The sequence below is a fragment of the Bos mutus genome, chromosome 15, assembly GCF_027580195.1.
Source record: "Bos mutus isolate GX-2022 chromosome 15, NWIPB_WYAK_1.1, whole genome shotgun sequence".
In the NCBI taxonomy this organism is placed as follows: Eukaryota; Metazoa; Chordata; class Mammalia; order Artiodactyla; family Bovidae; genus Bos; species Bos mutus.
The window spans coordinates 2,541,023-2,662,918 of NC_091631.1; the positions used below are offsets into that span (position 1 = coordinate 2,541,023).

The following is a 121,896-nucleotide window of genomic DNA, read 5'->3' on the forward strand; positions in this document are numbered from 1 at the left end:
TCCTAAGTAGTTCTTTCCTTCTGCCTCTGTCTCCATCTCACATGCTGCATTATATCCAAAAGGTTCGTCTCACCACTGAAGCCCAGGAAGAGGTTTTCTTCACCCAAGACGGGAAGATGCCAGCCACGTCTGACATTAAGAACATCTACCTCCTCCCAGACCAGGGTGAAGAGACCACGATGGTTGGACATTTTAAGCTCAGATCTCCTCCTGGACAAGAGCTGCTGGTAAATGACCGTAATGTCATCCGGGCAGAGGGACCCTCAGTGGTGAAGGCAGAGATCTCCGTAAGGGCCAGGCCTACAGCTCCTCTCACCCCCCAGCACCCAGCACAGACTGTTACGTTGAACTGACAGGACACTTGTAGGGCAGACCATTGACCTACACAACTCCGAGGCTGTTCGCAAATAAAACCTTCCAAAATCATTCTCTGGCTCCCAAAACAAAAGAGCTAGCTAAAGGCAAAAGTAATTAATAAATTATATACATGTGTAATATATATACAGATAAATTATGTATAAGCTCATTAAATGCCACTTTATATCTTCAGAAGCATGATTGCATAATATTAAACAATACAGATTGAGAAAACATTTAAATATTTTTGCTATTGGACATTACACTGTTTTCCAATTTTTTTCCATTTAAATACCTCCATTGTGTTATAACTTGTGCATACATACTTAAGATTACCTCTGATTACTTGAAAGTATAATAAATACTTAGAAGTGGAATTTGGGATCAAAGAGTCTTATACATTATTACAGAATTACATGGCTTCTTATCAGAGGAAAAAATTGAGAGTTGAACTTAAAATCAGAAAAACAGGCTTGAATCTCAAGTTGCCACTTATCAGCTATATAATCACAGGCAAATTCTTTTGTTTCTTGACTTAATGTGTAAAATAAGAACAATCACTATGTTGTCAGGTTATTATGAGAATGAAAAAATTAATACTTAAAAACACTTAGCAAAGATACTAAGATACTTCAAAATAGTCAGCAAAGAAAAGTAAACATAATTGTCAATTCGAGTTTATCCTGAGATAGCGATGTATGTATCTGGAGCTGCTACTGTTTTATTTTTATTTTTTCATTTGGATTGGAGTATAGTTGATTTACAGTGTTGCCCTCATTTCAAGTGTATTGCAAAGGGAATCTGTTATGATGCACATGTATCCACTCTTTATAGATTCTTTTCCCATATAAGCCATTACAGAGCATTGAGTAGAATTTCCTGTGCTATACAGTAGGTCCTTATTAGTTATCTATTTTACATATAGTATTGTGTTTATGGGAGAAGGCGATGGCACCCCACTCCAGTACTCTTGCCTGGAAAATCCCATGGACAGAGGAGCCTGTAGGCTGCAGTCCATGCGGTCACTGAGGGTCGGACACGACTGAGCAACTTCACTTTCACTTTTCACATTCATGCATTGGACAAGGAAATCGGCAACCCACTCCAGTGTTCTTGCCTGGAAAATCCCATGGACAAAGGAGCCTGGTAGGCTGTAGTCCATGGGGTCACGAAGAGTTGGACACAACTGGGTGACTTCCCTTTCACTTTTCATTTTCATGCATTGGAGAAGGAAACGGCAACCCACTCCAGTGTTCTTGCCTGGAGAATCCCAGGGACGGGGGAGCCTGGTGGGCTGCCGTCTCTGGGGTCACAGGGTTGGACACGACTGACGTGACTTAGCAGCAGCAGCATACAGTGTGTGTATGTCAACCGCAGTCTTCCCGTTTATCCCTGTCACCTTACCCCCTGGTAACTATAATTTTGTTCTCTGTATCTGGAACTCTATTTGTTTTTTAGATAAGTTCATTTGTATCCTTTTTTAGATTTTACATATAAGCAATACCATATGATATTCGTCTTTCTCCGTCTAAATTACTTCACTCAGTATGACAATCTCTGGGCCCATGCATGTTCCTGAAAATGGCGTTATTTTGTTCTTTCTTATGGTTGAGTGATACTCCATGGTGTGTGTGTGTGCACGCATATATATATACACACACCACATCTCGTTTATCCACGCCTGGTTGGTGCCCGTTTACACTGCATCCATGCCCTGGCTTTTGTAAATAGTACTGCAGTGAATATCTGGGTACATCTATCTTTTTGAGTTATGGTTTTCTCTGGGTATATATACACCTAGGAATGGGATGGCTGGATTGTTAGCCTTGTACCTTATGTTGGGAAATAGATAATGGATACCAAGCTTGTTTGCACAATGGGAAAATGACACATAGAGCCCCATTTGCCCTTTCCCTGACCCCTAGTATCTAAGGTTACCAGGTAGGGGACTGCTAATTTAAGTGCAGTTGCAGCTCAGATATCATGCCATACTTCTTGCAGTTCCGTCCAATTCATCCCGGAAGGGTTTAGCATCCCCTTATCTGAGTATCCATAACATTTTCCACATGGTTCTGTAATAAGAAAGAGTAAGAAAATTACTGTAACGAGTATAAATGTTTTGTCCCCCGTCTCAGTGATTGCAGCCTGGTCCCTTCGGGCCTCACCTTAGTCTTGTGGGTCTGTTTCCACTCGTGTGACAGGTCAATGGCTGAATTCTTCCCCCATCCTGGGGGAAGAAGCAAGGGGGCTGATGAGCACGGGGGCAGAGTGCTCGCGTTGGTGGACGCAAGCTATGGCATTCGGAATGGGTGGACAGCAAGGGCCCACTGCAGAGCGCAGGGAACCATATCCAGCCTCCTAGGGTAAGCCACGATGTAAAGAATAAGAAAAAGAATGCGTGTGTGTGTGTGTGTGTGTGCACACGCGCATGTGCGCGTGCTCAGTCACTCAGTCGTGTCCAACTCTTTGTGACCCCATGAACTGTAGCCCTCCAGGCTCCTCTGTCCATGGGATTTTCCAGGTGGGAATCCTGGAGTGGGCTGCCATTCCCTCCAGTATATACACACATATGAGGGAGAGAGACTGCCACAAGGTTGTCAATCAACTATACTTAAAAAAAAAAAAAAAAGAGTAAAAATAAGCAAAAACAACTGTTAAGGGAGCAGACTCCCAGGGAAGAATTGAGTACCATTACTTCACATACACAAAGGGTGGGCCCCTTTGGGGTCATCACTCAGGTGTCTTCCCCCTCGTTTCTTCTTCCCCAGACCAAACAATCCTCTTACCAGAGCTTCCCAAGAAAGTTCATTCTGCAAGCATGACCTGAATCTCAGCTGCTCTCAATTTAGAAAGACTCTGCTTCCCAGGGCACACTGGCAGTATCTGGAGCCGTCTGGGGTTGTCACTTGCGGGGGCTGCTGCTGGCATTCAGGGGATAGAGGCTGGGGATGCTGCTAAACCCATTTTGATTTGCATTTCTGTGATAATGAGGGATGTTGTACCCTGTGATGCACAGCACAGCCCTTCGCAGCGAAGAAAGATCAGTACCTAATGTTGGTGATGCTGAGGGCTGAGAAGCCGCACGCTCGTGCCTTGGCTCCTGTCTGTAGTCTTTGTTTCTGATGCACGGTTGATTGGTGTCTCAGTTCTGTTTGGGTTGGGGGAAAATAAGACCCTTGAAATAAAAGTTAAGGAATTTAATGAGCCCACCGTTGAGGATGAACTTCCCAGAACATTCAGAATATTATCCTAGTTACTAGAATTTGTTATGCAATCACAATGGTCAGGGAATTGTAGTAGGGCTTCCCTGCATCCACTCATTATTTCCTCATACAAGCTTCAAGATAGATATAATTGCTACCCCCAGTTAATGGAGGAGAAGCAAAGGCTTAGAGAGCTTAAACCCAAGGTCACTCAGCTTATAAACAGCAGAACGAGAATTTCAGCCCAACATCTGGGAGCCAGCCCTCTGTCTATGGAGCAATGATTCTAGTTCTTTCTTCTCCTTGAGATTTCTTGGTTCCCGTTCAGTTCAGTTCAGTTCAGTCGCTCAGTCGTGTCCTACTCTTTGCGACCCCATGGACTGCAGCACGCCAGGCCTCCCTGTCCATCACCAGCTCCCGGAGCTTGCTCAAACTCGTGTCCATCAAGTCAGTGATGCCATCCACCCATCTCATCCTCTGTCGTCCCTTTCTCCGCCTGCCTTCAGTCTTTCCCAGCATCAGGGTCTTTTCAAATGAGTCAGTTCTTTGCATCCAGTGACCAAAGTATCGGAGCTTCAGCTTCAGCTGGTTCCCCATAGACTGTGACATCTTACGAACTTATTTTTACCTGTTGATCCCTCCCTAATACCCTACACAGTACCTGATACATGGAATACGTTGATAACTGAGCAAGAAAGGCAGGGAAGGGGAAGAGGAAAGGAATAAAGAAAGGGAGAAGGAGGTAAAGAGCGTTTTTAATTTTTTTAAGGTGAGGGAGGAGAGAGAGAAAGAAAGGAGAGGGAGGGGCCAGTCAGTGAGAATGGCGCAGGTGCCGGTCAGCCTCCCCCGCTTCCCTCGTGCACCGTCTCCTCCCTTGCGCAGGTGCCCGCCGCCCTCTGCAGTGAAAATGTCCTGCAGGAGCCAGGAAGCCAGCCCTACCTGAGAAGGCAAATTGCTGCTCTCGCTGCCTTCCCTGCCCCAGAGGAGAGATGTCCACGGCACCAGGGAAAGAGGGAAGCTGGCCCTCAGTCGGCGGGCGGCCAGCGAGCAGTCAGAGGAGGTTTCAGATGAGAGCTGATATTTACATCAAGGAAAATATGAAGGTGTTACTGCTCAGTCATGTCTGACTCTCTGCAACTCCACGGTCTGTCCATGGAATTCTTCAGGCAAGAATACTGCAGGGGGTTGCCATTCCCATCTCCAGGAGATCTTCCCAACTCAGGGATTGAACCTGGGTCTCCTGCATTGCAGGCAGATTCTTTACTTTCTGAGTTACCGAGGAAGCCCACATCCAGGAAAGATTTTTTTAATGGGAAAAAAATCCAGGGAAGAGAAGATCAAAAGACGGTGTCAATATGCCCTTTGCACATGCTACCTTATGACCTTTTATGGTTACACATTCATTCTTTCTTTCATCAACCATGAGTTTGTCCAAATTTTGTACCTATTTTAATGTCTGGCATGTAGTAGGCACTCCATAAATATTGGGAGAAAGCCCCCCAGTGATTTTTTTCATTTTTTTTTATCAGAGTATAATTGCTTTACAATGCTGTGTTCGTTTCTGAGGTACAACAAAGCGAATCAGCTACGTGTATACATATATCCCCTCCTTGAATCTCTCTCTCACCCCCGACCCCACCCCTCTAGGTTATCACAGAGCACCGAGCTGAGCCCCGCTGGTGATTTAATCTATATTTTACTAAGATGGCATGCATTCAACAGATAACAACTGGCATCTATTGTATAGGTGCCAAGGTGGTGAGGCCCAGTCTTGGCCCCACAGAACTCGTGATCTGCTAAAGGAGAAGGATCATTGTATAATAGAAACTTGGCTCAAAGTTAATATTCATCGCTTCAATCAGAGCTCAAGCACTGAGTCATGAAAGCAGAGAGAAACAACCAATTCTAATGGAGGATAGGTAGGGAGACTTTTCACCAGAGGGGGTGACGTGTGATATGGGCCTTGAGCAACAGGTATTGTTTCAAAGGCAGTGAAACTTGATAAGGACAGTCCTGGGCAAGGAATAAATTAGGGAAATCTTAGGCATGAATGCAGTGAGCCTAGGGTGACTTGAGTCTAGACTGAGATTCGAGATGTAGGAAGCAGGTGGTCACATCACAGAAGGCCTTACTTGCCAGACTCGGAAGCGTGAACTTTGTTCTGTAGGACATAGGGAGCCACTGAATCACTCAATTAGAGAAGCAGTGGGTGTTTCGATATGTGTTTGGGGTGGTGGGTGCACTGAAAAGGAAAGAGATAGGGTTGGGAAGACCAGGGTCAGAATCCAAATGGAGGAAAGAGGTGAATGGGAATATATTGCTGCTCCGGTGCTCTAGCCACAAAGCCGATCAGTTCACTACAGAAAGCAAAGCTCTGAAGAGTTCTATCAAAGCCGTGATTTAGAAAAGCATGGAGACTTCCCTGGTGGCCCAGTGGTTAAGACTTTGCCTTCCAATGCAGGGGGTGCAGGTTCCATCTCCAGCAGGGAGTAAAGATCCCATGTGCCTTGCAGCCAAAAACCAAACCATAAAACAGAAGCAATACTGTAACAAATTCAATAAAGATTTTTTAAATGGTCCACGTCAGAAAAAAAAAAATCTTTAAAAAAAAGGATAACTCCATAAAAAAGGAGAGTCAATATATGTAGGTGGTAAGCATTCCCATAAATATTCCTTACGTAAAATAGGCTGATGAATAAGTGCAGAGCTAAATTAGCTGTGGCTACCAACTGCAACACTGCCACCGCGGCTGGTCAGTTCAGAGGGACAGCGCGTCCGGAGGTTGCCGAGTCACTGCTGTTTCACTGTAGCATGAGGCATGCAGAGCCGCAGCTGTCAGGATTTCCGCCACCTGTGTTTCTGGCCCTGAAGCTGGGGACATCAGGCCATCTGGGAGGCCCATCGTAAGAAGACTGAGGCAGAGTGATTCTGCGGGGAAAAGCCGTCACAATTCGTATAACCACCTGACCACGGGAAAGTTCCAGAAGCTTCCGCACTCTGTTCTCTGACCTTGTTTCTCTCTCCTCCTTTAGACAGTGCTTCATGTGAGATGTGCCCCGAGGACCAGTGGTCCAACGGGGAGAGCGGCCAGTGCAGCCCCAAACCCATGACTTCCTGTCCTACCTCCAGCTCTCCACACATGTCAGCTGTCTGCCCAGCCCTGCATTCCCTCCTCACTCTGGCCGTTTGGGGCATCTTCATCGGGCTCCACCACACCCCCATCATCTGAGCCAGTAAACCCCAGATCAGCTACCTTCTGCTGTCCACCCTGGCCCTCTGTTTCCCCTTCCCCTTCATGTTCATTGGCCCTCCAGGGCCCCTCACCTGTGCTGTACACCAGGTGGCTTTTGCAGGGGGTCACCTCCACAACTTGTATGTCCACTGTGCTAGCCAAAACCATCGTGGTGGTGGCAGCCTTCCATGGCACCCGGCTGCATGCCCAGATGCAGAAGTTCTGGGGCCAGTTCTCCCCAAAACCATCCCCATGGTCTGTTCCCTGATCCAGGCAACCTCATGTTCACCCTGGGTGACCAGATGACCCCCACGACCTGTGACCTCTACAGAGCCTGGGCCCACAGTGACCTAAAGTGTGATGAGGGCTCCTTGGAACTGTTCTAGGCCATGCTGGGTTACTTGGGGATTACTTGCTGTCTGGTTAGCTTGCTGGTGGTCTTCCTGACCCCACCAGCTACCTGACACCTTCAGTGAAACCAAGCATATCACGCTCAGCACGTTGGTCTGCTCCTGTATCTGGGTGACCTTCATCCTCCACACACAGGAGTGCCCGAGGCAGGGACACAGTCCCTCTGGAGGTCTCTGCCATCCTGGCATCAGAAGCAGGTCTTCTGTTCTGCCTCTTCCTTCCCAAATGCTACATCATCCTTCTCCAGCCAGAACAAAACACAAAAGAACAAATGCTTGGCAGGCAGCATCTCAAGTGAGAAAATCAGTAGTGAGCAATAAGGCATCCCACCTGCTCAAGGATGCCTTCCCTAAGCTCCTCAGTAGGAAAATGCTGCTTCCTCTGAGCCCTGCACTGATCCGGACCCTCCCTGTCACTCACCTGCTTCTCTTCTTGTCTTTCATCCCATTAGAGGGAGATGAGACATGTTTGCAAATAATACCGCCCTTGATGGAAACATCTGGTCTCATTCGGTCTGTGACCCCTCAGCAGTCAGCCAGTGCCTGATGCAAACAGGAGACGGGATAGTTGTTTGATGAATGAATGAATCAACTTCTGCAAAGGTAGTATTGGAAGAGATCCTTGAGAGGAGGTGGCAAGGTAGAATGGTTGGAAGAAGTCAGAAAGACTTGATTCAAATCCTCCTGGCTCCTCCATGGTGTAGCTTTAGGGACTTGAGCATGTTACTTAACCTCTCTAAGCCTCAGTTCTCTGCAGTGCAAGATGAGACTAAGTCTTTCTCTTAGGTTGTTGTGATAATAAAATGGAAAAAAAAAATGTGAAGGTTCTCAGCACTTACGAAACACTCAAAAAGTAAATAGATAAAGTCACCAAGTCCACCCTGACCTTTTACAGATCAGGAACAGGAACTGATGCCAAAAGAGGGGACGGTGAACCCAGGACACCATTGTCCAGATGTTAGGAGTCAGATGAGTAAGTTTCAAGCCATGGCACTTCCATTGCCCCAGCTGTGTGACTCTGGACAAGTGACTTAACTTCTCGGTACCTCAGTTTCCTTGTATTGTAAAGGAAGATAAGAATAGCACCTATTTTGTGGGGTTATCAATGAGGAGTAAATGAACTATTATTTATAAGATATTTATAACATTACTCTGCATATTGTAAAAGTATTCATTAAATAATTCAGTAAAATTATAAATAATGGCAAACCTGAATCTCTTGATTGACTGCCAAATAGCTGAAACTTTTATGAGACCCTTGCTCAGGCTAGATCATGGGGAGGAAACTTCAAAATGGTTAAAGAATAGTCTGTACAAACAAAGAGCTTGTAAGCTAATATTTCCAACCTAACCTGATCAGAGGGGACAAAACATATCTATTGTGAAACTGTTTATAAGAAGTGAATAGTGAAAAGTGAAAGCTGCTCAGTTGTGTCCGACTCTTTGCGACCCCACAGACTATCCAGTCCATGGAATTCTCCAGGCCAGAATACTGGAGTGGGTAGCCTTTCCCTTCTCCAGGGGATCTTCCCAACCCAGGGATCGAACCCAGGTCTCCTGCATTGCAGGCGGATTCTTTACCAGCTGAGCCACAAGGGAAGCAAGAAGGGAATAGGCAGTGGCCAAAAGGCAGGGTAGGAAGATTCTGATCTCACCTGTTCCCACAGGTACACTAAAATTACAGCTATTGATGAGAAAGAGCAACTATTGATGAGAAAGTCTTGCAGACTAGCAGAAAAGAGCTTTTGCAATTAAAGTTACAGAAAAAGAACCACGACAAAGCAATTAGGAAGGGCAGAAACATGGTACAGCCAAGACCCATACTCCCAGGTAGGCAGCCCACAAACAGGAGGCTAATTACAACTGCAGAAATTCTCCCCAGGGAGAGAGGGGTCCAAGCCCTACATCAGGCTCCCCAGCCCCAGGAGTCCTGCGCAAAGAAGATAAGCCCCCAGAACACTTGGCTTTGAAGTCCAGCAGGACTTACTTTCAAGACAGCCAGAAGGCAACGGGAAACAGAGACACCACTCTTAAAGGACACACAGAAAATCGCACATGCTCCACACGTAAAGCAGAAGCAGTCATTTGAAAGGAGCCTGGCTAGCTGTCTTGGACAGTCTCTGAGAAAGCAGGAGGCAACTGGGTCTCACCGTGGCGACAGAGACACTTGCAGCAACCATTTGGGGGCGCTCATGCAACCTGGTGATGACAAACCGTGGTGGTGGCAAGCGCCTCTTGGGAATCCTGCTCTAGCTTATTACTGCCAGGATGCTGCGCCACCCACCAGTCACCGGAGGCTGAATCATGTGCTACCAAAAAACCTATGGGTCATTGAAGAAATGAGAGAGGAAATTTGAAAAAAAAAAAAAAAAAACTGGGGACTCCCTGGTGGTTCAGTGGTAAAGAATTTGCCTGCCAATGCAGAAGACATGGATTCAACCCCTGATCTGGGAAGATATCCCATGCGTCATGGAGCAACTAAGCCCGTGCACCACAACTGTTGAGCTTCTGCTGTAGAGCCCAGAAGCCTCAACTACTGAGCCCACGGACCTCAACCACTAAAGTCCACACACCCTAGAGCCTGTGCTCCAAAACGAACGGACAAAAAAAGCCACTGCAGTGAGAAGCCCGTGCACCACAACTGGTGAGCAGCCCCATGCAGCAAAGCAGACCCAGCACAGCCAAAAATAAAATAAACAAGCAAATAAAGTTATTTTTTTAAAAAAACCCTGGTATAAAAGACAATGAAAACTCCACTTCCGTGAGAGCACGAGGGCCCAGAGGCATCCCACAGGAACTGGGCACCTTCTGGTTAAATGATGGTGCTCTTGGACGGTCCTCGGGGAGGGGTGTTGCTGGACAGTGCTACACAGAATGTCAAGGCCTCCATGTTTCTGGGCAAAGAGACTCATCTTAAGTTCCTGCCAAAGAAGGTTCAAAATGCTTTCATCTTGGGGCTTCCCTGGTGGCTCAATGGTAAAGAATCTGCCTGCCAATGCAGGAAACATGAGTTTGTCCCGATCTGGGAAGATCCCACCGCCATGGACCAACTAAGCCTGTGAGCCACAACCATTGATCTGGTGCTCGAGAGCCCAGGAACTGCAACTACTGAGCCCCCTCGCAACTGCTGAAGCTCAAGCACTCGAGAGCCCATGCTCAGCAAGGGAAGCCACTACAATGAGACAACCAAAAATAAATACATAAAATTGATTTTTAAAAATGCCTTTATCTTGCCTATGGCCAGCCAATAATTTTATTTGGGCCAATGAAGATGAAGTCACAAAGGAAACAAGCATATAGATTAAATAAGAAGACTCTGTCTAGAGAGAGAGAGTTGTAGCATCCCACAGTCCAAGTCAGCATTTTGACAAACGTGACTTAGGAATCAGCTGCCATGGGCTTGGAACATGAAAACTGAAAAGTAAGAGACTAACCAAAGTCTGAAAAGCCTGAAAAAAAGAAGTGGGAATCCCGGCACAACTGCAAGGGATAAAAAGAATATGGAACCATAGAAGAAGATCCACTTGGTTGGTAGAGCAAGAGGCTTGGTCTGTATTTCTTTTTTTTTTTTTTTCCTTTTTTTGGTCTCACCTCATAACATGTGGGTTCTTAGTTCCCCAACCAGGGATCAAACCTGGACCCCAGCAATGAAAGTGCTCCATCCTACCCACTGGACCACCAGGGAGTTCCTTGGTCTATATTTCAAATAAGAAAACGTAGATACAAAGAAGATAAGTACATAGGTCATGTGATTCTGGGGACTTCAGAAACTGCTGGTTGTCTACCAAAATGTGTTCACCCCTTTTCCCACAGTAACCAAATTGCAGCAGGCATTTGTCTGCCCACCTGTGGACTCTTGCTGGGAGGCAGAGATATTGCCTCATAAGCTCTGAGCTGAGAAGGAACTTTGAGACCAAAAATCGAAGCAGGCAACCACACAGAGTGCAATTCTGGAATTTATTGTTGGTGACTCACAGACAGGCAGGGTCGGGTGGACGAAGATCCCAAGGCATTTGCAGCTGCACCGCACTTCACCAAAAGGGGTACAGGGGAATTTAAAGGGGCCAAAGCTAAAAATAGAATCGACCGCTAGGGAGAAACATGTCTGCCTCACCAGGATCAGGAGTTTTTCCCTGCATTTCCACAGTCATTAACCATCTGCGTCAGCAAAAGTCATGCTTTTGATTTTCATCTCAGATGAACGCAAGAGTAGAAGTTGATAGGGAACTTACCTTACTTGGGTGCATTCCTTGTGAGTAGGCTAAAGCTGAGTCACATGGAAGTGCGGGTGGGGTTGGACTGCAGGCCTAAGGTGGAGCTGACAAAACGAATTCAGTAAGGCTCGCACAGCTCTTCTGTGTGTGCTCAGTCGTGCCTGACTCTTTGTGGCCCCATAGACTGTACCCGCCAGGCTCCTCTGCCCATGGGATTTTCCAGGCAAGAATATCGGAATGGGTTGCCATTCCCTCCTCCAGGGGATCTTCCTGACCCAGGGATTGAACCCTCGTCTCTTGCGTCTCCTGCACTGCAGGTGGATCATTTGCCATTGTGCCACCTTGCAATTACACGTGACCTGTGGCTAACTTCTCACCAAGAAAGGTCTGTAAAAATGATGATTGCCACATCTAGTGGAAAAACTAAGAGGTGAGCTGTGTCCCCTCTGTGCTGTATCCTCACCCTTCTCGGTCCTTGGAAGAAAAGCCGTGGCAAACCTAGACAGCATATTAAAAAGCAGAGACATCGCTTTGCCCACAAAGGTCTGTATAGCCAAAGCTACGGTTTTTCCAGTAATCATGTATGGATGTGAGAGTTAGACCATAAGGAAGGCTGAGCACCAAAGAGTTGACACTTTCAAACTGTGGTGCTGGAGGAGACTCTTGAGAGTCCCTTGGACTGCAAGAAGATCAAATCAGTCAATCCTAAAGGAGATCAACCCTGAATATTCATTGGAAGGACTGATTCTGAAGCTGAAGCTCCGATCTTCGGCCACCTGATGCAAAGAGCTGACTCATTAGAAAAGTTGAGATGGGATGCTGGGAAAGGTTGAGGGCAGGAGGATAAGGGGAAGACAGAGGATTAGATGGTTGGATGGCATCACTGACATGAGTTTGAGCAAACTTTGGGAGACAGTGAAGTACAGGGAAGCCTGGCATGCTGCAGTCCTTGGGGTCACAAAGAGTCAGACACGACTTAGTGACTGAACAGCAACACCACCCTTCTTCTCCAGCGGGACCAAATGTTGGTCATGGAAGGAGTAAGAAAGCCCCTGGGGATTGGCAAATGGTCTCTGTCATGACTCACACCTGTCCCTGGAGCACAAGAGCAGCCTAGACAATACATAAGTATATTGAGTTCTAGTGAAACTTGATTTACAGACACTGAAATTTTAATCTTATAAAATGTTTACATGTCATGAAATAGTATTCTACTTTTGATTTGTGATCAGCCATTTAAAGTTTAAAAACTATTCTTAGCTCACAGGTTGCTGTAAATCAGAGCTGGAATGGATTGGCCTTAGTTTGCCAACATCCAAGGGGAGGTTGACCCTAAAGATGCAAAGAATCAAAAACAGAGTTAACATAGGTAGATAATAAACTCACGGTTACCAGGGGATGGGGAGGATAAACTAGGAGGTTAAGACTGACGTGCAGTGTGGGAGACCTGAGTTCGATCCCTGGGTCGGGAAGGTCCCCTGGAGAAGGAGACGGCCATCCACTCCAGTATTCTTGCCAGGAGAATTCCATGGACAGAGGAGCCTAGTGGGCTACAGTCCATGGGGTCACAAAGAGTCAGACATGACTGAGCAACTTCACTTTCACTTTCAAGACTGACACGTACATACTACTGCAGAAAAAGTAGATAATTAGCAAGGACGTGCTGCACAGCACAGGGAGCTCTGCTCAGTACTCTGTAACGGCCGATACGGGAAAAGAGTCTGAAAAAGAGGGGGTATATGTTCATGTGTGACTGATTCACTGTGCTCTGCTCCTGAATGTAACACAACTTTGTGACTCAACTGTACCCCAAAAGATTTTAATAAAAATAACAGAAGCATGGTTACCGAGGAACCTTGCATACAGAGGGCCAGCTGTAAGTTATACTTTGACTTTTGACCATGTGGAGAGTCAGTGCCCCTAAGCATTGTTCAAGGTGAGCCGTATAGCGTTGAGGCTTGCTTTCTTAGGTTTTAAACTCTCAGAAGAGAAAAGGTAAGATAACTATGGAAGTCTAAATAGTGGTTACCATTTGGGGGAAGAGGAGACTATGATTGGGAAGAGGTCTGCTGAGGGCAGGTTTTGGGGGCACCAGTTCGGTTCAGCCACTCAGTCGCGTCCGACTCTTTGCTACCCCATGGACTGCAGCACGCCAGGCCTCCCTGTCCATCACCAACTCCCGGAGTTCACTCAAACTCACGTCCATCGAGTCAGTGATGTGGTCCAACCATCTCATCTCTGTCGTCCCCTTCTCCTCCTGCCTTCGATCTTTCCCAGCACTGGGGGTACCCGTGATGGTTAATTTCTGGATTTAGTATTCAGTGTATTAACCTGCTGGTCACTATATAATCCATTAAGCTATATGGTTATGTTGTATTCACTTTCCTAAATGTCTTTTCTAAAGATTTTTTCTGTGGATCCTTTTAAAAATCTGTATTGAATTTGTTACAATACTGCTTCTGTTTTATGTTTTGGTTTTTCACCCACAAGGCATATGGGAGCTTAGCTTCTCGGCCAGAGATCAAATACTCACCCCCTGCCTTGGAAGGCGAAGTCTTAAGCACTGGCCCATCAGAGACGTCCCTCCTCTCTGTGTTTTATATTTCACAATAAAAGGGTTTAAAAAGAAAAAATTAAATAAAAATAATTGGATCAATTTATTAAAAAAGGAAAAGAAGAAGTGATGAGAAAGAGAAGCATGTGGTTCTGACTGGAGGCAGAGAGCTTCCTCCACAAAAAACAGAAAGATACAAGGAACCCGGATCCTCAAATGCCTCTTGAGCAGAACCAGCCACCAATCTGGAGCACGCACCTCAGATTCTGGCAGTAAAGAGGAAGTCTCCTTCCTTCTTAAGCTAATATCATTAGGAGTTTCTTGTCATAGCAGAAGTAGCATTTTACTTTAATACACAATCCATAACTTATAAGCAGAGTACATCATGAAAAACGTTGGGCTGGATGAAGCACAAGCTGGAATCAAGACTGCCGGGAGAAATATCAGTAACCTCAGATACACAGATAACACCACCCTTTGGCAGAAAGCGAAGAACTAAAGAGCCTCTTAATGAAAGCGAAAGAGGAGGGTGAAAAAGCTGGCTTAAAACTCAGCATTCAGAAAACTAAGGTCATGGCATCTGGTCCCATCAGTTCATGGCAAATAGATGGGAAACAATGGAGACAGTGAGGGACTTCATTTTCTGGGCTCCAAATTCACTGCAGATGTGACTGCAGCCGTGAAACAAAAAGACGCTTACTCCTTGGAAGGAAAGTTACGACCAACCTAGACAGCACATTAAAAAGCAGAGACATCACTTTATCAACAAAGGTCCGTCTAGTCAAAGTTTCGGTTTTTCCAGTGGTCGTGTATAGAAGTGAGAGTTGGACTATAAAGAAAGCTGAGCACCAAAGAATTGATGCTTTTAAACTGTGGTGTTGGAGAAGACTCTCGAGAGTCCATTGGACAGCAAGGAGATCCAACCAGTCCATCCTAAAGGAAATCAGTCCTGAATATTCATTGGAAGGACTGATGCTGAAGCTGAAACTCAAATCCTTTGGCCACCTGATGCAAAGAACTTGACTCACTGGAAAAGACCTTGATGCTGCGAAAGATTGAAGGCAGAAGGAGAAGGGGGCGACAGAGGATGAGATGGTTGGATGGCATCACCAGCTCAATGGACATGAGTCTGAGTGAACTCCGGGAGTTGGTGATGGACAGGGAGGCCTGGCGTGCTACAGTCCATGGGGTAGCAAAGAGTCGGACACGACTGAGCAACTGATCTGAACTGAATCCATAACTCGTGCCTCCTAGGCCTCTGTTCCCTTCCAGAGTACTTACCACTCTCCTTATAAAAAGCTAGGCAAGGATCCTGCACCCCACCCAACACCTGCCTCCTCACTGACCTTTCCAAGACCTGCAGGAGACGGCTCTTCCCAGAGCTGCATTCACCTCTCGGTTTCGAAGGCTGTAGATGAGGGGGTTGAGCATGGGCGTGACGATGGAGTAGAAGACGGACACCACCTTGTTGAAGCTGATGCAAGAGGCCACTCTGGTGCGGGCGTACATGAAGAAGAGAGTGCCGTAGAATAGGCTCACCACGGTCAGGTGGGCCGCGCAGGTGGAGAAGGCCTTTCTGCGCTCTGCAGCAGCGCGGATCCGAAGCAGCGTCCAGACAATGCGGCCGTAGGACGCGGCGATGACCACGGAGGAGGCCAGGAGCACAGCCAGGGAGACCAGGAGGTCTGCAGTCTCCTTCAGGGAGACGTCCGAGCAGGCCAGGGCCAGCAGCGGCGAGGCGTCACAGAAGAAGTGGTCGATGACGTTGGGGCCACAAAACCTCAGTCGGGACATGAGGTAGACGGGCAACACGGGGGTGAGGAAGCCCCCCAGCCAACAGGCGGCTGCCAGGCGCACGCAAGCCCCCCAGGACACCAGGGCCGCGTACCGGAGAGGCAGGCAGACGGCCACGTAGCGGTCGTAGGCCATGGCGGCCAGCAGGAAGCACTCGGTGGCGCCGAGGAAGGTGAAGACGAAAAGCTGAGTGAGGCAGCCTGCGTAGGAGATCCTCTGGCTTCCAGCCACCCCAAGGAAGCCTGCCAGCATCTTGGGCACCGTGACCGAAGTGTACCCGATTTCAAGGCAGGACAAGTGCGTCAGGAAGAAATACATGGGCCTATGGAGGCGGTGGTCGAAGCGCACCAGCACGATGATGGCCAAGTTCTCCACCAAGGTGAGCAGGTACGTGGTGAGGAAGAGCGAGAAGAGGAAGAGGCGCGTCTCACGCAGCTCAGCGAAGCCCACCAAGACAAACTCCGCCGTGTGGGTCTGGTTGGCGGTGTCGGGCTGCATAACTGGGGGCTCTCATAGCCTCGTAGGTAAGGACAACTCGGGAGAAACTGAGATACTGGACTGATGGATCTTTCACTTCCGGAGAGGAAAATAAATCAAGACGCTGCCCCGAACTCAAAAAAAAAAAAAAAAAAGAAAGAAAGAAAGAAAGACAATGTATAGCCTGTGAGGGGTTCCAGAAATTTCAGGACAAAGTGAAAAGTGGTAGATGGAAATAAGACGGAATATTAATGGGGAGTGCAACCCGTCTTCAAGAATCAGGGAAGTCTTCCTGGAGGAAGGGCTGGCTAAATTGGAACCTGAAAAATAAGTTGGTGAGATAAAAGAGAAGACACAGAAAAAGGATAAAATCTCGGACCTCAGCGAGAACAACCTGCGTCTGGGAAACTTCCACTGGACGTGGTTTACTGTGGGAGTTAACAGCTCAGCTTCCCGGTTAAGCATTCCTGACTTCAAATACAAAAGAATCCAGCTAACAGGGTTGCGGTGAAAATTCAAATTGGATAATCCTTCTAAAGTATTTATCATGATTGGGTTAATAAATACTAGGGGTTCATACCCTTCAAGTCCATTCATATTGGTGCAAATGGCAGATTTTCGTTCTTTTTTATGGCTGAAGACTGTTCCACTGTGTGTGTGGAACACACATCATTCATCTGTTGGTGGACACTTAGAGTATCATGCTTAGTGCAATAAGTCAGAGAAAGAAAAATGCTGCATGTCATCACTTATATGTGGAATCAAAATGAAGCAAATGAATGAATACAACAAAACAAAAGAGACTCACAGATGTAGAGATCAAACTAGTGGTTACCCACGCGGAGAGAGAAGCAGAGAGGGGCAGGGTAGGGGTAGGGGATTTACAAGCTACCAGGTATAAAAAAGCTACGAAGTTAGACAGCTTATTTATCTCTAGAGGATATAGCACAAGAAACATGCCCAGTGTTTTATAAAAACTATAAATGAAATACAGCCTTTACATTGTGAGTCCCTATGTTGCACACTTGAACATATAATACTGGACATCACCTATGCCTCAATAAAAGTACATACATACATACCATGGGGAATTTTTTAATGTTGACTTTATTCTGGAATGTTTTTTAATGTTGGACTTCCCTGGTGGCTCAGACAGTAAGGCGTATGCCTCCAGCACCGGAGACCTGGGTTCCATCCCTGGATCAGGAAGATCTCCTGGAGAAGGAAATGGCAACCCACCCCAGTATTCTTGCCTGGAGAATCCCACGGACGGAGGAGCCTGGTGGGATACAGTCCATGGGGTCGCAAAGAGTCGGACACAACTGAGTGACTTCACTTTCTTTCTTTCTTTATCCTGAAATAGATCATAGAGGAAAAACGACTTCACTGATCTTGAGAAGCAGGCTAGGACAACATCATGAAGTAACCAAGTTAAGAGGAAGGCAAAGGGTAACAGCACCTTGAGGAGTTCTCAGCACAGGAGTGATGCAGAGAAGGGGGAAGTTAGTGCGCTGTGCTGAAGCAGGTCTGGAGCGGGGGAGACCAGTGGAGAAGAGCGGCCATTCCAAAGCTCTTGGACACTCTTCCCACTAGAAAGTGGGACCAATAGAAAGGAACGAAAGCGCGTCATTTATAGAGATGTGGATGAACCCAGATTCTGTCATGCAGAGTGAAGTAAGTCCAAAAGAGAAAAATGTCATGTATTAACGCATATATGTGGAATCTAGAAAAATGGTACCGAGGAACCTATTTGCAGGGAGCAACGGAGATGCAGACGCAGAAAACAGACTTGTGGACACACGGAGGGAAGAAGAGGCTGGGCCAGACTGAGAGAGTAGGGCTGACATATATACATATATACATATATATACATATATACATATATACATATATATACATATATACCCGACCGCGCGTGAAATAGACGGCCAGTGGGAACCTGCTGTGGAGCCCAGGAGCTGGGCTCGGTGCTCAGCGATGACCCGGATGGTGGGACGGGGCTGGGAGGGGGCTCATGGGGAAGGACATGTATGTGTACAGATCACTGCTCCACATTGCTGTACTGTAGAAACCAGCACCACACTGTAAAGCAATTATCCTCCAATTAAATGTTTAATTTAAAATTTAAAAAATTTTTTAATGTTTTTCATTTAAAAAACATTTTTTAACGCTTTTTGAAAAGAGAGGAAAAGGTGGGGTCAATGGCTGCTCCCCTTCAATTTGAGTTTTGTAGCTGCTTCACAACAGCAAGTGTGCAAGCCTCATCACTCAGTCACGTCCAGCTCTTGGCAGCCCCACGGACTGTAGCCCGCCAGACCCCTCTGTCCATGGGATTCTCCAGGCAAGAATACTGGAGCGGGTAACAATTCCCTTCTCCAGGGGATCTTCCTGACTCAGGGATCAAACCTGGGTCTCCTACACTGCGGTGGACTTTTTACCGTCTGAGCCACCAGGGAAGCGCGTCACAGCAGAGAAGGATGGGAGCGATGCTGTGGCGGTTTCCAGGCCTTAACACCGGCTTCCTCTGCCTGCTTCCTGGAGCCCAGCCCCCATGGCATGAGGAAGCCCAGTCTGTGGCAAGGCTCCGGTGGGGAGGGACTCAGTCCTCAGCGCCGGCCCTGACCTCCCACTCACCACCGACACCGCACACCAGCCAGGCGAGAGAGTCATCTGAGGCATGGACCCTCCAGCCCCGGACAGGCTGGCCCAGCTGACACCAGCATTACCTGCTGGGCCTTCCCCAAGTTGCAGATTTGTGAACTCAATAACTGAACACCGTTTCTGTCGGCCACTAAGCTTTGCAGCGGTTTGTTGAACAGCAGTAGATAACAAAAAGCATTACATACCAGTGGTGTGACCGCGGACACATGAGTCAATACCACTGAACCTTTGGAGGAAAACAAATCATGTTTGGCCTGTGGTTACAAATGCCTGAACTGGAATTTGAATCCAGGTTTGCCAAGGTCTAAAACCCTTGCTCTTTTCCTCTAAAAAATAATTGATGCCAGGTTCCCTCTGGCATCAACATTTCATGATTTCCTGGCAATGAAAGCTTGTAGAGATACAAAATCAGAAAGAAAGAAGGTCAAAGTCTTCAGATTGCTGTGTGTATCTTCACCACGCCTAAATCCAGGCTCCGACCTCCCCACAGTGAGGGTGGGGGGGAGCATCTGTAAACGCTGGTTTCCTGAACAAATAACTGCACTGCAGCCCAAGATGCTTTGTGCCTCTGCTGACTCCAGGAAATTTCAGAACACCCTTCCTGCACACTTCGCCCCTTTGCAACTTGGCTTACAATGTAGCATCCTGGGCGCAGTGCTCACCCTTCCCAAATGTCTTCCCTTACTGCACACAGATGCTGCAGAAACCTGCCTTCATAGTAAAGCTTTTCAGAAATGTTCATTCTTTTCTGTAGTCATTAAAAGCGCAAGATTTAGAGTCCAACAGATCCGGGATCACGCCCTGTCCCTGCAACTCACCAGCTTGGTTGCCTCATCCATGAATTGTTAGTATTATTTCTAAATCTTGCCAGCCTTCCTGGTGTGACTCAGGTTTGATAGTCTCATTATTTAGTAGGAAGACTTTTCTCATTCCTCCAGATGTGTATGCAGATCAGACCACCAAAATGCACAGGATACCAGCTCTGTGCCAGCTGTACCAGAGGGGCATTCAGGCAGAGAACAGGTGCCCCAGCATCCACCATGGACCTGGCACAGAGCAGGTGTTGCCTTATAATAGTCTCAGTTCTCTGATCCATTGCTTAGAGATAGGATGCCAGAACCTGTGGGGGCCTGCATAAAATCCAGATGTTACCTTGAAAGCACAACTTTTATTACTCAGCTGCTGGTGGAGGAAGTCAAACAGCAGGATATTTTAAGCACATGCTCACAGCAAAGGCCCACACTTTCCCTTCCTCACCGTGAGCTGCTGATAGCTGGCAGCCAGGCCAGGGGCTACATCCCCACCTTCTTTGCCTCCAGACAATGATGTATTTCATTTGGGGGCTGGGACGTGTGTGTGGCATCACCGACTCAATGCACATGAGTTTGAGTAAACTCCGGGAGTTGGTGATGGACAGGGAGGCCTGGCATGCTGCAGTCCATTGGGTCGAAAAGAGTCAGACACGACGGAGTGACTGCACTGAACTGACTGAACTGATGTGTGTGTGTGATTTTACTTTTTTTTAATTGGAGTACAATCGCTTTACAATGTTATATTACATTCTGCTGTACGACAACATGAATCAGCTGTATCTTTACATGTATCCCCTCCCTCTTGAGCCGGGCTGGGATTTTTAAGAAGCAGGTGTGCCTTGCCCCCTCTCTGCAGGCTAACTCCCTCCCTATTCACCGGCTTAGTTCCGTACACTTAGCTCAGACCTCGGGGACAACAGAACCGCACAAGGAGCCTGGCTCCCTGAGGAAAACCAGTCACACCTCCAGGAACAGGAGTCGTCAAACTCCTATGAAGAGCCAGACGGTGAGCAGGAAAGATGGGACTCAAGTCCCAGTGCATCTGATAGACACGTGTGTGCTTTCGCCATACACACACACATGCACGCACACACACACACACACGCACATGCACACACATACGTGCACACATGCACGCACATACACATGCATGCTTATACGCGCGCACACATGTATGCGCCTGCACATTCGCGTGCACACACAAACGCGTGCCCGCACACATGCACATGCGTGTGCACACACATGCACACGCACACACATGCACACTCACGCACACACAAATGTGTGCCCGCACACACGCACGTGCACACACATGCACACGTGCACGCGCACATAAACGCACGCACATACACACGCACACACATGCACACTCGCACACACAAACGCGTGCCCGCACACATGCACATGCACGTGCACGCGCACGCACATACACACGCACGCACATGCACACGCACGCGCGCCGTGCCATCTCCCTCTGCCATCTCACGTCACCAAATGACACACCTGCGCCCCTCACCGCCGGCCCTGGCAGTAAGGTTCGCTTCTCTGCGCCTCGGGGACTGGTTGGAAGAACCCCTTGGGTTCCAGCCACCTGCGGGAACCCAGTGAGACCGCCAGGCTTATGAACCGGCCCGGCTTCCTCTCCGAGGCTGAGAGAACGTTGTCAACCGGGTGCCGGGCCGGGGACAAACGGCCCCCACTGGGAGGAGAGGGTCACAGGGAACCACCTCTGAACCAAGAGTGAAGGCCACCCCGGAACCTGAGCTGACTTAGTGTTCTCCAAAGGTGCTGCCCCCTTGGCTGAGGCTGTCCCTGACACATATGGAAAAACAGTTTGGAGCCCACGCAGGGAAGCTAAGATGGGTCCCTGCAGCTGTCGGCTGGCGCAGCTGCGTGATGAGCCGGGTGGGAGAGGCTGGATTTCCCCCTGTTCCGGTTCTCTCTACCCAGCCTCTGGGAGACGGGGCCCCAGGGGAGAAAGGACTTGGAAAAGGAGCATACTAAGACTAGACAACGATTTCAGAAAACAGCGACCGAGCCACGGGGAGCAGGCAGTGGGGGGTGCTGGGGGCGAGAGGCAGACGGAAGGGGCTACCAGACGGGCAGGAGCTGCGAGCTCTGCTCCCCGCCCCCTCTCTGCTCTGGGTCCCTGCAGGGGGCAGCAACACTCACCCCACTTTCAGGCACACAGCCCCCTGAGTTCACAGCACCGTCTTCAGAGTCAGAGAAGATGAACTTGATCCTGGCCCCACCCTGGCTGCATTTTGGAGAAAGTTCCTCGTCTTGCTGGGCTTCCCTTTTTTCTGTCCTCCAATGGAGGGCATAATATGTATTGATTTGCAGGGCTGGTCTAAAGATGGAAGGAAGTAGCATTAAGTGAAAGTTCAGGGCCTTTGCTCTTACTTCAGCCCCTCTGCCCTTCTGCATGGTTTCCTCCTGCGCTTCCTTCAATTCTCCTAAACAAAGAGACCCTTTCTGACCACCCATCTGAAAATGCAGCTCCCGTCACTCTCTGACCGGCTGAGTGCCTTGTTACTTTTGGTCACGGCTTCATTGTCATAGGTTAGATATTTGTTTGCCTGACTATAATACCGCGCATGCAAGGAAGCCCCTTGAAGACCATGCCTGTGTCTGTTTGTTCATCACTGTGTTGCCAGAGCCACAAAGAGTCCCTGGATGCAGTCTGAGTGCAATAAATACACCGATATTTATTTGTAATAAATTGTACATTAAATAATTGTACATGTAAATAAATTGTAGTAAAAACAATTGGATACCCACGCAGAGCATTCTGCTGAGCCAGAGAGCTGTTTCCTTTCCAAGTCCAGCCACCTGTTGAAGGGAATGGGGGAGAGGGAGGCAGCCCACCAGCATTTATGGAAGAGCATCTTCCCGCCAGTCAAAGCCCGTGTGCTGGAGCAGCCTACCCTCAACTGGCCTGGGGTGAGAATCAAGTGGAGTTGACTTTTGCGTATAATTTCTTTTCTTAGCTACTAGATTTAATTTTAGGGCTTCCCTAGTGGTTCAGACAGTAAAGAATCCACCTTCAACGCAGGAGACAAGGGTTTGATCCCTGGATCAGAAAGATCCCCTGGAGAAGGAAATAGCTACCCACTCCAGTATTTTTGCCTGAAGAATTCCATGGACAGAAGAGCCTGGCAGGTTACAGTCCATGGGGTCGCAGAGATTTGAGCTCCTGAATTTAAGTTTCCAAAAAAACAGTATTATATCAGCTGTTCTCAAACTTCACTCCACCAAGCCCTAAATTTCCCCAGTTGCCAGGTGGCTGCAGAGAGGCACCCACCGCGTGGAGTTCCCACGAGCCCTGCTTCAACAATTAGGAAGCGGCAGAGTCCAGATGAGAACACAGCTCCATCTGACCACAGCCCACCATCTTCCACCGAATCAACTTCCGCGGCAGCTGGCTTTCCTGAAACCAAACCTGGTCAGTTACCTGGGAGTTCTCTCGTTATTCCAGCTGCTTCAAAACTGAGTAGGCATGGCCCGTCCCTCAAAGCTGCTCACGGACAGCCTCCTCACGAAGGGGACAGATGGGAAGCGGAGGCATAGCAAAGAAATGGGAAGGGTCTCCAGTCATAGATACAGCAGAGACCCCAGTCCCAAGGCAAGCCAGAGAGCCCACTGCAGCAGCAGGGATCCAAGGTGGACAGAGCTTTCTGAGCTCCCAAATAGGAATAATACCTGCTCTTCCTGACTCCCAGGACATTATGTGAATCAATGCATAGTCAATGTGCAGGCTCTTTGAAAGCTTTAAAGACAGACTCCAGGAAGCCCTTCTTACTATGTTGATTCCATTCCTGATGGTCTAATGATGACTGCAGAATTTCAAAAAAGGGGAAGCCTTGGGGATGGCAACCTCAGTAGGGCCCTGGGTACGGCCTTGAAGTTGCACTTGAATAATAAGAAAATCGATTTTTGTTTATGCTGTAGTTTATTTGAGGTATCTTGAGAGGGCAGGCAGAGATGAAGGGGGCCTAGAGCCCCAAGGGCCCCTTGACAGCCCTACTATATGTGAGCTGAAGCAAATCAGTTGAATTCTGTGTGCCTCGGTTTCCTCACTTGAGAAGTAGATTGATATTTAAAAGCACAGTGAACAGACTAAGGACACAGCTGGGGAAGGAGAAGGTGGGAGGAATGGAGAGATATTTTACCATATGTGAAATAGAGCCTGTGGGAATTTGCTGTATGAATCAGGGAGCTGAAACGGGGGCTCTGTGACAACCTCGAGGGCTGGGATGGGGTGGGAGGCTCTCGAGGGAGGAGACATACGTATTCCTGTGGCCGATTCATGTTGATGAATGGCAGGAAACAGCACAATATTGTGAGGCATTATGCTCAGTAAAAGCAATTTTTTTAATTTTTTAAATAAACCAAACCATAATGACTCTGTAAAGGAGTTTTTGAAGGAAAAAAAGATGAGATGACAGGTTGGGGCAACTGAAGGCAGATTGGGTTACCCTGGTGTGAAGGCTCTTGACTCTAGGTGTGGTGTCTCTTTGGTTGGCGATGAGTTTTCCGTTTGCCGCCTTCTGCTTGCTTTGTGCTTCTTAGTTCCCAGCCTTGATGTCAACCAGAAGCTAGCCAGCCCATCACCATGCCCGTGAATCTCCAGAAGTGTCACTCCCTACCCCTGCTAGCTCTCTGCTTGTACTCCAGGAAGAACACACAGGTCCCAACGTGCTCAGAACCTCGGGGGTGGTGGCAGAGGCAGGCTCTTCGATCTCACTGAATCCCCAGTTCAAGGATCACATCTTTTCTGAACCAAAGAGAGGGGGCAGAGGTCCCCCGCCAGCTGAACCAGGAAAGGGAAGAAACAGGAGTTGTCACCAGCTATAAAAGAACTCATCTCCCGTGTACGTACCTCTCTCTCACTCCCGAGGGTGACCCAGTACCTCTCACTCCCCAGGGGTGACCTGTGAGATCAGCTCTCCATGGAGGCTCAGTGCACTCAGACAACAAAGGACAGAAGATAAGGAATCATGGAAAACCCTGCCCCACGGGGCACGCAAAAGCCATATGGGAGCCCAATTTGTAGACTAGCTGGACAAACACCCACAGGGGCCAACCTAGGAAGGTTGCCTGGCAGCTGACTCTGGCTCGGTCTGTGGCTCTGACAACTCTGTGTGCATGCTCAGTTGTTCGTTATGCCCAACTCTTTGTGGCCCCATAGACGATAGCCTGCCAGGCTCCTCTGTCCATGGAATTGCCCAGAAAGAATACTGCAGGGGGTTGCCGTTTCTTACTCCAGAGGATCTTCCCAATGCAGGGGTTGAACCCCTGTGATCTGTGTCTCCGGCATTCACAGGCGGGTTCTTTACCACTAGCACTGCCTGGGAAGCCCTGACTACTCTGGGGTAGGGTAAAATGAAATCTCAAGAGTTCCAGACTTACCAAGGTTACAATGAGGTCTTCCTCTACTAGGTTAGGTGGGTTTTACCCACCTACCTACATGCCCTTTATCCCCGGGTGGGGAAAATCAAGACTAATAACAATGAGTATGACTGAATAGCCTGTTTGGTTCAGGCTCTGTGCAATTCAGATGTGAAACACCCAGCCTCAACCCGCATGAAGTCCAGAGTCCCATAGAGGCTGTGACCGAGCGTCACTTTTACCCTGAACGTGCGTGCTTGAGAGCTACGTCACTTCAGTCATGCCTGACTCTGTGTGACCCTATGGGCCACAGCTTTCCAGGGTCCTCTGCCCCTGGGGTTTCCCAGGCAGGGGTACTCGAGTGGGTTGCCATGTTCTTCTCCACTGTTGGGTTATGGGAGACTGCGGAATCAAAGTTAACAGGACTCTGGAGCTGAGTAGTTCTTTAGCATGCATATGGGCTCATTCTCCTTGATTGCCTATGACTTGGGTCCAGCCTTAATGTTTCAGGTGTTTTAATGTTAATAATATTTATTATTAACTAAATAATAAAGCTATCTTCCCAACTAACCAAGTCTTACCCTTTTACCCAACCTCACAAACCTAGCTCAGTGTAAAACATCATAGACTTGGATTTGTATCCCACATAAGCCTCTGCGTGGATCTGCTACTTGGGGGAAGTCAATCTCTCTGAGCCAGTTTCCTCATCTCTAAAGTTAGGAAGAAAATACTACCTGACAAAGACATGCTTAGAGATAAATGAAGCAAGGGTCTGCTCACCCAACAGTGGACGTGAGACGGTTGCACATAAAACTCTGGGCTTCTCTAGGCAGGGAGGATGTTTAACAGTAGCACACCTGTATCTGTGCTCATTGGGAAAACCCCTTTCCAGTTCTGACCCAAGTAGACCCAATCTGACAGAGACTCTTACTTCCCAAGACTACAAAAACCATCTTCTGCACAAACATACTAGGTTGATTAAAAGCAATTAATTAGGGGGACATCCCTGGGGTCCAGTGGTTACGACTCTGAGCTCCCAATGCAGGGGGCCCAAGTGTGATCCCTGGTCAGGGAACTAGATCCTGCATGCCACAGAAAAGATGGGAACAAAGATCTCACGGCTGCAAGGAAGACCTGGCACAGCCAAAGAAATAAATGATTTTTTTTTTTAAGCAATTAAGAAGACCATCATGCCAGCAGCCCAGGGACATTCAGGAGGGAGGAACAGCCTGGAGAACCAAGAAACAGAGGCAGGTGTCAAATTTTGCTCTCAAATTCAGGTCCTGCAGGTTCCTGTCTGCCCCTCCTCCCCTCTTGCCTTCCAGAGCATCTCTGCCCTGACAATGCAAACCAACCCCGTCCCGCCCGCCCCTTAAGTTCTATCGGTTGTCCCAGTTTTACACCACCGAAGTCCGAAACTGAGCGGTTAAAGGCAGAATTCTCCTCTGTCAGGGCAATAAAAGAGGCTTTGAATGATCATATTCCTTTTAGTCTCCTCTGGGCTGAGGAATCAAATAGCCCAGCTCCAAAACCAGGACACAGAGGGGATGATCAACGGAACCAACTCTTTGACAAAAGAAGAGGAACACAGACGTGAGTGTGAGGCTGAGGTCTTCACTGTTCCTCTGAAAAGAGATCTGAGACCACTCCTGGGCTTCCGAGGTGGCTCAGCTGGTGATGGATCCGCCTGCAGTGCGGGAGACCTGGGTCCAACCCCTGGGTGGGGAAGACCCCCTGGAAAAGAGAAAGGCTACCCACTCCAGTATTCACGGACTGGATAGTCCATGGGGTCTCAGAGCGTCAGACACAATGAGCACCTTTCACATACACACACGTACACTGGTAGTTCTAATCTTTCCATCATCACAATGAAGTATGTGGCACTGTACGGTCTTCCCAGCTGGTGCTGGTGCCAAAGACCTTGCCTGCCAGCCCAGGAGACGTGGGTTCCAGCCCTGGGTCGGGAAGAGTCCCTGGAGGAGGGCACGGGAACCCGGTCCAGTATGCTTGCCTGGAGAATCCCCATGGACAGAGGAGCCTGGCGGGCTACAGTCCACGGGATCGCAAAGAGTCAGGCACAACTGAGCGACTCAGCAGGCACGCATGCACATGGCATCGTATCCAGCTCTCATTTCAAAATAGAGACTTAGACTTCTCAAAATTATGTTTTTCATCTTTAACAACATCCAGAAACAAAGCCTGGGCTGGTGTTTTTGCAGGTATTCTTTTTAATGCATTTTTATCGTGAAATATTTCCATCTATTCAAATGTTTACTCAAGAAGGAACATGATACAGTGATGAATGTATGCCCCCTCCCTAGCTTTATCAAATATTGACCTTTGGCAGTTATTACAGACTGAATGTTTGTGTCTCTCCAAAATCCATATGTTCAATGCTAATGTCCGATGTGATGGTACTAGGAGTTGGGATCTTTGGGGGGTAATTTGGTCAGGAAGATGGAATCCTAATGAATGCGATTAGTTTTCTTTCACAAGGGGGCTCCAAAAAGCTCTCTTGCCCTCTTCCTTCCATTTGAGGATACAACAAATATTTGGCAGTCTGCAACTGGAAAGAGTTTTCTCACCAGACACAATCATACTAACTCCCTGATCTCAGACTTCCAGCCTCCAGAACTGTTAGGAATCAATTTCTGTTGTTTGTGTACCACCTAGTCAGTGGTATTGTTACAGCAGCCTGAACTAAGACAGCGATATTTACTTAGGATGTCTTTTTGTAAAAAAAAAAAATATATATAGCTGATATATGCTAGCTAGATAGCTAGCTAGATGAAAGAAAGAGAAATCTTTAAAGTACACGCACAATTTATAACCTGCTTTTCCGTTTCTCCAGGCCATCACCCTCACTCTTTCCTCAGAACTAACCATTCTCATGTATTTGGCATCATCCTGCTCAGGCGTGATTTATACCATTTGTTATCCATAAACATTATATTATTTTCAAATTGCATTTCCTTAAAATGTACATAGATGGTATCAAACTCCATATATCATTTTGTAATTTGCTTTTCTCATAGAACATTGTTTTTCATTTTTTATGTTATATTTGCATCTCTAGTTTCATTCACTTTAATTTCTATGTATATTCTGTGGTATTAAAAAAGCATAATTTCCTCTTGGTTCTCTTGCAGGAGGGCGTTTGTTTCTGATTTTTTGCTCTCCCTAAGGAGAAGGCAATGGCACCCCACTCCAGTGCTCTTGCCTGGAAGATCCGATGGATGGAGGAGCCTGGTGGGCTGCAGTCCATGGGGTCGCGAAGAGTCGGACACGACTGAGCGACTTCACTTCCACTTTTCATTTTCATGCATTGGAGAAGGAAATGGCAACCCAGTCCAGTATTCATGCCTGGAGAACCCAAGGGACGGGGGAGCCTGGTGGGCTGCCGTCTATGAGGTCGCACAGAGTCGGAGACGACTGAAGCTACTTAGCAGCAGCAGTAAGGATAAACATTCCTTTTTTTAAGTCTCAGTGGATTTGTTACAATGCTACTTCTGCTTTATGATCTTTGGTTTTCTGGCCACCAGGAATGTGGGAGTGTAGCTCCCTGAGCAGGGGTCGAACCTGAACCCCCTGCAGGGGATGGCGAAGTTTTAACGCTGGACGCCCAGGAAAGCCCACGACAAGCGTTCTCATGCACATCCCCAGAAGGCCGTCTCAGGCAGAGTCCTCCAAGTGTGGTCCCTCCACCAGCAGCAGAAGCACCTGAGAACTCGTACACACATCCTCAGCTCCTTCCCCAGACCCTCTGGGTTGGAAAGTCTGAAAGTGGGGCCCAGTCCTGCATGCTTTAACAAGCCCACCAGGTGATTATGAGACAAGCAAAGTTTGAGAACTGCTACTCTAGGGTGTATGCCTGCATTCAGCTCCTAGACTACCAAATGATGCCAACTGCCCTCTAAAAGGGTTTCCCCAACTCCCTTCCCACCAGCAGTGTTTGAGAGTTACTTACGCTATTTCTTGTTCAAAGCCAGCCCCAGGGTGATGCAGCCTCTTACGGTTTTGACCAATGGAGCGTTAGGCATCATGTCAAATGCTTGTTGACCACGTGGATTTCCTCTCCTGTGCGTTGCATTCCTTCATTTTCCTGTTGAGTAACAGCATTTTCAGAGAAGGCAACAGCAACCCACTCCAGTGTTCCTGCCTGGAGAATCCCAGAGACGGGGGAGCCTAGTGGGCTGCCATCTATGGGGTCGCACAGAGTCGGACACGACTGAAGCGACTTAGCAGCAGCAGCAGCAACACCATTTTCAATTATTTGTAGAAATTTTGTGTATTCTCTAAACGCACATACTTTGTTATACAGTCAATGTTTTCCAATCTTTGGGCTTTGTGCAGCACCATGAAGTTTCATGTCGTGAAATGCACCTGTCTTCCCCTGTATGGTTTGTGCTCTTGTTCTCAACCTTGTCCTAAAAATGTCTAGGTTTTTTTTTTTTTCTGTACTGAGGTCTTTGATATGGATTAAATACCTGGTTTAATCTTTGCTTATGCCATGAAGCAGAGATCAAATTTTAGTTTTTCCTCATGTTGATAATATCCTTTCTCATTAACTGATAATATCTCTTCTGTTTTATATCCAGGGGGATACTCAAAATATTTAACAACTTGGATGATGACCAGCCTTTTTTTGTTATTATTACTTATTTCTATACATGTCTTCTATTTCTTGATGAGTTTTACTACCTCTTTAACTATTTCATTATTTTCCTTTTTTCAAAGAATAAGTTTTTGGTTTTGTGTCCTCTCTAAATGTCTAATTAATTAACTTATTCTCTTATATTTGTTATTTCCCTTCTTCTACTAATAAGCTACTTCATTGTTCTTTTTGTTTTTTAGTGGACTCCACATTTATTTTCATTTTTCTCATTTATAACAAATACAATTAAGCTGTATATTTTCCTCTAGACACCACTGTAGTTACATCAAGCAATTTTTTTTTAATTTTAGCACATTTATTATTGTTCAGCTATAAATATTTTATTATTGTGGCATCTATTTCATCTTTACTTGGAGTGATTCAAGGTTGCATTCTTAAGTTTCCCAAAAGGTGGAAAAAGAGATGGTAGGGATGTGTTAACTACATTTTATCATTTAAATTATTTATAACTTAATTATGTGGTGGGGATTACTAGGTACCAGGCACAGTGAGAAAAAGCAGTCTGGGTTAGAGCAGGCTTGAAAACTCGGGACCGAGCACAGTGCCCACCTCAGAGCCAAAGGAGCCTTCACTTTTCCCGATAATGCCCACAGGGACGAGTCCTTATGCCTGAGACGGAATGAGGGCTTGATGGGGATGACTGCACCAAAGTCTGCTGTGCCCTGCTGTATTTAAAACGGATAACCAACACGGACCTACCGTAAAGCACAGGGAACTCTGCTCGGTGTCGTGAGGCAGCCTGGGTGGAGGGGAGTTTGGGGGAGAGTGGACACACATATGTCTGTGGCTGAGTCCCTTTGCTGTCCACCTGAAAGTATCACAACATTGTTAATCGGCTACACTCCAATATAAATCAGAAAGCTAAAAAAGATCTGGTGTGTCTTTTTATCAACAATATGGCAAGAGCCTCCTGGTCTCCAGGGACTTCAGGGCAGAGGACAATCGGCTTGGCCTGAATGAGAGGAAACCTTCCTGTAGGTACATATTGCTGCCTATGCACGCAGTGACTCTAGAAGCGTGTGTGATGACCCGGCGTTTTCCACTCTGCTCCTGTCGGATTCTGTCCTCTGCGCGTGTATTATCTGTCCACGCGCGGGATCCCCGTCACCATCACTTCCGGGGCTGCCTTCACTCTGCTCTGCGCTGGCTCCCCGCGTCTCGGTTAGCTCCCTTTCTTGACTTACACCCTTCATGGTGTGGAGCACACCCTTCCACAAAGGCCCTCTAAGAAAAGGCATGGGAAAGTATACTTTCAATGTTTCTTTAAAATTGAAGTATGGTTTATCTACAATGTTGCGCCAATATGCTTTACAGCAGTGAGAACGTATACTTTCTGATATTTGGAGTTTCTTTCTTTGGGGGGTTTCTAAGAATCCACACTCTATTGATAGGTTGACTGGATATAGAATTCTAGATTCTTTCCTTTAACATTTATGAGATATCACTCCATTCTTATCTACGTTCTTCTTGAGACACTAAAGACCTTATCATTCACGGTCCTTTGAATGTGTGTGTGTTTTTCTCTGAAACACGTTAGGATCGTCTCTGTTTCCCTAGGTTTTGAAATCTCACAAGGATGTGCCTTGGTTGGCTGTATTATGACCCATTCTACTCGGCATTTGGTGAGCTCTTTTAGCATCCACATTCGTGTACTTTAACCTGGGAAGTTTTCCAGAATTATTTTATTCCTTTTCCCCCATCCATTTCCTTCGTTCTCTCCCTCTAGAGCTAACATTATTCATACGTTAAATGTTTTATCTTTTCTCTCTTATTTCCCCCTCTATGCTCCATGCTTTTGTTCTGATTTCTAGGCAAATTCGTTAACTTCGGCTTCCAGCACTTTCACAGAGTTTTTTCATTTCTGCCATCATGTTTCTAATTTCTAATTGTCCTTTTAAAAAAAATTCTGAATTTTTAACATTCTGTTACATAAACACAATCTCTTTTTCTCTAACAACACTGACTTTACAATTTTTGGTTCTCTGCTTCCTCCTCCCCCTATATAGTCTCCATTCCCTCCAAGTTGCTTTCTTCTGTTCATTGTGCTGTCTGTGTTCCACACTAGAGGCTTCCCTCAACTGTCTAGTAATCTTAGATCATCTCCTCGGGACAAAGTATAAAGTGTTCGTCGCTCAGTCATGCCCAACCCTTAGCAACCCTATGGACTGTAGCCCGCCAGGCTCCTCTGTCCATCAGATTCTCCAGGCAAGCATACTGGAGTGGGTAGCCACTCCTTTTTCCAGGGGATCTTCCCGACCAAGGGACTGAACCCGGGTCTCCCACATTCAAGGCAGGTTCTTTACCATCTGAGCCACTTTAGGATCAAGCAGGAGTTCTGGGCAGGTGAGTGTGACTTAGGAGCTTTCCCCTACGGTGGTCTGAGTAGGTCACTTCTTGGGGGAGCCTCTCCATGTCTTTATCTTTAGGACTTTCTTCTTTGGCTCTATTTCTCATAGAAGAATCTTCCAAACACTTACTGGACGGTCCAGTTCAGGCCCCCAGCATTCTAGAGCCAAGAGGGAAAGTCCTGGGCGTCTCAGCATTTCATAGTCTTTCCACACACGGTCACTCAAGACCCCTGGCTTTCAACATGGTAGTCCTACCCCCAGCCACGCCTGATGCACACGGACACACAGGCTCTGTTTCATCATCTTACAGTGTTCCTTGGATGAGAGAGCACTGTGGGGGAGAGAAAAGCGAGGCGCACTTGCTTTTCAAACCACTTGCACTCAACCCTTCTGGTTTAGCCTCTACTTTTGCCCAGGTGCAGAGTCTTCTGGAGTTGCTAGTTCTGGAGATTTAGAGGGTTCTCAGGGTGAATTGCAGAGAAGGCGATGGCACCCCACTCCAGTACTCTTGCCTGGAAAATCTCATGGGTGGAGGAGCCTGGTAGGCTGCAGTCCATGGGGTTGCTAAGAGTCAGACACGACTGAGCAACTTCACTTTCACTTTCCACTTTCATGCATTGGAGAAGGAAATGGCAACCCACTCCAGTGTTCTTGCCTGGAGAAACCCAGGGATGGCGGAGCCTGGTGGGCTGCCGTCTATGGGGTCGCATAGAGTCGGACACGACTGAAGCGACTTAGCAGCAGCAGCAGCAGCAGCAGGATGAATTGGGGTTTTTTGAGCTTCCTGAGACCACAATGACTCAAGGTCTGGCTGGTTTACTAATCAGTGACCACTCCTTCCTCTCGTCTCGGGATTCCGAAACACTGTTGCCGTGGTCTCTTCACCTGTTCTCCCCCTTCTTGTTGGTTTCTTTTCTCCTGTCTTTAATCTCTTTACTGTGATTTCACTGTGCTTTAGAAGGATTGTGAACCTGCATGTTAATATGTATAACCAAATAGCCACCTACCTCAAAGCCCCATGTGATCATTTCTTCATGTTCAGATATTCTAACTTGCTCTTTCTCATATCTCCCCACTCTTTTACAGCCAATCTTTTTGTTATTGAAGTAGAAGTTTTTATTTTATTTACTTCTTTGAAACAATCGGTATATTTACTTGAAAGCTTTGTCTACATTTTTTTTTTCAATTTTGGGGCATGCAGCATCCACAGTCCTAATTCCCCAAATTGGGATCAAACCTGTGTCCCCTGCAGTGGAAGTGTGGAGTCTAAACCATCGGACTACCAGGAAGTCCTAAGCCTTGTCTAATCATTCTGTAAAATCAGTTTCATCAGAAGTGAACTCCTGTTCTAACTGTTGGTTTGTTGGCTACTTTTCTTAGTACTAGCTTTTATTCATCAATTTTTTTATGCTGAATAGTAGTGGTGAGAGTGGGCACCCTTGTCTTGTTCCTGACTTTATGGGAAATGCTTTCAATTTTTCACCAATGAGGATAATGTTTGCTGTGGGTTTATCATATATGGCTTTTATTATGTTGAGGTATGTTCCTTCTATGCCTGCTTTCTTTCTGGAGGGTTTTTATCGTAAATGGATGTTGAATTTTGTCAAAGGCTTTCTCTGCATGTACTGAGATAATCATATGGCTTTTCTCTTTCAGTTTGTTAATGTGGTGTATCACAATGATTGATTTGTGAACATTGAAGAATCCTTGCATCCCTGGGATAAAGCCCACTTGGTCATGATGTATGATCTTTTTAACATGTTGTTGGATTCTGTTTGCTAGAATTTTGTTGAGGAGTTCTGCACCATGTTCATTGGTGATACTGGCCTGTAATTTTTTGCTTTGGTTTATAGTCTTATTTGGAATATGAGGTGGTGTGTTTGTTTCAGCCCCCTCTCCTCTCTCTCTCTCTCCCTCCCCTCTTCTCCTTTACTTATATATCCCATTGTCCTGCTTAGCAGCTTTGGGGGTCCCCCAGCCAAACCTACCGCAGGCAGCCAGAGGGACTGTTCTGCAGAGCCAGTGGGCTATGGCCGATGCAGGCTGGGTCGGGGGGAGGCTGACTCAGCCGTCGCTCCCAGCCTGGAGCTGGAGGGGAGCCACTGCTCCTTCAGCGTTTGGCAGCAGGTCTATTTCTAACCTCTCCCCATGCGGGTGGAGGATGAGAAATGAATTCCGCCCTCGCGCTGGGCTTTAGTCTGTGAGCCTGCCTCTGTTTCCTCATCTCGCAGGAAACGCTCTCGACTCGGTTCCCTCCACGAAGTGCCTCAGCATCCAGACCACGGGTCCACCTCCCCCTTCACTCCTGGTCTGTGCCAGCTGGACCTTCGAAAGTGCCTGTCTGCTATCTAAGCCTGACTGCCTTCTTCGGTTTACTGTTTGTGTTTGTCTTATCCAGTACTTGCTACGTTTGTAGAACAGAGGAGATTCTCACAGCATGAACTCCATCTCACACTGGCTGTCAATAGATAAAGTTAGATGTTTAGATTGCATAAATCTTCACTGTGGTCAAAATTCTGATGCCCAGCGCGGCCAGGCCAGGCCAGTTTTGTGGTCCCCACAGCCACCTTGTTGCCGTTCCTGCTCAGTCGCTCAGTCGTGTCCGACTCTTTGTAACCCCGTGGACTGCAGCATGCCACGCTTCCCTGTCCTTCACCATCTTCCTCAGTTTGCCCAAACTCATGTCCGTTGAGTCACTGATGCCATCCAACCAGGTTAGTTTTGTGGTATCGAATGCCACCTTAGCCAGGCTTAATTTTGTCTCCATCTGTGGCATGTTACTGAAGCACCAGGCATGTAAGAGGCTGTCAAGACTAAGTATGAACTGAATTTATCCTGAGCATTCAGGATTCAAATAGTAATAAAGTTGAAAGAAATTGAAATAAAGATTTGAAGTTAACTCATTTTAGAAAAGTCTTTTCCTGTGATACCCAACCTTATGGACCCTCAGGCTGTAGGGAGGATGGAATTGGTGCTCCGGGTAGGGCATGGATCACGCTGTCTACATTGCTTGAGTCCGCTAGGATACACCTGGTGCACGCATGCACTCGAGGGGCCAGAGGATCCAGGGGGTATAGACGTCTTTAGAGGATCAACAGGAAGAGAGAAACAAAAGGGACCAGGAAACGACTCTCCAGCCAACAGGAGAAAGGATTAAAAACAGAAAAAGATGATTATCACCAATGAAATGAAGTTTTCCTTCCTTCCAGTAAACCTCACCCTGTACACAACAAATAAAAAGCTATTAACATAGATGCACAGGTTTTGTAAACCCAAAGAAGCTGCAGGAAGACAAAACAGCTCCTAGGCCCTCTGGAATGTATAAGTACCTTCTACAAGAGCTGGGATTTATCTGTGCTGTTCATAGCTTTCTGCCTAAGACATAGAGTTGAGTCACTGTGGAGTGAATGAATAAATAGATTAAAGGTGCTCAGAAAAGATTTGCTGTAGCGGATACCAAGGCAAGCACTTGTGAAAATAATTTATACTGTGGATACAGAGAGGGAGCAAATTAGCTCAGACTCCAAGATTCAAGGCAACTTGAGTGCAAAAGAAAAAGAAAATCAAACCAGACAAATGCGTGTCCAACACTGGCCTCGGGGAGGATCATTGTAGCAGCCTTCAGGGACACCCGTCCATAGCAGGGAAACGGGGTGAAGTCTGAAGCACGGGGTAGCCCATCCCCCAGGAGCTCACACGTGAGTGAAGCATCAACAATTAAATGTTTGGGGGGGTGTGTCTGTGTGTGTGTGTATGATACAATGGTCTCTGTCAAACAAATGTATTAGTTCAATTGTATGGTAAGACTGCTTGATCTGAATTTCAGCTATCCCTAGAAGTCCCAGGAAAGGTGAATTGACCAGGAACAGCCCTTAAAAACAATTATGAAGAGATTCAGAAGTAAATTGCATGGATGGCAGGGCTATCTGTATAATCCCTGTGTACTCAGGATGTTGCTAGGGTCCCGATGCCAGGGGAAGCTTGGCATGCTGCAGTCCATGGGGTCACAAAGATGTGGATATGACTTAGCGACTGAACAACTACAGGAACAAGGAGGCACTGGAGACCACGGTTATTTTTTATTTCATTTATTTGTTTTGGTTGTGCTGGGTCTTTGCTGCTGCGCAGGGGCTTGCCTAGTTGCGGTGAGTGGGGCTGCTCCTCGCCGTGAGTGGGGCTTCTCACTGTGCTGGCCTCTCCTGTTGCCGAGCACAGGCCTGGGCACAGGGGCTTCAGTCCTTCCAGCACAGGGGCTCAGGCGCTGTGGCCCACGGGCCCTGGAGCTTCAGTCCTTCCAGCACAGGGGCTCGGGCGCTGTGACTCACGGGCCCTGGAGCTTCAGTCCTTCCAGCACAGGGGCTCAGGCGCTGTGACTCACGGGCCCTGGAGCTTCAGTCCTTCCAGCACAGGGGCTCAGGCGCTGTGACTCACGGGCCCTGGAGCTTCAGTCCTTCCAGCACAGGGGCTCAGGCGCTGTGACTCACGGGCCCTGGAGCTTCAGTCCTTCCAGCACAGGGGCTCGGGCCCTGTGGCTCACAGGCCCTGGAGTGTGGGCTCAGCCGTTGTGGCACAGGGGCTTCGTTGCTCCGAGGCATGTGGAATCTTCCTGGGCCAGGGATTGAACCCGTGTCCCCTGCAGTGGCAGGGGAATTCTTATCCACTGTACCGCCAGGGAAGTCCCCAGGTTTCTTTAAAGGTGGGTGGCTGAGGCGATGAATGCCCCTTACCACACTGGTGCCGTTGGGGACCTCACTACCCCTTCTCTGGTCCTCAGGTTCCTTATCTATAAAATGAGACCTTGTCTATCAGGAATATGTTGGTTGCAAATAACAGAAAAACTGACTCCCGCTCTCTTAATCAGGAATTCAAATTTATCTGTCAGAGAAAGACAAATACTTTATGATAACACTTACTTGTGGAATCTGACAAACTAGCAAATGTCGAGAAACAGAAGCAGAATCACAGACAGAGACAGTAACTTAGCCGCTGCCAGTGGCGAGAGGGAAGAGGGCAGGGGCCGCACGGGAAAAGGGGATCGAGAGGCGTAGACTATTGTGTACAAGAAAAACTACAAGGACACCTTGTAGGGTAAAGGTAACACAGTCACTACTTTATAGTAACTATAAATGGAGTGGAACATTTGAAACTTGCCAATCAGGGTGGGATGGATTGGGAGATTGATATAATATTGATACAATGTATAAAATGGGAGAAGGAAATGGGAACCCACTCCAGCATTCTTGCCTGGAGAGGAACATGGACAGAGGAGCCTGGCGGGCCGCAGTCCACAGGGTCGCAAAGTCAGACGCGACTGAGCGACAAACACTGACTAATAAAACAGATAACCGACGAGAACCTGCTGTATCGCTCAGGGAATTCTACTCAGTGCTCTGTGGTGACCTAAATGGGAAGGAAATTCAAAAAAAGAGGCAAAATATGTATCAGTTAAAAAAAAAAGGAATATGAAAAACAATGCACAGCCTTTCCTGTTACAAAGGAAAACGAACCGTGAGATGCCGCTTCTGCTCGTCAAAATTAGGAAGAGACAGGAGAGATACAACAGTCCGTGGTCATTACTGTGTAGCCAGAGGTGTACAAGCTTGTTTGGAGAGTGTGTTAACACATTTAAAGTTTTATTTCTTCATTTATCTAGCCACTCAACAAATATTGTGTAAGGATTTTTTTTGTAAGGAATTGTTTTGTGTAGTTGGGAAATTGGTATCAAACGTGTTTCAATATTTACTTTTTTCTTCTTGGGATTACGTCCGAAAATCTATCCTGAAGAAATAAACATTGAGGAGCAAAAATTAAAAAAAAAAGATTACATGCCATTCGAATTTTTTAAAATAAATAAAAATTATGAATCACTATATGGTACAGCTGTAATTTATATAACATCGTACGGCAGGTATACTTCAATTTGGGGGAAAAAAGAAAGAATGACAACCTATGGGTTTGTAGAACCCAAGAGTCCCCAGAGCCAACTTTCTCCATCTCCCTGTTCTATCCACTTCTGTGTTGGCTTCACTCTCAACAAGCCCCCTCCACTCAGTGGCCAAGGGGATGCCAGGAGCTCCAGATTTATGACCTTGCACACAAATCCAGTGGAAAAGAAAGCTCACCTCTCCTGCAGTCTGAGTGGACGTCATGAAGTAGCATCACACTGTCTCCCAAGGGGTCAGATCACCACCCCGACCAGAAACACGCGCTGTGCTTACTGCTGCCGTCTGACAGGCACGCTCGCCCCAGCTCTCCCCACCGAGACACTCCCAAACTGGCCCACCCATCACACCACGTGGCAGTGCGTGTCAGAGCAAAGCCTTGAGGATCACAAGCCCCTTACAGCAATCTGTGGTAGTCCAGAGGGGAGGCAGAGAGGACTCCCAGGCTGTGTCTCTGAAAGGGTGTCGTAACGGATTAGCAATGCCTGCTAAACAGCTCAAGCCCAGGCAGTAATTCACAAGTAGCCGACATTTGCCATCCCGAGAAGATGCCATCCAGAGCTTCATGTCTGGGGCCAGGAGACAGAGAGGCCGTCAAGAGTGCTTTTGTAACCCCGAGGACTTGCAGGACGTTAATTGTGCTTCCATATCTGATCTGGGAGGGAGACAGGAAGACTCAAAGAAAACTTCACAAAGAAAATAGCCTTACAATCATCCTCGAAGGAAGAGACGCAGTATGTTTTAGTTTTATTAAACAATCAGAACAAATCTGAGTTCTAACTCCAGCTACATCTCTGAATCATTGTTTAAATGCAGAGAACTTAAAATTATATCCCAACATCTAAGCCATGGTCTGGCCATTGACAGTGTATAGAATAGTTAGTAAGTGAATAGTCTTGAGCACGTTGCTGCATCCTCTCTGCTTCAGTTTTCCCATGTGTCAGAGACTTAAGAGCACTTCCTTACAGAGTCGTTATGAGGAACCCATGGGATTATGTGTGTACAGTCATCAGTAGTGGGAACATTAAGGTACTCTGACAACCCCATCAGTGTTGCTGCTCTAAGACATTAATCAAGAGGCATATTTCCCGGTGCCTACTATGTACTCAGTGCCTGGGAATTAGGCGAGATGGGGGGTGTGAAATATCCAGAAGAGGGGAGACAGCTTGCAGCCTTAGGGACTGTCAGATCACGCGCGCTCCGGAGCTACAGCAACTTCTCACCCAGGACTGTGAACGTCAGGAGAGGGCAGCAGAGAGCTCTGGGGCTGGAAGGCGCCCACACGTCATGGGAAGATGACGCTTCATCTCTGATAGGGTCTACCCCCTCCAAGACCGCAGGATGAGGTCAGAAACAAAGCCAGAAACCCAGACCCTCACGCTGGCATCCAAGTCAGCCACTTGCTAGCTGTGTGACCTCAGACAAAGCATGTAACCTCTCCAGTCTTCACTTCCCAGTGTCTAAGAGGAGGCTAAAAGTCTGCAGGCTGTTGTAAAGAGTGAAAGAATTGAAGGAGTTGCTGAGTCCTGCAGTAACGTTGTTTCAGGGCAAAGGTGGAGACTACGGATGCCGTAAATCCGAAGCAGGAGATAAGAAGAGAGCTCACTTTGGGAATTGTATTAAAAAACTTTTTTATGATAAAGCATATGTCATAACCACATACAACTACAATTCCACAATGGTCCATGTACTCCCTTGGCCCCTCACACATGTACACCCTGAAGAGTAACTGAGTCAAGGTCATGCTTTTTGTTCACCAAATCCCATTTATTTTCCTCTTCCTGGGCACAGAGAAGGTTGGTTGTGGCCAATGATATGTGAGAAGAGGAGATGTCTGTCTCCCAGGCTGAAGCAGCGGAAATCTCCAGGGTGATCCTTCAGCTCTCTTCCTCTTCTGCCATGGAAGAGAAGAATCAATGACCCTGAGCCCTCCTTCTGAGTACAAAGTGTTGCAGAGAATCCAATGCCATCAGCTGAATCAAATGCTGTCAGTAGGAAGATAAAAACAAAATTCACCATTGGACTTAGTAACACAGAGGCTGTTAAAGATCTTGAAAGAAGCAGCGTTTTTAGCAAGCACAGACTGGACAGGGTTCAAGGCAGCCGGGGAGAAGACCTCACGACACTAAGTAAGGACCACGACCTGGAACAATGAGGCTACAAAGTGACACAAAAATAGGAAAGAGCTGGGGGGAAGTGAAGTCAGAAGGGGGTTGCAGTTTTTCCCGTTGGAAGAAATAGCCAGATGTTTGTATGGTATACGCATGCTTGTTTATCCTTCCATCTGTAGTGAAAGGCTCCATGCCCATCTCCCAGCCCTTGGTTCCCAGACCTTCTGTTCCCAGCGAGACTAGAACATGATAAGCTCGTGATGGCTTCAAAGAAGACGTCACACTCCACATGACTAAGCTCCAAGGCCGCCGCTGCCCTCAAGCCCTCGCTGTGAACACCACGCCAAGAGGCGGACAGATGACAGAGGAGGTGTTCCGCGCATCAGCCCGTTAGCAAACCGCCTTTAATCACTTTTAGCATCAAAGGACTTCCTTGTGCAGTTTAAAGAGTGAACTGGTACCACGAGGCTTGCGACAGAAAAACCTTCCCTGCCCTCAGCCCTGCCTGGGCCCAGCCTCCACACCCCAAGGCGACCCCTCTCAACTCCGTTTGTTCCTTGGCCTGTTCACCATCGTGTTCCTAAATCACGTGCCTATGGGTGTTTCTTGTTTCTTTTTTTTTGTTTCAAAATTTTAACTTTGGACTTCACAGGATAGGAAACAAGGGTTTCATTCTTTTAACCCACACATCCCTATATACCCTCGACATTCTCTCGATGAAGTTTTATCAAGATTTTTTGTTAAAATTGCTACTTAAGGCTTACATGACATGGCTGACTACAAAAATGTAATTCTTGGCTGAGTCGTCTGGCATGTTACAATCACATACCCTTTCTTACAGGGCAGTTTGCTTTTCCTGAGTTCATATTGCCTTCGTTTTTCATTTGCTTGGCTTTTTATATATATGCGATTGACTCAAACTATCCCCAGACTAGTTCCAAACACAACTCAACATCCACGCCCAGACAAATGCATCAGGTAAGCCATGAGTTGCGTGAGTTTCTCAAAGACGCATCTCCTGGGACCCTGCACACTGCTGCTCCTCTCTGGACTGGCCGCCCTCTTAATCTGATGCGGAGGGCTCGTCCTGAGAATACCGTCGGGATGGGAATACGTTTCCCCTCTCAATCTGAGATCTTCTCTCGGTTTAGTTCCTAATTTTGATGCGCTCTCTGGGGCTTCCTGACACAGGTTGATCGATGGTGTATTTTTACAACCTGGCATGTCTGAGCAGTTCTTTCTTGCACCACCCCCGTGTCTGAGTGCAAAATTGGAAGTTGCAGATCATCCTCTCTCAGTCTTTGAATGCGTTGCCCGCGTCTTCTGGTTTCCAGTGTTCTGCTGGGAGGCCCAATGCCATTCTGACACTCATCTTTTATTTGTGGTTATTTTACTCTCTAGAAGCTTTCTGCTGCTAAGTCACTTCAGTCGTGTCCGACTCTGTGCGACCCCATAGACGGCAGCCCACCAGGCTCCCCCGTCCCTGGGATTCTCCAGGCAAGAGCACTGGAGTGGGTTGCCATTTCCTTCTCCAATGCATGAAAGTGAAAAGTGAAAGTAAAGTCACTCAGTCGTGTCCAACTCTTCTCGACCCCATGGACTGTAGCCTACCAGGCTCCTCCATCCATGGGATTTTCCAGGCAAGAGTACTGGAGTGGGGTGTCATTGAAGCTTTCTAGGATCTTATAATTAACCCTAAAACTGAAATTTCCTGAGTGGTGCCTTGAAATGGTATGTATTTATTTTTCCAGACTCAGTGAATTTGAATTCTGAAAATACCTTTTATTTCTGAGAATTTTTCTTCATCGTTTCTGTGCCAACCGTTTCCCTTCCGATTTTTCTATTCTTTCTTTTTGGAACTTCTATTGGTCACATGCTAAAACTCTTCGGTTAATCTTTCCAATTTTCTTCTAGTTTTTTAAATTATTTTTCATTGTTTTATTCTATATTTGAGGATATTTCCTCACTTTTATTTTCTAAATCTCCTACTGATGGACGTGAGTCTGAGTGAACTCCGGGAGTTGGTGATGGACAGGGAGGCCAGGCGTGCTGCGATTCATGGGGTTGCAAAGAGTCAGACACAACTGAGTGACTGAACTGAACTGAACTGAATTTTTAAATTTTCTTTTTCTTTTGGTGAGTCAGTCCATTATTGTTTAGTTAGTTAGTTTTGGCTGCGCTGGGTATCCGTTACTACTTGTGGGCTTTCCCTAGTTGCAGTGAGCAGGGGCTACTCGTCCCTGTGGCGCGTGGGCTCTCATCTCCGTGGCTTCTCTTGTTGCTGAGCGCAGGCTCTAGGTAGGTGGGCCCCAGTGGTTGCAGTCCTCAGGCCCCGAAGCTGCAGCCCACGGGCTTAGCTGCTTCGTGGCCTGAGAGATCTTCCTGGGCCAGGAATCGAACTCGTGCCCTGCCTTGGCAGGTGGGCTCTGAACCCCTGGGCCAGCAGGGAAGTCCCTGGATTTTTAAATTCTCTTAGCACACTATTATTATTCCAGTGTCTCTTCTGCTCGTCATTGCGCCTTCTTTACAGTGCCCTGTTTTTGTTTATGAACAGTTTTTATCCATTCAGTCACCAGCATGGGTTGAGCACTTACTCTGTGACAGTCATGAGCAGATGATAGAAAAATGAACAGAGCTCCTGCTCTCATAGAGTGGGCTATTCAACGAGGAGCAACAGAGAGTGAACAACTAATAGATTGTGTCACGTTGAGAGGTAATAGATTTAAGCAAGAAATGGAACTAGAAAGTGATGTGAAGTGGTGTCCTCTCATGCTATATTAATTACAAAGCTGACGTCTAACCTCTGTATTCTGTTTCCCCCAAGTCCTTCTCCTGTTCCTTGACTTTTATCTTGTCTTTTCTTCTAGTATCTTTCCCCTACTTTGTCCACTCACATTGAAGAGTGAAGCACAACTCGGCGTGCCTGGGTTTCTTGCTTATAGACATCAGCAAAGAGCAGTTTAGAGGGGTGCTGACCTCTGGAGATGGGGGGCCAAGATAGCCTCTTCTCCTGGCTGGTGGTCACCCCAGAGGGGACTTCCCTGCGTCCCTGCTGGAAGCCTGGCCTCGGCACTTTGGGGGCCGTTTGGCTATCAGCAAGCCAGGCAGCCTTCCTGTAGATTTTCATTAATCTCTGTTGGCAACCGGTACTCAACTACTGCCCTCAATTCTGCATGGCATTCCCAAATCCAAAAGCTCTGTGGGTCGACTTCTACAGCAAAAAAAAATTGCTCTCAGTCTTTCTTGGAGCAAGAGAACCAATCTGGGGTACAACCGTTTTTTGTTTGGACTTCCTGTTGGCTTCCTGTTTTCAGCCCCAGCCTACCCCTAACTCTAGAGACAGCTGCTAGAGAATTCCCTGGCAGTCCAGTGGTTGGGATTTGACTCTTTTACCCCCAAGGGCTGGGGTTCAATCCCTGGTCGGGGAACTAAGATCCCACAAGCCAAGCAGCCAAAAAAACACACAAAAAAAGATGCCTGGGTGCCAGCTCCTGAGTCTTTAAGGGTTTCTGTAGAAAGACTCAACTCATGCCTTGTTAGCTTCTCCCAAATGGCAACCCACTCCAGAATTCTTGCCTGGAGAATCCCAGGGGCAGAGGACCCTAGTGGGCTGCCGTCTATGGGGTCGCACAGAGTCGGACACGACTGAAGCAACTTAGCAGCAGCAGCCCCTTTCTAGGGGCTTTAGATTTAGCTTTCTTTCTCTCTCAGCTGCTCTGCTCATCTCCCGTGATCTCTTTATCCTTGTGGATTCATACCTTTTACTTTTCTTTTGCTGACATTTCGGCGGAGTCATAGAAGGAAACACACACACACATAAACCGTAGTCTCAATTCCCACGTTTAACTAGTCTAAGTATTCCGTGGCAGCCACTCTAAAATTGCCATTGATAGAATTTTAAAATAACAAGTTCTGATTCACCGTGAGTGTGAGTGAGTCTGAGTTCACTGCCAGGCCAAGCAGGGAAAATCTGATCCAACTCAGAGGGAGTCGATCCTGTGGGGTGGGATCTTCAGGTTAACTGTCAAAAATAAGTCAGAGGTGACTGGTCCCAGTCTTGTGGGTTCATCACGTGTAAGGATCTGGCAAGCCAGCTTCAGGAGCTTATGACCTGTGCAAACACTTCCTGAACTGCCCAGACAGGGCCCTTGTGCTCAGACGGCCCCACACTTGGTTTACAATTTCACGATCATCATCCTGAAATCCCAAAGCAAAGGGCCCCACGTTTTCGTTTTGCCCAGGCTCCACAAGGCATGTCACCAGTTCTGGATACGCACGGAGTATAGGAACCCCATGAAGACGGTCTTGCCAACCAAAGGCAAGCAGCAAGATAAAGGTAAAAGCCATGCAGTTCACAGGAAAGAAGATTGTCTGATTTAAACAGTTCGTTATCTTGTCAGTTCAGAATTGACCAGTAGTGGAGCTCAGCTCAGGCCAGTGACTGAACCTCCAAGTCCATTTTTAGCTTCTTAGGAACTGTGTTGGCCCTGCAGTTCAGTAGGTTGGGCACAAATAAGACATCTGGTCCCTCGCAAACAGAAAACAGTCACAAAGTCACCATCGGAGCTGTTTCTCTACTAATCCCGATCAGTTTTCTGAGAAGCTGTTGCTTTGGGCCCCTTTTCTGTGGACTGACCCCTTGTTATCTATCATCTGTCTAGATTTCTCACACTCTCCAGGCAGAATCATCCACAGGCACGTGCCTAAGGCCCAGAAAAAATTCTCTCCTTTGCTGCTCCATATGAAGTCCCCTCTTCCTTAGAGAAAAGCAGCTTGTATGTGTGTGTGTGTGTGTGTGTGCGGCAGCAACATGCCCAATGCAAAACCTTATGTTCCAGCCTCTCTGTGGGTAGCCCTGAGCTCCAGCCAATGCATCTCAAGTAGACTGAGCGATGGATTTTAATCCATTAATCATGGATTTCCCAGGAATGTTTTGTTTTCTTGGCTTTTGCATCTCATCCTCTTTTTTGCTGCCTGTAGCTCTTAAGTGATCGCTGAAGCCACAATAAATCACTCAGCAAACGTTTAGTTACCGAGTATTTGCTATGTGGGAAGCCAATGGCAACCCACTCCAGTGCTCTTGCCTGGAAAATCCCACGGACAGAGGAGCCTGGTGGGCTGCCGTCTATGGGGTTGCACAGAGTCAGACAGGTACTGTGCCAGGTACTGTTTTGAACAATGGACAAACAGCAATAACAAAGCAAATATGTCTGCCCCTGGGAAGTGTACACTCTCGAGGACCACCCTGCAACTCAAAGAAAGCAGCTAGACTCACAAGGGCCTCAGCTTTAACATTCTAAGCAGCTGAACTAAAGACAGAAACTTATCTGAGAGAAAGGAACTTTATTCAACCCCTTTGGGCTAGCTAATTGGTAAAGGAATATTAGAAATAGCTTGGAATGGAGAAATTAGAGTTGTGATTTACTTTGGATGTGTAATATGTGATTTATTCTGGAACCACAGTTAAAAATAGAACTGGGAAGTCTCTGAAGGCCCAGTGATTAGGACTCGGCACTTTCACTGCTGGGGGCCACTTTCCATCCCTGGTCGAACTAAGAACCCACAAGCCACATGGTGTGGCCAAAAACCAAAATTTAATCAAATTAAGTGTTTAAATATATACATGCATAAATATTTATAATTTATATATGTAGGGGGGGAGCTTCCCAGGTGGTGACAGTGGTAAAAAGAACCCACCTGCCAAAGCAGGAGACGTAAGACATGTGGGTTCAATCCCTGGATGGGGAAGATCCCCTGGAGGAGGGCACAGCCACCCACTCCAGTGTTCTTGCTGGAGAATCCCATGGACAGAGGAGCCTGGAGGACTGTGGTCCGTAGGGTCACAAAGAGTCGGACACGACTGAAGTGACTTAGCAAGCACGCACGTGTGTGTGCTCCTTAGTCAGGTTGTGTCTGACTCTTGTGACATCATGGACAGTAGCCCGCCAAGCTCTTTTGTGCGTGGAATTTTCCAGGCAGGAATACTGGAGTGGGTTCCCGTGCCCTCCTCCAGGGGATCTTCCCCATCCAGGGATCAAATCCACGTCTGCTATATCTCCTGCTTTGCAGGTGGATTCTCTACCACTAGCACCACCTGGGAAACTCATCTATGTGTGTGTGTGTGTGTGTGTGTGTATATATATACACACACATACTTCTAGAGAGAAAGAAAAATGAGCAAAGCAAATGTGGGGGAAAGTGCTATGAATTGAGTGAAAGATATACAGGTGTTTGTTTTATTATTCTCTCAATTTTTCTCCATAAGAAGGGGAAGGAAAGCTGATTTGCTTGGATCATATAGGAGGGCTCTTGACATTCTGATAAAGTTTTTTTTTTAATTAAGGCAAACCCATCAGTCCATGTGGGGAGGGGAATGCTTGAACTCCAGGCCCCTTGGGCCCACTCCTCTTCATTTTGTAGAGGAGTTTGCCAGTCCTGTCAGGAGAAGTTCCTGCTTTGGAGCAAGCCTTACAATCTAGAGCTGGCCAGGCTGCCCCTGGAGACAGAGGCTCCTTACAAACTCCAGAGCAGCTGTTGGCTCCTGCTGGCCAGGAAAGGGTCCCACAGCTGTGGGCAGATGGTCTGAGAGCGCCTGGGGGCCCGCGGTCCAGCCGGCGCCAGGGTTGTGTGGGTGCAGATGGAGATGCCCCCACGTCCACCTGCTCACAGCTCCACTCACCGCACATAACCCGACACTCACGTCATGCTCATTGGCAACAACAAGCCGCCCTCTGTGGAATGTGTGTCTCTCAGAGCCAAAGAGGCACCATGATGCAACGTGGGGTGAGAGAAGCGGCTGCGGAACAGGGTTTCAGGACAGTCCCACGTGTGCTAGAGACAACAGAGGGACGGAGCGGGGAGGAGACAGGGAGGGGAAGCAGGGCAGGAAGGGAAAGGGCTTCCCGGGGGCGCTCAGTCGTGTCCGACTCTTTGGCCGAATTCTCCAGGCCAGGATACTGGAGTGGGTAGCCATTCCCTTCTCCAGGGGATCTTCCCAACCCAGGGATCGAACCCAGGTCTCCCACATTGCAGGCAGATTCTTTCACAGCTGAGCCACAAGGGAAGACCAAGAACACTGAACTGGATAGCCTCTCCCTTCTCCAGGGGATCTTCCCAAACCAAGGATGGAACCCAGGTCTCCCGCATTGCAGGCGGATTCTTTCCCAGCTGAGCTACAAGGGAAGCCCCCAGGTGGCGCTAGCAGTAAAGACTCTGCCTGTCAACGCAGGAGCCACAAGAGACACAGGTTGCATCCGTGGGTCGGGCAGAGCCCCTAGAGAAGGCAGTGGCAACCCACTCCAGTACTCTTGCCTGAAAAGTTCCATAGATGGAGGAGCCTGGCGGGCTACAGTCCATGGGGTCGCATGAGTTGGACACGACTGAGCACAGCACAAAAGGAAGGAAAGGAAAGAGAAAAGAAAAAAGCAAACCAAAAAACACCTTTGTTTGCATATCTCTGTGTATCTACTTCTTAAGTATATCCGCACACATAGAAACATCCAAAAAGAAACACAGTAACAGAGGTCATCCAGGCCTTTCCTGGTGGTCCAGTGGTTAAAACACTTGCTGATTTAAATCTTCAAGTTCACACAACAATTTGGAATTTACCCTTCCAAAGGTAAATTTGTCTTACCTTTCCAAAAGCGTTTGATTCCTGGACGGGGAGCTAGGACCCCACAGGCCTCATGGACAAAGGACCAAAACGTGAAACAGAAGCAATATTATAACAAAGTCCATGAACAGTTTTTAAAAGTTTATTAAAAAGAGGAAGAAAAAAACTGGCTGTCCTTAAGAATGTATTTGAAGGTAAAGATTAAGCCTAACATTTTTTAACCCTACTTTTTCTTGTCTACTGTATAAATTTTCTGAATTAGTATATCTTAGTTTGTATTTTCTAATGAAGAACAATTAAGGACAGAATTATTTTTTAGTATGTGTTTATTTGGCTGCGCCAGGTCTTGCCTGCAGCATGTGGGACCCGGTTCTCTGACCGCGGATTTGGGCTTCCCTGGGGGCTCAGCTGGGAAAGAATCCGCCCGCAATGCAGGAGGCCTGGGCTCGGTTCCTGGGTCAGGAAAATCCCCTAGGGAAGGGAAAGCCTACCCACTCTAGTAGTCTTGCCTGGGAAGCCCACGGACCGCTCAGTCCACGGGCTGCTCAGTCCACGGACTGCTCAGTCCACGGGGTCGCAAGAGCCACACACGACTGAGCAGCGCTCACGTTCACTCCCTGCACTGGGGGCCTGGCGTCTCAGCCATGGGACCACCGGGAAGTCCCAGTAAAGACCATTTAATGGGAGGGGGCTCTCCCCTCAAAGAAAAGGGCTGCTGCTGCCACTTGGAAGTAAAGGGAAACAAAGAGCAGTTGAGGGCAAAGGTCAGAGAACTGTTGCGGGTGGGGCGGCAGGCTGTGGCCTGACTCCTGTTTTTGTGAGGAAAGCCGTGTCAGATCTCAGCCTCCTGCTGGCATTGACATCATCGTGATGGCCCTTGTGCAACCACCAGCAGAGACAGAGAGACTGTGGCCCTCAAAGTCAAAAGGATTTCCTGTCCAGCCCTTTCCAGAAGCCCGCCAATCCCTGCCTTGGTTGTCATTGTTCAGTCGCTCGGTCGTGTCCGACTCTTTGTGACCCCATGGACTTCAGCACGCCAGGCCTCCCTGTCCATCACCAACTCCTGGAGTTCACACAAACTCACGTCCATCGAGTTGGTGATGCCATCCAACCACCTCATCCTCTGTCATCCCCTTCTCCTCCCGCTTTCAATCTTTCCCAGCATCAGGGTCTTTTCCAGTGAGTCAGCTCTTTGCATCAGGAGGCTGAAGTATTAGAGTTTCAGCTTCAGCCTCAGTCCTTCCAATGAATATCCAGGGTTGATTTCCTTTGGGATGGACGGGTTGGATCTCCTTGAAGTCCAAGGGACTCTTCAATCCAATAGAGTCTTCTCCAACACCACAGTTCAAAAGCATCAATTCTTGGCACTCAGCCTTCTTAATGGCCCAACCTTCACATCCATACATGACCAGTGGAAAAACCATAGCTTTGACTATATAAACCTTTGTCTCGGCTTTTTAATACTCTGTCTAGGTTGGTCATCAGAGAAGGCAATGGCACCCTACTCCAGTACTCTTGCCTGGAAAATCCCATGGATGGAGGAGCCTGGTGGGCTTCCGTCTATGGGGTCGCACAGAGTCGGACATGACTGAAGCGACTTAGCAGCAGGTTGGTCATAGCTTTTCTTCCAAGGAGCAAGCATCACTTTTTAAATTTCATGGTGGCAGTAACCATCTGCAGTGATTTTGGAGCCCAAGAAAATAAAGTATTGCTGTTTCCATTGTTTCCCCATCTACTTGCCATGAAGTGATGGGGCCAGATGCCATGATATTTGTTTTGTGAATGTTGGGTTTTCAGCCACTTTTTTCAGTCTCCTCTTTCACCTTCATCAAGAGATTCTTTAATTCCTCTTCATTTCCTGCCATAATGATGGTGTCATCTGCATATCTGAGGTTACTGATATTTCTCCTGGCAATCTTGATTCCAGCTAGTGTTTCATCCAGCCCGGTATTTCGAATGATGTACTCTGCATATAAGTTAAACCCGTGGTCTAGAATCACATTTCCTCTGAATGGCAGTTGCACAGTCTGTGAGAAAACCGATTTGAAAATTCAGACTCTGAAAAGGAAGGGTAAATGGCAAATTATTTTGTGAACTTGAAGATTTAAATCAGCAAGTGTCACCTCATCACTTGTAAGTATGTAAAGGCCTTCCTCCTTCTCTCAGCGTCAGTAGCTTGTAACGCAGCCCTGTCTGTCATTCGTGTTGATCTTCTTCAAGAATTTGTCCCCATCTGGTTTTTTGTTTTTGTTTTGTTTTTGGCTAGTTTGTGCTTTCCTTTTTCAACATAATATAAGAGCCGTGAGGACAGCAGTCTTCTCCCCCTTGTTTATCACTATATCCCCGGTGCCTAGAACGCTGCCTGGCAAATAGTATGTGCTCAATAAACACTGAAGGAATGAATGAATGAATGAGTGGATCACAATGCAATGGCAAATTTTCATATCAGAATGAAAGCTATAGACCCCAGCCAATGGCAACAAGAATCCAAGTCCAATGAATAAGGAGCGAGAGCAATCTATGACCCATCCATTAACACATTTTAAAGATATGAGCAGCAAGGCTTAGTAATTGTGTGTGTGACTCTCCTATTTTTCAGCTGAATTCAAGACTAATACGGAGAAGAATGTCTGCCTGAGGGGAAAAACTGCAATAAAATGCTAGTGTTGGGGTGGGGCAGGGCTGCCTGTGTCCAAGGCCCAGGTGAAAAGGGCAGAAGATATGGGATAAACACCCAAGGATGCTCCTTTAGAGGGTTGGGAGCAGCCAGTGACTAAAAGACTGATGGGGTGTGTGTGTGCATGCGTGCTAAGTCGCTTCAGTGGTGTCCGACTCACTGCAGAAGGTCCAAAATGGAATTTCCACCCTTTCTCTTATTCCTGCTGAACCGTAAAGCCCTCAGGTGGGTCCCAGGAAATTCTCTAAATACATACAGTGAGCAGAACGGGAAGAACTAGAAAACGTGTTCAAGAGGGGCCGTGGGACCCCCAGTCCTAGGGAGGGAGGTGGCTCTCCTTTGCTTTAGCCCATTCATCCCTCTGAGCCAGTGGGTGCTCAGATACCTGGAAGTGGGTTACCAGTTACATTCGCCAGAAAGGGGTAGGGGATGAGAGTCCACTTCCTTTCTAAGAGGAGTGGACCCTAAGAAGGGGCCTCCGTTAGCCAGGCAGAGGAATGGATGGGAGGATGAGAGAGAGGCCGGAGACTTTGAAAGAGACTAGATTGTTTTGCTTAAGAACATGGAGAAAAGAGATGAAAGAAATGTGAAACCTTCCCCCTTGGAGAGAAAACATACATGACTAATAGGGATTTTTATTGGGTTCTGTCATAGATCAAAACTGCCTCCCCAGGATTCACAGGGCTTTTCAGTCTCCCCAAGACACTTTCAGTAGAATTGACACTATTCATCCATCCTGTCACGTTGGATTTGCTTTCAGGGAAATGATAACAAAGTTCCCGCACCAAGGCGGGTGTCGGGTCAAGAACAGAGGCCGCTCACGGTGCCCAGAATAGTCACAAGAATGGCCTATTGTGTTCTACGGCCCTGGAGCCCTTATCTCCTCCCAGACAGAACGCAGAAAAATGTGCGACCTTGAGAGACAGAGACGGGTTCTCTCTCCCAGGTGAAACCAAGAATCCTTGTACTGTTTTAGAAACAAATTCACTCCCAGCTGGCAGGCAGACACCAAAGGACAGTTCTTTCAAAGGTAAATTAATCCTTTGCACAAACAACCAAACTTGAATACCCAGACTAGTGTGGACCCACATACCCGTTCAAAATCTCTCCCCCGCTTGGTACAATATGCCCCATTCTCTCACTGGAACAATCTGTTTATCTGAAACCACCCGCGTCTCTGATCCCAGAACTCTGTATCTTCCATTAACCATTTCAGGAGAGCTTCTTTCCCAGACAAGATGTGCGTCACCTAATTAAGTTCCTCTGGTGCCTCAGACAGTAAAGACCCTGCCTGCGATGCAGGAGGCCTGGGCTCCACCGCTGGGCAGTGAAGATATTCCCTGGAGAAGGGAATGACTACTCACTCCAGTCTTCTTGCCTGGAGAATTCCATGGACAGAGGAGCCTGGAGGGCTGCCGTCCCTGGAGTCTCAAACGGTTGGACCGGACTGAGCAACAAGCATACACAGCAATAAAAACAGGAAAAAGGAAATTTTTACCATTTACAATTACGTTCAAGACTTAAAATATCTAGAAATAAACCTAGCCCAAAACAAACGTGTACGACCCCCAACAGAAAACTACAAAATATGACTTAGACAATTAAAGAAAACCTAAATAAGTTGATGGATATGTGACACTCATGTTCAATATATTCAGTATTGGAAGGATGTCAGTTTTCCCCAGATTGACCTATTGAGTCAATATAATTCCAATCCAAATCCAGCAAAATTTTCTGGAAAGAGACAAGCTCAGTTTAAATTTTATATAGATTTTATTAAAAATGAAGAGCATCTGTTCTTTAAAAAACATCAAGAAAGTGAAAACACCAGGAGGCCTAAATTGACCTTTCTCCAAAGAAGAAATACAGATAATCAACAGGCACAAGAAAAGATGCTCAACATTGCTAATTATTAGAGAAATGCAAACCAAAACTACATTAAGGTATCACCTCACGCCAGTCAGATTGGCCATGATCAAAAAGTTTACAAATAATAAATGCTGGAGAGGGTGTGGAGAAAAGGGAATCCTCCTAGCTTGTTGATAGGAACTAAATTGGTGCAGCCACTCTAGCAAACAGAATGGAAGTTCCTTAAAAAGGAAACACAGAGCTAGCTACCGTATGATCCAGCAATAGCACCCCCGGGCACATATCTAGACAAAGCCATAATCTAAAAAAATACATGCACTCCAAAGTTGATAGCAGCGCTATTTACAATAGTCAAGACATGGAAGCAACTTACGTGCCCATCAGCAGATGAATGGATAAAGAAGATAAAGATATATCTATAATGGAATGTCAGTCATAAGAGAGAAGGAAGCAATGGCATTTGCAGCAACATAGATGGATCTAGACATTATCAAATGAAGGGAAGTTAGAGAAAAACAAACATTGTACGACATCACTTACGTGTGAAATCTAAAATATGATACTAGTGAACTTACTCATAAACAGAAACAAACTCACAGACATAGAAAACAATCTTATGGTTACCAGTGGAGAAGGGGTGCAAGAAGTTGGGGGGGGATAAATTAGGAACTTGGGATTAGCAGATACACACTGTTGTTGTTCAGTCACTGAGTCTTGTCCGATTCTTTGCGACCCCGTGAACTGCCGCACACCAGGCTTCCCTGTACTTCACTACCACCCGAAGTTCCCTCAAACTCATGTCCATCGAGTCGGTGATGCCGTCCAGCCATCTCATCCTCTGTCGTCCCCTTCTCCTCCTGCCCTCAATCTTTCCCAGCATCAGGGTCTTTCGCAATGAGTCAGCTCTTCACATCAGGTGGCCAAAGTATTGGAGCTTCAGCTTCAGCCTCAGTCCTTCCGGTGAATATTCAGGACTGATTTCCTTTAGTATTGGCTGATTTGATCTTGGAATTAACAAATACATCCTACTATATATAAAAGATAAACAACGAGGAGCTACTGTATAGCACAGGAAAGTGTATTCAATATCTTATAATAACCTATAGTTAAAAGACAGATATGCATAACTGAACCACTTTGCTGAAAATAACATAGCATTGTAAATCAATTATACTTCACAAAAAAAAAAAAAAAAAAAAAAAGCTCCAATAAAAATGCTGGACCTCAAAGCCCAGGTGAGCTTCCTTGTTGGGCAATGCTCTCGTCACCTATCAATGTCCAGAAGTTAATACATCGTGGGGGCTGCAGACACTTTGTATTTGGAGCCCTCTCAGACACCGCCCTCTGCATCCCTTCTCTTGGACGATTTTAATCTGTATCCTTTTGCTGTAATAGACCGTGACTCTGAGGATAAGTTTTCAGTGGGTTCTGTGAGTTCTTTACAGAACTATCTAATTTGAGGGTAGGTTTGGAAACCCCTTCGAACTTGCAGTTGGCATCAGGCCTGAGAGTGGTTTGTGTGGACTCGACTCTCCAACTTTGAAGTTGGGCCCTAAGCCTTTGAGGTTGGTGTCAGAACTCCTGGACAATTGACTAAACTCTCCCGATGGTCCTAAATTCCTCAGAGAAAGATACACAAACACAGAGAGAGGTGAGGAATCGGGGCCAGTGACTAATCTCCTTCGAGCCCTTGCTTTTGTGCCTGAAGGTGATGATTCATGATAAAGATATCATCAAGGAATGGGGGGAAAATATCCGAGTAGATTGAAGATCATGATTGAAAGAAAAGCAAAGCCATTCTGCTTTCTGGCCTGTTCAGGTTATGCAGTAAAACTTTGGGGTGCCATGCATGCCCCTGGGCAGTATACCGTGACAATGAACGCAATGCTGGAGAAAGACGGGGGTAATAGCTGATGGCAGGTGGGAGTTAGTCATGACCCATAGGACACCCAGGAGTCCAGCCCTGCAGAGGGACTTGGTCTCTCCAGAGCACATCCCACGCCTTCTCTTTTTTCTTTCTTTTTCTTTTTGTTGGGGGTGGGGTACAGCAGGTGACTTGTGGGATCTTAGTTCCCCGATGGGGATTGAACCAGGGGCCACAGCAATGAAAGCATGGAGTTCTAACCACTGGACCACCAGAGAATTCCTTCTCATGTCTTCTCCACACCCTCTACAACTCTCTCCACTCCAAGGCTCTGTTCCAGCTTCAAGAGTCCAGAGGCTGGACTTCCTGCACACAAACAAGCTACCTACCAAAAATCCATTCTGCAGAATAGTTTCCCAGTGCGGCAGGAGACGTGGGGTCTCCAGTTGCCTAGGAAAGGGGCCAACCCTTCCTGTGTCCCCTTGGAGTGGCACCACCACAGAGTGCACTCTCATTGGCTCTTCCGGAGCCTCAGACTCCGCCTCAGGAAACCCCAGGACAGAGAAAGAAGCCGGGTTCTCAGATTCAGAACAGGAAACTCAGTAGAATGAGAAGAAACTGAGATTCTGAGTACCAGGCTGGGGATGGATGGAGAAATTGAAGAGGAACCCAGGCAGAGTGCCACAGAGAGCCAGCTGCCAGCCATGGCAAAACTGTCCCCTAAACAAACTCAGGGCACAGGACCTAGAATTCACTTCTAATCTCTGTCTCACCTCCTTGTAATTTTTTCATGTGCTTCGTGCAAGCCTGCCTCATCCCCACACTCACATAAAATCCCTGATGAGACAGAACCTACTATGGCTTATAGGACGGGATTAAGGTGGACTTGCTGTGTGGGAAATGTCCTTAATGCAACCGCAGCCTCAGCACCAGAGAGCTTACAGAGCAGACAGGCTCCTGAGCCAAATTAAGATGCTCAAATCGAATGATGTATTCAATTAATGATAGAAATGCATGGAGAATCAAGAGGAAAGGGACAAATTTAGGGAACCATTCAAGCAGGATGAAAGAACCACAGTACCTGAACCCTGTGTTGTTTGTGTGTGTGTGTGTGTGTCTGTGTGTGTGTCTGTGTGCGTGCGTGTGCCTCCAACTCCACTCCTGTCACTCTCTCCTCCTCCTTCTCTGACACGTCCGCATTCCCACTGACATACGATCACGAGAACACTGAGCCGAGGGCAGACAAGGATGCTGGAGGACAGAAGGTGCCCGAGCCAACAGGCGCACGTCAGAAAAAGGCAGGAGAAAGTAAGCTTCACCCAGAGCTCTAGCTCACCAGCGACTTGCTAAGCAACGGTGCCTTTTAATTCCATGTCTTGGGCAGAAGACAAGTGGGACCAAAAATGGGCATCACCCAGTGGTGCCAATTTACAAGCTCATGCATTTTGATGCTTTGTGAAACTGCCTCATTGCTTCATAAATATGTGCTGTTTCACAGTCCTTTCATGCCTTCCTATAAATATTCATCACACACACTCTCTACTTCCTTTCTTGCAGGCTCCTTGGCTCTCTCCTTGCTTTCTCTTACATCCCGTGGTGGAATTTTTCTTAAATAATACAAACACGCACTGCAGGTCCCTCGGACGGAAGAATGTTCAGCCTGAGCCTCGAGATACAGAAAGCAAAGGCTGCCACATCTCAGGGCCCCTCGGGCACGACTCAGGCCCCTGCCTCCAGATAGAAAGAAACGGAAAATGAAGTCACGGAAACCCACAGGGAGAAAGGTGGGATATAACAGGTGACCGGAGACAGATCCAGGAGCAGCAGCTGCGAGAAAGAAATGCCGGCCACGCAGGAAACCCCCAAGCCTGGGGTAATGACAGGGCTAATTTGGGGCGAGCCGTCAGCCCCACTGGAGCTCCAGGAGGCGACAGTCACCAAGAAGCAAGAGTGGGCGAGGGGTCCCCAGGGTGTGATACTGAACCAGAGCAGGTGAACATGAGGGGAGGGACGGGACCCCTCTTGCGCTGTTGGTGGGATGTGAACTGATGCAGCCACTATGGAGAGCAGCACGGAGATTCTCTAAAAAAAACTAGGAGTAAAACTACCATATGATCCAGCAATCCCACCACTGGGCATATACCCATAGAAAACCACAATTCAAAGAGATACATGTACGCCAATGTTCATAACAGCACTATTTACAGTAGCCAGAACCCAGAAGCCCCCTAGCTGTCCATTAACAGAGGAACGGATAAAGAAGATGTGGCATGTATGCCCAAGGGAATATTACTCAGCCATGAAAAAGAAGGGGTGTGCGTCAGTTGCCGTGAGATGAACCTAGAGCCGGCCACACAGTGTGAAGTAACTCAGAAAGAGAAAGACAAATGTGGTATATTAATGCATAAACGTGGAATCTAGAAAAACAGTGCTGGTGAACCTGTTTCCAGGGAAGGAATGGAGACGCAGATGCAGAGACGGACTTGTGGACACAGCGAGGGAGGGAGAAGGTGGGACAGACTCAGAAGGGAGCCTTGACATACATGCACGACCGTGTGTAGAATAGGCAGCTAGCGGGAGCTGCTGTGTGACACAGGGGCTCAGCCTGCTCAGCGATGGCCTGGAGGGGTGGGAGGGGAGGGGGACAGAGGCACGGGAGGGAGGGGATATGAATATAAACATACGTAAAATTATGGCTGATGCCACTGTTGTGCAACAGAAACCAACACAACATCATAAAGCAACTACCCTCCAATTGCAAAAATTAGTTTAAAAAAGGGGAGAGAGGCAGGCAGAGGGCCCCCAGGGCAACAAGTGGCATGGGCGGGGTGGGCAGCACACTGCAACGCCCATGTGGAGTCCAGCGACAGACAGCACCCCAGGGACTTCCCTGGGGGCCTAGGGGGTAAGATTCCCTGCCTCCAATGCAGGGGGCAGGGCTTCAGTCCCTTGTGGGGGAACTAAAATCCCACATGCTGTGCACTGCAGCAAAAACATGAAAAAAAACAAATGTAGTTTCAATCGTATGCATATTTAAATGATATTTTTAAATTATATTAAACTTGAAAAAAAAAAAACAGGATTCCGTTCCTGCAGCGGTCATAATTCTCCAGGGAAAACAGTAGGGATTCTCTCGTCAGAATCTGCTGCCAATGAGCAGGACAGGAACCTTATCAAGGGCAGTGGGGCTGTGGCAAAGAATAGGATGCTGAAATTGCATATGCCTCTCCTTTAAAACATTATTTCTCTAAGCCAGACCCATAATATCGAGTAATCCCAGGATGACTGAACTCCTAGAGTCCGAGAGCTGTGGAGGAAGCAAAGATCAAAAGTTTACAGAGCCTGGCTTTGTGTCCTGCCTGTGCCACCCATCAGTTATGACCTTGAACTGGTCACGTCACTTCCCTGAGCCTCTGTTTTCCCCTCCCATAATATGCAGACAACAATGTTTACTGCTCAGATCTCTGAGGATTTTATGAACATAAAATGATGAAAAAAACCATTGCAAAATTTTCCCAGTTATTTGTTATTACCTGTGATTTGCGGTGAGATCACAAAAAAGTTAGTGAGCCTCAACGGGGTCTCAGGCTTGTCTTATGAGAGAGAGAGAGAGAGCACTAACCAACTCTCCGCTGTTCAGGAGACAAACAAAAATAATAGCCTCAGGCCCCCCGGAAGCCGGCGCTGTGAGTGCTCCCAGAGCACTGTGCATGGCTTTCTGTGCAGAGCTCGCTCTCAGGAGGCTCACGCTCATTAAGCTCCGGGTGGAGGCCCTCAGGGGAGAGACTCGGTGAGTGAAGAGGGTAGGCCCCAGGCTGGGCCCCCTGAGGTTCCCAGACCTCAGCACCAATAGCATCTGCGTCTCCAGGCATCACTGTCTGGGTGTCCTGGACCACCAGTCACGGGCTTCCTGCTCAGCCCCTGGGACAATCAAAAATGAGGCAATTCTCACAGGCCCGGGTGGGAAGGCTGGATAAGAGCTCATCCAAAGGCTTCAGAAGAGGAGACAGCCGAAGGACCACCGGCCCCTGGAGCTGCTCGGACACACCGATGTCACAGGAAGGGAAGGTCACAGCCCGGGGCCTCCAGACTGGATCCAGGGAGACGGTCCCTGCTCCCCCGCAGGTCAGTGAGCTCACAGGTGACCCCCACAGGTGACCCCCACCTCTCCTCCTGGGCTTCCCGTGTCCCCACTTACCCTCAAGCGCCCACTTAGAATTAATAACAAGCCTTGAATCTAGATCTTCTTTAACTGCCATTAAGGTTAGTCCCAGTGAAGCAAGCATAAGTTGAAAATACCATTAGTTGAAATGCGTTTAATACACTTGTCACACTGAACATCATAGCTTTAGGCCGCTGCACCTCAGAGGTGCTAAGAAGGCTTCCATTAGCCAACATTTAAGTAAAATCATCTAACACAGAATCTGTTTTCTAATAGGGCGCTGAATAGCTCATGTAGTTTATTGAATATTGTGCTGAAAGTAAAAACCAGAATGACTGTCTGGGCCCAGAATGGCTGTAAGTGTATCAGTCGTTCTGTAATCACTGCCTCTACTCAGAATCACGAGAATGTATCTTACAGCATGTTGAGAGGGTTGGAAAAGATCAAAAGTCAAAACGAACAGTATGGTTTCTACTGAATGTGTGTTGCTCTTGTATCATCATAAAGTTCAAGAGACTTAAGTTGAATCACTGTAAGTCAGGGACTGCCTGTATTTACCGTCTGCCAAACACACTGACAAGGGCTTCAAATGCATCATCTTATTCAGTCCATGGCAACCGTAATGGTAGGTACCGCTTTGCAGAAGGAAAATTGAGTGAGGTTAAATCACTTGTCCTGGGTCACCAAAGGTCTAAGGGCAGACACTGGGATTCAAATTCAGATCTGGCCAATCCCAAGGTCCATGCTCTTAACTTCTAGGCAATAGCGCTTTCCAGGACCAAGCCAACAGCCTCAGGCTCCAGGAAAGGACTGGAGAAGCCCTTCTGAAAAGCAGTAAAACGTTCATCTATTTGACGATGCATTTCCAATAGTTGGGAGATGGGGCTGGCTGCAGGAAGAGTGCTGTAGAGTCTCTCTGTCCCCCAGCTGTTCTAGGCCACTTAGATATCCGCCATGACTCTGCAGAGCTGGGTTCTCCACGTGATACATTCAAAGTCTGCATGTTCTCCTGCGTTCTAAGTCTCAGAAGCATATGTGGTTCCAATGACATACCAGTGAGGTGGCCCTTAGCTGTGGTTCTTAAGTTACATACTTCTCTTCTACTCACATAAAAATATATTTAAAAAAAAAAACTGGTTCGAACAAGTGCTGATTCTGCTCTCTGGACATATATATGTACCAGAAAGTCCAGTAAGGGGGACACTGAGGCTCGCTCCCGTGCCAGGCTGGAGACTGCCCCTGGGCAGGCTTCTCTCTGACACCCTCGCACTCAGACTAGAAGGAGAATGTCTGGTTCTCAGGGGCTTTCCCCTCCGGCAAATCATGACACTCCCCTCATCAGCCTCCCAAGTCACTTTCAGATGCTCCCGCCAAATGTGTGGTCCCTTTCTGGATCAGCCTCAACACAGAGTCTTACAAATGGGGGACCGGGAGCCTCCTCATCTCTGTCCTTCCCCACCAGCAGCCAACTGGCACAAAAACCAAATCCACTCAGGCTGCTAGTCAGAGTGTCTCAGACTCTAACCAAAACAGGAATCAACTGCGGATCCTGTGGAAATGCTGGCGGGCTGGGAGGAACCACTCTCCCTTTCTCTGGAGCGCCCAGAGGTGCCGCAAGTGTGCAGTCTCTCCTTGGTGACCAGACGCTGGAGGTCAGCGCCCACATTTCGTGAACATCGGTTCCATCTGGCCAGGAGGGAAAAGAAAGTGAAGCAAGAGGAAGGCAAGCAAGGCCCCTCCCAGAACCACCGATTTTCTTCTTCCCCCCAAAAAGGAAATGGTGGTAAGTCCAGCAAGACTGGAAGCTCTCTGAATGGTAACTAAATCAGAGGCTGTACACTAATATTTTTATTGTGAGTTTCATGACTCTTCACCAAGGACTTCCCTGGTAGCTCAGATGGTAAAGCGTCTGCCTGCAATGCAGGAGACACAGGTTCAACCCCTGAGTCAGGAAGATCCCCTGGAGAAGGAAATGGCAACCCACTCCAGTATTCTTGCCTGGAAAATCCCATGGACAGAGGAGCCTGGTGGGCTACAGTTCGTGGGGTTGCAGAGTCGGATACGACTGAGCGACTTCACTTCATGACTTTAGTTTCCAAATTGCTTTACTCTAAAGGCACTTTAAGACAAGTACTATTGGTAACTGTAAAAAAGAAACAACAACCTAAATATCCCTCAGCAGGAGACTTCTTAAAAGGAACATTTATAATATATCTTTGGGGAAAAAGTGGGCCACACTTAATTACTAACGTGGAAAGATCTCCAAGATAACATGGCTTAAAAAGAAAAACAAGATCCAGAACAATGGAATGGCTTGCTGCCATTTGCATATTTTAAAAGAAAAGGAGGATATATACACACCTACTGCTCATCTGAGCAATGACTGGCCATGAGCAAATCCACAAGGCACCGGTAGATTTTAGGAGAGGGGTGAGTGACTGAAGACCCATAAGCAAGAGGATGGGAGGGCTTATTTTCACTGTAGTCCCTTCTGAATTTTGTACCATAGAAACCTATTTCCATTCAAAACGAAAACAGAAATTAAAATTGAAAGGTAATCCCCTTGTTCTCACTGTACCTCCATCCACCCCCAAAATTCAATGAAATTGATTCACTCAACATTTTCATGTACCCTCTTGGTGAGTTCCCAGCTGAGTCAGCTCTTGGAAAGGGACCAGAGTAGCTCTGCCTCGTGTCATTGCTGGGGAGACCCCGAAAGGTGTGGCTTCAGAGGCTGGATGCTCTTGGGGCCCTGATTTCCCTTATGGGAGCCCAGAGATCGTCCACAGAGGGCAGGAACTGCCAGTCGAGTCCCCTGGAAGTGGAAGAAACGCTGCACACCTGGGTCACCCTTGGAGGCTGGAAGCTGGGTGAAGGGTGAAAGTCCAGGACCCTCCTGTAACCGGATGGCTGAGCTGGAATGTACACCTGAAACCTAAGGTGGGAGAACCAGGACCCTCCTGTAACCGACGGCTGAGCTGCAATGTACACCTGAAACCTAAGGTGGGAGAACCAGGACCCTCCTGTAACCGATGGCTGAGCTGCAATGTACACCTGAAACCTAAGGTGGGAGAACCAGGACCCTCCTGTAACCGACGGCTGAGCTGCAATGTACACCTGAAACCTAAGGTGGGAGAACCAGGACCCTCCTGTAACCGATGGCTGAGCTGGAATGTACACCTGAAACCTAAGGTGGGAGAACAATGACTTCCCATGAAAGGTCTTCTTGTAAGAAGCCCACACTATACTTAGGACGCGTTCTGTTCTCCTGAGTTATTTGTAGTTTAGGTACCTGGCTTAGGCTGCCTGAATTAATAGGCTTTACTGATCTTCTCTGGGTTTCCCTGGTGGCTCAGTCAGTAAAGAATCTGCCTGAAATCTGGGAGACCTGGGTTTGATCCCTGGATTGGGATGATCCCCTGGAGGATGGCACGGCAACCCACTCCAGTATTCTCGCCTGGACAATCGCCATGGACAGAGAAGCCTGGCTGGCTACAGGCCATGGCGTCACAGAGTCAGACACGGCCGAGCGACTGAGCACAGCACGGCACTCTGCTCTCTACTCACCCTACACCGTCTCTCGATTCTCAGGAAGTTATTTCCCAGCTGCTGTTATTTGCTTTCTTTCCTGAGGCTGTGATTCCTACCCAGTGAAGAGGGGATGATGTCAGGGCCTCTCTCTATGGTCATCCAGGTTCAAACATGAGGTCATCCATTTGGGACCTCAAGCAGGTTACTCTCCTCTCAGATGAGATCAGGGTAGAGGGGGGCACCCAGCCTGGAGAACAGCCCAGAGCAGACGTTCAACAAATATTTGTCTCCTCCATCATCATATTTCCTCCTCCCTCCACCACCAGCCAGGATTATTATAAGCACCTCGTTCTTGTCAAAGTACCTCTGTCTTAACCATCTGTGACTCTCTAAACCCAGCCAAGAGCTGTCCTTTGCACTTTGCAGGTGAGCCCATAGGACCCAGCTTTCTCCAAGTGACCTGCCAGGATCACGGCACCAAGTGTGGAAGAACGGGAACCAGACCCACATCTGGTAGGTCACGAGTGCGGGGATCTCTAGGTCCAAGGTCACGAAAAGTCTCTAGGTGAAGGTCACTAGGGAATCCAAGGTCCAAGGTCACGAAAAGGGGATCTCTAGGTCCAAGGTCACGAAAAGGGAATCTCTAGGTCCAAGGTCACGAGTGCGGGAATCTCTAGGTCCAAGGTCACGAAAAGGGAATCTAGGTCCAAGGTGAATCTCTAGGTCCAAGGTCACGAGTGCGGGGATCTCTAGGTCCAAGGTCACGAGTGCGGGGATCTCTAGGTCCAAGGTCACGAGTGCGGTGATCTCTAGGTCCAAGGTCACGAGTGCGGGGATCTCTAGGTCCAAGGTCACGAAAAGGGATCTCTGGGTCCAAGGTCACGATCTCTCTAGGTCCAAGGTCACGAGTGCGGGGATCTCTGGGTCCAAGGTCACGAGTGCGGTGATCTCTGGGTCCAAGGTCACGAGTGCGGTGATCTCTAGGTCCAAGGTCACGAGTGCGGTGATCTCTGGGTCCAAGGTCACGAGTGCGGGAATCTCTAGGTCCAAGGTCACGAGTGCGGGATCTCTAGGTCCAAGGTCACGAAAAGGGAATCTCTAGGTCCAAGGTCACGAAAAGGGAATCTCTAGGTCCAAGGTCACGAGTGCGGGAATCTCTAGGTCCAAGGTCACGAGTGTGGTGATCTCTGGGTCCAAGGTCACGAGTGTGGGGATCTCCAGGTCCATCCTTGTTGCTGGAGTTATTTCCTTCTTTTTTGTGGCTGAGTGACATTGGATGGGCATTTTCTATGTTAAAGTATGGTCCAATTAATTCAGCTAAAGGAGTATCTGTGAAATTCAGGGAGAGAGGAAAGGAACAGACCTCAAGCCGGATACAGAGAGACCCAAGGATATTCCAAGGTGATAATATAGAATTTCTGAAAACTTAGACATTTGCAATAACATGGTATGCTTGTAGAAGTAAGCTGTTCAGATTTGCTAAAGGGTAAATGGAGAGCAGGGTAGCACAGGGGTGTTTCACTGAGAACATCTGAAAGATAAATAATTTAGACACTGTCTTAAGAGGGACAGGGAACACTTAGCACACATTGTGTGACATCACACAATGACATCACACAAAGCCGGATTGCCACATCATGGGAATGGTGTGGGATTTGGAGAGCAGTCTGCCACTATGAAAGAGAAGTGGCTTTTCAGATGTTCAGTTCCCAGTTCAGTCACTTAGTCGTGTCCAAATCTTTGTGACCCCATGGACTGCAGCACACCAGGCCTCCCTGTCCATCACCACCTCCCGGAGTTTACTCAAACTCACGGCCATTGAGTCAGTGATGCCATCAACCATCTCATCCTCTGTCGTCCCCTTCTCCTCCTGCCCCCAATCTTTCCCAGCATCAGGGTCTTCTCCAAAGAGTCAGTTTTCCATTGAGTCAGCTCTTCACATCAGGTGGCCAAAGTATGGGGGTTTCAGCTTCAGCATCACTCCTTCCAGTGAATATTCAGGACCGATTTCCTTTAGTATGGACTAGTTGGATTTCCTTGCAGTCCAAGGGACTCTCAAGAGTCCTCTCCAACACCACAGTCAAAAGCATCATTCTTTGGCTCTCAGCTTTCTCTATAGTCCAACTCTCACATCCATACATGACCACTGGAAAAACCACAGTCTTGACTAGACAGACCTTTGTTGGCAAAGTAATGTCTCTGCTTTTTAATATACTGTCTAGGTTGGTCATAATTTTCCTTCAAAGGAGTAAGCATCTTTTAATTTCATGGCTGCAGTCACCATCTGCAGTGATTTTGGAGCCCAAAAAAATAAAGTCTGACACCATTTCCACTGTTTCCCCATCTATTTGCCATGAAGTGATGGGACCGGATGCCATGATCTTCGTTTTCTGAATGTTGAGCTTTAAGCCAACTTTTTCACTCTCCACTTTCACTTTTCATCAAGAGGCTTTTTAGTTCCTCTTCACTTTCTGCCGTAAGGGTGGTGTCATCTGCATATCTGAGGTTATTGATATTTCTCCCAGCAATCTTGATTCCAGCTTGTGTTTCTTCCAGCCCAGCGTTTCTCATGATGTACTCTGCATATAAGTTAAATAAGCAGGGTGACAATATACAGCCTTGACATACTCCTTTTCCTATTTGGATATAATGGTCATCTGAGTTAAATTCACCCATTCCAGTCCATTTTGGTTCACTGATTCCTAGAATGTCGACGTTCACTCTTGCCATCTCCTGTTTGACCACTTCCAATTTGCCTTGATTCACGGACCTAACATTCCAGGTTCCTATGCAATATTGCTCTTTACAGCATCGGACCTTGCTTCTATCACCAGTCACATCTGCAACTGGGTGTTCTTTTTGCTTTGGCTCTGTCTCTTCATTCTTTCTGGAGTTATTTCTCCACCGATCTCCAGTAGCATATTGGGCACCTACCAACCTGGGGAGTTCATCTTTCAGTGTCCTATCTTTTTGCCTTTTCACACTGTTCATGGGGTTCTCAAAGCAAGAATACTGAAGTGGTTTGCCATTCCCTTCTCCAGTGGACCACACTTTGGCAGAACTCTCCACCATGACCTGTCCATTTTGGGTGGCCCCACATGGCATGGCTCATAGGTTCATTGAGTTAGACAAGGCTGTGGTCCATGTGATCAGATTGGCTAGTTTTCTGTGATTGTGGTATCCATTCTGTCTGCCCTCTGATGGAGAAGGATAAGAGGCTTATGGAAGCTTCCTGATGGGAGAGACTGACTGAGGGGAAAACTGGGTCTTGTTCTGATGGGTGGGGGCATGTTCAGTAAATCTTTAATCCAGTTTTTCCCTGGTGGCTTAGATGGTAAAATATCTGACTGCAAATAGGGAGATCTGGCTTTGATCCCTGGGTGGGGAAGATCCCCTGGAGAAGGCAATGGCAACCCACTCCAGTATTCTTGCCTGGAAAATCCCATGGACAGAGGAGCCTGGTAGGCTACAGTCCATAGGGTCACAGTCCACAGTTCTCCAACACAACTGAGCAACTTCACTTTCAACTTCACTTCACTTTCTGTTGATGGGTGGAGCTGTGTTCCCTCCCTGCTATTTACCTGGGGCCACACTATGATGGAGGTAATGAAGATAAAGGTGACCCCCTTCCAAAGATCCCAAGCATGCACTGCTACACTCAGTGCCCCCAACCCCTCAGCAGGCCACTGTCAACCCACGTCTCCTCTGCAGATTCCTGGACACTCACAGGCAAGTCTGGGTCAGTCTCTTGTGGGGTCGCTGCTCCTTTCTCCTGGGTCCTATTGCTCAAGGTTCTATTTGTGCCCTCCAAGAGTCTCTTTCCCAGTCCTGTGTAAGTTCTGGCAGCTCTGTGGTGAGGTTAGTAGGAGATATTAAAGGCTACTGGCTTCCCAGATGGTGCAGTGGTAAAGAACCCACCTGTCAATGGAGGAGGTACAAGAGACAAGGGTTTGATCCCTGGGTCAGGAAGAGCCCATGGAGCTGGTAATGGCAAGCTATTTCAGTATTCTTGCCAGGGAAATCCTGTGGACAGAAGAGCCTGGTGGTCCACAGTCCATGGGATCGCAAAGAGATGGACATCACTGAGCAACTAGGCACACAGACATTGAAGTATACCCCTTGGATGAGAGAGTTAGCGTCCTTGTTTCTCTTCTTCTTTGTCATGTAGGAAACACCCCAGTGGAATGGCCTCGGGACAGAACCACAGCACAGTGCCCAGATTCATCCTGCTGGGGCTCACAGACGGGGCAGACCAAAAGCAGCTCCTCTTTGCCACCTTCCTGCTGATCTACCTGGTGACTCTGGTGGGCAACCTGGGCCTCATAGATGTCATCCGAGCCAGCAGCACCCTCCACACCCCCATGTACTTCCTCCTGAGTGTGCTTTCCTTCCTTGACGTCTGCAATTCCTCCTTGTTCACCCCCAGGCTGCTGATCAGCTTCCTCACTGTTGACCAGTCCATCTCCTTCGAGGGCTGTGTGGTCCAGATGGCCCTCATGACACTCCATGGCTCTGGGGAGTGTGTGCTCTTGTCCATCATGGCTTATGACCGATTTGTGGCCATCTGCCACCCTCTCCTGTACCACAGCATCATGTCCAAGCGTTTGTGTGTCCAGCTGGTGGGGCTCACCTATGCTGTGGGGGGATTCATTTCAGCAGTGCAGACAGGGAATGTCTTCAGCTTGCCCTACTGTGGTCCCAATGTCATTGACCATTACTTCTGTGACATCCCCCCTGTGCTCCAACTGGCCTGCTCAGACACCACTGTGGCCAATGTCATCCTGCTCATCTTTTCCGCCTTGACCACCGTCCCCACAGTCTCAGTCATCTTGGTCTCTTATGCCTACATCCTGGTCACCATCTGTGGGATGAGGTCGCTGGAGGCCCAGCGCAAGGCCTTCTCCACCTGTGCCTCCCACCTCACTGCCCTCTGCCTTTTCTATGGGTCTGTGTTCCTTGTGTATGTGCAACCCAACCCGGGAAGTGTGTCAGCCTACAACAAGATCCTCTCTGTGTTCTACACCATCGTGATCCCCATGCTGAACCCGCCGGTCTACAGCCTACGGAATAAAGATGTCAAGGCTGCTGTACTACTTAGGGTCCTTAACCTAAGCAGAAAGCAAATTTGTTAGAGAGGCCTCCAGAAGACCATAGCATAGAAGAGAAGCCTAGAGAACCCAGCCGGGACAAGAACCAAGAGCAGAAAGACACAGCTAAGCCCCTGCCACAGGGTGGTCTGTGTAGGATGCCACATAAGGAGCTTCACCTCTGTGCATTCTCCAGGGCTGCGGCTGGCATTACTGCCCTGAGCTTTCAGCACCACTCAGCGCTGGACAGAGCCACCTGCTCTGGCCACCACACCACCCTCTACAGCATCCAACTGCATGTCATCTCCTGCTGATCCTAGACCTCTCATCACTTCCTCGAGGCTCAGGTCCTAAGCAGGAGCATTCACCTGTCTGGCAGCATAGCTATTCTATATCTCTTTTTTGAAGGGTTTTAATATTTGTTTCTTAAAAGTTAATATGTGCATAATAGGAAAGCAAAAAGCACAGAAGCAAAACGCAGTCGTTCATAATCACAAGCAGTTGACCATCTGACACGCCCTGCTGGGTGTCATCTGTGCATTTTCTCCACTGAGTACCATATTCACGTTATTAAGATCACGCAGTCCCGTATCGTGCTGTCATACACACCATGAATATTAACCGTCTCAAAGCCCCAAAGCTCTAAGTATTCTGGTAACCAAGAATACACTACACCAACTCAATCTGGAAGGAAAAAAAAATGCAATCCTGCCTTTCTTGGCCTATTCTATATCTCTTGATGTATTAACCACATTCAGCATAGATAGCACACAGATGCTCATCTCCTCCATCCGTACTTCTATCTTACAGGCCCCCGGGAGGTAGAAGGCGGAGCTAGACTCTATCTGCTTCTTGTTTTGAGAGTTCTCAAATATAGAAAGGTTCATTGAATGCCAAACAGTGAAAACGGCATATTTCAACCAAAGCGACCTTCCCTGTAAGGCTCTACAAGGTATGTTGCCCTTCTGAATAAACGCTACTGAAGTAATAATCCACGTGGTGTTCAACTACAGAAGGAGGAGAGTAGTCACTCGACATGCAGCAGAGAATGGAGGCCCCAGTACAGAAATCTCTAATTAGCCTTGGACTAAAACCTGCTCTAAAGCAGTAGTGAGCTGTCGTTTCTATGTAAATGACCAATGAAGCAATATTACAGACCGAAAGACCATATAACTTTTTTCAATTAGAAACTATCTGTATGTTTTTAGATAAAACCCTTATTTTATTGAAACAGACATCAGTCTTACTGATTTAAGAGAATGAAAAAGAGGTGCAATTTACTGTGAAACCCAGATGTCAGCTGAGGCTCCATATCTTTGGAGGATTCAAATGGAATTAGCGTGAACCCCAGTCCAGCGTGGGGGTGTCCCCACACTCCTGAGAACATTTCTGGGGCGCTGGAAGCAGCAGGAAAGGGCTGTGAGTGTGTGTTGTGCTTTGCCGGCTCACCTCAGTCCGAGTTCCTTAATCCACTGAATGACTTCAGTTTATGACTCATTCAGGGACAGCGGGAAAAGCTTGGGATCAGGAATGTGGATAATATAAATGAGGAAATGGGGGAAAACAAACTCTGACCATTTTAGGTTCTGATAGGGAGGGGAAAAGGGCAAACTTAGGCAGGTTGCTTTGCGGGCCACAGCGCTAGGCTTCAGCCCTGTGAAGAAGCCGAAGAGATTGCACCTCTCCCAGACAAAGCGTTCACCTGTAAATTCACAGATGCCAAAGTGGAATGTTTTCCTAAAAAACTTGTTAATCCCAGGTGAACCTACTGATCAATGCCTAGTAATCATGTTGGAATCATCTCCCTGCTTTATGTACAAGCTTGAGATCATTTTTCTTAACATACTGTATAGGCTTCTCCAGAGAAGCAGAACCAACTGGATATATACAGAGACATAAAAATGGAGATTTATTATAAGAGTTGGCTCATGCAATTATGAAAGCTGAGATCCACAATCTGCCATCTGCAAGCTGGAGAAGTAGGAGAAGACAGTGCTGTAATTTAGTCTGAATACAAAAACCTAAAAGCCAGGGCCCACTGATGAAAGCCGTGGTGGGAATCTGAAGGCTCAGGAACCAGGAAAATCAATGTCTGAGAGCAGAACTTCCAGCTCCAACCAAAACAGCCGAGTCGCCCCTTCTTGGCCTTTTTGGTCTAATCAGGCCCTCAAATGACTGGCTGATGCCCACCCACGCTGGTGAGGGTCATCTTCTTTACTCAGTCCCCAATTATAAAGCTGATCTCTTCCAGAAACCCTTCACAGATGCCCAGAAACATTTTATGAGCTCTCGAGCATTCTTTTGCTTGGCCAAATTGACACATAAAATTAACCATCACATAAACTAAGAAGAGAGCAAGCTCCAGCCAGTCTCCTACCCTCTCAGACTCAGGAGGTTAGGGGCTGCAATCGTTCCATGAAAATAAGCCATTCGCTTAATGAGAAAGTTTTCTTTGAATGATAATTTCCCTTTGAGCAAGGACCCACAGGAGACCAGGGAAGCGAGAGAGGGGTGCCAGCCCCTCCTCACTGCCCTGTAATCCCAGACTCTGCCTCCTAACTTCACCAGTTGCTGAACGAAGGTTGCCTCAAAGCCCTAGGCAACCAGGTCACAGGCTAAGGAGAAAACAGGTTCCCCAGAAATTTGACTGGTGAGAATCGGAAGAAGCACGGGGGAAAGACAGGCAGAGGGCTGAGTGCAGGAGCAGCTGACAGCACAGCAATGTCGGCCAGGGAGAACAGGCATCCAGCTCCTACAGCCCCACACTCCCTGCCCTCTGCAAACGCAGCCCAGCTCTCTCCTCTGCCTTCACGTAAGTCTGCTGGAAGACTGGAAATTCAGTCAAAGTGTTACCTCTCTCAAGAGCATTTGAATTGAATTTTTCTTTACACATCTTCAGAGCACCCAGAGCCCACCGAGTACCTGAAGCTCTAGAACTTTCCATTGGGTGGAAGTGAAGCTAAAGTTAGGGGCCGATCAAGCCATAAATGCTGAAATGAAGACCAGTTTGTGGTCCCGACCAGGCAGCCAAAGCGCTGGGCTACAGTGGATCAAGGTCCCTGCCAACAGCCAGTGTTGAATGAGTGGTTACTGTTACCAATGACCGCTTCTGTCACCTGAGAAAAGTTGGCCTTGCAGGACCTCAGGTCTAGTCTATGCGGAACAAAGATGATCTCTAAAGTCTCCTGTTTACAGATGGAAAGGGGATAAATCACTTTGAATCTCCTAGACATTCATCATGTTCTCAAGCGTCTCAAATTCATTTAAACTAACTTCATGGGAAATATATGGGGAAACAGTGGAAACAGTGTCAGACTTTATTTTTCTGGGCTCCAAAATCACTGCAGATGGTGACTGCAGCCATGAAATTCAAAGACGCTTACTCCTTGGAAGGAAAGTTATGACCAACCTAGATGGCATATTCAAAAGCAGAGACATTACTTTGCCAACAAAGGTCCGTCTAGTCAAGGCTATGGTTTTTCCAGTGGTCTTGTATGGATGTGAGAGTTGGACTGTGAAGAAAGCTGAGCGCCAAAGAATTGATGCTTTTGAACTGTGGTGTTGGAGAAGACTCTTGAGAATCCCTTGGACTGCAAGGAGATCCAACCAGTCCATCCTAAAGATCAGTTCTGGGTGTTTATTGGAAGGACTGATGCTGAAGCTGAAACTCCAGTACTTTGGCCACCTCATGCGAAGAGTTGACTCATTGGAAAAGACTCTGATGCTAGGAGGGATTGAGGGAAGGAGGAGAAGGGGACAACAGAGGATGAGATGGCTGGATGGTATCACTGACTCAATGGATGTGAGTCTGAGTGAACTCTGGGAGTTGGTGATGGACAGGGAGGCCTGGTGTGCTGCGATTCATGGGGTTGCAAAGAGTCAGACACGACTGAGTGACTGAACTGAACTGAACTGACTGACTGAACCCTGAAGGACTTCCTGGGCTTCTAGGTGACTCGGGACAAAGAATCCGACTGCCAACGCAGGAGATATGGGTTCGGTCCCTGGATCAGGAAGATCTCCTGAAGAAGGAAATGGCAACTCACCCCAGCATTCTTTTCTGGGAAATCCCAAGGACAGAGGAGCCTGGAGGGCTACAGTCCATGGGGTCGCAAAAAGTCGGACATAACTCAGACTAAACAGCAGCAGCAACGGTCTTCGCAGGAGGAACACTGCGTGAGGTGGGGCGTCGGCCTGGCACCGGGGCCTTCAGTGGGAAACCCAACCTCTCCAGTGGCTGACAGCTTCACTCACCGGGTGTGATGCTCTCAAGACACCACCCCAAGGGACAACCTGGGGCAAGATGGAAGGAACCAAAATGAGGTAAATGAGGGGCCTTCCCTTGCAGAAAGAATTCAGGACAGGCTGAGGGCGTTTCCAGCTGGAGCTGCTCAGAGACAGCCAGCAGCACAAGGAGAGCAGACTGTTAGATCCCCTCCAGAAGATTCAAGGATCCCACTAGGGCGTGGCCATCCTGCCTTCTCCACAGGATACTGAACGGTGGCCACACCCACACCCTGTTTCATCCCTCCCCTCTCTGGAACCTCAGAGAAACTGGCCAGTCCCAAGGAGCTGAGTTAGATGGGAAGCAAGCCTGACTCATTGGAGCCAACTCATTGGAAAAGAGCCCAATGATGGGAAATACCGAAGGCAAAGGAGAAGGGAGTGGCAAAGGATGAGATGCTTGGACAGCATCACTGACTCAGTGGACCCGAATCTGAGCAAACTCCAGGACAGAGGAGCCTAGCAGGCTACAGCCCGTGAGGTCCCGAAGAGTCAGACATGACTTAGCAACCAAACAGCAACACCAAAAGCCTGACTCACAGCCAGGGTATGGATAAGCCCTAGAAAGCTGAATTTGCTCCATGGAGGGGGACCAGTCAACCTCAGACCCCGTTCTTCTACTCTGAGATGCATGTTAAATATGATGTTTGATAATTTGAGAGACAGGTTTCAAGGCCAGCCCTCCAGAATCAGTATCACCCAGAAAGCCCTATGCCCCATAAACACTGCGTTCGAAGCAGGACCTCAGAGCTTGAACAGTGTGGCTCTCCTCGGGGGTTACTATTGAATGCAGCAGAGTGTGCTGTTCTACTCGCAGCGCTTCAGAGCTCAAAACTGCCACTCTTTGTAAAAATGACCCAATCACGGAATTTACAAAGCCGTCGGTAAAACAAAAGATGTGAGCAAGACCCGCAGGCTCTTAAGTCGTGCTCAAGGAAGGCCAGAGACAGACTTGAGGGCCAGCAGGTGGGATAGGATCGTTCAGATTTCTCATCAGTCCCCTCTGACACCTCTGTCTTCATGCCTCTCTCCACCTTCTGACTCCCAGCACAGGAGCTGGGCTCAGACATTCACCCCAGGGTGGGAGGCCGCCCTGGCTGCTCCGTCCCCGGGTGCCCATGGCGGGACTCCCTGGGAAGCCAGAGCGGTCACTCAGTGTGACCAGCGCAATCCACGGCTAAATCCAACTCAACATGAGCTCACGGTTCTGCATCTGCCCAAGATCAGTGGCTCCGGCTCATTGATCGCCCATCTGCTCTGGGGCTGACAGCCGCTCACAGATGTGACAAGGGCCAGAGCATCCCTCCAGAACGCAGTCGAGCTGGTCCGCACTCTTTCTCAGGCTCCAGAGGCGCCTGCATTTCAAGGAGCCTGGAGGTTCCTCCCTCTTATCTGAAGCTCAGGTGGGAGGGACCCTGCTAGTGCTTTTCTTCAAAGGCCCAATTTCTCAGCCTTCGCTCCTGCAACCCAATATTTGCTTCACGGTAAACTCTGCTATTTCCCTTTACGTTTCTCCTGGGGACGCATCCTCTGCGCAACACGAAGCTCAGAAACAAGGCTGGGAAAGTAACAAAGCCGTACAAATATTCCCTGACGTGGGGGGATTTTCTAACGTACTTGCATCACACGTGTGTTGTGTCTGGGGCAAACCTGAGGAAAGAAACAGGCCCACTGGCCACTCCACCAGCACAAGGACAGTATTAGAGACAGCGCTGGAGGGACTTCCCTGAAGGTCCAGGGGTGAAAAATCGCCTTCCCATCCAGCGGACACAGGTTCAATCCCCGCTAGGGGCACTAAGATCCCACACGCCACAGGCAACTGAGCCAGCACCATCCACCTGCTGCCGTGCTCACCCAGCGCAGCCAAAGAGAAAAACTAAATGAAAAAACTGTGCTTAACTTGGGTGTGATCCTCCAAGAGACAGTGAAGGGTGGGAGCAGGGGCCCCTTTGCCCCCTCATCTCTGACCCCGTAGGACTGAAACGTTACCCAGAGCTTCACTTAAAATCCTGCCTTAATTACAGCCAATGTTTATCAAACACCTTCTGTCTACGAGGCACTGTGTCTCCATTTCCTCACAAAATTCTACCAACAGCCCTCACGAGGCACAAACTCCAGATAGCCCCATTCTTAGGATAAGAAAACTGAGTCACAGAAGGGTAAAATAACTTGCCTGGGGTCACACATTGAAAAGCTGCAGAATCAAGATTGAAACAGACCCGGGAATGTCCAACCGCTACATTGTCTGCACTACTTAGGAAGTATTTTGTGGACACATAAGCGAAGAGTCTCCAAGGATGGAGACTGTTAGCTCCCTCCTTCTCTGAAAGTCCGGGCCCTCCTCCTATCAGGCCTGGGGTCAGGGGAGGCCTGCGTCCCATGGAATCTGCTCTAGTCTCGAGACTAGGATTGCCAGATTTAGCAAATAAAAATACAGATGCCCACTTAAAATTGAATTTCGGATAAACAATGAAAAGTTTTTCAGATTAAGTGTACCTCAGTATTGCATGGGACACAAGCCAAAATTGATTGCTTGTCTGAAATTAAAGTTTAGCTGGGCACCAGGTGTGGAATGTAGTATTTTTTGGCGACACCGTGAGGCAGGCAGGATCTTAGTTCCCTGACCGAGGATCAAAACCGTGCCGCCTGCCTTGGAAGCGCAGAGTCCTCCAGGGACGTCCCAGCAGCATACGTTTTACTGACGGCTCCTCGCGTGCCTTGTTTGACCAATAACAAACCGCAGGGGTGACCGTGGGCCAGTCCCAAGCCCCAAGAGGGCGGCTGGTCTCCAGCTCCTCGTCTCAGAAGCCCGCCCTGCCGCCACCGTGCTGTGGGCCAGCCCAGCCAGCGGCAGGGAAGCGCCCCATGGGAAGCTCTGAGCCCCCGACACTGGGTCAGGCCGCGGCCTGGCAGGACAGCCCAGCTGCCAGCTTCGTGCGGCTGAGGCAGTGACCTCCGTCTGTACCAGGAGAAGGGGAAGAGCAATGTGCCCCAAGCCCCTAACCCCCAGAACTGTGAGAAAGAGCAGATCATCATATTTGTAAGACACTACATGCCAGGGAGCTTTCTTATATAGCAAGAGATAACCAAAATAACCCTTAAGGGATCATCCTTGAATTATTCTGCCTTGAGTCCCCAGACACTGCGGTCCCCGGCAGAGGCTCCATCGGGCTTGGTCCCTACGAGCCTGTGCCGTCTGATGCAGTCTCACTCTGACTGTTCCTTAGGGAGGCAGTGTCTTCTTGAGGTTCAGAGGACGGACTTTGAAGACAGCCAGACCCAGGACTGGATCCCAGCTCTGTCACACAAAGCTCTATGACCTTGGTCTCTTGGCCTGAAAAATGAGTCTGTCAATATTAACTATCTCGGGAGGTGGCCTGTGAGGATGAAAGGAGATTTAACATCTATAAAGTGCTCAGAACAGCGCCAGGCCCTTAATTAGCGTTCAGCACATGTTAGCTGTTATTAGCCATCCTCACACTGAATAATTTCTCTGTGTTATTCTATAATTTTACCTTCCTTATTATTTCTATCCAGGGAAGAAAGTTTAATGAAGTCACAAAACACATTATAACAAGGGTGGCAGGGAGCACCACCACAGAACCACAGCTCTCCACGAGAAGAGACTCCCGGCCTGGGAAACACTGAGGGGTCCAGCCTGTCCAAGCCCCTCACTCTACCACGCCAGCCTGTTTCCCAGGCCCAGCTGTCCCTGAGAAATCACAGGCAACCTAGACCTACCTAGACCAGGTCACTAGAGTGACCTAGTTACTCTCCCAAATTTCTGTCTTTCTCTTTCCCCCTGAACCAGACATGCTGAGAGAGAAGACTGTAGATCTGGGAGAGCATACGATGGCACAGTAGATACAGGGGTTATGGAATCAACACAGGACCAGCGTCCAAGTCTGGTTTTGCCACATACAATCTAGCGTAATCTGTAAACAAGACAGTTGTGTAAAGATTAAATACATGGCAGAAAGCTTTGCAGATAGCGTGGTTTGTAGTAGATGATGCCTGGAGACCAGTGTCCCCACTTCTTCTAGGATTATGCACTCTGGGCATTAAAAGGGCATGGGCTGCTGGCAGCAAGATGCGGTCATGCAAGATGACCTCTTCCTTTCACCCTTCTGTGGGCCCAGTCGTTAACCAGCACGTCTGTGGCCTCTGGCTCTCTGCCCAGCCCCCAGCTCACCTGTGTCAACATTGCCAGGCTGAGACCGTCCTCTTCGTTTGCTTGCTTCATTATCACCATCATCCTAGTCACGTTCAGAAGGATGCATTCCCTGAAAGTCCAAAACAAAACTCAAGTCTCAAGACAGTAGGTTAAACCCTCTAGCAGGACAGAGCCAGGACAAGTAACCAGACCCTGAAGAGCAGAGGAACCCTAACCAAGGATGAGCCAAGGGCCAAATACCAGGAGAAGAAGGATAAGATTTTTCAAAACCCAGGGCAAGTGAAGAAAGGCAGCATCGTGAGTGAAATCAGAGTCAGACGTGAACTTAGACCAATAGGTACTGCCCTTGGGGTCAAGACGTAGGTCAGATTTCTTGTTCTTAAGGCCACTGGAAGTCAAAGCTAGCTTGTGAGGAGCCAGACTCAGAGTAAAGGGGTATTTTAGATCCCTCCAGACTCCTGCTTATGTACAAAACGTGTTTGGAGTTAAGCTTCTTTGAGGGATTCCCAAATGATAAAGAACTCACTTGCCAATTCAGGAGACACAAGAGATGCATGTCTGACCCCTGGGTGAGGAAGATCCCCTGGGGGAGGGCATGGCAACCCCGTCCAGTATTCTTGCCTGGAGAACCCCATGGACAGAAGAGCCTGGTGGGTGACAGTCCGTGGGGTCACAAAGAGCCCGACACGACTGAAGAACTTAGCTCGCACACGTGCAAGCTTCTCTGAAAGACCTGGCCTGTCGTGTTCTGGCACCTGACCTTGCCTGTCCTCCACATCTCTCCTGCCCCCAATTAAAGGCAGTGGCCAAAGACAACACTTCAGAGGCTGCGGTGATGTGTACTCTGATTCAACACCCGTTTCCTCCCCAGCCCCTGTTTGTTCACGAGCTCTCCACTCCCAGGACAGCAGACAGATGTGAGCATATTTGTCCCCGGGACAGAGCTGAATGATTCCCATGGAGTTACATTCCTACACACTCCGCTCACCGTCGTTATCTGGCTGTGTCTCTGGCTTTCTCAAATAAACCACAGGCTCTCTGAAGCAGGAAGCAATGCTCATATTTCATCTCATGCACCACTGAACCTAACACAGTGCAAGGTACTTAATGGGAGAATATTAATTAAGGTTTATGGATTCATATATATTTCACCTCTCCCTCTTTGGATCTGCAACTTGTAGACAGCAGAAGATAAAAAGACCAGTTGTCACTACTCTGTAAGGCTCAGGACTTTCATGAAACACTCCTGCTGCCTGAAGAAGCCATTTGCCCAATAATGAAATTAATAGCTAATATTTATTGAACGTATATTATGGTGCCAAGCATTCTGGGAGGCACCTGGAACACATTATTTCATTTAAGCCTCAAAATAATTCCATGAGTAGGCTAGACCTATTAATATATGAGAAAACTGAGAGTCCAAGAAATCTAAGGTCAAATATTGTTCATAAAGGCAGACCCAAGTTCAGCTGATTCCAAAGTCTATGCTCTACTGTTAGGCCTAAAACTCCTTGGGTTTTTGCAGAAAATTATACAAATTTACATTTCCACTGCTTCCGAAAATATATCCAAAGAGCTTCTCACATATTTCCCCGATGACCCAGCTTTTCTAATCATCCCGTACAGTCTTGACTCCTACCAGGAGCTTTCAGTTCCTACAGCCCACCTGAAGAGCCGCTTGGAAAAGGAAAAAAAAATGAGAAAGAAGAGGCAGGAAGAATGAGGCAAGGAAGGCCCTTGGTGCCCCTGCTTTGACCCCATTCCTTTGCCATGAAAAAAAGCTCGTCTCCTAAGTCATTTACCGCTCCATCATCCCCTTTCTGTGTTTCATCTTAATGTCAGCATAGAGTTTCTTTGTGAGTCATAGCAAGCAATCTTTTTCTTCCAAGGCAAGTCCAGGCTGGTTTCAAGAGTGGACAAGTAGTGATTCATTGATAGGATCAAAACCAGGGGCTTGGAAGCTCATACAACTCAATACCCGAAAAACAAACAACCCAATCAAAACGTGGGCAGGAGACCTAAGCAGACATTTCTCCAAAGAAGACATACAGTTGGCTAATAAACACATGAAAAGATGCTCGATATTACTAATTATTAGAGAAATGCAAATCGAAACCACAATGAGTTATCACCTCACACTGGTCAGAATGAAAGTGAAAGTGAAAGTCACTCAGTCATGTCTGACTCTTTGTGACCCCATGGGCTATGCAGGCCAGAATACTGGAGTGGGAAGCCTTTCCCTTCTCCAGGGGATCTTCCCAACCCGGGGATCAAATCCAGGTCTCCCACATTGCAGGTGGATTCTTTACCATCTGAGCCACAAGAGAAACCCAAGAATACTGGAGTGGGTAGCCTATCCCTTCTCCAGGAGATCTTCCCAGCCCAGTAATTGAACTGGGGTCTCCTGCATTGCAGGCGGATTCTTTACCAATTGAACTATCAGGGAAGCCCACCAATCAGCATGGCCATTTTCAAAAAGTCTACAAACAGTAAATGCTGGAGAGGGTGTGGAGGAAAGGGAGTCCTCTGGCATTGTGGGTGGAAATGTAAACTGATACACCACCAAGGAGGGCAGTGCGAAGACTCCTTAAAAAGCTGGGAAAGAACTACCGTACGATCCAACCATCCCACTACTGGCATATACCCTGAGAAAACTATAGTTGAAAAAGACACATGTACCCCAGCATTCATTATAGCGCTACTTACAGTAACTAGGACACGGACGCAACCTAGATGTCCATCAATAGATGAATGGATAAAGAAGTTGTGGTACATATATACAAAGGAATAATACTCAGCCATAAAAATGGGTGCATTTGAGCCAGTTCTAAAGAGGTGGATGAACCTAGAGCCGACTACACAGAGTGAAGTCAGTCAGAAAGAGAAAAACAAATACTGCGCATTCACACACATATATGGAATCTGGAAAGACGGTACTGATGAAACTATGTGCATGCAGACATGGAGAGCAGGCTTGTGGATGCAGGTGGGGAGGAGATGGTGGGGTGCATGGAGACAGGAGCATGGAAGCACACACATCAAAAAATGCATAACAGCTAGCCAGTGGGAATGTGCTGTGCGACGCAGGGAGTTCAAACCCAGCGCTCTGTGACGACGTAGAGACGTGGGATGGGAAGTGGGGGGAGGTTCAAGAGGGAGGGCACATGTGTATACCTATGGCTGATTCATGTTGATGTCTGGCAGAGACCAACACAATATTGTGAATCAATTATCCTTCAATTAAAAAAACTAAATTTTTTAAGTAAATAATTTTTTTTAAACCCTCGTCCAAGGTAACGAGCAGTGGCTGTGCTTTGCTGGAGCAGCCGTGAAGAGATACCCCACGCCCAAGGGAAGAGAAACCCAAGTAAGAAGGTAGGTGTTGCAAGAGGGCATCAGACGGCAGACACACTGAAACCATACTCACAGAAAACTAGTCAATCTAATCACACTAGGACCACAGCCTTGTCTAACTCAATGAAACTAAGCCATGCCCGTGGGGCAACCCAAGATGGGCGGGTCATGGTTGAAAGGTCTGACAGAATGTGGTCCACTGGAGAAGGGAATGGCAAACCACTTCAGTATTCTTGCCTTGAGAACCCCATGAACAGTATGAAAAGGCAAAATGATAGGATACTGAAAGAGGAACTCCCCAGGTCAGTAGGTGCCCAATATGCTACTGGAGATCAGTGGAGAAATAACTCCAGAAAGAATGAAGGATGGAGCCAAAGCAAAAAGAATACCCAGCTGTGGATGTGACTGGTGATAGAAGCAAGGTCCGATGCTGTAAAGAGCAATATTGCATAGGAACCTGGAATGTCAGGTCCATGAATCAAGGCAAATTGGAAGTGGTCAAACAAGAGATGGCAAGAGTGAATGTTGACATTCTAGGAATCAGCGAACTGAAATGGACTGGAATGGGTGAATTTAACTCAGATGACCATTATATCTACTACTGCGGGCAGGAATCCCTCAGAAGAAATGGAGTAGCCATCATGGTCAACAAGAGTCAGAAATGCAGTACTTGGATGCAATCTCAAAAACGACAGAATGATCTCTGTTCATTTCCAAGGCAAACCATTCAATATCACAGTAATCCAAGTCTATGCCCCAACCAGTAATACTGAAGAAGCTGAAGTTGAACGGTTCTATGAAGACTTAAAAGACCTTTTAGAACTAACACCCAAAAAAGATGTCCTTTTCATTATAGGGGACTGGAATGCAAAAGTAGGAAGTCAAGAAACACCTGGAGTAACAGGCAAATTTGGCCTTGGAATACGGAATGAAGCAGGGCAAAGGTTAACAGAGTTTTGCCAAGAAAATGCACTGGTCATAGCAAACACCCTCTTCCAACAACACAAGAGAAGACTCTACACATGGACATCACCAGATGGTCAACACCGAAATCAGATTGATTATATTTTTTGCAGCCAAAGATGGAGAAGCTCTATACAGTCAGCAAAAACAAGACCAGGAGCTGACTGTGGCTCAGATCATCAACTCCTTATTGCCAAATTCAGACTTAAATTGAAGAAAGTAGGGAAAACCACTAGACCATTCAGGTATGACCTAAATCAAATCCCTTATGATTATACAGTGGAAGTGAGAAATAGATTTAAGGGCCTAGATCTGATAGATAGAGTGCCTGATGAACTATGGAATGAGGTTTGTGACATTGTACAGGAGACAGGGATCAAGACCATCCCCTTGGAAAAGAAATGCAAAAAAGCAAAATGGCTGTCTGGGGAGGCCTTACAAATAACTGTGAAAAGAAGAGAAGCAAAAGGCAAAGGAGAAAAGGAAAGATATAAACATCTGAATGCAGAGTTCCAAAGAATAGCAAGAAGAGATAAGAAAGCCTTCTTCAGCCATCAATGCAAAGAAATAGAGGAAAACAACAGAATGGGAAAAACTAGAGATCTCTTCAAGAAAATCAGAGACACCAAAGGAACATTTTATGCAAAGATGGGCTCGATAAAGGACAGAAATGGTATGGACCTAACAGAAGCAGAAGATATTAAGAAGAGATGGCAAGAATACACAGAAGAACTGTACAAAAAAGATCTTCATGACCCAGATAATCACAATGCTGTGATCACTGACCTAGAGCCAGACATCCTGGAATGTGAAGTCAAGTGGGCCTTAGAAAGCATCACTACGACAAACAACTAATCTCAAAAATATACAAGCAACTCCTACAGCTCAACTCCAGAAAAATAAATGACCCAATCAAAAAATGGGCCAAAGAACTAAATAGACATTTCTCCAAAGAAGACACACAGATGGCTAACAAACACATGAAAAGATGCTCAACATCACTCATTATCAGAGAAATGCAAATCAAAACCACTATGAGGTACCATTTCACACCAGTCAGAATGGCTGCGATCCAAAAGTCTACAAGCAGTAAATGCTGGAGAGGATGTGGAGAAAAGGGAACCCTCTTACACTGTTGGTGGGAATGCAAACTAGTACAGCCACTATGGAGAACAGTGTGGAGATTCCTTAAAAAATTGGAAATAGAACTGCCTTATGACCCAGCAATCCCACTGCTGGGCATACACACTGAGGAAACCAGAAGGGAAAGAGACACGTGTTCCCCAATGTTCATCGCAGCACTGCTTATAATAGCCAGGACATGGAAGCAACCTAGATGTCCACCAGCAGATGAATGGATAAGAAAGCTGTGGTACATATACACAATGGAGTATTACTCAGCCACTAAAAAGAATACATTTGAATCAGTTCTAATGAGGTGGATGAAACTGGAGCCTATTATACAGAGTGAAGTAAGCCAGAAAGAAAAACACCAATACAGTTTACTAACGCATATATATGGAATTTAGAAAGATGGTAACGATAACCCTGTGTATGAGACAGCAAAAGAGACACTGATGTATAGAACAGTCTTATGGACTCTGTGGGAGAGGGAGAGGGTGGGAAGATTTGGGAGAATAGCATTGAAACATGTATAATATCATGTATGAAACGAGTCACCAGTCCAGGTTCCATGCAGGATACTGGATGCTTGGGGCTGGTGCACTGGGACAACCCAGAGGGATGGTATGGGGAGGGAGGAGGGAGGAGGGTTCAGGATGGGGAACACATGTATACCTGTGGCAGATTCATTTCGATATTTGGCAAAACTAATACAATATTGTAAAGTTTAAAAATAAAATAAAATTTAAAAAAAAAAAGAAAAGAAAACATCACTATGAACAAAGCTAGTGGAGGTGATGGAATTCCAGTTGAGCTATTTCAAATCCTGAAAGATTATGCTGTGAAAGTGCTGCACTCAATATGCCAGCAAATTTGGAAAACTCAGCAGTGGCCACAGGACGGGAAAAAGTCAGTTTTCATTCCAATCCCAAAGAAAGGCAATGCCAAAGAATGCTCAAACGACCGCACAATTGCACTCATCTCACACGCTAGTAAAGTAATGCTCAAAATTCTCCAAGCCAGGCTTCAGCAATATGTGAACCGTGAACTTCCTGATGTTCAAGCTGGTTTTAGAAAAGGCAGAGGAACCAGAGATCAAATTGCCAACATCTGCCGGATCATAGAAAAAGCAAGAGAGTTCCAGAAAAACATCTATTTCTGCTTTATTGACTATGCCAAAGCCTTTGACTGTGTGGATCACAATAATCTGTGGAAAATTCTGAAAGAGATGGGAATACCAGACCACCTGACCTGCCTCTTGAGAATCCTATATGCAGGTCAGGAAGCAACAGTTAGAACTGGACATGGAACAACAGACTGGTTCTAAATAGGAAAAGGAGTACGTCAAGGCTGTATATTATCACCCTGCTTATTTACCTTATATGCAGAGTACATCATGAGAAACGCTGGACTGGAAGAAGCACAAGCTGGAATCAAGATTGGCGGGAGAAATATCAATAACCTCAGATATGCAGATGACACCACCCTTATGGCAGAAAGTGAAGAGGAACTCAAAAGCCTCTTGATGAAAGTGAAAGTGGAGAGTGAAAAAGTTGGCTTAAAGCTTTCAGAAAAAAGCTTAAACATTCAGAAAATGAAGATCATGGCATCTGGTCCATCACTTCATGGGAAATAGATGGGGAAACAGTGGAAACAGTGTCAGACTTTATTTTGGGGGGCTCCAAAATCACTGCAGATGGTGACTGCAGCCATGAAATTAAAAGACGCTTACTCCTTGGAAGGAAAGTTATGACCAACCTAGATAGCATATTCAAAAGCAGAGACATTACTTTGACAACAAAGGTTCGTCTAGTCAAGGCTATGGCTTTTCCTGTGGTCATGTATGGATGTGAGAGTTGGACTGTGAAGAAGACTGAGCGCCGAAGAATTGATGCTTTTGAACTGTGGTGTTGGAGAAGACTCTTGAGAGTCCCTTGGACTGCAAGGAGATCCAACCAGTCCATTCTGAAGGAGATCAGCCCTGGGATTTCTTTGGAAGGAATGATGCTAAAGCTGAAACTCCAGTACTTTGGCCACCTCATGGGAAGAGTTGACTCATTGGAAAAGACTCTGATGCTGGGAGGGATTGGGGGCAGGAGGAGAAGGGGACGACAGAGGATGAGATGGCTGGATGGCATCACTGACTCAACGGACATGAGTCTGGGTGAACTCCAAGAGTTGGTGATGGACAGGGAGGCCTGGTGTGCTGCGATTCATGGGGTCGCAAAGAGTCGGACACGACTGAGTGACTGAACTGAACTGAGAGAAGGAGTGACATTGCTTAAAGAAGCCAACTTGAGAATCTCTCCCCCAAGTAAGAGATGGGTCTATTTTCCCAGAACCTCAATAGCTCTAGTGTGAAAGTGAAAGTTGCTCAGTTGTGTTCGACACTTTGCATCCCCATGGACCATGCAAATCTGGGTAGCCTTTCCCTTCTCCAGGCGATATTCCCAACCCAGGGATTGAACCCAGGTCTCCCGCATTGCAGACAGGTTCTTTATCAGCTGAGCCACCAGGGAAGCCCTTGTGCAAAAGGAGGAATTAAAGAACATGATCCATGTAAGGTTGCTTCCAGTCCTGACATTCACATGAAATCTGAACCCTCTTGGCAGGAGCAATGAACCTATATCCTCATAAAACTGATGGAGCAAACTCCCTTATGTGTAATGTAACTCTGCTTGTCTTCCCAGTTATCAGATGGCCAAAACAGGAACCAAAATGGCCCCAAGTAACCCTGGGTAAAGAGCAGATTGTCAGTTGATAACCCTTTGAAAGACGACCAGAAAACCTGTTCCTCAACCAAAGCTAAGTTTATTAAACCTACTGTAGTAAGAGAGAATACAGAATCTTAGTAGTTCTCAGTGTTGTTGTTGCTCAGCCACTAAGTTGCATCCGGCTCTTTGTGACCCACGGACCACAGTACACAGGGCTCCCCTGTCCTTCACCGTGTCCTGGAGTTTGCTCAGACACACATCCATTGAGTCAGTGATGCTATTTAATCATCTTAACCTCTGTCATCCCCTTCTCCTCCTGCCCTCATTCTTCCCCAGCACTGTGGTCTTTTCCAATGAGTCAGCTCTTGGCATCAGGTGGCCAAAGTATTGGAGCTTCAGCATCAGTCCTTCCAATGAATATTCAGTTTTTATTTCCTTTAGGTTTGATTGGTTTGATCTCCTTGCTGCCCAAGGGACACTCAAGAGTCTTCTTCATCACCATAATTCGAAAGCATCAATTCTTTGACACTCAGCCTTCTTTATGGTCCAACTCTCACATCCATACATGATTAGTGGAAAACCACGACTTTGACTATATGCACCTTTGTCAGTAAAGTGATGTCTCTGTTTTTAATATGTTGTCTAGGTTTGCCATAACTTTCCTTCCAAGGAAGGTAATTTCATGGCTACGGTCACTGTCTGCAGTGACTCTGAAGCCCAAGAAAAGAAATTCTGCCACTCCTTCCACTTTTCTCCCTTCTATTTGCCATGAAGTGATGGAATCAGATGCCATGATCTTCATTTTTTGAATGTTGAGTTTTAAGCCACTTTTTTCACTCTCTTCTTTCACCCTCATCAAGAGGCTCTTTAGTTCCTCTTCACTTTCTTTCCTTCTTTTTTTTTCACCATTAGTGGTTCTCAAAAGGAGGAAAAGGGGGACAGAGGATGAGATGGTTGGAGGCATCACCAACTCAAGGGACACAAGTCTGAGCAAGCTCCAGGAGGTGGTGGAGGACAGGGAGGCCTGGCGCGCTGCAGCACACGGGGTCTCAAAGAGTCGGACACGACTTGGCAACTGAACAGCGATATTTAAAGAGTCTGGAGGTCAGGCTTCAAGTGGCTTAAGGTGGATTTTCCAAATCAGGGAGCAGATCAAGGCTGGAAAAAGCTTGTGACATAATAGTTTAGGATTGACACATACTAGGGAGGAAGGACCTGAAAACAAATCTTAATAAGTAAACTGCTGTTTGTTGAGAAAGCTGTTTATCCAAGACAGTGATCTATTGTCTTAACAAGAAAGATGTTTGCGTAGAGGTGCAAACTATTTGTTCAGGAAAACTGGCAGGAGTTTCATAAAGCACAGTGAGGTTGTTTATTGGTTTATAACCATCTCTTCTGAGGTCTGAATTTCCAAGAACAATGAGCTCAGTTACGTTGCCATAGGAAAATGCAGACCTCAGTCCCCATAGAGAGACTATATGAGTACAGTTGGTCTCCAAGCTCAAGTTTCATTTATTTTTTTTTAAAACTACCATGAGATGCTATTCTATTCCCACGGAAACAAAACTTCACCTCCGTTCTTCCCACCAGTGACATTAAGCCTGTGTTCTAATGCTCCCACCTCAGCCCACAAAGTGAGCAGAGATAGATAATAAAGAAACAGTTTCAGCTGTGCAAGAGCTCACATCACTTGTCAATCAGGCTTGAAAGAATGGGGTTGTGCGGAACCTGCTACTAACAACTAGAACCTTCTCATATTTTAAAAGATGTACTGACAGAAATAAGTCACGGGGATGTACTGTACAGCATGGTGTGTGTGTGTGTGTGTGTGTGTCAGTCGCTCAGTTGTGTCCAACTCTTTGCGACCCCATGGACTGTAGCCCACCAGACTCCTTTGTCCATGGGATTCTCCAGGCAAGACTACTGGAGTGGGCTGCCATTTCCTGCTCCAGCACAGCATGGTGACTGTAGTTAATAATATTGCATATCTGAAAGTTGCCGAGAGTAGATCTTAAAATTTCTCATCACTAGAAGGGAAAATTGTAACCATGTATGGTGACAGATGTTAACGAGACTTACTGTGGTGATCATTTCTCAGCATATGTAAATATCAAATCATTATATTGTATACGTAAAACTAACATAATGTTATAGGTCAATTACATCGCAATGAAAAAGTGCTTTTAGGGGGCTTCCCTGGAGGCTTAGTGGTATATAATCCACCGGCCAACGTAGGAGACATAGTTTCGATCTCTGGTCCGGGAAGATCCCACGTGCCACAGAGCAGCTAAGCCCGTGCGCCACACCTATCGAGCTCAGAGCCGTGTGGCAGCTACTGAAGCCCGCAGGCCCAGAGACGGTGCTCCACCACAGGGGAAGGCACCGCAGTGAGACGCCCTCAAACCACAGCTAGAGAGCAGCCCACGCAGCCACGAAGACCTGGCACAGCCAAAAACCAAAACAAATAAGACTATTTAGAAGTTACATGCAAATGTAGGAGCAGAGTTTGAAAATAGAAAACAAACAAAAAAGTGTTTTGAAATAAAAGCCAAAACAGTTTTTAAAAATTGCCTTAGGTCAATCGACTAGATGCAGGCTCAATAAGTGTGAATGAAAGGCTTCTCGGAGGAGACAGAGAGGAGAAGTCTGAGAAGCACGGGCCATCTGAGACAGGATAGAGGAGATAGAAGCAGGGTCACGGCCAAGAGAGGGCTATGACCGTATGAACAGGAGGCTGCCATAGTAACAGGAAGTGAACGTGAAAGTCGCTCAGTCACGTCCAGCTCTTTGCGACCCCGTGGACTATAGTCCATGAGATTCTCCAGGCCAGAATACTGGAGTGGGTAGCCTTTGCCTTCTCCAGGGGATCTTCCCTACCCAGGGATAGAACCCAGGTCTCCCGCATTGCTGGCGGATTCTTTACCATATTAACCGACAAACGCCCAAGTCTCGTTGGCTTACAACAGCAGAAAGTGTATTTCTCACTCTTGTTCACATCTGTCATGAGTCAGTAGTGAGCCCACTACTTTTCATTCCAAGACTTGGGCTAACGTAAGAGAAATTCCTATGTCTGGACATGGCTGGTGTCACAGCAGAGGGAAGGAGGGGATGTGGAGGACACGGGGTAGCTTCAGATGCATCTGTGCTCAGACAGGGCACAGAACACCTTCATTCACACTCCCAGGACCAAACCCAGTGATGTGACTAAGCATAATTGAAGCGAGGAAAGAGAATGGATATGAATTCTCACCTTTTTTGGGGACTATAGTCAATTAATAATGTTGTGATAGCTTTGAGTGGAGAGCAATGGGACTCAGCCATACATATACATGTATGAGAGTGGATAAAAATTGTATCCAGGGACTTTCCAGGTGGTCCAGTGGTTAGAAATCCACCTGCCAATGCAAAAGACATGAGTTCAATCCCCGGTCTGGGAGGATCCCACATGCTTTGGGGCAGCTAGGCCCTGTACCACAAATACTAAGCCCACATTTGAGAGCCCACGTTCCAGAGGCCATGCTCTTGAGCTGCGACAAAGAGCCAGAGCAGTCCCCTCCTCCCAAGCAAGAATCTTTATCCAGGACTTCCCTGGTGGTGCAGTAGTTAAGACTCCACCATGGTGACTGTAGCCGTGAAATTCAAAGACGCTTACTCCTTGGAAGGAAAGTTATGACCAACCTAGACACCATATTAAAAAGCAGAGACATTACTTTGCCAACAAAGGTCCATCTAGTCAAGGCTATGGTTTTTCCAGTAGTCATGTATGGATGTGAGAGTTGGACTATAAAGAAAGTTGAGCACCGAAGAATTGATGCTTTTGAGCTGTGGTGTTGGAGAAGACTCATGAGAGTCTCTTGGACTGCAAGGAGATCCAACAAGTCCATCCTAAAGGAAATCAACCCTGAATATTCATTGGAAGGACTGATGCTAAAGCTGAAACTCTAATACTCTGGCCACATGATGTGAAGAACTGACTCATTGGAAAAGACCCTGATGCTGGGAAAGACTGAAGGTGGGAGGAGAAGGGGATGACAGAGGATGAGATGGTTGGATGGCATCACCGACTCAATGGACATGAGTTTGGGTGGACTCCAGGAGTTGGTAATGGACAGGGAGGCCTGGCGTGCTGTGGTACATGGGGTTGCAAAGAGTTGGACACGACTGAGTGACTAAACTGAACTGAACTGCAATGCAGAGGGCTCGGGTTCAACCGCTGGTCAGAGAACTAAGGTCCCACATGCCGTGGGAAGAATTGTTTTCCAAGAGCTCCATGGAGGAGCCCTGATGCTTAGCATCATGACAGAATCCAACACAGCGAGGGAGACGCGGCGCTCCTGGGGAGAGGACCGGCAGCTCGAAGCGGGTTCCTGGGGAAGAGGCATCAGACGCCTTGTGCAGGTGGGACCCAGCTCGAAGGGCAGAGGACTCAGCCCTGTTTCACTTCTGCTGGGGAGATTCAGCAGGTCTCTCCCACGTGAATCAACCTCCTCTTACCTGCAGGAGACATGGGCCATCCAGCCACTCATCTGCTGAGAGTCTCTCCCAGACCAGCAGTCTAGGGACTGAATCTCTCCTATCCAAACAAGTCATTTGCCTAACGAGGCCCTTGCTGTGTGTGGAGATGTCCCCTGGGATTGTGGAAACCCAAGTTGCCAAGGCCCCCAAGGAATGAGCCAACGTCTTCCTTCCTGGCCTGTGAAAACCAGGCTCTCTACACCTTGTTCTCCCGAGACTTGGCTCTTCAGGGTCCACATCCACGGGTGTCTGTCAAAGTTACTTATAACAGCGAAAACTTGCAGATACCTTATCATCAACCCGGGGCCAGTTAAGTAAATGAGGACGCACACACACAGCAGGAAAAAGCAGTGATTAAATACAGTTATGTAGACTATTACTTATTGATTGATAGGGGGAAGGGTCCATGGCACGAGGGAGAAAGTGAATGACACAATAGCTTAAACAGTATAATTCTGCTTGATTCTGCTTTTGGGAACTATGGCCATGAGTGCATTAAGAAATTTATAAAGGAACACTCACCAACCCCATTTCTTGTGGTGCCAGGGTTTTAGATAATGTTCTGCTTTCTACTTGGTTCTTTTCTGTGTTGCTTATATCTTTTTATGACTAGCACGTGTTATTTCTACAAAGACATTAGAGCTATTCTGTAGGTGGGAAGAATTCTGTTTTGTTTTTCTTTTTTTGGTGGAGAGATGTATTTGGAATATTGTTAAGCGAATCAAGCAATTATGATATAATCCCATTATTGTATTTTATTTGTTGTTATTGCTGTTCAGTTGCTCAGTCACATCCCTCTCTTTGCTACCCAGGGACTGCAGCCCACCAGGCTCCGCCGTGCATGGGACTTCCCAGGCAAGAACACTGCAGTGGGTCACCGTGCCTTTCTCCAGGGGATCTTCCCAACCCAGCAACTGAACCCACATCTCCTGCTTGGCTGGTGGATTCTTCACCACTGAGCCACCTGGGAAGCCCAGTTGTATATTTATGGCAAATATAATATGCATGCTTTTTTCCCAGAGGTGTTCTGAAGATCAGAGCAAACGACAGCTGGGGAAGCCACAGCTCGCAGTCAGAGTTGACACGGTGATGTCACTGTTACTCTCCATCACTTCCCGTGAGACCTGGGGGCTATGTTGACTGTGCCCCGTGTACATCTTGGCTCTCTGGGTCTCCATAACCTGGGAAGAGAGGCTCACCGTGCTTGGACACTGTCAGTGAAGACCATCTGTCCTGGCATTTGATGGAGAATCCCTGCTCCTCGGCGGTTCCCAGACAACCCTCCCCAAGACCTCTCCAGCATCCCTCGGGGACCACCTGCAGTTTAGGTCTGCTCCTGGGAGAACGAGTCACAGATTCCCCCTGGCACGCTTCTGAACTCCGGGGAGGTCAGGATGAAAAAAAGTCAGATGAAACTTATGACAAGAGTCTTCCCAGCAATAAGGAATCCCAAAGCTTTGTTACAACTCGTTGAGAAGTTCTCTTGAGAAAGCTGGTCAGAGGGCATTAATGAAAAGGGGAGACGAACACCCTCAAGAGGTCTGCAAAAACCAGGCTCATGGACGGATGGTCTCCGTTCAACCACAGGTAAGTGGGCTGAGAGATGGAATCCTAATTCCAGTGAAGTCTTGGCTTCCTTGATTCTCCCTTCTTCATGAACCTGCTCACACTATTCCAATCCAACCACCTGCCTGAACACTTGGGTGAATGGGAAGAAACTGGCGCTCAGAAGCAGTGAGCAGTAAGGTTGAAATTAATTTCCTTAGGGTGGTACCCTGGGGTCTCTTGGCTTTTACAGCTCACACCCTAACCTCTTTCAGCTTCACCTACAAGCTTTACTTTGTACACCAGAGACCTTAGAGTTCGCCCTGACACGCTCTCCTCCTCACACGGCACTTCAGCAATTCACCAAATCCTGACATACTGACAGCTGAGCAGCTCTCAGAGCCACTTCCCTCTAAGTGTCTCCGCCACCCCCACTCTAGTCTAAGCGATGAGTCCCTCCTAGATGACTCCAATATCCCCCCAACAAATGTCCCCCATCTACAGACCCTCCTCCGATCACGTCCCTACAACTGCATTTAGACTGATCTTATCAAAAAGCAAATACAGCCCTGCCACCTTCTTGGTTAAAGTTCCTTTATGGTGTGCGTTAGTCTCTCAGTCATGTCTGACTCTTTGCGACCCCATGGACTGTAGCCCGCCAGGCTCCTCTGTTCATGGAATTCTCCAGGCAAGAGTACTGGAGTGGGTTGCCATTCCCTTCTCCATCTTTTATGGTATCCCACACCCCCAAAAAAAAAAATTCTTAACATAATCTAGGGTACCAGACGATAGCAGTGTAGGCTTTAAACCTGATCATCTGAATTCAAACCCCACTTCAGCCGCTTACTAGCTGAGCCTTTGGGCAAGTCCCTAACTTCTCTGTCCCACAGTTTCCGCATATGTAAAACAGAGATTTCAACAGCGCATCTGATAAGGTTGTCGGGAGGATTAAATTACATGAATGGTGTTTAGAAGGGCGCTTGACACACAGAAAGCACCCATTAAGTGTTCCAAAATGCTACCCGCCTGCCGGTCTCAGCTTGCACACCCTCCCTCTTTGCCCTCTGCCAGCACTGGCCCCTTCCAGCTCCTCATCCTCGAGAGGCTTGCTCAGAGCTCAGGGCCTTTGCATGGGCTGTGCCCACTCTCCTCCTACAAAAAACTCTTCCTGGGGAAAATGCTCCTTGGTCTTCTTGAGTCCAAGTTTTAGGCTTATAGCGTTAAGTACCTCCATGTTGGAGTTACTGCTCCAGTTGCAATTTTCAGTAATTTGTGTGGCTATTTTACTAATGCTCGGCTCTCCCTCTAATTCCTTGAGAATGAGCACCGTGTCTGTGTTCCCTTACCACTGGATCCTCACTTCCCACCCTGTGCCCAGCACACACCCAACAGACACATTCTGAATGACCGAACATGTCCATCAACTCTGAAGCCTGCGTCTCCAGCAAAGAACTTCCTCCTGAGCTTCAGGATGGTAGACCCCCCTCCCCTGTCTCCCGGATCAGTGTACTGGGCTCTTTCTATCAAAAGTGGATCTCACTGGTGCTTCCCCTGTGGTCCAGTGACTAGGACTCTGCACTCCTAAATCAGGGGGCCTGGGTTTGATCCCCGGTCAGGGAACTAGATCCCACATGCCACAGCTAACATCAAATAAATAAATTAATATTTTAAAAAAATGGAACTCAACACACCCTTCCTGGAGTCTATTATTTGTTAGAGTGAATGATGCCGTTGTTCACTCGAACCAGGACCCGGGATGTCACGCCTGACTCTCCTTCAGCCCACATATCCAATTAATGAGCAAGCAGGGATAAATCCATCTCCCAACCCTTTCCCTAACCTTTCCTCTCTCTCTGGGAGCAAAGATCTCCCCTACCTTGATCTCCATTGTATCTCCAGTCCCAGTAAGGGCATTAGAGTATCTGTAAGTCAATAAGACAACATCATCTCAGCTAAGGCCACTGTGACCAGTTGCCAAATGTAGCTCCCCGTCTCCTGTCTAATTCCCTTAAATTCATTTTAACAGCTTAGTCTGACCAGGTCGCCGTCTTGCTTAAATGCCTACAAATGCTCTCCATTTACAGGACTCTCAAGGCCGGTCCTCCAGAAGCTGAACAGCATTTCCTCGTGGTTAAAAGAGACAGTACTGGTGAGTAAATGTTTGCTTTTAAAAAGCAAACCTGCATACTGGTACATACTGCCTCGGCTTCCCTGTTGGCTCAGAGGGTAAAGCATCCGCAGGTAATGCAGAAGACCTGGGTTCAATCTCTGGGTCAGGAAGATCCCCTGGAGGAGGGCAGGGCAATCCACTCCAGTATTCTTGGGGCTTCCCTGGTGGCTCAGACGGTAAAGCGTCTGCCAGCAGTGCGGGAGACCCGGGTTTGATCCCTGGGTCAGGAAGTTCCCCTGAAGAAGGAAATGGCAACCCACTCCAGTACTCTTGCCTGGAAAATTCCATAGATGGAGGAACCTGGTGGGCTACAGTCCATGGGGTCCCGAAGAGTCGGACACGACTGAGCGACTTCACTTTTGACTTATTGACCGTTAACCAAAAACAGCTATTCCTGTGCCCGAGGAAAGAGCAGGGGGAGTCAGAGAGAGAATGGGGACACGTCCATGACCCTGGAAGGCGTCTATGGGAACCGGAGACCTGCAGAAACTCTCAGGGCCTCCCCCGTCGTTCGATGACCTCCACATTCACGAGCCACCCCTCTGCTGACCTTGACAAGCCCCCTTTTTCCTTCATGTCAGGACACTTCAGTCTCCTTCACGCACTCACATCACCACGGCAGCCCCTCGTGAGCATCTCAGCAGAGGAGCTGGGGCCGGCTATCTCATCCAGGAGTTCACCACTGTGAACCCTGGTCCTCCGAGGTCCAGCCACACCCACTGTTTCCACCACCTCACCCCCTAACCCTGTCGGTGTCCTGACCCAGCTCAGGGACTCCGTGAAGAGACAGGCCAGGCAAAGCATGCCTGCCAGCTCCCCTCTTGCTCTCTCTGAGGTCGTGAAGCATCACAACAGCTAGCGTCTCTCCTCTCTGCAAATTCTGAACCAGTTAAGAGAGAGAAGGTAGAAGCAAGGCAGACGGAGAGGAAAACACCAGCTGCAGGACGGAAAAAAACCCTGGTGCTCCAGAACACGACTCAGCCTTGTAAGTGGTCTTCTGAAAAATCGGACAATGACCTAGTTTTCAGATCTACATTACAGAGAAGCAGAGCAGAGCGAAACCTGTGCTTCTAGTAAAGCAAAGGAGAGAGCAAAGCAGAGCTAGGCACGTCCAGTGCCTTATCCCAAACTCACTGATCACAAAAATTCCTCCTCTAGGAGAAGAGGGCATCAGGACTGTTACACAATGGGTCCTCGCTTTAGGGAAGGCCACATCATAAGTGCAGAAGAAATATTCCCTTCTTCTTATCAGCAAGAGACTGAGTTGCCAGTATATGCTGATAGCACATAGTCATATTAGTAGCTTTGATTTAGACACCACCTGATTTAGACTTCCCTGCGGTTCAAACGGTAAAGAATCTGCCTGTCATGCAGGAGATCTGGGTTCGATCCCTGGGTCAGGAAGATCCTCTGGAGAAGGGAAGGGCACCCCACTCCAGTATTCTTGCCTGGAAAATCCCACAGACAGAGAAGCCTGGCGGGCTACAGTCCACGGGGTCGCAAAGAGTCGGACACGACTGAGCAGCGAACACACACACGACACCACCTGTTTCTCGTTATCCTGAGACGCTCTAAAGAGACGCGGTCTTGGTCCTCCTTTGCTCCCAGCCTCATCCAAACCATTCAGAATTACGAGATGTAACAACTGGAAAGCCACAGGCACCAATCCAGAACCGACACTCCACTAATCCAGCAGATGTCCAGCCAAAGAGAGCAGACCCTGGCCGGGACCCCACCCCAGGGTTTCCCCTCAGAACAGCGAGCAGCCATGGCAATCTGAAAATCTAGATGGCAGGGTTCTCCAGACAGAAGTGCTTGGGAGCGTGACTACAGCGGAGAGAGCCCCTCTGGGGAGGTAAGGAGGTGGGTGTGAGAAGGCTGACCTGAGCTCGCTGGGGACGGAATTCAGAACCGTGCCCGGCCACGGACCCCAATGCCGCAGATCTGCATGTCCTGCTGCCTTCGGTTGTTAATAGCTAACGCACAGGAGTTTGCTCCTTGGTTACGGTCTTGTCGAACGGGAATTTTTGTATTTACTGTAGCTGCCCATTAGCCCGGAAAAATCTTTTTAGCTAGTAGTGAATAATAGAACAGGCTTGGCTCTGTTTTGTTTCATTTTCTCCCCTTGGAGTCTGCTCAGTTGTAAACGTAGATCAGAAACCCCAGGCTCCTGCCAACAGCTCAGGAGCCTCCACCAGGAGCCAGGAGGACCCCCAGGTGGGAGTGGTAGTCTCCAAAGGCTGTTGTAACAAAGTCCCACAAAGTGTGCAGAGTCACACAAGAGAAATACGCTCCCTTGTAGTTCTGGAGGCTACACGCCCAGCGTGAAGCTCCTAGCAGAACTGAGCTCCCTCGGAAGCTTCCTTGCCTCTTCCAACTTTTGGAAGCTCTAGGCATTCCGGGTTTGTGGCAGTCAGTTCAGTCTCAGTCGTGTCCGACTCTGTGTGACCCCACGAACTTCAGCACGCCAGGCCTCCCTGTCCATCACGAACTCCTGGAGTCCACCCAAACCCACGTCCATTGAGTCGGTGACGCCATCCAACCATCTCATCCTCCGTCGTCCCCTTCTCCTCCTGCCTTCAGTCTTTCCCAGCGTCAGGGTCTTTGGCCATGAGTCAGTTCTTCACATCGTCTAGTCTCTTTTTCGTGTGGCAGCATTACCCCACTCTCTGTCTTCAGTGGCCGCCTTCCCTGCGTTTGACCCTCCACAGGGCATTCTCCTCCCTGTGTCTCCCCGTTCTCGTCTTAATTTTGTTTGTTTGGGGGGAGGAGGGGCTATGCTGGGTCTTCCTGTTGCAGGGGGCTCTCTCCAGCAGCGACCCACGGGCTGAGTCACTCAGCAGCACGTGGGGTCCTCCCAGATCAGGGGACAAGCTCGTGTCCCCTGCGTTGGCAGGAGGACTCTTCTTCACCACTGAGCCACCAGGGGAGCCCCCACCTTCGGTTCTCATAAGGACCCCAGTCCTAGTGGACTGAAGGCCCGCCCTAATCGAATATGATCCAACTTGCTCACACCTGCAAAGACCCCCATCTCCAAATAAGGTCACATTCACAGGTACCGGGGTGAGGACGTCAGCAAATCTTCCTGACAGACACGGCTCAGCCTGTAACACGGGGACAAACCGCTGCTCTCCTGTGTCGCCCTGTGCTCTGGTGACATAAGGCCCAGTCTCCTGCGGCCCTGGCCTGAGGGGCCGCACTGTCAGCTGCCCTGCCCCAAAAGAAGCTACAGACTAGTCCTATCATGCACTCCCCTCTGGGCCAGCACACCAGGCCTCAACACTCATCCGTGATGCCGGTTCCCCACGGAACAGGAAGTTTGGGGACGAAAATGACTATAGTTATGCAATAGGCTCATGATAACTCATTTGACTGAGTTCTAATCCCACTTTCCTATGTCCCAGCTTTCTTACCTTGATCAAGTTGCTAATCTCACTAAATATAACTGGGCGTGATATTTTTACATCCTATATATTTTTTGTTTAATTTATTTTATTGAAGTATAGATGATTTATAATATGCTGATTTCAACTATACAGCAAAACGATTCAGACTCCATGCTCCCAGTGTGGGGGGCGCTGGGTCGATGCCTGATCAGGGAACCAAGATCCTGCATGTCTCAGGCACGGCCAAAAGAAATAAATGTGGTTTTTTTAAAAAATAATTTTAGAAAAAGACAATGTCAGTTTTGTTTTTCTCTCCCATTTGTATTTTGGGTTTTTTTTTTTAGCTTACTTCCCAGTCACCCAGCCTCTGCCCCAGTGTTCAGTACAGAGAGGATGTTCAGCTACTGCTTATTGCTTGACAAATAGAGTAAAACAGCAAAGTGCCCACACAGTACCTGACCCGTAATAGACGCACAGTACATCACAGCTCCTGTCAGAAGGCGGGAGAACTGCAGGAACCCTTCTCCCAAGAACAGAGCCGGGAGGATGCCTCCAGCTTACGCCCAAGGCCACTGCTACAAGTTACAGGGCTGCGTGCTTCTGTGGGGAGCTGGGACTCCTCACCTCCAGATCGGCAAGCCGCATCTGTGAGCCATTTTCCAGCAGACAGCAATCTGGAAACCCCCAGCGGTCCTCCTCGGGAGGACTCTGCCCAGCTGTGTGCGGGCAGCGGGAGCAGAGAGCAGAGTCTCGTTTATTCCTAGGTTTTAGTGAAACGCAGGACATCACCATTCTTGCCCCTCCCGCAGCCCCCTCAGGTCCTCTGCCTGTCTTTTGTGGAAGCACTTAGTAAGCTTAATCAGAGAAGTGAGAAAGGCAGAAACAAAGAAAAACAGTCAAAGGAGACTAAATAATAACAATGTAGTCATTAAGCAAATCAAGGACTTTAGTTCTTTCTCAAGGGTTACAGATCATATTCTGAGCCATGTCCCATGAGCTGTCTTATCAATACTGAAACACCAGGGGGAGAAGTTAACTACGCGATGACCGGACTGCACCCAGGGCAGTTCCGAGAACTGGCCTCCGAGAAATGGGAACAAATGGACCTTGGAACTGACAGCTGTGCTCAGTCGCTTCAGTCGTGTCTGAGTCCCTGCGACCCCGGACTGTAGCCCTCCAGACGCCCCTGTCCATGGGATTCTTCAGGCACGAATACTGGAGTGAGTTGCTATTTCCTCCTCCAGGGGATCTTCCTGACCCAGGGATCGAACCGGGATCTCCTGCATGGGAGGCAGATTCTTTTGAGCCGCCTGGGAAGGCTGGAATTGAAGATTAACTGTACATCAAACAGACAAGGTCTGACGCTGGCCAGGCACCCGATGACCGATCTGAAGATGACTGTCAGAGCTGACTGTGCTGTTTCTGCATGTAGCCCCCTCCTTCTGTCTGTAAAAGCTCTGACCCTCTGGTTGCCAGTGGGGGCAGAGTCAACCCTCAGACAGATGTCCACCACCCTCCCCTCCACCAGCTGCCAGCATCTGAAATAAAGCAAACTTTTCTTCCCATGAACCGGCCTGCTGATTGGCTTTTGAGCGACAAGCAGCCGGACCTCACCACACTCTTTTGGTAATACTAGTGCTACCTTTAGTGCTAAAGGACACAGCCAAAGCTGGCCCCAGAGCCCAGGTGTTTCCAGCTCTGGCCCTTTAGTGCTAAAGGACACAGCCAAAGCTGGCTCCAGAGCCCAGGTGTTTCCAGCTCTGGCCCTTTAGTGCTAAAGGACACAGCCAAAGCTGGCTCCAGAGCCCAGGTGTTTCCAGCTCTGGCAACCCCATGGTCACTCTGAACCCTGGCTCTCTGCTGCCTTAAAGCTCCCCTTTAAAGCCTTTTAGATCATTTTAAGCATACACATTTCATGTTCCCCAGCTAGACAGTAAATTCTCTGAGGGCAAGGAGTTTGCCTTTTAGAGCTGGGGTTTGGAATCAGGGCTCCATGACATCTGGTGGGAAAGTTACAGAATCCGTTCAGTTCAGTTCAGTTACTCAGTCGTGTCCGACTCTTTGCGACCCCATGGACTGCAGCACGCCAGGCCTCCCTGTCCATCACCAACTCCTGGAGTTTACTCAAACTCATGTTCATAAAGTTGGTGATGCCATCCAACCATCTCATCCTCTGTCATCCCCTTCTCCTGCCCTCAATCTTTCCCAGCATCAGGGTCTTTTCCAATGAGTCAGTTCTTCACATCCGGTGGTCAGAGTATTGGAGTTTCAGCTTCAGCATCAGTCCTTCCAGTGAATGTTCAGGACTGATCTCCTTTAGGATGGACTGGTTGGCTCTCGTCCACGTTACAGAATGGACCTGTCCAAGCCCTAGTTCAGGACTGACTCCTTTAGGATGACTGGTTGGCTCTCGTCCACGTTACAGAATGGACCTGTCCAAGCCCTAGTTCAGGACTGACTCCTTCAGGATGACTGGTTGGCTCTCGTCCACGTTACAGAATGGACCTGTCCAAGCCCTAGTTCAGGACTGATCTCCTTTAGGATGGACTGGTTGGCTCTCGTCCACGTTACAGAATGGACCTGTCCAAGCCCTAGTTCAGGACTGACTCCTTCAGGATGACTGGTTGGCTCTCGTCCACGTTACAGAATGGACCTGTCCAAGCCCTAGTTCAGGACTGATCTCCTTTAGGATGGACTGGTTGGCTCTCGTCCACGTTACAGAATGGACCTGTCCAAGCCCTAGTTCAGGACTGACTCCTTCAGGATGACTGGTTGGCTCTCGTCCACGTTACAGAATGGACCTGTCCAAGCCCTAGTTCAGGACTGATCTCCTTCGGGATGACTGGTTGGCTCTCGTCCACGTTACAGGATGGACTGTCCAAGCCCCAGCAGCACCGGTCCCAGCTGCAGACCCTGGAGAGCTCTAAGAAATCCAGAGGCAAATTCACAGGTTTCTTCTCTGTGAGAAAACCCTGCCTGCTTCTGCCAGCTGCTTCCGGAGAAGGCAATGGCACCCCACTCCAATACTTTTGCCTGGCAAATCCCATGGATGGAGGAGCCTGGTGGGCTGCAGTCCATGGGGTCGAGAAGAGTCGGACACAACTAAGCGACTTCACTTTCACTTTTCACTTTCATGCGTTGGAGAAGGAAATGGCAACCCACTTCAGTGTTCTTGCCTAGAGAATCCCAGGGACGGGGGAGCCTGGTGGGCTGCCGACTATGGGGTCGCACAGAGTCAGACATGACTGAAGCGACTTAGCAGTAGCAGCAGCAGCTTCCACCAGCTTCCTTCTCAGCCCAGCAACTCTGACAGCCAGCTACCTGTCCAAGGATTCTGGTAGAGTCAGGTCTCACTGGGAGCTGCTGGTGAGTTCAGGGCAGCTGCAGAGGGAACTGGAAACAAGAAGGGAGAAAAAAAAAAAAAAGACCAGCAAGGTAAGGGAAAGAGAGTGGCCACTGACCACCTCCCCCGGATCAATCCCCTTCTAGCTCTCTCCCCGAGAGGGCTTATCTCTTGTAGGGAGAGGTCTCTGCCTGAGGCTCGGGGCCTGTGAGTCACACCCGAGAAGGAGAACTTCTTCTCTCTCCACCAGGATGAGTTCAGACAGGCTCGGAGTACAGGGGAAGGGCCATGAGTCACCAAGGAGGAAGAAAGAGCCAGGGAGAGCAGCTGAAACATACGCACTGTAAAATATCTGTAAAATAAACAGCCGGTGGGAATGTGCTGTATGAGGCAGGGAGCTCAACCCAGTGCTCTGCAGCTACCTGGAGGTATGGGGTGCAGACGGAGGTGGGGAGCAGGTTCAAGAGGGAGGGGACATATTATTCCTATGGCTGATTCATGTCAATGTATGGCAGAGACCAACACAGCATTGTAAGGCAATGACCCTCTGATTAAAAATAAATAAATTTTTCATAAAAAGAAAGAGCCAGGGAATGGGAGAGGGTGGGGCAGGCTCCCTGCCGTGTCAGGGTCCGCAGCCTCTTTTCCTGTCCCTGGTCCTCGGGTATCCAAGGCCTTTCCGAGGCAGGTGAGGGTCTCACAACCTTCACAGTATCAACACTTGGGGCCGGATGATTCTTTGGTGGGGGGCGGGGGAGCTTTCCCGTGTGCTGTAGAACATTTCACAGTATCCCTGGCCTCTGCCTTAAGATGTTGGTAGCATCCCCACCTCACCAGGTGTGACAACAAAAGACGTCTCCTTGCTGTTGCTGTTCAGTTGCTACACTGTGTCCGGCGCTCTTGCAACCCCACGGACTGTAGCCTGCCAGGCTCATCTGTGCGTGGAGTTCTCTGGGCAAGAATCCTGGAGCGGGTTGTCATTTTCTTCTCCAGGAGATCTTCCTGATGCAGGGATCGACCCTGCTTCTCCTGCATTGGCAAGCAGATTCTTTACCATCTGAGCCACCAGGGAAGCTAAAAGATGTCCCCAGTTGTTTCAAAATGTCCCCCGGGGGAGGAAGGAAGGCACCTGGTTGGGACCACTAGGCTTAGAGGACTTCCCTCCTCACCTTCCCTTCCTTCTACAGAAAGCAGGGCTGGGTCTCAGTCCTCCCTATCCCCTCCCTTGTAGCTGCTTCTTCCGAGCAATTCCTGAAGGTTATCTCCTTATCACATTTAAGGGCTTACGGCTGCTTCCTTCAGATTCATAGATGAGAAGGAGGAAGTGGTGATCACGGAGAAACATCAAATTCTCAGAGGGCAGGGAGGAGAGGAAGAACCAAGAAGCGACTCAGGAGTTCAGATCCTATGGTAACCAAAGGTCCTGACAGACTGAGGCAGCATCGTCCAATAGAAACACCATGCAAGCCACAAACACAGGTCACACATGTTATTTACCTTTCCTGGTGGTTCGTCACATTTAAAAAAAAATTAAACAGGCAAAATTAATTTCAAAAATATATTTTACTTAACCCAATATGTCAATAGTCACTTCAACATGTAATCAATGTTTTAAAATTAGTAATAAGCTATGTTCTATTCTTTTTTCCCACAGGAAGTCTTCTACATCCATCTGAAGTGTATCTTTCTCTTATATTTCAGTTTGAACCAGCCGTCTTTCAAGGGCTCAACAGCCACATTGGCTAGTGGCTTCCATACTAGCCATGGCAGGACCAGGTTTTCTTTCAGAGGTTGAGGTTGCCCCCTGCCCCTCTCCCGGAACCAGAGAGCTTCCAGAGGCCATGATCTTAGCAACACAGTGAGGCAATCCAGTCTCCAAGTAGATATTCGTAATTTAGAGAACAAGATGCCCATTTCAAGGGGCCCCGGTCCCATCCAACGCAGCGTCCGCTCCTGGGCACATAAACAAAGCAGGCTGCGGGTTGTCCATTGGGTCCTTTTCCAAGAGGTGGACCTCAAACGTTCCACGCCACACCCCTCGAAAGGAAGAAAGTTCTAAATCCTCAGGGCGTACATTACGCTAACCCCACCCTGCACACGGACTTTCCCCCAGCCGTCAGCGAATTCCACCTGGCCTACACACACCCTGCTTCTCCGCAGAAGCTTGCTGTGCTCATTGCTCGCCCGACTCGAGACTGAAGACCCAAGAGGCCCTCAGACCTGGCCCTGTGTGCCATCGTCGGTTCACCAGCCCTTCAGCCACATCTGCTTGCTGCTAGACAGAGGTCGCGCTCAGTGGAGCGGAGAGCCTCAGTTCAGTTGATGAAGTCCCAAGCCTGAGGGACACATTCCTGGTTAAGGTACCAGACATAGGATAGGGGCCCTTGTTGGAAACTTATAACCACTGCCCAGGCGGCACTAGTGGTAAAGAACACGCCTGCCAGTGCAGCAGACATAAGAGACTTGGGTTTGATCCCTGGGTCCAGAAGACCCCCTGGAGGAGGGCATGGCAACCCAGTTCAGTATTCTTGGCTGGAGAATCCCATGGACAGAGGAGCCTGGTGGGCTACAGTCCATAAGGTTGCAAAGAGTCAGACACCACGGAAGCAAATGAGCACGCTCAGTGAGTGGGACTCTCCCTCGCTTGTACCTGTTCTGCCAGGATACACCTCCTGAAATCTACTCATCACTGTTCACAGGTCCTGCAGGGCCTTGGATGGAAAAAGATGGGAAAACGGCTGAGGCTAAGACCAGCTAAGGGGGATCACAGCTTCCAGTTCAAGATGGCGGAGTAGAAGGACACACGTTCATCTCCTCCTGCCAGAGCAGTCGCTGACAGTCATCAACAGGAGGACCCTGGAACCCACAGAAACAAAACAACAAAAAAAGACCAGCTCAGGAAAAGAAATTCCAAAAGTTCCCAAACATTTTTTCACTGGATATGTTCCAGATAATCATTCAGCAGATCTAAAGGTGTTTATTTTTTTTCTTCTTTCTAATCTTTGAACCGCTAGTACATGATCTCTGACGTATAGTAAGATCTCCATTAATACACGGATGAAGGGACTTTCCTGGTGGCCCAGTGGTTAAGAATCTGCCTTCCAACGCAGGGAGCAAAGGCTCGATCACTGATGATCATTGTCCAGGAACTGAGATCCCACATGTCGTCAGGGAACTCAGCCCTCACACTGCAACTAAACAGGAGCCCTTGTGCTTCAGCGAAGACCCAGCACAGCCAAAAAAAAAGGTATAAAAGTGTTGTACGAGGAGGCAAATTCAGCCCACGTGCTGGGAGAGGAGGGAGGTCTCTGAGAGGTCTCCATGTCAGAAGCTAAGGAAGGAATGATCCATCACCTACAGTCCTCTAGAGTCCTGACCCTTCACACAGAGGCTTGGGTGGACAGCTGGATTTATGACTCCCGAAGTCAGTCACTGCATCCTGCCTGCGCCAAGTCTGCGGCCCAGACAACCCCACAACGTGTCTGATCATTCAAGCCCAGTCCCAACCCTGCCGCTGCTGCTAAGTCACTTCAGTCGTGTCTGACTCTGTGCGACCCCATAAACGGCAACCCACCAGGCTCCCCCGTCCCTGGGATTCTCCAGGCAAGAACACTGGAGTGGGTTGCCATTTCCTTCTCCAATGCATGAAAGTGGAAAGTGAAAGTGAAGTCACTCGGTTGTGTCCAACTCTTAGCGACCCCATGGACTGCAGCCTACCAGGCTCCTCTGTCCATGGGATTTTCCAGGCAAGAGTACTGGAGTGGGGTGCCATTGCCTTCTTCGAGCCCCAACCCTACAGACGCTAATCCAGTCCCCTTCCATTGGGGCCATGGTTCAAGTTCCACTCCCTTCCCCATGTTTAGGAGTTCTCTTCAGTTCTAGCTCTCAGGGATTTCCTTTCCTGAGATTTGAGTTCAATCATATCTTTCAAATTATTTTATTAGGGCTTTTTTCCCCCTGCATTTCTGTGTTTGAGATAGAAAGGGGTTCCAGTCTCCTCTGTTAAAGTAACCACAATAAACCCAAAATGGACTCATGCTAAGCCCCATATCAACAAAGCAAAACTTAACTAAATTTCTCTGCTCCCCCAGAAAAGGAAGCCCCAGTCCACCCAACACTGCTTGCCTACTCAGCACAAGTCACCTGATCAGCATCCAAGACTTCACTTTTCTCTGTGTAAGGAAACAACCCTGCTTTACCCAATCAGCAAGTGCCCAGTTTCGTTTTGTTTTCTAACTTTTTTAACCATATAGCACAGGAATTTTTATTCAATATGTTGTAATTAACTATGTTCAGTCGCTCAGTCATGGCCAACTCTTTGCAACCCCAATAGGCAGACTGTAGCCTGCCAGTCTCCTCTGTCCAAGGGGTTCTCTAGGCAAGAATACTGGGGTGGGTTGCCATTTCCTTCTCCTGGAATAACTATAATGAAATGCAATCTGCAAAAAATCAAACAAAAACCAAATGCCCAGTTTAACTTCCTTGTTCCTACTCACATTGGCCTGTAAAAATCTCTCGCATTGCATAGCTCTTCAGAGCTCTTCCCAGTCTGCTAGACTAGATGCTGTCACTGAATAAAAGTCTATCGGATCACTAAATTATCTGTGGAAAGTTTTCTTCTAATATAGCTAAGTCTCCCATACTGACTTCATGTGCTGTAGTTTTGTTGTTGTTGTTTTTCAGTCGCTAAGTCCTGTCTGACTCTTTGTGGCCCCATGGACTGCAGCACGCCAGGCTCCTCTGTCCTCCACTATCTCCCAGAGTTTGCTCAGACTCATGTCCATTGAGTCGATGATGCTATCCAACCATCTCATCCTCTGTCGCCCCCTTCTCCTTTTGCCTTCGATCTTTCCCAGCATCAGGGTCTTTTCTAGTGAGTCAGCACTTCACATCAGGTGGCCAAAGTACGGGAGCTTCAGCTTCAGCATCAGCCCTTCCAGTGAATATTCAGGGTTGTGTTAGGCTTATGCAAATCTGACCGTCCAAATTCCCTGCTGAAAACCCTTCACTGATGCCCCACTTCCTTCAGAGTAGAGTCCAAAGAAGACATAGCATGACTCGAAAGGCCCTGCGTGACATGACCTAGTTGATTTCCTGGGTCGCCTCTCAAGCAACCCCATCCTCATGCCCTTCACACTAACATCCCTGCAATATCTGCTGTGCCCCCCAAATCAGCCACGGTCTCTTACACCTCCTCCCTTCACATATGCTATGTATCTGCCTGGAAGATTCTTCCCACTCACCCAGACATCCTTTCCCACAGTAAGCAATCCCTCATATCAACTCTGCGAGTTTGAGTCAAACCTCCACTTCCACATTTCTGCTCTCTTAGTCCACCCCAACTTGTCTCACTGTATGTTATAATTATCTATCCTCATGGGTTTTTTATTTTCTCAGGAAACACTTGCCCCACCCACCAGGTTAAGCTTCCAGCAATCACTGTGTTCTATTAATATAAAACTCTGCCCAGAGACAAATTTTCCAGGAGGGTGACACACCAAGGCTTCAGAGCTCCTTACCTGCCAGGACTCTCCCAAGGCCCTGGGAAGGCCGTAGCTATGTGCTCACATCATCAGATGTCTTTTTGTAAAGTTTTAGAAAGAAGGTATTTTTAGCCGCAATTGGTTAAAACCACTGCCTCTTTCCACCTTGATTTCCCCCGCATCCCTGTACCTTTCTGCAGCTGTAGAGTGGCTGCTGAATGTGAGACCCAGCTAAGGGGTGGTTGAGATGGGAATACACTCTGCTTGGGTTTATTGCATATATTCTTATGATTTCTAAATAGCCTGGCATTTAGTTCAGTTATTGGTAGTCATTACAGGACTTCCCAGGTGGCCGTAGTGGTGAAGAACCCACCTGCCAAAGCAGGAGACATAAGAGACACTGGTTTGATCCCTGGGTGGGGAAGATCCCATGAAGGACGGCATGGCAACAGACTCCAGTATTCTCACCTGGAGAATCCCATGGACAGAGAAGTCTGGCAGCTACAGTCCATAGGGTCGCAAAGAGTTGGACACAACTGAAGCGACTTGGCACACATTGGTATTCATCCCAGTGGAGAACAGCTTTCAGGACATCACCCATTCTGCCAGCTCTCCCAGCATTAGGCATGACGGTGCGGAGTCAGAACTCAGATGACTGCACTCCTGTGGCCACAGCACTCACATGCACATGGGCCTGAAATGCACAGAGAATATACTCACTTATCAGATCAGATCAGATCAGCCGCTCAGTCATGTCCGACTCTTTGCAACCCCATGAATCGCAGCACGCCAGGCCTCCCTGTCCATCACCAACTCCCGGAGTTCACCCAGACTCACGTCCATCAAGTCAGTGATGCCATCCAACCATCTCATCCTCTGTCGTCCCCTTCTCCTCCTGCCCCCAATCCCTCCCAACATCAGAGTCTTTTCCAATGAGTCAGCTCTTCGCATGAGGTGGCCAAAGTACTGGAGTTTCAGCTTTAGCATCATTCCTTCCAAAGAAATCCCAGGGCTGATCTCCTTCAGAATGGACTGGTTGGATCTCCTTGCAGTCCAACGGACTCTCAAGAGTCTTCTCCAACACCACAGTTCAAAAGCATCCATTCTTCGGCGCTCAGCCTTCTTCACAGTCCAACTCTCACATCCATACATGACCACTGGAAAAACCATAGCCTTGACTACACAAACCTTTGTTGGCAAAGTAATGTCTCTGCTTTTGAATATGCTATCTAGGTTGGTCATAACTTTCCTTCCAAGGAGTAAGTATCTTTTAATTTCATGGCTACAGTCACCATCTGCAGTGATTTTGGAGCCCCGAAAAATAAAGTCTGACACTGTTTCCACTGTTTCCCCATCTATTTGCCATGAAGTGATGGGACCAGATGCCATGATCTTCATTTTCTGAATGTTGAGCTTTAAGCCAACTTTTCACTCTCCTCTTTCACTTTCATCAAGAGGTTTTTTAGTTCCTCTTCACTTTCTGCCATAAGGGTGGTGTCATCTGCCTATCTGAGGTTATTGATATTTCTCCCTGCAATCTTGATTCCAATGTGTGCTTCATTCAGCTTGGCATTTCACATGATGTACTCTGCATATAAGTTAAATAAACTGGGTGACAAAATACAGCTTTGACGTACTCCTTTCCCAATTTGGAGCCAGTCCATTGTTCTATGTCTGGTTCTAACTCTTTTCCCTTTACTTCATTTTCCTTTTACTTCATTGCTTTTATTCATTTAAAATTATTTTTATCTAGCTATATAGTATGAATTGTAGCAGTATTTGAGTCAATACCTAATAAGTTTTATTAGTCTATTAAAAGAAGACACCAACTGAGAAACTAACTTTTTCTCCCATGGGAAGGTTATATATTTACTAATGACTAGTGTTTGCTGGTTCCAAATAGGAAAAGGAGTTTGTCAAGGCTGTATATTGTCACCCTGTTTATTTAACTTATATGCAGAGTACATCATGAGAAACGCTGGACTGGAAGAAACACAAGCTGGAATCAAGATTGCCGGGAGAAATATCAATAACCTCAGATATGCAGATGACACCACCCTTATGGCAGAAAGTGAAGAGGAACTCAAAAGCCTCTTGATGAAAGTGAAAGCGGAGAGTGAAAAAGTTGTCTTAAAGCTCAACATTCAGAAAATGAAGATCATGGCATCCGGTCCCATCACTTCACGGGAAATAGATGGGGAAACAGTGGAAACAGTGTCAGACTTTATTTTTCTGGGCTCCAAAATCACTACAGATGGTGACTGTAGCCATGAAATTAAAAGACGCTTACTCCTTGGAAGGAAAGTTATGACCAACCTAAATAGCATATTCAAAAGCAGAGACATTACTTTGTCAACAAAGGTTTGTGTAGTCAAGGCTATGGTTTTTCCAGTGGTCATGTATGGATGTGAGAGTTGGACTGTGAAGAAGGCTGAGCACTGAAGAATGGATGCTTTTGAACTGTGGTGTTGGAGAAGACTCTTGAGAGTCCGTTGGACTGCAAGGAGATCCAACCAGTCCATTCTGAAGGAGATCAGCCCTGGGATTTCTTTGGAAGGAATGATGCTAAAGCTGAAACTCCAGTACTTTGGCCACCTCATGCGAAGAGCTGACTCATTGGAAAAGACTCTGATGTTGGGAGGGATTGGGGGCAGGAGGAGAAGGGGACGACAGAGGATGAGATGGTTGGATGGCATCACTGACTTGATGGACGTGAGTCTGGGTGAACTCCGGGAGTTGGTGATGGACAGGGAGGTCTGGCGTGCTGCGATTCATGGGGACATGAAGAGTCGGACATGACTGAGCGACTGAACTGAACTGATGCAATATTGCTCTTTACAGCATTGGACCTTGCTTCTATCACCAGTCACATCCACAGCTGGGTATTGTTTTTGCTTTGGCTCCATCCCTTCATTCTTTCTGGAGTTATTTCTCCACTGATCTCCAGTAGCATATTGGGCACCTACTGACCTCGGGAGTTCCTCTTTCAGTATCCTATCATTTTGCCTTTTCATACTGTTCATGGGGTTCTCAATCAAGAATACTGAAGTGGTTTGCCATTCCCTTCTCCAGTGGGCCACATTCTGTCAGACCTCTCCACCATGACCCGCCTGTCTTGGGTTGCCCCACGGGCATGGTTTAGTTTAGTTAGACAAGGCCGTGGTCCTAGTGTGATTAGATTGACTAGTTTCCTGTGAATATGGTTTCAGTGTGTGTGCCCTCTGATGCCCTCTTGCAACATCTACCTTCTTACTTGGGTTTCTCTTCCCTTGGGCTAGAGATACCCTTGGGGTATCTCTTCACAGCTGCTCCAGCAAAGGGCAGCCGCTGTTCCTTACCTTGGACCAAGAGTATCTCCTCACCGTTTGCTGCCATGCAAATAGGTTCATCAGGAAAGACTCAGAGGGAAAAAAAAAAAAGATTTGACACCAAGATGTTTGGCTCAGATGGAAAAGAATCCGCCTACAATGCAGGAGACCCGGGTTTGATCCTTGGGTTGGGAAGGTCCCCTGGAGAAGGAAATGGCAACCCACTCCAGTATTCTTGCCTGGAGAATCCCATGGACGGAGGAGCCTGGCGGGCTACAGTCCATGGGATCACAAAGAGTCAGACACGACTGTGTGACTGCATAACCACGCCCCATCCTCACCTTTCCTCTAAAAAGGCTGGGCGGAAAGCTTTCAGTAATCTTCGGATTCTTAAGGCATGAGCCATCCACCTCTTTATATGGCCCTGTAATAAACGTTTCCCTGTTTCAAAAAAAAAAAAGTAGGGAACTTTGGACCCAGACATGCATAAAAGAGAATTGCTGTGTGACAGTGAAGGCCGAAACAGGTAGAACCCTGGGGAGAAGTGTGGCCAGCCCACCAGCACTGGGGAAGCAAAAGCTCCTCTCACAGCCCCCAGAAGGGAACAACATGCCAACACCCAGGGCTCGGGCTCCTCTGACTTCTCCAGAACCATGAGACATACGCTTTTGCTGTTTCGGTCACCCGGTTTCTGGTACCCCTTACAGCAGCCCTGAAGCTAATGCAATGACCACGTCTCAGAAGTCACACGTCATCACTGCTTCTGCTTTCTGTTTATCGGGAGTGAGTCACCCTAGGTCCAGCCCAGGCTCCAGGGGAGGGGGACTAAGCCTAACCTCTTGAAAGGAGGACTCTCAGGATTTGTGTACCTGCTTCAGAACCACCACCAGTTCCATGGAATAGGTCTGGAATCTAATAATAAATTCTCCTCTTTAGTTTAAGATGGCTCAGATTGGATTCTCTAGGCCTGCACTTAAATGTATATTTTTATTAATTTTTTTTGGAATATACTTGATTTACAACGTTGTTTCTGCTGTACGGCAAAGTGAATGAATTCTATATATGCGTGCATATGTATACATACACGTGTGTGCATGCTAAGTCACTTCAGTTGTGTCCAGCTGCTTTCGACCCCATGGACTGTAGCCCACCAGGCTCCTCTGGATTCTCCAGGAAAGAATATTGGAGTGGGCTGCCATGCCCTCCTCCAGGAGATATATATATATATATATATATATATATATATATATCCACTCTTTTTTAAATTCTTTTCCCATATAGGTCATCACAGAGTACAAGGTAGAGTTCTCTGTGCTGTACAGCAGGACCTTATTAGCTATCTATTTTATATATAGCAGTGTGTACATGCACTTAAATGTCTTTATTAAGTTCTTTATCTGTCACTCCTTTCTAATAAGTTCTTAAGGTTAAATTTTGTAACTCTGACTCCCAGAAATATAATCTAGGGCTGAGAATATTTGTTCTAAAAATCAATTAATTGTGCTGAAATAACAACGTACCTCACTTGTGTAGCACTTAAGACTTCACATGGCACTTTCCCTGAAACCTGTGAGAGAGCAAGCGACAGGAAGACTGTGAAGCTTCTGAAAGAATGAAAAGTTATGATTTCACTACTAAATACATATTCAGTAGACAACTAATTGATACCTGGCTTTTTACCCTTACCTGAGTACATCATGAGAAATGCTGGACTGGAAGAAACACAAGCTGGAATCAGGACTGCTGGGAGAAATATCAATAACCTCAGATATGATATGCAGATGACACCACCCTTATGGCAGAAAGTGAAGAGGAACTAAAAAGCCTCTTGATGAAAGTGAAAGTGGAGAGTGAAAAAGTTGGCTTAAAGCTCAACATTCAGAAAATGAAGATCATGGCATCTGGTCCCATCACTTCATGGGAAATAGATGGGAAAACAGTGGAAACAGCGTCAGACTTTATTTTTCGGGGCTCCAAAATCACTGCAGATGGTGACTGCAGCCGTGAAATTAAAAGATGCTTACTCCTTGGAAGGAAAGTTAAGACCAACCAAATAGCATATTCAAAGGCAGAGACATTACTTTGCCAACAAAGGTTCGTCTAGTCAAGGCTATGGTTTTTCCAGTGGTCATGTATGGATGTGAGAGTTGGACTGTGAAGAAGGCTGAGAGCCAAAGAATGGATGCTTTTGAACTGTGGTGTTGGAGAAGACTCTTGAGAGTCTGTTGGACTGCAAGGAGATCCAACCAGTCCATTCTGAAGGAGATCAGCCCTGGGATTTCTTTGGAAGGAATGATGCTAAAGCTGAAACTCCAGTACTTTGGCCACCTCATGCGAAGAGTTGACTCATTGGAAAAGACTCTGATGCTGGGAGGGATTGGGGGCAAGAGGAGAAGGGGACGACAGAGGATGAGATGGCTGGATGGCATCACTGACTCGATGGACGGAGTCTGGGTGAACTCTGGGAGTTGGTGATGGACAGGGAGGCCTGGCGTGCTGTGATTCATGGGGTGGCAAAGAGTCGGACATTACTGAGCGACTGATCTGATCTGATCTGAAGTATATAAAACTTTTTATGTAACTTCATACATTCATGTATTCCCCACATGTTTATGGTCTACTCTGTATCTGAAGCTCAACTAAGTCTTGGAGGTAATGTGATAAGGAAGAAACTTCCTGTCCTCACGGAATATATAGTCTTGCATTCAAATCCTTGTCACGCTGTGTCCCAACCACCCCTGACTGGCTCTGCCTGCAACCATCCACCTCTTCAGCTTGGGCCTCACTGAGCATCCCCATTTTCTGGGTTCTGGGTGGAATATTGAGGCCAAGAGCCCCTGTCTTCGAGAAGTGGCTGCTCTAGAGGGGGCCAGATGGTCAGAGAAACACACTTGTCTGAAGTTTAATTTTAATGTTCTGTGAATACTTTTTCCCCTTGAACGCTGCAGGGGATCTGGGCCAAAGACTGTGAGTGGGTGAAAAGGAATAGAGAAATGAAACACTAAAAATGACAAACAAGGGAAGCAATGATACATTCTCACTTCAGAAATAACCAAGAAGAGATTGCAGGGCAGGGTTGATGTAGGTGTATGCAAATGATATGTAAATATGACATCCACACCAGCTCAAATTGTTACAGTCCTTTTATTTTGCATAGTTGAGTGTTGGTCCCTGGAAATGTTCTCCTGGGACTTATGGTGCAAAATTATTGACTGTTAACCTCACCCTCAGTAGCTATTTAATCAGGTGATTGAGTTGAAACACTTCTTCCCCATCTGGCCCTTAGCATCTCTTTTTGCACGACCGAGTTAGATGTGTAATCTTCGAGGTTTCTTCTGTGTTTATATATGGTCTCCAAACAGAGAGTCATCATTTTCTTTGCCCTCAGTATTTCCAAAGAAACTACCCCAGGATCTTAACATTTCTTGAAAGATCACATCATGGTGAATAGGCAGAAGATAAACAGAGGACAGGAAAAGAGAGCCGTGGGAGGGGCCAACAACAAAAGGAAGCGTAAGAGAAGATACAAGCATAGAGATGACCCTGATAAAAAGGTCGTAGAAAATTTCCCCACAGCTTCCTAGGATCCACAGAAATGTGGAGCCGTGGGTCATCTGTTCCCTCCCAGCAGGAGCATTGGCCAGGATGCTAGGTACATGGTGGGCTTCCCAGGTGGTTTAGTGCCAGTGGAGGAGATGCGGGAGACATGGGTTCAATCCCTGGGTCAGGAAGATCCCCTGAAGAAGAGGATGAAAACCCACTCCAGTGTCCTTGCCCGGTGAATCTCATGGACAGAGGAGCCTGGCGGGCTGCAGTCCATGCAGTCACAAGAGTTGGACACGACTGAGCAACTTCACTTTTACAGCATATCCTGCGTCAGTGTTTGGAACAAAATATATAAAACACAGAACATGCAGACACCTTGCTCCCTGCCCTTCAAGGTGCCTAGAGTTTGGCTGAAGAGGCAATACTGCCACATGTTTAGTGATTTTCAAAATGAGCTTAAGGTAGTTTATAAACCAAGGGCTAAGTGCATGTCCATGGTGAAAATGCTGTAGGATTTCAGAAGAAAGGAATATGGCTTTCAGTTCAGGTGATCTAGAGGAGGGGGATTTTTCAGCTTATTTTTTATATAAATGTTAAAGATTACTTTCCATTTGTAGGTATTATAATATATTGGCTATATTCCCCATGGAGGGAGAGAATCTTAAATTGGACATTTAAATATAGGAAAGATACATCTTAATTGGAGAAGAAAGAAAGCTATCCTAAGCTTAAGGAACAAGAACAAGACAGGAAGCAGAGCAGAACGTCACATGCAACAGCTGAACGGATGGAGACCCGAGCATCCACGCTGAGAACCATGGGAGACGGAGCTGAAAGGTCAGCCAGAGGAACAGGCAGCTACAACCATGTTTCGGAAAAACGTCATCCTCAGCGTCTTCAGTCCTTGAGGTTGTAATCAAGCCACATTAACACCGGCGGCTATTTGTGACTGGGGGAGAGAGTGTTTTGTAGTCATCAGCTCTCAAAGGCTCACTGCATCTACTTCCCACACGCAGCTCCATCCTGGAATGAAGCACGTCAGCTTCAGTGAGCTTTATTTGCAGGAAGGTTAGCGATCCGCTGGCTAGAAGAGAAGCGGTGAGGGGTGAGAGGTGGTGTGAGTGAGAAAGGGAGCTGGAGGTAGGAGGCTGGGGTTACAGACTGTGAAAAAGGGGGAGGGGAGGAGGGGTGCCTGAGAGGTGATCTTTAGGAAGCAGAGATAGGTTCAGACAAAACTCCTTGCCACATGCTGTATGCAGCTCGGGGTCATTTCAGCACCCTGTGACTGGACAGCGCTCCCTCCAGGCCACTCAGAAGCTGGATGCAGTATCTGGTTCCAGTTCTGCCTCATATTCGCCTTTCTCTCCTTCATTCCAATCATAATGTACCAGTCACAGCCGTTCACCAATCTTCGGCCGGCTACTCTCATGATTTCTGACACCACCTTGGAGATACCAGCTCTTACTATCCCAAGGAAAATCTAGTCCACTACAACGGAATCAGATGGGTTACCCTTTTTGTCTTTGTTTCCATTCAAACCAAACCATATTTGGAAATTAGTGAATCTAAATTGCCATCTCTAATCAATTAAGTTCTCACTAACTGAGGCACACTTTGTGCCAGGCACCAAACCAGTCTTCACACTTCATGTGCTGTATTTCAATTGGTTCTTTGACATTTCTTGCAAGCAAGACTCTTCAACCCTCCTTTACAAATGAGGAACCTGGAAGTCAAAGACACAAGGTAATTTTTCCAAGGCTACACAATTAATACATATCAGAGCCCGGATTTAAGCCTGGTTTAAGTTATTTCCAAGGCCACATTAGTGTGGACCACAGAATTTTAGGTGAAACAAAGATAACAAATTTATCTTCATAGTGATATTTTTAATTTGCACATGTTATATTTGCACATTAGGAGTGCAATGTGGTGGTCCAGTGGTTAAGACTCTGTGCTTACGCGGAGGAAGCCATGGATCCCCTGGTCGGGGAACTAAGATCCACAAGCTGCATGGCATGGCCAATAAAAAAAAAAATGTTTTGCCTATGTTAATTTGATGAGTTCCTAGAGTCCTTTGTACAGTTCCTAACAGGTACCCATTCCTGCTTCCTTCAGATATCAACAAGGACTTATCTAAGACAAAGAAACCACATGCAGTTTTTTGTAAATGATAGATATTTAACTGACAGATATCAAATGAATTAAAAAATAAATTCCTACACACATGTAGGAATTTATAAAATTGGATAAATCCACATTTATAAAAATGGATTTGAATATGGAAAGAGAGAAAATACTCAAAGTGGGATAAGAGAAAGCTTTCATTTTTCCTCCATAGAGAAAACAGTTCAAATATAGACACAAAATCCATCCAGGTCACAGATGAATCCACAGATGCAGAACCACAGGTACAGAAAGCTGACTGTAAAGTTACACTCGAATTTTCAGCTGTGCAGACAGCAGGCACTCCAAACCCCTGTGTTGCTCAAAAGTAAACCGTTCACTCATTTAATAATTCCATTTAATTCAGTAGATTGTGTTTCTAAGCCCTTCCTAAGAACTAAGCCCTCTTCCCTTCAATCTTTTCCCCTAAATTTGCCATCCTCTGACATGAGCTTACTCTTCTTTGTATATTTACTTCCTGGGAGACAGTTGGTCATTCCTCTCCTCTGCTTTACACTCTGTAGGTCTATAAAAGGGCTTCCCAGGTGGCGCTCGGGGTGAAGAGCACGCCTGCCAATGCGGGAGATGGAAGAGACGTAGGTTCAATCCCCGGGAGGAAGACAGGGCAACGCACTCCAGTCGTCCTGGTGAGAGAAGTCCATCGACAGAGGAGGCTGCTGGGCTGCAGTCCATGCCTCCGAGCACAAGGTCTGTAAGAAAACATCTGCTTGATTGATTCCATTTCAAAACAGAGAAGGAAGACAATGAGTTTATCCACATTTGGCAAACATTGTCTCATGTCAATCTTCACCATCACCCTTTGGGGTAAGTACTTTATCCCTGTTTTGCAAAGGCAACTGACTCAAGGTTATACAACTTGTAAAAGTGATGAATCTAGGTTGTCTTAACCTATTTAATAATTGCAGAAGTCATGCTCTTTCTATCTCATTCTCTCCACACTTGCATGTAAATTGGCTCCTTTGGGCTCAGGCAGTCTGGACAATCCACACCACCCACAGGCGTGCCTCCATTGCCCCATGTACACTTGTGTAATTTACAGGCAACACGTGGTTATCAGCATCTGTGGGGAGAGAGCAATTATACCGACTTTCCAAACATATCGTGTTTGTCTCAGGAACCCACAAGGTAATTTGTTTTTATAGCAGATTTTCCCCCAATCATGTTTTCCTCAAGCTAACACTAAGATAAATTTGAACTTTCTAAGTGCCCAGCAACGGCAGGATAAAAGTGGCTGAGCTGAGGAAGGCAAATCCCTGGTGGGGCTTGGGAAGCAGTGCCCGTGGGGAGAGCTGGCCGCACCACCGTGCCCACAGGCAGAGTGTCAGCCTGCCAGGGCTGCTGTGAAAAGCACCACAGAGTCAGGCACTGAAACAACAGGAATGTACTCCCTCATGGTTTTGGAGGCTGGATGCCAAACCCAGGTGCCGTCCGTCAGTTTCTGGGGAAGCCTCTCTCTTCCTGGCCTGTAGACAGTCAACTTCCTGCCACATCTTCCCATGGCCTCTGCTGTGTCTGCAGACACACAGGGAGAGAAAGACAGGCTTGCTGCCTCTTCCTCTTTCTGCAAAAAAACTATTCCTGGGAATTGCCTGGAGCCCCAGTGGTTAGGACTCTGCACTTCCACTGCAGGGGGGAACAGGTTCGATCTCCGGTCAGGGAACTAAGATCCAGCATATTGCACAGAGTGGCCAAAAAATAACAAATAAATAAGAAACATCATTCCAATCAGATTAGGGTGCTATCCTTATGAATTCTTTTAACCTGGATCCTTGCCTATCTCCCTAATGACACTATCTCCTTATAGAAGATTGAGGCTTTGGTATATGATTTGGGGGGGACCCTGAACAACAGAGACCCTGAACTTGGAAATTAACACAAGTCAACAGAAGATGAAGAAGATAATGAACGAAATGAGGGTGAAGCAGAGGAAGAAACAAGCAGTAGCTGTACTTTACTGAGTGTCTGCTGTGCCCGAGGCAGGGCTTTCATAAGTAACGCTGTTTATTCTCAGGACAAGCTTGGAAGTGAGATTCCATTACCCTTCCATTCATTTTCTTATTATTATTATAGTAAATTACACATAACAGTGAAAGACGAGAGTGAAAAAGTTGGTTTGAAACTCAACATTCAGAAAACAAAGATCATGACATCTGGCCACGTCACTTCATGGCAAGTAGATGGGGAAACAGTGGAAACAGTGACAGATTTCATTTTGGGGGCCCCAAAATCACTGCAGTTGGTGACTACAGCCATGAAATTAAAAGATACTTGCTCCTTGGAAGAAAAGTTATGACCAGCCTAAATAGCATATTAAAAAGCAGAGACATTACTTTGCCAACAAAGGTCCATCTAGGAAAGGGGCTTAGCCCGGCCTGACCTGCCCTAGACTCACTCTCCGTGGAGCTCAGCATCACCGACTCGTCCTCCAGGGTTGGAGCCCAGGGCAGGTCCTCAGTGTCCAGCCAAGGCCCCCTGGGCCCTTCAGTACAATAGCTGGGAAAACTGGCCTCCAGATTCCAGAAAGCCCCCACAGGGGCAAGACAACAATCCCTTCACCCAGAATTCAGAGTCCAGGGAGGAGGCTGGATGGCTCCCACCTCTCCTTCTGAGTCTCCCTGCAGCCAAGGTGGAACCACCAGCACCAGCTCCTCAAGGAGACCCTAACTTCCTCTGCCTCAAGACCAGACCAAGTGACCAGATTCTGCAGGGCATCATCCCTTCTGCCCTGAGACTGACCCTCCCGCAGTCCCAGGACAGGAGGTGGGCCCGGTGTGTTTCAGGGCCTCCCTGAGCTCTGAGCCGCCACAGCACCTGGGGTCCTGAGGGGCAGAGCCAGCTGATGAACTGGCAGGAGCGGAGGCGGCCTCGGCTTCAGTCCTGAGGGCCGCTCCCTGTTCCCCTGAGCCGGGTGCCTGCCATCAGCTCTGAGTCCAGGAACAGCTCTAGAGAGAACCCCAAAGACACGGGCTGGAGTGGACGTGAGTCCTGGAATCCCCCGAGTGCCTGGTGGGGAGGATCCTGAGTTCCCACTGGAGCTGTGCCAGGTGGGAGCACTGCCCGCTGAGGTGGGTGATTGTCCATCGGAAGTCCTACTGAGTTCCCCCACCAGAGCTGGTTCAGAGAGCTGAGGTCGCCTGTTCTCTCCTCCTTCCTCTCCTCCTTCCTCTCCCCCAAATCTGGATGCACCCCACCCCCTACTCTGCCAGGCTGTAAGCATTTCCTGAGACCCCACTGCATTCAGGGATCCCCAGAAAGCTCGCCCAGTGCCCCATGTTCAGAATGTAACTTGGGGCTAGGTGAAAGTTATCGCTCATCGAGTGTCTACCCTGCTTCCAGACGTGTGCTGAGTCACTGACACACGCTGTCTTGCTCCCTCGCAGGAACTGAGGAGACTGAGGCTCCCCAACGCCAGGTCCCCCGACTCTCCTCACATGCTTTTGGCCACGTGAACGCTTGCCGAAGCGGTGAGCTCCCTCCCCAGGCTGTCACCTGTTACCATCTCCTCCATCGAGCTCCACCTCCCTCAGTTTTCAGGGTCCAGCCCCGTCCCCCTCCTCAACTTTCTGAAGCCCTCACGGCCTCTCCAATGCTTCCTCCTGCTGAGTGGGCACCCCCCAACTTCACTCCAGGGTCACAGGGTCAGTTTCTCTCTCAGCAATATTTGAAGATCCTAAATGACCAAGGCCTGGCTTTATGCTATTTTGAACAGTTGTTTAAATACTTTTGAACAAAGGGAATGGTTCAAATAGCTTTTGGTATCAGTCATTGTTCAAATATTTGCTGTTCACTTGATACAAAACTCAGAACAGCCTCTGCTTTCAGAAGTTAGTGTGATAGGGGAAAAAAAGCAACCTAGCAGGGGGGAAAGAAAACCATGGAAACATTGACCAAGCCCTGTTCAACAATACTTCATGCATCTGTGTGAGTCAGACTCATCCTCAGATTACAGCTGCACACAGCAAGGGAGTTCAGCTGGGGGAGGGGAGGGCGGCTAGCAGGGCTGCGGGAGGACTCTGCAGGCTTCGTGGAGGACATCTGGAGGCCCTTCACTAACTGGGAGCTCGGGGTGCATCTCTGAGGCTGTCAGTCAAGGTGATCATCCTTGAGAATTATTGATAGAGGTGCCTCGGAAGGAATCAAGCGTTCATCTGGGACTTGGGACAGGAGTAGCCAATTAGTAGGGAGCATAGTCTGTCTGGACCGGGGAAGATGGTAAGACGTGGGGAGCTGGGGAAGAGCACTGGAAACCTCCTTTACTGGGAAGCAGGATGAAGTTCAGCCCAAGCACAGGGCTGGATGTGATGGTTTGTGGTGGGTGGGGTGGGCCGGGAATCAGGCTGTCCTCCTAGGAGAGAAAAAGGAAAATGCTACTTTTCTTTGTGGATCAGAGGCTCATGGACGTTTGGATCTGGACAAAAGTAAACCCCCAAAGTAAGAAAGTTAGAAAGGAGGAGTGCATATGACAAATACGTGGGGCATCAGGTGGAGAAACAGGATCCCAGGCAGGAAGCCGACTTCCCAGGTTAGACTTCAAGGCTCAGCCATGCAATAGGATTCTGCCACACCGCCAGGACCCTGACTTCCAGCGATGCATAGCATAACCTTTGCAATAAACAGAAGGTTGCTCTGTGAAGGGCATAGGGTGTTCCAGTGAATTCCTCACATGTGAGGAATTGACATCCCAGAATCAGGAGACCAGCTGGGGGAGGAAAGAGAGGCCGCAGGGCAAGAGACAAGATTCCTGGAACTGATAGCCCTTCCCATCTTCAGACCGGGGTGGTGTCCCTCTGGGGATGAGGGAAGACTTTCCGAAGAGCTCGTGGGCCAAAAGGAACAAGTTTCCAGAACCGCAATTCACGCTTTTGTGAAAACAGCGTCCCTGAACGCGCACCTGTAGTCAAGCGCTGTGCTGCTTTCTCACGTTCATTTCCGCAGTTGCCTTATCCCACTTCTAAGAGGAGATATCCTGCCTACCAGTAGAAGGCATTCCACCAGCACACAGAACAGCCAGGATACCGCAGGCAGAAAAATAAAGTCATAAACAGCTGCTGAAAACGTAAATGACTTTCATGACTTTATTTAAACAAACTGATTTTATAAAATGCATGAATATAAGCCTAGAAAAATATTTAACTCAGGTGGGAATCTTTCCGCAAAATGGAGAGAGCGTCTTTCAAAAGCAGCAGCTGACTGCTGCTCTGCGACCCCCTAGAAGCTTGGGATGGGGCGGGGGGAGGGGCAGGCTCAGGACGGAGGCAGCGCGTGTGAACCTGTGCCTGACTCGTGTTGTACGGCAGAAACAACAACGTGGCAGAGCAAGGATCCTCCAGTTAAAAATGAATTTTAAAAAGCAAACACATCGCTGTGTGATTCTCGGCACTGAGAAGGAGCTCAGGGATTAAATGACATCACCATAACAAGACGCCTTCTGTCCCATTTATTCATTTATGTTAACGAGGTTTCACAGAAGCTGCCGCTTCACGTATAGCGTGTCTACCAGGGATTACCGCCGTGAGTGGACAAGGTACTTACATAGATCCTTGTGAGCTGGTCAGACGCTCCTGAAGTTGCCTCCTGCAGTCAGCTATGGAGACTCCTTTTCCTGGACACGTCTGGGTGGGTTCTTTGTGTGCTGTGGGGGCTGCGCTGGCGCCAAGATCTGTACCCAGGCAAGAAGTTCCGGGAAGGAGCCCTGAGTCGCAGTCAGGTTGTCAGCACCAGGCCTGACTTCAGGTATCTTTCATGCACAACCTTGATTTTGCTATCGAGGGATCAGAGGACTAGAGAGAGTCGAGCCAGAGGCAACAGAGCCAGACCCAGGAAGCAGGTCTCCTTGGTCCTGTCCACGGCTCCTCCTTCCTCCCCCGTCCCGTCACAGGAGGCGGGACGAAGATGAGGCTGTGGCATGTTCTTCTGTCAACTTCAATGCTTTTCCCTCCGTGTCCTCGATACAGGCCACCAGGCTTGGATGAAGAGGTTGGTGAGGTGCCCCTGGGCTTGGTTTACAGAACTTTAGCCCAAACTCTCAACGAAGAAGGATTTGAGGAACAGAAGAGAGAAGAAAGTGTGGGGAAGAAAGAGAGGACCCTGGGCCTCTCCAGTCCTCCTAGGGAGAAACGTCCTGGAGGACCGTCCAGGAAGCCCCAGCACACCATGTACAGTCTGACTGGTCTCTGAGGTGACATTTAACTCAGTAGATTCTCAGAGGACGAAACGGTTATGGTATAGATGGGGGGTGCCCGGAGGATGCTTAAGAACCACATAGGATGAATAGTCATACGTGCCGTCACACGGGTGAGCCCTGCAAAGATGAAGTGAAAGCAGGCAGGCCCCAAAGACCACAGATTGTGTGAACCCTATGACATGGAACATCTAGAATAGGCGAATTCATAGAGCCAGAAAGTGGATTAATCGTTGCCAAGGGCTGGGGGAAGAGGAAAACAAGAGGTGACTGGTAATAGTTAACAGAGTTTTCTTTCTTTGGTGATGAAAGTGCTCTGCAATTAAACATTAGAGGTGGTTATGAAATGTTATAAATAGACAAACAACCACTGGTTTGTACGCCTTTAAACAGTGAAGTTTACGATATGTGAATGACATCGTGATTTTAAACGTCGGAATGAGGACTTCACTGGGGGTCCAGAGGTTAAGAATCCGCCTGCCCATGCAGGCAGGGGACACAGGTTCAGCCCCTGCTTCAGGAAGATTCCACATGCCACAGGGCACCTAAGCCCACGCACCACAACCACGAAGCCCAGTGCCTAGGGCCCAGCTCTGCAAGAAGCAAAGCCACTGCCCTAAGAAGCCCACACCCCGCAAGGAGAGAGGAGCGCCCAACTCATCACAGCCAGCAAAACCCGAGCACCGCGACGACCCAGCGCAGCCAAATAAACACCAAATAACTTTTTTAAAAAGAATAGAATGAAATCATCGTCAAATAGACTCATGAGCATTATTTGTGGATATACGCACAACAGAGGGGGGGAGTGACCTCATGTTTATTGATAACCTACTGTGTCCCACACATTCAAAGGTTTTAGATTTTATTTTCATTTCCACCAAAAAGCCACCTGAGAAGTAGACATCTTTTCCCTACTTTAAAGATGAGAAAAACAAGGCTCACGAATACAGCTTATCCAAAGAGACAGTACGAGTCAGCGGCACAGTCAGAACTAAGACAGGTCTGTCTGGCCGCAGCGCCCGTGTCCTATCCACTGTGATGTGATATTTTCCATTATTTCTTTTTCTTAATATTTGTTCATTTGTCTGGCTGTGCCAGGTCTTCGGTGAGGAGTATCTGATCTTTAGTTGCAGCAGCACACACTTAGGGGCAGCCTGTGGGATCTAGTTCCCAGACCAGGATCCCAAACCGGAACCCCTGCCTTGGAAACATGAAGCCTTAGCCACTGGACCACCAGGGAAGCCCCCCATTTCTTCTTCTAAACGAAGACACTCACTTGACGTTCCCCCTCAACACACCTTGCACGTGCACGGGTGGGCACGCTCAGTAATACTGTCTGAACGGTGCTCAGTTGCCATCTCTGCAGGTGACGCCTGGAGAACTAGCCCTGCCACTGGAAACTACACCCCCGTCACCCAGCTCATCTTGCGGGGATTCTCCAATGACCCAGACCTCCAGAAGCTTCTCTCTGGAGGCTTGCTGCTCATCTATGTCATGAGCGTGGTGGGAAACCTGGGGATGGTGGCGCTCAGCCTCATGGACTCCCGCCTCTGCAGTCCCGTGGATTCTTTCTCAGCGTCCTCTCTTTCCTTGATATCTGCTACTCCTCTGTGGTCACACCCAGGCTGCTGGTTGACTTTCTGGCCTCTGACAGGTCCATCCCCTTCAAGGGCTGCGTGGTCCAGATGACCTTCTTTGTGATGCACGCCACAGCTGAGAGCTTCCTGCTGGCTTCCATGGCCTGCGACCGCTGCACGGCCACCTGCTGACCTCTCCACTACGGCTCCGTCATGACCAGGGGCACCTGTCTCCAGCTGGTGGCTGCTTCCTCACTTTCAGTGGTGCTAATTCTGCTATCGAGACTGGGAATGTCTTTGCCCTGCCTTTCTGTGGGCCCAACCAGGTACTGCACTACTTCTGTGACATCCAACCCCTTCTCCACCAGGCCTGTGCCGACACAGCCATGGCAGGAGTGGTCCTCTATATCTTCTCTGCCCTGGCTACCTATCTACCTACTGCCCTCATCCTCACCTCCTACAGCCTGGTCTTGGTGGCCATTGGGAGGATGCGCTTGGCAGCTGGGAAGGAGAAGGCCCTCTCCATGTGTGCCTCCCACTTCCTGGCCATTGCCACCTTCCACAGCACCGTGATTTCACCTACGTCCAGCCTCATGGATCCACTGATGACACCAGTGACCAGGTCGTGTCTGTCTGCTGCACCTTCATAACCCCCATGCTCACCCCCGTCATCTAGAGCCTCCGCAACAAGGAGGTGAAGGAGGCCCTGCAGAGGAAGCTCCAGGTCAATATCTTTCCCTGCTGAGCCCTGCAAGGCTATTGGAATGAAGAAGGCATCAGTCAGTTCAGTCATCAGTCAGTTCAGTCGCTCGGTCATGTTCAACTATTTGCAACCTCATGGACTGCAGCACGCCAGGCCTCCCTGTCCATCACCAACTCCCGGAGCTTGCTTAAACTCATGCCCATTGAGTTGGTGATGCTATCCAACTATCTCATCCTGCGTCCCCTTCTTCTCCCGCCTTCAGTCTTTCCCAGCATCAGGGTCTTTTCTAATGAGTCAGTTCTTCGCCTCATGTGGCCAAAGGATTGGAGTTTCAGCTTCAGCATCAGTCCTTCCAATGAAT

General features: G+C 47.8%; 1 protein-coding gene, 2 long non-coding RNA genes and 1 pseudogene across 3 annotated transcripts; 1 reads left to right on the plus strand and 3 right to left on the minus strand.

The window, feature by feature from the left end:
* Nucleotides 1-15,308: 15,308 nt before the first annotated feature.
* Nucleotides 15,309-16,262, minus strand: OR6Q1 (olfactory receptor family 6 subfamily Q member 1). Its single transcript, XM_005891133.3, has one exon. It carries the CDS (start codon nucleotides 16,260-16,262, stop codon nucleotides 15,309-15,311), a length of 954 nt encoding a protein of 317 aa, XP_005891195.1.
* A 20,123-nt stretch (nucleotides 16,263-36,385) lies between these two features.
* On the minus strand, nucleotides 36,386-38,811 carry LOC138990932 (uncharacterized). Its single transcript, XR_011466964.1, has 2 exons — nucleotides 38,251-38,811; nucleotides 36,386-37,906 (listed from the first exon to the last, which is right to left on the minus strand). It is a non-coding gene; the product is annotated as an uncharacterized lncRNA (long non-coding RNA).
* A 1,030-nt stretch (nucleotides 38,812-39,841) lies between these two features.
* LOC138990933 (uncharacterized) lies at nucleotides 39,842-93,796 on the minus strand. The gene is made up of 3 exons (XR_011466965.1): nucleotides 93,708-93,796; nucleotides 75,460-75,550; nucleotides 39,842-40,055 (listed from the first exon to the last, which is right to left on the minus strand). It is a non-coding gene; the product is annotated as an uncharacterized lncRNA (long non-coding RNA).
* Nucleotides 93,797-95,756: 1,960 nt separating this feature from the next.
* Nucleotides 95,757-121,577, plus strand: LOC102275866 (olfactory receptor 5J3-like; annotated as a pseudogene).
* The last annotated feature ends 319 nt before the right edge of the window (nucleotides 121,578-121,896 follow it).

Excerpts from the sequence above, each read along its gene's own strand:
- OR6Q1 (XM_005891133.3), bottom strand. The coding sequence starts at position 16,262 with ATGCAGCCCGACACCGCCAACCAGACCCACACGGCGGAGTTTGTCTTG.